Source organism: Osmia lignaria, unplaced genomic scaffold, assembly GCF_051020975.1.
Source record: "Osmia lignaria lignaria isolate PbOS001 unplaced genomic scaffold, iyOsmLign1 scaffold0005, whole genome shotgun sequence".
Taxonomy (NCBI): Eukaryota; Metazoa; Arthropoda; class Insecta; order Hymenoptera; family Megachilidae; genus Osmia; species Osmia lignaria.
In genome coordinates, this window is record NW_027478162.1 from 11097997 (window position 1) to 11242175 (window position 144179).

Below are 144179 nucleotides of genomic sequence, written 5' to 3' on the forward strand. Positions count from 1 at the left end.
AACGAAGCGAGCTATGGCAAAATGTTATGAGACGTTTTTTGTAGAGAATTATGTTTCCTACAATTTATGTTCTATGATATTTTTTGATCAGAAGCGTAGTTCTCGAGATATATCAAGATATTTAAAAGTTCCGAAGCAGCACCAACATAATAGAGATACAGAAACACCGTGGCCCCTTTCTTTGAGATAACTCTGCACTATTGCGACCTGTAAATGCCACTTCCAGCTTAGCTGTGCAGAAGAAGAACAACAAGAAGAAGAAATATCTCGAAATATGTCCGTCAGGCCCCTTCCCTTGAGATAAATCTGCAAATATCTCGGAAACGAAGCGAGCTATGGCGAAATGTTAAGAGACCTTTTCTGTAGAGAATTAAGTTTCCTACTTTTTATCTTCTATGATATTTTTTGATCAGATGCGTAGTTCTCGAGATATATCAAGATATTTAAAAGTTCCGAAGCCGCACCAACATAATAGAGATACAGAAACACCGTGGCCCCTCTCTTTGAGATAACTCTGCACTATTGCGAGCTGCAAATGCCACTTCCAGCTTAGCTGTGCAGAAGAAGAACAACAAGAAGAAGAAATATCTCGAAATATGTCCGTCAGGCCCCTTCCCTTGAGATAAATCTGCAAATATCTCGGAAACGAAGCGAGCTATGGCAAAATGTTTACAGACCTTTCTTGTAGAGAATTAAGTTTCCTACTTTTTATGTAGTATGATATTTTTTGATCAGATGCGTAGTTCTCGAGATATATCAAGATATTTAAAAGTTCCGAAGCCGCACCAACATAATAGAGATACAGAAACACCGTGGCCCCTTTCTTTGAGATAACTCTGCACTATTGCGACCTGCAAATGCCACTTCCAGCTCAGCTGTGCAGAAGAAGAACAACAAGAAGAAGAAATATCTCGAAATATGTCCGTCAGGCCCCTTCCCTTGAGATAAATCTGCAAATATCTCGGAAACGAAGCGAGCTATGGCAAAATGTTTACAGACCTTTCTTGTAGAAAATTAAGTTTCCTACTTTTTATGTAGTATGATATTTTTTGATCAGATGCGTAGTTCTCGAGATATATCAAGATATTTAAAAGTTCCGAAGCCGCACCAACATAATAGAGGTACAGAAACACCGTGGCCCCTTTCTTTGAGATAACTCTGCACTATTGCGACCTGCAAATGCCACTTCCAGCTCAGCTGTGCAGAAGAAGAACAACAAGAAGAAGAAATATCTCGAAATATGTCCGTCAGGCCCCTTCCCTTGAGATAAATCTGCAAATATCTCGGAAACGAAGCGAGCTATGGCAAAATGTTAAGAGACCGTTTTTGTAGAGAATTAAGTTTCCTACTTTTTATGTTCTATGATATTTTTTGATCAGATGCGTAGTTCTCGAGATATATCAAGATATTTAAAAGTTCCGAAGCCGCACCAACATAATAGAGATACAGAAACACCGTGGCCCCTTTCTTTGAGATAACTCTGCACTATTGCGAGCTGCAAATGCCACTTCCAGCTTAGCTGTGCAGAAGAAGAACAACAAGAAGAAGAAATATCTCGAAATATGTCCATCAGGACCCTTCCCTTGAGATAAATCTGCAAATATCTCGGAAACGAAGCGAGCTATGGCAAAATGTTAAGAGACCTTTTTTGTAGAGAATAATGTTTCCTACAATTTACGTTCTATGACATTTTTTGATCAGAAGCGTAGTTTTCGAGATATATCGAGATATTTAAAAGTTCCGAAGCCGCACCAACATAATAGAGATACAGAAACACCGTGGCCCCTTTCTTTGAGATAACTCTGCTCTATTGCGACCTGCAAATGCCACTTCCAGCTCAGCTGTGCAGAAGAAGAACAACAAGAAGAAGAAATATCTCGAAATATGTCCGTCAGGCCCCTTCCCTTGAGATAAATCTGCAAATATCTCGGAAACGAAGCGAGCTATGGCAAAATGTTAAGAGACCTTTTTTGTAGAGAATTAAGTTTCCTACTTTTTATGTTCTATGATATTTTTTGATCAGATGCGTAGTTCTCGAGATATATCAAGATATTTAAAAGTTCCGAAGCCGCACCAACATAATAGAGATACAGAAACACCGTGGCCCCTTTCTTTGAGATAACTCTGCACTATTGCGAGCTGCAAATGCCACTTCCAGCTTAGCTGTGCAGAGGAAGAACAACAAGAAGAAGAAGTATCTCGAAATATGTCCGTCAGGCCCGTTCCTTTGAGCTGAATCTGCAAATATCTCGGAAACGAAGCGAGCTATGGCAAAATGTTATGAGACGTTTTTTGTAGAGAATTATGTTTCCTACAATTTATGTTCTATGATATTTTTTGATCAGAAGCGTAGTTCTCGAGATATATCAAGATATTTAAAAGTTCCGAAGCAGCACCAACATAATAGAGATACAGAAACACCGTGGCCCCTTTCTTTGAGATAACTCTGCACTATTGCGACCTGTAAATGCCACTTCCAGCTTAGCTGTGCAGAAGAAGAACAACAAGAAGAAGAAATATCTCGAAATATGTCCGTCAGGCCCCTTCCCTTGAGATAAATCTGCAAATATCTCGGAAACGAAGCGAGCTATGGCAAAATGTTTACAGACCTTTCTTGTAGAGAATTAAGTTTCCTACTTTTTATGTAGTATGATATTTTTTGATCAGATGCGTAGTTCTCGAGATATATCAAGATATTTAAAAGTTCCGAAGCCGCACCAACATAATAGAGATACAGAAACACCGTGGCCCCTTTCTTTGAGATAACTCTGCACTAGTGCGAGCCGCAAATGCCACTTCCAGCTTAGCTGTGCAGAAGAAGAACAACAAGAAGAAGAAATATCTCGAAATATGTCCGTCAGGCCCCTTCCCTTGAGATAAATCTGCAAATATCTCGGGAACGAAGCGAGCTATGGCAAAATGTTAAGAGACCTTTTTTGTAGAGAATTAAGTTTCCTACTTTTTATGTTCTATGATATTTTTTGATCAGATGCGTAGTTCTCGAGATATATCAAGATATTTAAAAGTTCCGAAGCCGCACCAACATAATAGAGATACAGAAACACCGTGGCCCCTTTCTTTGAGATAACTCTGCACTATTGCGAGCTGCAAATGCCACTTCCAGCTTAGCTGTGCAGAGGAAGAACAACAAGAAGAAGAAGTATCTCGAAATATGTCCGTCAGGCCCGTTCCTTTGAGCTGAATCTGCAAATATCTCGGAAAGGAAGCGATCTATGGCAAAATGTTAAGAGACGTTTTTTGTAGTGAATTATGTTTCCTACAATTTATGTGCTATGATATTTTTTGATCAGAAGCGTAGTTTTCGAGATATATCGAGATATTTAAAAGTTCCGAAGCCGCACCAACATAATAGAGATACAGAAACACCGTGGCTCCTTTCTTTGAGATAACTCTGCACTAGTGCGAGCCGCAAACGCCACTTCCAGCTTAGCTGTGCAGAAGAAGAACAACAAGAAGAAGAAATATGTCGAAATATGTCCGTCAGGCCCCTTCCCTTGAGATAAATCTGCAAATATCTCGGAAACGAAGCGAGCTATGGCAAAATGTTAAGAGACCTTTTTTGTAGAGAATTAAGTTTCCTACTTTTTATGTTCTATGATATTTTTTGATCAGATGCGTGGTTCTCGAGATATATCAAGATATTTAAAAGTTCCGAAGCCGCACCAACATAATAGAGATACAGATACACCGTGGCCCCTTTCTTAGAGATAACTCTGCACTATTGCGAGCTGCAACTGCCACTTCCAGCTTAGCTGTGCAGAAGAAGAACAACAAGAAGAAGAAATATCTCGAAATATGTCCGTCTGGCCCCTTCCCTTGAGATATATCTGCAAATATCTCGGAAACGAAGCGAGCTATGGCAAAATGTTAAGAGACGTTTTTTGTAGAGAATTATGTTTCCTACAATTTATGTTCTATGAGATTTTTTGATCAGAAGCGTAGTTTTCGAGATATATCGAGATATTTAAAAGTTCCGAAGCCGCACCAACATAATAGAGATACAGAAACACCGTGGCCCCTTTCTTTGAGATAACTCTGCACTAGTGCGAGCCGCAAATGCCACTTCCAGCTTAGCTGTGCAGAAGAAGAACAACAAGAAGAAGAAATATCTCGAAATATGTCCGACAGGCCCCTTCCCTTGAGATAAATCTGCAAATATCTCGGAAACGAAGCGAGCTATGGCGAAATGTTAAGAGACCTTTTTTGTAGAGAATTAAGTTTCCTACATTTTATCTTCTATGATATTTTTTGATCAGATCCGTAGTTCTCGAGATATATCAAGATATTTAAAAGTTCCGAAGCCGCACCAACATAATAGAGATACAGAAACACCGTGGCCCCTTTCTTTGAGATAACTCTGCACGATTGCGAGCTGGAAATGCCACTTCCAGTTTAACCGTGCAGAAGAAGAACAACAAGAAGAAGAAATATCTCGAAATATGTCCATCAGGACCCTTCCCTTGAGATAAATCTGCAAATATCTCGGAAACGAAGCGAGCTATGGCAAAATGTTAAGAGACCTTTTTTGTAGAGAATAATGTTTCCTACAATTTACGTTCTATGATATTTTTTGATCAGAAGCGTAGTTTTCGAGATATATCGAGATATTTAAAAGTTCCGAAGCCGCACCAACATAATAGAGATACAGAAACACCGTGGCCCCTTTCTTTGAGATAACTCTGCACTATTGCGACCTGCAAATGCCACTTCCAGCTCAGCTGTGCAGAAGAAGAACAACAAGAAGAAGAAATATCTCGAAATATGTCCGTCAGGCCCCTTCCCTTGAGATAAGTCTGCAAATATCTCGGAAACGAAGCGAGCTATGGCAAAATGTTAAGAGACCGTTTTTGTAGAGAATTAAGTTTCCTACTTTTTATGTTCTATGATATTTTTTGATCAGATGCGTGGTTCTCGAGATATATCAAGATATTTAAAAGTTCCGAAGCCGCACCAACATAATAGAGATACAGAAACACCGTGGCTCCTTTCTTTGAGATAACTCTGCACTAGTGCGAGCCGCAAATGCCACTCCCAGCTTAGCTGTGCAGAAGAAGAACAACAAGAAGAAGAAATATCTCGAAATATGTCCGTCAGGCCCCTTCCCTTGAAATAAATCTGCAAATATCTCGGAAACGAAGCGAGCTATGGCAAAATGTTAAGAGACCTTTTTTGTAGAGAATTAAGTTTCCTACTTTTTATGTTCTATGATATTTTTCGATCAGACGCGTAGTTCTCGAGATATATCGAGATATTTAAAAGTACCGAAGCCGCACCAACATAATAGAGATACAGAAACACCGTGGCCCCTTTCTTTGAGATAACTCTGCACTAGTGCGAGCCGCAAATGCCACTTCCAGCTTAGCTGTGCAGAAGAAGAACAACAAGAAGAAGAAATATCTCGAAATATGTCCGTCAGGCCCCTTCCCTTGAGATAAATCTGCAAATATCTCGGGAACGAAGCGAGCTATGGCAAAATGTTAAGAGACCTTTTTTGTAGAGAATTAAGTTTCCTACTTTTTATGTTGTATGATATTTTTTGATCAGATGCGTAGTTCTCGAGATATATCAAGATATTTAAAAGTTCCGAAGCCGCACCAACATAATAGAGATACAGAAACACCGTGGCCCCTTTCTTTGAGATAACTCTGCACTATTGCGAGCTGCAAATGCCACTTCCAGCTTAGCTGTGCAGAGGAAGAACAACAAGAAGAAGAAGTATCTCGAAATATGTCCGTCAGGCCCGTTCCTTTGAGCTGAATCTGCAAATATCTCGGAAACGAAGCGAGCTATGGCAAAATGTTAAGAGACGTTTTTTGTAGAGAATTATGTTTCCTACAATTTATGTTCTATGATATTTTTTGATCAGACGCGTAGTTTTCGAGATATATCGAGATATTTAAAAGTTCCGAAGCCGCACCAACATAATAGAGATACAGAAACACCGTGGCCCCTTTCTTTGAGATAACTCTGCACTAGTGCGAGCCGCAAATGCCACTTCCAGCTTAGCTGTGCAGAAGAAGAACAACAAGAAGAAGAAATATCTCGAAATATGTCCGACAGGCCCCTTCCCTTGAGATAAATCTGCAAATATCTCGGAAACGAAGCGAGCTATGGCAAAATGTTAAGAGACCTTTTTTGTAGAGAATAATCTGTCCTACAATTTACGTTGTATGATATTTTTTGATCAGAAGCGTAGTTTTCGAGATATATCGAGATATTTAAAAGTTCCGAAGCCGCACCAACATAATAGAGATACAGAAACACCGTGGCCCCTTTCTTTGAGATAACTCTGCACTATTGCGACCTGCAAATGCCACTTCCAGCTCAGCTGTGCAGAAGAAGAACAACAAGAAGAAGAAATATCTCGAAATATGTCCGTCAGGCCCCTTCCCTTGAGATAAATCTGCAAATATCTCGGAAACGAAGCGAGCTATGGCAAAATGTTAAGAGACCGTTTTTGTAGAGAATTAAGTTTCCTACTTTTTATGTTCCATGAAATTTTTTGATCAGATGCGTGGTTCTCGAGATATATCAAGATATTTAAAAGTTCCGAAGCCGCACCAACATAATAGAGATACAGAAACACCGTGGCCCCTTTCTTTGAGATAACTCTGCACTATTGCGAGCTGCAAATGCCACTTCCAGCTTAGCTGTGCAGAAGAAGAACAACAAGAAGAAGAAATATCTCGAAATATGTCCGTCAGGCCCCTTCCCTTGAGATAAATCTGCAAATATCTCGGAAACGAAGCGAGCTATGGCAAAATGTTAAGAGACCTTTCTTGTAAAGAATTAAGTTTCCTACTTTTTATGTTCTATGATATTTTTCGATCAGAGGCGTAGTTCTCGAGATATATCAAGATATTTAAAAGTTCCGAAGCCGCACCAACATAATAGAGATACAGAAACACCGTGGCCCCTTTCTTTGAGATAACTCTGCACGATTGCGAGCTGGAAATGCCACTTCCAGTTTAGCTGTGCATAAGAAGAACAACAAGAAGAAGAAATATCTCGAAATATGTCCATCAGGACCCTTCCCTTGAGATAAATCTGCAAATATCTCGGAAACGAAGCGAGCTATGGCAAAATGTTAAGAGACCTTTTTTGTAGAGAATAATGTTTCCTACAATTTACGTTCTATGATATTTTTTGATCAGAAGCGTAGTTTTCGAGATATATCGAGATATTTAAAAGTTCCGAAGCCGCACCAACATAATAGAGATACAGAAACACCGTGGCCCCTTTCTTTGAGATAACTCTGCACTACTGCGACCTGCAAATGCCACTTCCAGCTCAGCTGTGCAGAAGAAGAACAACAAGAAGAAGAAATATCTCGAAATATGTCCGTCAGGCCCCTTCCCTTGAGATAAATCTGCAAATATCTCGGAAACGAAGCGAGCTATGGCAAAATGTTAAGAGACCGTTTTTGTAGAGAATTAAGTTTCCTACTTTTTATGTTCTATGATATTTTTTGATCAGATGCGTGGTTCTCGAGATATATCAAGATATTTAAAAGTTCCGAAGCCGCACCAACAGAATAGAGATACAGATACACCGTGGCCCCTTTCTTAGAGATAACTCTGCACTATTGCGAGCTGCAAATGCCACTTCCAGCTTAGCTGTGCAGAAGAAGAACAACAAGAAGAAGAAATATCTCGAAATATGTCCGTCTGGCCCCTTCCCTTGAGATATATCTGCAAATATCTCGGAAACGAAGCGAGCTATGGCAAAATGTTAAGAGACGTTTTTTGTAGAGAATTATGTTTCCTACAATTTATGTTCTATGATATTTTTTGATCAGAAGCGTAGTTTTCGAGATATATCGAGATATTTAAAAGTTCCGAAGCCGCACCAACATAATAGAGATACAGAAACACCGTGGCCCCTTTCTTTGAGATAACTCTGCACTAGTGCGAGCCGCAAATGCCACTTCCAGCTTAGCTGTGCAGAAGAAGAACAACAAGAAGAAGAAATATCTCGAAATATGTCCATCAGGACCCTTCCCTTGAGATAAATCTGCAAATATCTCGGAAACGAAGCGAGCTATGGCAAAATGTTAAGAGACCTTTTTTGTAGAGAATAATGTTTCCTACAATTTACGTTCTATGATATTTTTTGATCAGAAGCGTAGTTTTCGAGATATATCGAGATATTTAAAAGTTCCGAAGCCGCACCAACATAATAGAGATACAGAAACACCGTGGCCCCTTTCTTTGAGATAACTCTGCACTAGTGCGAGCCGCAAATGCCACTTCCAGCTTAGCTGTGCAGAAGAAGAACAACAAGAAGAAGAAATATCTCGAAATATGTCCGACAGGCCCCTTCCCTTGAGATAAATCTGCAAATATCTCGGAAACGAAGCGAGCTATGGCGAAATGTTAAGAGACCTTTTTTGTAGAGAATTAAGTTTCCTACTTTTTATCTTCTATGATATTTTTTGATCAGATGCGTAGTTCTCGAGATATATCAAGATATTTAAAAGTTCCGAAGCCGCACCAACATAATAGAGATACAGAAACACCGTGGCCCCTTTCTTTGAGATAACTCTGCACGATTGCGAGCTGGAAATGCCACTTCCAGTTTAACCGTGCAGAAGAAGAACAACAAGAAGAAGAAATATCTCGAAATATGTCCATCAGGACCCTTCCCTTGAGATAAATCTGCAAATATCTCGGAAACGAAGCGAGCTATGGCAAAATGTTAAGAGACCTTTTTTGTAGAGAATAATGTTTCCTACAATTTACGTTCTATGATATTTTTTGATCAGAAGCGTAGTTTTCGAGATATATCGAGATATTTAAAAGTTCCGAAGCCGCACCAACATAATAGAGATACAGAAACACCGTGGCCCCTTTCTTTGAGATAACTCTGCACTATTGCGACCTGCAAATGCCACTTCCAGCTCAGCTGTGCAGAAGAAGAACAACAAGAAGAAGAAATATCTCGAAATATGTCCGTCAGGCCCCTTCCCTTGAGATAAATCTGCAAATATCTCGGAAACGAAGCGAGCTATGGCAAAATGTTAAGAGACCGTTTTTGTAGAGAATTAAGTTTCCTACTTTTTATGTTCTATGATATTTTTTGATCAGATGCGTGGTTCTCGAGATATATCAAGATATTTAAAAGTTCCGAAGCCGCACCAACATAATAGAGATACAGAAACACCGTGGCTCCTTTCTTTGAGATAACTCTGCACTAGTGCGAGCCGCAAATGCCACTTCCAGCTTAGCTGTGCAGAAGAAGAACAACAAGAAGAAGAAATATCTCGAAATATGTCCGTCAGGCCCCTTCCCTTGAAATAAATCTGCAAATATCTCGGAAACGAAGCGAGCTATGGCAAAATGTTAAGAGACCTTTTTTGTAGAGAATTAAGTTTCCTACTTTTTATGTTCTATGATATTTTTCGATCAGACGCGTAGTTCTCGAGATATATCGAGATATTTAAAAGTACCGAAGCCGCACCAACATAATAGAGATACAGAAACACCGTGGCCCCTTTCTTTGAGATAACTCTGCACTAGTGCGAGCCGCAAATGCCACTTCCAGCTTAGCTGTGCAGAAGAAGAACAACAAGAAGAAGAAATATCTCGAAATATGTCCGTCAGGCCCCTTCCCTTGAGATAAATCTGCAAATATCTCGGGAACGAAGCGAGCTATGGCAAAATGTTAAGAGACCTTTTTTGTAGAGAATTAAGTTTCCTACTTTTTATGTTGTATGATATTTTTTGATCAGATGCGTAGTTCTCGAGATATATCAAGATATTTAAAAGTTCCGAAGCCGCACCAACATAATAGAGATACAGAAACACCGTGGCCCCTTTCTTTGAGATAACTCTGCACTATTGCGAGCTGCAAATGCCACTTCCAGCTTAGCTGTGCAGAGGAAGAACAACAAGAAGAAGAAGTATCTCGAAATATGTCCGTCAGGCCCGTTCCTTTGAGCTGAATCTGCAAATATCTCGGAAACGAAGCGAGCTATGGCAAAATGTTAAGAGACGTTTTTTGTAGAGAATTATGTTTCCTACAATTTATGTTCTATGATATTTTTTGATCAGACGCGTAGTTTTCGAGATATATCGAGATATTTAAAAGTTCCGAAGCCGCACCAACATAATAGAGATACAGAAACACCGTGGCCCCTTTCTTTGAGATAACTCTGCACTAGTGCGAGCCGCAAATGCCACTTCCAGCTTAGCTGTGCAGAAGAAGAACAACAAGAAGAAGAAATATCTCGAAATATGTCCGACAGGCCCCTTCCCTTGAGATAAATCTGCAAATATCTCGGAAACGAAGCGAGCTATGGCAAAATGTTAAGAGACCTTTTTTGTAGAGAATAATCTTTCCTACAATTTACGTTGTATGATATTTTTTGATCAGAAGCGTAGTTTTCGAGATATATCGAGATATTTAAAAGTTCCGAAGCCGCACCAACATAATAGAGATACAGAAACACCGTGGCCCCTTTCTTTGAGATAACTCTGCACTATTGCGACCTGCAAATGCCACTTCCAGCTCAGCTGTGCAGAAGAAGAACAACAAGAAGAAGAAATATCTCGAAATATGTCCGTCAGGCCCCTTCCCTTGAGATAAATCTGCAAATATCTCGGAAACGAAGCGAGCTATGGCAAAATGTTAAGAGACCGTTTTTGTAGAGAATTAAGTTTCCTACTTTTTATGTTCCACGAAATTTTTTGATCAGATGCGTGGTTCTCGAGATATATCAAGATATTTAAAAGTTCCGAAGCCGCACCAACATAATAGAGATACAGAAACACCGTGGCCCCTTTCTTTGAGATAACTCTGCACTATTGCGAGCTGCAAATGCCACTTCCAGCTTAGCTGTGCAGAAGAAGAACAACAAGAAGAAGAAATATCTCGAAATATGTCCGTCAGGCCCCTTCCCTTGAGATAAATCTGCAAATATCTCGGAAACGAAGCGAGCTATGGCAAAATGTTAAGAGACCTTTCTTGTAAAGAATTAAGTTTCCTACTTTTTATGTTCTATGATATTTTTCGATCAGAGGCGTAGTTCTCGAGATATATCAAGATATTTAAAAGTTCCGAAGCCGCACCAACATAATAGAGATACAGAAACACCGTGGCCCCTTTCTTTGAGATAACTCTGCACGATTGCGAGCTGGAAATGCCACTTCCAGTTTAGCTGTGCATAAGAAGAACAACAAGAAGAAGAAATATCTCGAAATATGTCCATCAGGACCCTTCCCTTGAGATAAATCTGCAAATATCTCGGAAACGAAGCGAGCTATGGCAAAATGTTAAGAGACCTTTTTTGTAGAGAATAATGTTTCCTACAATTTACGTTCTATGATATTTTTTGATCAGAAGCGTAGTTTTCGAGATATATCGAGATATTTAAAAGTTCCGAAGCCGCACCAACATAATAGAGATACAGAAACACCGTGGCCCCTTTCTTTGAGATAACTCTGCACTACTGCGACCTGCAAATGCCACTTCCAGCTCAGCTGTGCAGAAGAAGAACAACAAGAAGAAGAAATATCTCGAAATATGTCCGTCAGGCCCCTTCCCTTGAGATAAATCTGCAAATATCTCGGAAACGAAGCGAGCTATGGCAAAATGTTAAGAGACCGTTTTTGTAGAGAATTAAGTTTCCTACTTTTTATGTTCTATGATATTTTTTGATCAGATGCGTGGTTCTCGAGATATATCAAGATATTTAAAAGTTCCGAAGCCGCACCAACATAATAGAGATACAGAAACACCGTGGCCCCTTTCTTAGAGATAACTCTGCACTATTGCGAGCTGCAAATGCCACTTCCAGCTTAGCTGTGCAGAACAAGAACAACAAGAAGAAGAAATATCTCGAAATATGTCCGTCAGGCCCCTTCCCTTGAGATATATCTGCAAATATCTCGGAAACGAAGCGAGCTATGGCAAAATGTTAAGAGACCTTTTTTGTAGAGAATTATGTTTCCTACAATTTATGTTCTATGATATTTTTTGATCAGAAGCGTAGTTTTCGAGATATATCGAGATATTTAAAAGTTCCGAAGCCGCACCAACATAATAGAGATACAGAAACACCGTGGCCCCTTTCTTTGAGATAACTCTGCACTAGTGCGAGCTGCAAATGCCACTTCCAGCTTAGCTGTGCAGAGGAAGAACAACAAGAAGAAGAAGTATCTCGAAATATGTCCGTCAGGCCCGTTCCTTTGAGCTGAATCTGCAAATATCTCGGAAACGAAGCGAGCTATGGCAAAATGTTAAGAGACGTTTTTTGTAGAGAATTATGTTTCCTACAATTTATGTTCTATGATATTTTTCGATCAGAAGCGTAGTTTTCGAGATATATCGAGATATTTAAAAGTTCCGAAGCCGCACCAAGATAATAGAGATACAGAAACACCGTGGCTCCTTTCTTTGAGATAACTCTGCACTAGTGCGAGCCGCAAATGCCACTTCCAGCTTAGCTGTGCAGAAGAAGAACAACAAGAAGAAGAAATATCTCGAAATATGTCCGTCAGGCCCCTTCCCTTGAAATAAATCTGCAAATATCTCGGAAACGAAGCGAGCTATGGCAAAATGTTAAGAGACCTTTTTTGTAGAGAATTAAGTTTCCTACTTTTTATGTTCTATGATATTTTTCGATCAGACGCGTAGTTCTTGAGATATATCGAGATATTTAAAAGTTCCGAAGCCGCACCAACATAATAGAGATACAGAAACACCGTGGCCCCTTTCTTTGAGATAACTCTGCACTAGTGCGAGCCGCAAATGCCACTTCCAGCTTAGCTGTGCAGAAGAAGAACAACAAGAAGAAGAAATATCTCGAAATATGTCCGTCAGGCCCCTTCCCTTGAGATAAATCTGCAAATATCTCGGGAACGAAGCGAGCTATGGCAAAATGTTTAGAGACCTCTTTTGTAGAGAATTAAGTTTCCTACTTTTTATGTTCTATGATATTTTTCGATCAGACGCGTAGTTCTTGAGATATATCGAGATATTTAAAAGTTCCGAAGCCGCACCAACATAATAGAGATACAGAAACACCGTGGCCCCTTTCTTTGAGATAACTCTGCACTAGTGCGAGCCGCAAATGCCACTTCCAGCTTAGCTGTGCAGAAGAAGAACAACAAGAAGAAGAAATATCTCGAAATATGTCCGTCAGGCCCCTTCCCTTGAGATAAATCTGCAAATATCTCGGGAACGAAGCGAGCTATGGCAAAATGTTTAGAGACCTTTTTTGTAGAGAATTAAGTTTCCTACTTTTTATGTTCTATGATATTTTTTGATCAGATGCGTAGTTCTCGAGATATATCAAGATATTTAAAAGTTCCGAACCCGCACCAACATAATAGAGATACAGAAACACCGTGGCCCCTTTCTTTGAGATAACTCTGCACGATTGCGAGCTGGAAATGCCACTTCCAGTTTAACCGTGCAGAAGAAGAACAACAAGAAGAAGAAATATCTCGAAATATGTCCATCAGGACCCTTCCCTTGAGATAAATCTGCAAATATCTCGGAAACGAAGCGAGCTATGGCAAAATGTTAAGAGACCTTTTTTGTAGAGAATAATGTTTCCTACAATTTACGTTCTATGATATTTTTTGATCAGAAGCGTAGTTTTCGAGATATATCGAGATATTTAAAAGTTCCGAAGCCGCACCAACATAATAGAGATACAGAAACACCGTGGCCCCTTTCTTTGAGATAACTCTGCACTATTGCGACCTGCAAATGCCACTTCCAGCTCAGCTGTGCAGAAGAAGAACAACAAGAAGAAGAAATATCTCGAAATATGTCCGTCAGGCCCCTTCCCTTGAGATAAATCTGCAAATATCTCGGAAACGAAGCGAGCTATGGCAAAATGTTAAGAGACCGTTTTTGTAGAGAATTAAGTTTCCTACTTTTTATGTTCTATGATATTTTTTGATCAGATGCGTGGTTCTCGAGATATATCAAGATATTTAAAAGTTCCGAAGCCGCACCAACATAATAGAGATACAGAAACACCGTGGCTCCTTTCTTTGAGATAACTCTGCACTAGTGCGAGCCGCAAATGCCACTTCCAGCTTAGCTGTGCAGAAGAAGAACAACAAGAAGAAGAAATATCTCGAAATATGTCCGTCAGGCCCCTTCCCTTGAAATAAATCTGCAAATATCTCGGAAACGAAGCGAGCTATGGCAAAATGTTAAGAGACCTTTTTTGTAGAGAATTAAGTTTCCTACTTTTTATGTTCTATGATATTTTTCGATCAGACGCGTAGTTCTCGAGATATATCGAGATATTTAAAAGTACCGAAGCCGCACCAACATAATAGAGATACAGAAACACCGTGGCCCCTTTCTTTGAGATAACTCTGCACTAGTGCGAGCCGCAAATGCCACTTCCAGCTTAGCTGTGCAGAAGAAGAACAACAAGAAGAAGAAATATCTCGAAATATGTCCGTCAGGCCCCTTCCCTTGAGATAAATCTGCAAATATCTCGGGAACGAAGCGAGCTATGGCAAAATGTTAAGAGACCTTTTTTGTAGAGAATTAAGTTTCCTACTTTTTATGTTGTATGATATTTTTTGATCAGATGCGTAGTTCTCGAGATATATCAAGATATTTAAAAGTTCCGAAGCCGCACCAACATAATAGAGATACAGAAACACCGTGGCCCCTTTCTTTGAGATAACTCTGCACTATTGCGAGCTGCAAATGCCACTTCCAGCTTAGCTGTGCAGAGGAAGAACAACAAGAAGAAGAAGTATCTCGAAATATGTCCGTCAGGCCCGTTCCTTTGAGCTGAATCTGCAAATATCTCGGAAACGAAGCGAGCTATGGCAAAATGTTAAGAGACGTTTTTTGTAGAGAATTATGTTTCCTACAATTTATGTTCTATGATATTTTTTGATCAGACGCGTAGTTTTCGAGATATATCGAGATATTTAAAAGTTCCGAAGCCGCACCAACATAATAGAGATACAGAAACACCGTGGCCCCTTTCTTTGAGATAACTCTGCACTAGTGCGAGCCGCAAATGCCACTTCCAGCTTAGCTGTGCAGAAGAAGAACAACAAGAAGAAGAAATATCTCGAAATATGTCCGACAGGCCCCTTCCCTTGAGATAAATCTGCAAATATCTCGGAAACGAAGCGAGCTATGGCAAAATGTTAAGAGACCTTTTTTGTAGAGAATAATCTTTCCTACAATTTACGTTGTATGATATTTTTTGATCAGAAGCGTAGTTTTCGAGATATATCGAGATATTTAAAAGTTCCGAAGCCGCACCAACATAATAGAGATACAGAAACACCGTGGCCCCTTTCTTTGAGATAACTCTGCACTATTGCGACCTGCAAATGCCACTTCCAGCTCAGCTGTGCAGAAGAAGAACAACAAGAAGAAGAAATATCTCGAAATATGTCCGTCAGGCCCCTTCCCTTGAGATAAATCTGCAAATATCTCGGAAACGAAGCGAGCTATGGCAAAATGTTAAGAGACCGTTTTTGTAGAGAATTAAGTTTCCTACTTTTTATGTTCCATGAAATTTTTTGATCAGATGCGTGGTTCTCGAGATATATCAAGATATTTAAAAGTTCCGAAGCCGCACCAACATAATAGAGATACAGAAACACCGTGGCCCCTTTCTTTGAGATAACTCTGCACTATTGCGAGCTGCAAATGCCACTTCCAGCTTAGCTGTGCAGAAGAAGAACAACAAGAAGAAGAAATATCTCGAAATATGTCCGTCAGGCCCCTTCCCTTGAGATAAATCTGCAAATATCTCGGAAACGAAGCGAGCTATGGCAAAATGTTAAGAGACCTTTCTTGTAAAGAATTAAGTTTCCTACTTTTTATGTTCTATGATATTTTTCGATCAGAGGCGTAGTTCTCGAGATATATCAAGATATTTAAAAGTTCCGAAGCCGCACCAACATAATAGAGATACAGAAACACCGTGGCCCCTTTCTTTGAGATAACTCTGCACGATTGCGAGCTGGAAATGCCACTTCCAGTTTAGCTGTGCATAAGAAGAACAACAAGAAGAAGAAATATCTCGAAATATGTCCATCAGGACCCTTCCCTTGAGATAAATCTGCAAATATCTCGGAAACGAAGCGAGCTATGGCAAAATGTTAAGAGACCTTTTTTGTAGAGAATAATGTTTCCTACAATTTACGTTCTATGATATTTTTTGATCAGAAGCGTAGTTTTCGAGATATATCGAGATATTTAAAAGTTCCGAAGCCGCACCAACATAATAGAGATACAGAAACACCGTGGCCCCTTTCTTTGAGATAACTCTGCACTACTGCGACCTGCAAATGCCACTTCCAGCTCAGCTGTGCAGAAGAAGAACAACAAGAAGAAGAAATATCTCGAAATATGTCCGTCAGGCCCCTTCCCTTGAGATAAATCTGCAAATATCTCGGAAACGAAGCGAGCTATGGCAAAATGTTAAGAGACCGTTTTTGTAGAGAATTAAGTTTCCTACTTTTTATGTTCTATGATATTTTTTGATCAGATGCGTGGTTCTCGAGATATATCAAGATATTTAAAAGTTCCGAAGCCGCACCAACATAATAGAGATACAGAAACACCGTGGCCCCTTTCTTAGAGATAACTCTGCACTATTGCGAGCTGCAAATGCCACTTCCAGCTTAGCTGTGCAGAACAAGAACAACAAGAAGAAGAAATATCTCGAAATATGTCCGTCAGGCCCCTTCCCTTGAGATATATCTGCAAATATCTCGGAAACGAAGCGAGCTATGGCAAAATGTTAAGAGACCTTTTTTGTAGAGAATTATGTTTCCTACAATTTATGTTCTATGATATTTTTTGATCAGAAGCGTAGTTTTCGAGATATATCGAGATATTTAAAAGTTCCGAAGCCGCACCAACATAATAGAGATACAGAAACACCGTGGCCCCTTTCTTTGAGATAACTCTGCACTAGTGCGAGCTGCAAATGCCACTTCCAGCTTAGCTGTGCAGAGGAAGAACAACAAGAAGAAGAAGTATCTCGAAATATGTCCGTCAGGCCCGTTCCTTTGAGCTGAATCTGCAAATATCTCGGAAACGAAGCGAGCTATGGCAAAATGTTAAGAGACGTTTTTTGTAGAGAATTATGTTTCCTACAATTTATGTTCTATGATATTTTTCGATCAGAAGCGTAGTTTTCGAGATATATCGAGATATTTAAAAGTTCCGAAGCCGCACCAAGATAATAGAGATACAGAAACACCGTGGCTCCTTTCTTTGAGATAACTCTGCACTAGTGCGAGCCGCAAATGCCACTTCCAGCTTAGCTGTGCAGAAGAAGAACAACAAGAAGAAGAAATATCTCGAAATATGTCCGTCAGGCCCCTTCCCTTGAAATAAATCTGCAAATATCTCGGAAACGAAGCGAGCTATGGCAAAATGTTAAGAGACCTTTTTTGTAGAGAATTAAGTTTCCTACTTTTTATGTTCTATGATATTTTTCGATCAGACGCGTAGTTCTTGAGATATATCGAGATATTTAAAAGTTCCGAAGCCGCACCAACATAATAGAGATACAGAAACACCGTGGCCCCTTTCTTTGAGATAACTCTGCACTAGTGCGAGCCGCAAATGCCACTTCCAGCTTAGCTGTGCAGAAGAAGAACAACAAGAAGAAGAAATATCTCGAAATATGTCCGTCAGGCCCCTTCCCTTGAGATAAATCTGCAAATATCTCGGGAACGAAGCGAGCTATGGCAAAATGTTTAGAGACCTCTTTTGTAGAGAATTAAGTTTCCTACTTTTTATGTTCTATGATATTTTTCGATCAGAGGCGTAGTTCTTGAGATATATCGAGATATTTAAAAGTTCCGAAGCCGCACCAACATAATAGAGATACAGAAACACCGTGGCCCCTTTCTTTGAGATAACTCTGCACTAGTGCGAGCCGCAAATGCCACTTCCAGCTTAGCTGTGCAGAAGAAGAACAACAAGAAGAAGAAATATCTCGAAATATGTCCGTCAGGCCCCTTCCCTTGAGATAAATCTGCAAATATCTCGGGAACGAAGCGAGCTATGGCAAAATGTTTAGAGACCTTTTTTGTAGAGAATTAAGTTTCCTACTTTTTATGTTCTATGATATTTTTTGATCAGATGCGTAGTTCTCGAGATATATCAAGATATTTAAAAGTTCCGAACCCGCACCAACATAATAGAGATACAGAAACACCGTGGCCCCTTTCTTTGAGATAACTCTGCACTATTGCGAGCTGCAAATGCCACTTCCAGCTTAGCTGTGCAGAGGAAGAACAACAAGAAGAAGAAGTATCTCGAAATATGTCCGTCAGGCCCGTTCCTTTGAGCTGAATCTGCAAATATCTCGGAAACGAAGCGAGCTATGGCATAATGTTAAGAGACCTTTTTTGTAGACAATAATGTTTCCTACAATTTACGTTCTATGATATTTTTTGATCAGAAGCGTAGTTTTCGAGATATATCGAGATATTTAAAAGTTCCGAAGCCGCACCAACATAATAGAGATACAGAAACACCGTGGCCCCTTTCTTTGAGATAACTCTGCACTAGTGCGAGCTGCAAATGCCACTTCCAGCTTAGCTGTGCAGAGGAAGAACAACAAGAAGAAGAAGTATCTCGAAATATGTCCGTCAGGCCCGTTCCTTTGAGCTGAATCTGCAAATATCTCGGAAACGAAGCGAGCTATGGCAAAATGTTAAGAGACCTTTCTTGTAAAGAATTAAGTTTCCTACTTTTTATGTTCTATGATATTTTTCGATCAGAGGCGTAGTTCTCGAGATATATCAAGATATTTAAAAGTTCCGAAGCCGCACCAACATAATAGAGATACAGAAACACCGTGGCCCCTTTCTTTGAGATAACTCTGCACTATTGCGAGCTGCAAATGCCACTTCCAGCTTAGCTGTGCAGAGGAAGAACAACAAGAAGAAGAAGTATCTCGAAATATGTCCGTCAGGCCCGTTCCTTTGAGCTGAATCTGCAAATATCTCGGAAACGAAGCGAGCTATGGCATAATGTTAAGAGACGTTTTTTGTAGTGAATTATGTTTCCTACAATTTATGTTCTATGATATTTTTTGATCAGAAGCGTAGTTTTCGAGATATATCGAGATATTTAAAAGTTCCGAAGCCGCACCAACATAATAGAGATACAGAAACACCGTGGCTCCTTTCTTTGAGATAACTCTGCACTAGTGCGAGCCGCAAATGCCACTTCCAGCTTAGCTGTGCAGAAGAAGAACAACAAGAAGAAGAAATATCTCGAAATATGTCCGTCAGGCCCCTTCCCTTGAGATAAATCTGCAAATATCTCGGAAACGAAGCGAGCTATGGCAAAATGTTAAGAGACCTTTTTTGTAGAGAATTAAGTTTCCTACTTTTTATGTTCTATGATATTTTTTGATCAGATGCGTGGTTCTCGAGATATATCAAGATATTTAAAAGTTCCGAAGCCGCACCAACATAATAGAGATACAGATACACCGTGGCCCCTTTCTTAGAGATAACTCTGCACTATTGCGAGCTGCAAATGCCACTTCCAGCTTAGCTGTGCAGAAGAAGAACAACAAGAAGAAGAAATATCTCGAAATATGTCCGTCTGGCCCCTTCCCTTGAGATATATCTGCAAATATCTCGGAAACGAAGCGAGCTATGGCAAAATGTTGAGAGACGTTTTTTGTAGAGAATTATGTTTCCTACAATTTATGTTCTATGATATTTTTTGATCAGAAGCGTAGTTTTCGAGATATATCGAGATATTTAAAAGTTCCGAAGCCGCACCAACATAATAGAGATACAGAAACACCGTGGCCCCTTTCTTTGAGATAACTCTGCACTATTGCGACCTGCAAATGCCACTTCCAGCTCAGCTGTGCAGAAGAAGAACAACAAGAAGAAGAAATATCTCGAAATATGTCCGTCAGGCCCCTTCCCTTGAGATAAATCTGCAAATATCTCGGAAACGAAGCGAGCTATGGCAAAATGTTAAGAGACCGTTTTTGTAGAGAATTAAGTTTCCTACTTTTTATGTTCTATGATATTTTTTGATCAGATGCGTGGTTCTCGAGATATATCAAGATATTTAAAAGTTCCGAAGCCGCACCAACATAATAGAGATACAGAAACACCGTGGCCCCTTTCTTAGAGATAACTCTGCACTATTGCGAGCTGCAAATGCCACTTCCAGCTTAGCTGTGCAGAAGAAGAACAACAAGAAGAAGAAATATCTCGAAATATGTCCGTCAGGCCCCTTCCCTTGAGATAAATCTGCAAATATCTCGGGAACGAAGCGAGCTATGGCAAAATGTTTAGAGACCTTTTTTGTAGAGAATTAAGTTTCCTACTTTTTATGTTCTATGATATTTTTCGATCAGACGCGTAGTTCTTGAGATATATCGAGATATTTAAAAGTTCCGAAGCCGCACCAACATAATAGAGATACAGAAACACCGTGGCCCCTTTCTTTGAGATAACTCTGCACTAGTGCGAGCCGCAAATGCCACTTCCAGCTTAGCTGTGCAGAAGAAGAACAACAAGAAGAAGAAATATCTCGAAATATGTCCGTCAGGCCCCTTCCCTTGAGATAAATCTGCAAATATCTCGGGAACGAAGCGAGCTATGGCAAAATGTTTAGAGACCTTTTTTGTAGAGAATTAAGTGTCCTACTTTTTATCTTCTATGATATTTTTTGATCAGATGCGTAGTTCTCGAGATATATCAAGATATTTAAAAGTTCCGAAGCCGCACCAACATAATAGAGATACAGAAACACCGTGGCCCCTTTCTTTGAGATAACTCTGCACTATTGCGAGCTGCAAATGCCACTTCCAGCTTAGCTGTGCAGAGGAAGAACAACAAGAAGAAGAAGTATCTCGAAATATGTCCGTCAGGCCCGTTCCTTTGAGCTGAATCTGCAAATATCTCGGAAACGAAGCGAGCTATGGCATAATGTTAAGAGACGTTTTTTGTAGTGAATTATGTTTCCTACAATTTATGTTCTATGATATTTTTTGATCAGAAGCGTAGTTTTCGAGATATATCGAGATATTTAAAAGTTCCGAAGCCGCACCAACATAATAGAGATACAGAAACACCGTGGCTCCTTTCTTTGAGATAACTCTGCACTGGTGCGAGCCGCAAATGCCACTTCCAGCTTAGCTGTGCAGAAGAAGAACAACAAGAAGAAGAAATATCTCGAAATATGTCCGTCAGGCCCCTTCCCTTGAGATAAATCTGCAAATATCTCGGAAACGAAGCGAGCTATGGCAAAATGTTAAGAGCCCTTTTTTGTAGAGAATTAAGTTTCCTACTTTTTATGTTCTATGATATTTTTTGATCAGATGCGTGGTTCTCGAGATATATCAAGATATTTAAAAGTTCCGAAGCCGCACCAACATAATAGAGATACAGATACACCGTGGCCCCTTTCTTAGAGATAACTCTGCACTATTGCGAGCTGCAAATGCCACTTCCAGCTTAGCTGTACAGAAGAAGAACAACAAGAAGAAGAAATATCTCGAAATATGTCCGTCTGGCCCCTTCCCTTGAGATATATCTGCAAATATCTCGGAAACGAAGCGAGCTATGGCAAAATGTTGAGAGACGTTTTTTGTAGAGAATTATGTTTCCTACAATTTATGTTCTATGATATTTTTTGATCAGAAGCGTAGTTTTCGAGATATATCGAGATATTTAAAAGTTCCGAAGCCGCACCAACATAATAGAGATACAGAAACACTGTGGCCCCTTTCTTTGAGATAACTCTGCACTAGTGCGAGCCGCAAATGCCACTTCCAGCTTAGCTGTGCAGAAGAAGAACAACACGAAGAAGAAATATCTCGAAATATGTCCGACAGGCCCCTTCCCTTGAGATAAATCTGCAAATATCTCGGAAACGAAGCGAGCTATGGCGAAATGTTAAGAGACCTTTTTTGTAGAGAATTAAGTTTCCTACTTTTTATCTTCTATGATATTTTTTGATCAGATGCGTAGTTCTCGAGATATATCAAGATATTTAAAAGTTCCGTAGCCGCACCAACATAATAGGGATACAGAAACACCGTGGCCCCTTTCTTTGAGATAACTCTGCACTATTGCGAGCTGCAAATGCCACTTCCAGCTTAGCTGTGCAGAGGAAGAACAACAAGAAGAAGAAGCATCTCGAAATATGTCCGTCAGGCCCGTTCCTTTGAGCTGAATCTGCAAATATCTCGGAAACGAAGCGAGCTATTGCAAAATGTTAAGAGACGTTTTTTGTAGTGAATTATGTTTCCTACAATTTATGTTCTATGATATTTTTTGATCAGAAGCGTAGTTTTCGAGATATATCGAGATATTTAAAAGTTCCGAAGCCGCACCAACATAATAGAGATACAGAAACACCGTGGCTCCTTTCTTTGAGATAACTCTGCACTAGTGCGAGCCGCAAATGCCACTTCCAGCTTAGCTGTGCAGAAGAAGAACAACAAGAAGAAGAAATATTTCGAAATATGTCCGTCAGGCCCCTTCCCTTGAGATAAATCTGCAAATATCTCGGAAACGAAGCGAGCTATGGCAAAATGTTAAGAGACCTTTTTTGTAGAGAATTAAGTTTCCTACTTTTTATGTTCTATGATATTTTTTGATCAGATGCGTGGTTCTCGAGATATATCAAGATATTTAAAAGTTCCGAAGCCGCACCAACATAATAGAGATACAGATACACCGTGGCCCCTTTCTTAGAGATAACTCTGCACTATTGCGAGCTGCAAATGCCACTTCCAGCTTAGCTGTGCAGAAGAAGAACAACAAGAAGAAGAAATATCTCGAAATATGTCCGTCTGGCCCCTTCCCTTGAGATATATCTGCAAATATCTCGGAAACGAAGCGAGCTATGGCAAAATGTTAAGAGACGTTTTTTGTAGAGAATTAAGTTTCCTACTTTTTATGTTCTATGATATTTTTTGATCAGATGCGTAGTTCTCGAGATATATCAAGATATTTAAAAGTTCCGAAGCCGCACCAACATAATAGAGATACAGAAACACCGTGGCCCCTTTCTTTGAGATAACTCTGCACTATTGCGAGCTGCAAATGCCACTTCCAGCTTAGCTGTGCAGAAGAAGAACAACAAGAAGAAGAAATATCTCGAAATATGTCCGTCAGGCCCCTTCCCTTGAGATAAATCCGCAAATATCTCGGAAACAAAGAGAGCTATGGCAAAATGTTAAGAGACCTTTTTTGTAGAGAATTAAGTTTCCTACTTTTCATGTTCTACGATATTTTTTGATCAGATGCGTAGTTCTCGAGATATATCAAGATATTTAAAAGTTCCGAAGCAGCACCAACATAATAGAGATACAGAAACACCGTGGCCCCTTTCTTTGAGATAACTCTGCACTATTGCGAGCTGTAAATGCCACTTCCAGCTTAGCTGTGCAGAAGAAGAACAACAAGAAGAAGAAATATCTCGAAACATGTCCGGCAGGCCCCTTCCCTTGAGATATATCTGCAAATATCTCGGAAACGAAGCGAGCTATGGCAAAATGTTAAGATACCTTTTTTGTAGAGAATTATGTTTCCTACAATTTATGTTCTATGATATTTTTTGATCAGAAGCGTAGTTTTCGAGATATATCGAGATATTTAAAAGTTCCGAAGCCGCACCAACATAATAGAGATACAGAAACACCGTGGCCCCTTTCTTTGAGATAACTCTGCACTAGTGCGAGCCGCAAATGCCACTTCCAGCTTAGCTGTGCAGAAGAAGAACAACAAGAAGAAGAAATATCTCGAAATATGTCCGACAGGCCCCTTCCCTTGAGATAAATCTGCAAATATCTCGGAAACGAAGCGAGCTATGGCGAAATGTTAAGAGACCTTTTTTGTAGAGAATTAAGTTTCCTACTTTTTATCTTCTATGATATTTTTTGATCAGATGCGTAGTTCTCGAGATGTATCAAGATATTTAAAAGTTCCGAAGCCGCACCAACATAATAGAGATACAGAAACACCGTGGCCCCTTTCTTTGAGATAACTCTGCACTATTGCGCGCTGCAAATGCCACTTCCAGCTTAGCTGTGCAGAAGAAGAACAACAAGAAGAAGAAATATCTCGAAATATGTCCGTCAGGCCCCTTCCCTTGAGATAAATCTGCAAATATCTCGGAAACGAAGCGAGCTATGGCAAAATGTTAAGAGACCTTTTTTGTAGAGAATTAAGTTTCCTACTTTTTACGTTCTATGATATTTTTCGATCAGAGGCGTAGTTCTCGAGATATATCAAGATATTTAAAAGTTCCGAAGCCGCACCAACATAATAGAGATACAGAAACACCGTGGCCCCTTTCTTTGAGATAACTCTGCACGATTGCGAGCTGGAAATGCCACTTCCAGTTTAGCTGTGCAGAGGAAGAACAACAAGAAGAAGAAATATCTCGAAATATGTCCGTCAGGCCAGTTCCTTTGAGCTGAATCTGCAAATATCTCGGAAACGAAGCGAGCTATTGCAAAATGTTAAGAGACGTTTTTTGTAGTGAATTATGTTTCCTACAATTTATGTTCTATGATATTTTTTGATCAGAAGCGTAGTTTTCGAGATATATCGAGATATTTAAAAGTTCCGAAGCCGCACCAACATAATAGAGATACAGAAACACCGTGGCTCCTTTCTTTGAGATAACTCTGCACTAGTGCGAGCCGCAAATGCCACTTCCAGCTTAGCTGTGCAGAAGAAGAACAACAAGAAGAAGAAATATCTCGAAATATGTCCGTCAGGCCCCTTCCCTTGAGATAAATCTGCAAATATCTCGGAAACGAAGCGAGCTATGGCAAAATGTTAAGAGACCTTTTTTGTAGAGAATTAAGTTTCCTACTTTTTATGTTCTATGATATTTTTTGATCAGATGCGTGGTTCTCGAGATATATCAAGATATTTAAAAGTTCCGAAGCCGCACCAACATAATAGAGATACAGATACACCGTGGCCCCTTTCTTAGAGATAACTCTGCACTATTGCGAGCTGCAAATGCCACTTCCAGCTTAGCTGTGCAGAAGAAGAACAACAAGAAGAAGAAATATCTCGAAATATGTCCGTCTGGCCCCTTCCCTTGAGATATATCTGCAAATATCTCGGAAACGAAGCGAGCTATGGCAAAATGTTAAGAGACGTTTTTTGTAGAGAATTATGTTTCCTACAATTTATGTTCTATGATATTTTTTGATCAGAAGCGTAGTTTTCGAGATATATCGAGATATTTAAAAGTTCCGAAGCCGCACCAACATAATAGAGATACAGAAACACCGTGGCCCCTTTCTTTGAGATAACTCTGCACTAGTGCGAGCCGCAAATGCCACTTCCAGCTTAGCTGTGCAGAAGAAGAACAACAAGAAGAAGAAATATCTCGAAATATGTCCGACAGGCCCCTTCCCTTGAGATAAATCTGCAAATATCTCGGAAACGAAGCGAGCTATGGCGAAATGTTAAGAGACCTTTTTTGTAGAGAATTAAGTTTCCTACTTTTTATCTTCTATGATATTTTTTGATCAGATGCGTAGTTCTCGAGATATATCAAGATATTTAAAAGTTCCGAAGCCGCACCAACATAATAGAGATACAGAAACACCGTGGCCCCTTTCTTTGAGATAACTCTGCACTATTGCGCGCTGCAAATGCCACTTCCAGCTTAGCTGTGCAGAAGAAGAACAACAAGAAGAAGAAATATCTCGAAATATGTCCGTCAGGCCCCTTCCCTTGAGATAAATCTGCAAATATCTCGGAAACGAAGCGAGCTATGGCAAAATGTTAAGAGACCTTTTTTGTAGAGAATTAAGTTTCCTACTTTTTATGTTCTATGATATTTTTTGATCAGATGCGTGGTTCTCGAGATATATCAAGATATTTAAAAGTTCCGAAGCCGCACCAACATAATAGAGATACAGATACACCGTGGCCCCTTTCTTAGAGATAACTCTGCACTATTGCGAGCTGCAAATGCCACTTCCAGCTTAGCTGTGCAGAAGAAGAACAACAAGAAGAAGAAATATCTCGAAATATGTCCGTCTGGCCCCTTCCCTTGAGATATATCTGCAAATATCTCGGAAACGAAGCGAGCTATGGCAAAATGTTGAGAGACGTTTTTTGTAGAGAATTATGTTTCCTACAATTTATGTTCTATGATATTTTTTGATCAGAAGCGTAGTTTTCGAGATATATCGAGATATTTAAAAGTTCCGAAGCCGCACCAACATAATAGAGATACAGAAACACTGTGGCCCCTTTCTTTGAGATAACTCTGCACTAGTGCGAGCCGCAAATGCCACTTCCAGCTTAGCTGTGCAGAAGAAGAACAACAAGAAGAAGAAATATCTCGAAATATGTCCGACAGGCCCCTTCCCTTGAGATAAATCTGCAAATATCTCGGAAACGAAGCGAGCTATGGCGAAATGTTAAGAGACCTTTTTTGTAGAGAATTAAGTTTCCTACTTTTTATCTTCTATGATATTTTTTGATCAGATGCGTAGTTCTCGAGATATATCAAGATATTTAAAAGTTCCGTAGCCGCACCAAAATAATAGGGATACAGAAACACCGTGGCCCCTTTCTTTGAGATAACTCTGCACGATTGCGAGCTGGAAATGCCACTTCCAGTTTAGCTGTGCAGAAGAAGAACAACAAGAAGAAGAAATATCTCGAAATATGTCCATCAGGACCCTTCCCTTGAGATAAATCTGCAAATATCTCGGAAACGAAGCGAGCTATGGCAAAATATTTAGAGACCTTTTTTGTAGAGAATAATGTTTCCTACAATTTACGTTCTACGATATTTTTTGATCAGAAGCGTAGTTTTCGAGATATATCGAGATATTTAAAAGTTCCGAAGCCGCACCAACATAATAGAGATACAGAAACACCGTGGCCCCTTTCTTTGAGATAACTCTGCACTATTGCGAGCTGCAAATGCCACTTCCAGCTTAGCTGTGCAGAAGAAGAACAACAAGAAGAAGAAATATCTCGAAATATGTCCGTCTGGCCCCTTCCCTTGAGATATATCTGCAAATATCTCGGAAACGAAGCGAGCTATGGCAAAATGTTAAGAGACGTTTTTTGTAGAGAATTATGTTTCCTACAATTTATGTTCTATGATATTTTTTGATCAGAAGCGTAGTTTTCGAGATATATCGAGATATTTAAAAGTTCCGAAGCCGCACCAACATAATAGAGATACAGAAACACCGTGGCCCCTTTCTTTGAGATAACTCTGCACTAGTGCGAGCCGCAAATGCCACTTCCAGCTTAGCTGTGCAGAAGAAGAACAACAAGAAGAAGAAATATCTCGAAATATGTCCGACAGGCCCCTTCCCTTGAGATAAATCTGCAAATATCTCGGAAACGAAGCGAGCTATGGCGAAATGTTAAGAGACCTTTTTTGTAGAGAATTAAGTTTCCTACTTTTTATCTTCTATGATATTTTTTGATCAGATGCGTAGTTCTCGAGATATATCAAGATATTTAAAAGTTCCGAAGCCGCACCAACATAATAGAGATACAGAAACACCGTGGCCCCTTTCTTTGAGATAACTCTGCACTATTGCGCGCTGCAAATGCCACTTCCAGCTTAGCTGTGCAGAAGAAGAACAACAAGAAGAAGAAATATCTCGAAATATGTCCGTCAGGCCCCTTCCCTTGAGATAAATCTGCAAATATCTCGGAAACGAAGCGAGCTATGGCAAAATGTTAAGAGACCTTTTTTGTAGAGAATTAAGTTTCCTACTTTTTATGTTCTATGATATTTTTTGATCAGATGCGTGGTTCTCGAGATATATCAAGATATTTAAAAGTTCCGAAGCCGCACCAACATAATAGAGATACAGATACACCGTGGCCCCTTTCTTAGAGATAACTCTGCACTATTGCGAGCTGCAAATGCCACTTCCAGCTTAGCTGTGCAGAAGAAGAACAACAAGAAGAAGAAATATCTCGAAATATGTCCGTCTGGCCCCTTCCCTTGAGATATATCTGCAAATATCTCGGAAACGAAGCGAGCTATGGCAAAATGTTGAGAGACGTTTTTTGTAGAGAATTATGTTTCCTACAATTTATGTTCTATGATATTTTTTGATCAGAAGCGTAGTTTTCGAGATATATCGAGATATTTAAAAGTTCCGAAGCCGCACCAACATAATAGAGATACAGAAACACTGTGGCCCCTTTCTTTGAGATAACTCTGCACTAGTGCGAGCCGCAAATGCCACTTCCAGCTTAGCTGTGCAGAAGAAGAACAACAAGAAGAAGAAATATCTCGAAATATGTCCGACAGGCCCCTTCCCTTGAGATAAATCTGCAAATATCTCGGAAACGAAGCGAGCTATGGCGAAATGTTAAGAGACCTTTTTTGTAGAGAATTAAGTTTCCTACTTTTTATCTTCTATGATATTTTTTGATCAGATGCGTAGTTCTCGAGATATATCAAGATATTTAAAAGTTCCGTAGCCGCACCAAAATAATAGGGATACAGAAACACCGTGGCCCCTTTCTTTGAGATAACTCTGCACGATTGCGAGCTGGAAATGCCACTTCCAGTTTAGCTGTGCAGAAGAAGAACAACAAGAAGAAGAAATATCTCGAAATATGTCCATCAGGACCCTTCCCTTGAGATAAATCTGCAAATATCTCGGAAACGAAGCGAGCTATGGCAAAATATTTAGAGACCTTTTTTGTAGAGAATAATGTTTCCTACAATTTACGTTCTACGATATTTTTTGATCAGAAGCGTAGTTTTCGAGATATATCGAGATATTTAAAAGTTCCGAAGCCGCACCAACATAATAGAGATACAGAAACACCGTGGCCCCTTTCTTTGAGATAACTCTGCACTAGTGCGAGCTGCAAATGCCACTTCCAGCTTAGCTGTGCAGAGGACGAACAACAAGAAGAAGAAGTATCTCGAAATATGTCCGTCAGGCCCGTTCCTTTGAGCTGAATCTGCAAATATCTCGGAAACGAAGCGAGCTATGGCAAAATGTTAAGAGACGTTTTTTGTAGAGAATTATGTTTCCTACAATTTATGTTCTATGATATTTTTCGATCAGAAGCGTAGTTTTCGAGATATATCGAGATATTTAAAAGTTCCGAAGCCGCACCAAGATAATAGAGATACAGAAACACCGTGGCTCCTTTCTTTGAGATAACTCTGCACTAGTGCGAGCCGCAAATGCCACTTCCAGCTTAGCTGTGCAGAAGAAGAACAACAAGAAGAAGAAATATCTCGAAATATGTCCGTCAGGCCCCTTCCCTTGAAATAAATCTGCAAATATCTCGGAAACGAAGCGAGCTATGGCAAAATGTTAAGAGACCTTTTTTGTAGAGAATTAAGTTTCCTACTTTTTATGTTCTATGATATTTTTCGATCAGACGCGTAGTTCTCGAGATATATCGAGATATTTAAAAGTTCCGAAGCCGCACCAACATAATAGAGATACAGAAACACCGTGGCCCCTTTCTTGAGATAACTCTGCACTAGTGCGAGCCGCAAATGCCACTTCCAGCTTAGCTGTGCAGAAGAAGAACAACAAGAAGAAGAAATATCTCGAAATATGTCCGTCAGGCCCCTTCCCTTGAGATAAATCTGCAAATATCTCGGGAACGAAGCGAGCTATGGCAAAATGTTAAGAGACCTTTTTTGTAGAGAATTAAGTTTCCTACTTTTTATGTTCTATGATATTTTTCGACCAGATGCGTAGTTCTCGAGATATATCAAGATATTTAAAAGTTCCGAAGCCGCACCAACATAATAGAGATACAGAAACACCGTGGCCCCTTTCTTTGAGATAACTCTGCACTATTGCGAGCTGCAAATGCCACTTCCAGCTTAGCTGTGCAGAGGAAGAACAACAAGAAGAAGAAGCATCTCGAAATATGTCCGTCAGGCCCGTTCCTTTGAGCTGAATCTGCAAATATCTCGGAAACGAAGCGAGCTATTGCAAAATGTTAAGAGACGTTTTTTGTAGTGAATTATGTTTCCTACAATTTATGTTCTATGATATTTTTTGATCAGAAGCGTAGTTTTCGAGATATATCGAGATATTTAAAAGTTCCGAAGCCGCACCAACATAATAGAGATACAGAAACACCGTGGCTCCTTTCTTTGAGATAACTCTGCACTAGTGCGAGCCGCAAATGCCACTTCCAGCTTAGCTGTGCAGAAGAAGAACAACAAGAAGAAGAAATATTTCGAAATATGTCCGTCAGGCCCCTTCCCTTGAGATAAATCTGCAAATATCTCGGAAACGAAGCGAGCTATGGCAAAATGTTAAGAGACCTTTTTTGTAGAGAATTAAGTTTCCTACTTTTTATGTTCTATGATATTTTTTGATCAGATGCGTGGTTCTCGAGATATATCAAGATATTTAAAAGTTCCGAAGCCGCACCAACATAATAGAGATACAGATACACCGTGGCCCCTTTCTTAGAGATAACTCTGCACTATTGCGAGCTGCAAATGCCACTTCCAGCTTAGCTGTGCAGAAGAAGAACAACAAGAAGAAGAAATATCTCGAAATATGTCCGTCTGGCCCCTTCCCTTGAGATATATCTGCAAATATCTCGGAAACGAAGCGAGCTATGGCAAAATGTTAAGAGACGTTTTTTGTAGAGAATTAAGTTTCCTACTTTTTATGTTCTATGATATTTTTTGATCAGATGCGTAGTTCTCGAGATATATCAAGATATTTAAAAGTTCCGAAGCCGCACCAACATAATAGAGATACAGAAACACCGTGGCCCCTTTCTTTGAGATAACTCTGCACTATTGCGAGCTGCAAATGCCACTTCCAGCTTAGCTGTGCAGAAGAAGAACAACAAGAAGAAGAAATATCTCGAAATATGTCCGTCAGGCCCCTTCCCTTGAGATAAATCCGCAAATATCTCGGAAACAAAGAGAGCTATGGCAAAATGTTAAGAGACCTTTTTTGTAGAGAATTAAGTTTCCTACTTTTCATGTTCTACGATATTTTTTGATCAGATGCGTAGTTCTCGAGATATATCAAGATATTTAAAAGTTCCGAAGCAGCACCAACATAATAGAGATACAGAAACACCGTGGCCCCTTTCTTTGAGATAACTCTGCACTATTGCGAGCTGTAAATGCCACTTCCAGCTTAGCTGTGCAGAAGAAGAACAACAAGAAGAAGAAATATCTCGAAACATGTCCGGCAGGCCCCTTCCCTTGAGATATATCTGCAAATATCTCGGAAACGAAGCGAGCTATGGCAAAATGTTAAGATACCTTTTTTGTAGAGAATTATGTTTCCTACAATTTATGTTCTATGATATTTTTTGATCAGAAGCGTAGTTTTCGAGATATATCGAGATATTTAAAAGTTCCGAAGCCGCACCAACATAATAGAGATACAGAAACACCGTGGCCCCTTTCTTTGAGATAACTCTGCACTAGTGCGAGCCGCAAATGCCACTTCCAGCTTAGCTGTGCAGAAGAAGAACAACAAGAAGAAGAAATATCTCGAAATATGTCCGACAGGCCCCTTCCCTTGAGATAAATCTGCAAATATCTCGGAAACGAAGCGAGCTATGGCGAAATGTTAAGAGACCTTTTTTGTAGAGAATTAAGTTTCCTACTTTTTATCTTCTATGATATTTTTTGATCAGATGCGTAGTTCTCGAGATGTATCAAGATATTTAAAAGTTCCGAAGCCGCACCAACATAATAGAGATACAGAAACACCGTGGCCCCTTTCTTTGAGATAACTCTGCACTATTGCGCGCTGCAAATGCCACTTCCAGCTTAGCTGTGCAGAAGAAGAACAACAAGAAGAAGAAATATCTCGAAATATGTCCGTCAGGCCCCTTCCCTTGAGATAAATCTGCAAATATCTCGGAAACGAAGCGAGCTATGGCAAAATGTTAAGAGACCTTTTTTGTAGAGAATTAAGTTTCCTACTTTTTACGTTCTATGATATTTTTCGATCAGAGGCGTAGTTCTCGAGATATATCAAGATATTTAAAAGTTCCGAAGCCGCACCAACATAATAGAGATACAGAAACACCGTGGCCCCTTTCTTTGAGATAACTCTGCACGATTGCGAGCTGGAAATGCCACTTCCAGTTTAGCTGTGCAGAGGAAGAACAACAAGAAGAAGAAATATCTCGAAATATGTCCGTCAGGCCAGTTCCTTTGAGCTGAATCTGCAAATATCTCGGAAACGAAGCGAGCTATTGCAAAATGTTAAGAGACGTTTTTTGTAGTGAATTATGTTTCCTACAATTTATGTTCTATGATATTTTTTGATCAGAAGCGTAGTTTTCGAGATATATCGAGATATTTAAAAGTTCCGAAGCCGCACCAACATAATAGAGATACAGAAACACCGTGGCTCCTTTCTTTGAGATAACTCTGCACTAGTGCGAGCCGCAAATGCCACTTCCAGCTTAGCTGTGCAGAAGAAGAACAACAAGAAGAAGAAATATCTCGAAATATGTCCGTCAGGCCCCTTCCCTTGAGATAAATCTGCAAATATCTCGGAAACGAAGCGAGCTATGGCAAAATGTTAAGAGACCTTTTTTGTAGAGAATTAAGTTTCCTACTTTTTATGTTCTATGATATTTTTTGATCAGATGCGTGGTTCTCGAGATATATCAAGATATTTAAAAGTTCCGAAGCCGCACCAACATAATAGAGATACAGATACACCGTGGCCCCTTTCTTAGAGATAACTCTGCACTATTGCGAGCTGCAAATGCCACTTCCAGCTTAGCTGTGCAGAAGAAGAACAACAAGAAGAAGAAATATCTCGAAATATGTCCGTCTGGCCCCTTCCCTTGAGATATATCTGCAAATATCTCGGAAACGAAGCGAGCTATGGCAAAATGTTAAGAGACGTTTTTTGTAGAGAATTATGTTTCCTACAATTTATGTTCTATGATATTTTTTGATCAGAAGCGTAGTTTTCGAGATATATCGAGATATTTAAAAGTTCCGAAGCCGCACCAACATAATAGAGATACAGAAACACCGTGGCCCCTTTCTTTGAGATAACTCTGCACTAGTGCGAGCCGCAAATGCCACTTCCAGCTTAGCTGTGCAGAAGAAGAACAACAAGAAGAAGAAATATCTCGAAATATGTCCGACAGGCCCCTTCCCTTGAGATAAATCTGCAAATATCTCGGAAACGAAGCGAGCTATGGCGAAATGTTAAGAGACCTTTTTTGTAGAGAATTAAGTTTCCTACTTTTTATCTTCTATGATATTTTTTGATCAGATGCGTAGTTCTCGAGATATATCAAGATATTTAAAAGTTCCGAAGCCGCACCAACATAATAGAGATACAGAAACACCGTGGCCCCTTTCTTTGAGATAACTCTGCACTATTGCGCGCTGCAAATGCCACTTCCAGCTTAGCTGTGCAGAAGAAGAACAACAAGAAGAAGAAATATCTCGAAATATGTCCGTCAGGCCCCTTCCCTTGAGATAAATCTGCAAATATCTCGGAAACGAAGCGAGCTATGGCAAAATGTTAAGAGACCTTTTTTGTAGAGAATTAAGTTTCCTACTTTTTATGTTCTATGATATTTTTTGATCAGATGCGTGGTTCTCGAGATATATCAAGATATTTAAAAGTTCCGAAGCCGCACCAACATAATAGAGATACAGATACACCGTGGCCCCTTTCTTAGAGATAACTCTGCACTATTGCGAGCTGCAAATGCCACTTCCAGCTTAGCTGTGCAGAAGAAGAACAACAAGAAGAAGAAATATCTCGAAATATGTCCGTCTGGCCCCTTCCCTTGAGATATATCTGCAAATATCTCGGAAACGAAGCGAGCTATGGCAAAATGTTGAGAGACGTTTTTTGTAGAGAATTATGTTTCCTACAATTTATGTTCTATGATATTTTTTGATCAGAAGCGTAGTTTTCGAGATATATCGAGATATTTAAAAGTTCCGAAGCCGCACCAACATAATAGAGATACAGAAACACTGTGGCCCCTTTCTTTGAGATAACTCTGCACTAGTGCGAGCCGCAAATGCCACTTCCAGCTTAGCTGTGCAGAAGAAGAACAACAAGAAGAAGAAATATCTCGAAATATGTCCGACAGGCCCCTTCCCTTGAGATAAATCTGCAAATATCTCGGAAACGAAGCGAGCTATGGCGAAATGTTAAGAGACCTTTTTTGTAGAGAATTAAGTTTCCTACTTTTTATCTTCTATGATATTTTTTGATCAGATGCGTAGTTCTCGAGATATATCAAGATATTTAAAAGTTCCGTAGCCGCACCAAAATAATAGGGATACAGAAACACCGTGGCCCCTTTCTTTGAGATAACTCTGCACGATTGCGAGCTGGAAATGCCACTTCCAGTTTAGCTGTGCAGAAGAAGAACAACAAGAAGAAGAAATATCTCGAAATATGTCCATCAGGACCCTTCCCTTGAGATAAATCTGCAAATATCTCGGAAACGAAGCGAGCTATGGCAAAATATTTAGAGACCTTTTTTGTAGAGAATAATGTTTCCTACAATTTACGTTCTACGATATTTTTTGATCAGAAGCGTAGTTTTCGAGATATATCGAGATATTTAAAAGTTCCGAAGCCGCACCAACATAATAGAGATACAGAAACACCGTGGCCCCTTTCTTTGAGATAACTCTGCACTAGTGCGAGCTGCAAATGCCACTTCCAGCTTAGCTGTGCAGAGGACGAACAACAAGAAGAAGAAGTATCTCGAAATATGTCCGTCAGGCCCGTTCCTTTGAGCTGAATCTGCAAATATCTCGGAAACGAAGCGAGCTATGGCAAAATGTTAAGAGACGTTTTTTGTAGAGAATTATGTTTCCTACAATTTATGTTCTATGATATTTTTCGATCAGAAGCGTAGTTTTCGAGATATATCGAGATATTTAAAAGTTCCGAAGCCGCACCAAGATAATAGAGATACAGAAACACCGTGGCTCCTTTCTTTGAGATAACTCTGCACTAGTGCGAGCCGCAAATGCCACTTCCAGCTTAGCTGTGCAGAAGAAGAACAACAAGAAGAAGAAATATCTCGAAATATGTCCGTCAGGCCCCTTCCCTTGAAATAAATCTGCAAATATCTCGGAAACGAAGCGAGCTATGGCAAAATGTTAAGAGACCTTTTTTGTAGAGAATTAAGTTTCCTACTTTTTATGTTCTATGATATTTTTCGATCAGACGCGTAGTTCTCGAGATATATCGAGATATTTAAAAGTTCCGAAGCCGCACCAACATAATAGAGATACAGAAACACCGTGGCCCCTTTCTTGAGATAACTCTGCACTAGTGCGAGCCGCAAATGCCACTTCCAGCTTAGCTGTGCAGAAGAAGAACAACAAGAAGAAGAAATATCTCGAAATATGTCCGTCAGGCCCCTTCCCTTGAGATAAATCTGCAAATATCTCGGGAACGAAGCGAGCTATGGCAAAATGTTAAGAGACCTTTTTTGTAGAGAATTAAGTTTCCTACTTTTTATGTTCTATGATATTTTTCGACCAGATGCGTAGTTCTCGAGATATATCAAGATATTTAAAAGTTCCGAAGCCGCACCAACATAATAGAGATACAGAAACACCGTGGCCCCTTTCTTTGAGATAACTCTGCACTATTGCGAGCTGCAAATGCCACTTCCAGCTTAGCTGTGCAGAGGAAGAACAACAAGAAGAAGAAGCATCTCGAAATATGTCCGTCAGGCCCGTTCCTTTGAGCTGAATCTGCAAATATCTCGGAAACGAAGCGAGCTATTGCAAAATGTTAAGAGACGTTTTTTGTAGTGAATTATGTTTCCTACAATTTATGTTCTATGATATTTTTTGATCAGAAGCGTAGTTTTCGAGATATATCGAGATATTTAAAAGTTCCGAAGCCGCACCAACATAATAGAGATACAGAAACACCGTGGCTCCTTTCTTTGAGATAACTCTGCACTAGTGCGAGCCGCAAATGCCACTTCCAGCTTAGCTGTGCAGAAGAAGAACAACAAGAAGAAGAAATATTTCGAAATATGTCCGTCAGGCCCCTTCCCTTGAGATAAATCTGCAAATATCTCGGAAACGAAGCGAGCTATGGCAAAATGTTAAGAGACCTTTTTTGTAGAGAATTAAGTTTCCTACTTTTTATGTTCTATGATATTTTTTGATCAGATGCGTGGTTCTCGAGATATATCAAGATATTTAAAAGTTCCGAAGCCGCACCAACATAATAGAGATACAGATACACCGTGGCCCCTTTCTTAGAGATAACTCTGCACTATTGCGAGCTGCAAATGCCACTTCCAGCTTAGCTGTGCAGAAGAAGAACAACAAGAAGAAGAAATATCTCGAAATATGTCCGTCTGGCCCCTTCCCTTGAGATATATCTGCAAATATCTCGGAAACGAAGCGAGCTATGGCAAAATGTTAAGAGACGTTTTTTGTAGAGAATTAAGTTTCCTACTTTTTATGTTCTATGATATTTTTTGATCAGATGCGTAGTTCTCGAGATATATCAAGATATTTAAAAGTTCCGAAGCCGCACCAACATAATAGAGATACAGAAACACCGTGGCCCCTTTCTTTGAGATAACTCTGCACTATTGCGAGCTGCAAATGCCACTTCCAGCTTAGCTGTGCAGAAGAAGAACAACAAGAAGAAGAAATATCTCGAAATATGTCCGTCAGGCCCCTTCCCTTGAGATAAATCCGCAAATATCTCGGAAACAAAGAGAGCTATGGCAAAATGTTAAGAGACCTTTTTTGTAGAGAATTAAGTTTCCTACTTTTCATGTTCTACGATATTTTTTGATCAGATGCGTAGTTCTCGAGATATATCAAGATATTTAAAAGTTCCGAAGCAGCACCAACATAATAGAGATACAGAAACACCGTGGCCCCTTTCTTTGAGATAACTCTGCACTATTGCGAGCTGTAAATGCCACTTCCAGCTTAGCTGTGCAGAAGAAGAACAACAAGAAGAAGAAATATCTCGAAACATGTCCGGCAGGCCCCTTCCCTTGAGATATATCTGCAAATATCTCGGAAACGAAGCGAGCTATGGCAAAATGTTAAGATACCTTTTTTGTAGAGAATTATGTTTCCTACAATTTATGTTCTATGATATTTTTTGATCAGAAGCGTAGTTTTCGAGATATATCGAGATATTTAAAAGTTCCGAAGCCGCACCAACATAATAGAGATACAGAAACACCGTGGCCCCTTTCTTTGAGATAACTCTGCACTAGTGCGAGCCGCAAATGCCACTTCCAGCTTAGCTGTGCAGAAGAAGAACAACAAGAAGAAGAAATATCTCGAAATATGTCCGACAGGCCCCTTCCCTTGAGATAAATCTGCAAATATCTCGGAAACGAAGCGAGCTATGGCGAAATGTTAAGAGACCTTTTTTGTAGAGAATTAAGTTTCCTACTTTTTATCTTCTATGATATTTTTTGATCAGATGCGTAGTTCTCGAGATGTATCAAGATATTTAAAAGTTCCGAAGCCGCACCAACATAATAGAGATACAGAAACACCGTGGCCCCTTTCTTTGAGATAACTCTGCACTATTGCGCGCTGCAAATGCCACTTCCAGCTTAGCTGTGCAGAAGAAGAACAACAAGAAGAAGAAATATCTCGAAATATGTCCGTCAGGCCCCTTCCCTTGAGATAAATCTGCAAATATCTCGGAAACGAAGCGAGCTATGGCAAAATGTTAAGAGACCTTTTTTGTAGAGAATTAAGTTTCCTACTTTTTACGTTCTATGATATTTTTCGATCAGAGGCGTAGTTCTCGAGATATATCAAGATATTTAAAAGTTCCGAAGCCGCACCAACATAATAGAGATACAGAAACACCGTGGCCCCTTTCTTTGAGATAACTCTGCACGATTGCGAGCTGGAAATGCCACTTCCAGTTTAGCTGTGCAGAGGAAGAACAACAAGAAGAAGAAATATCTCGAAATATGTCCGTCAGGCCAGTTCCTTTGAGCTGAATCTGCAAATATCTCGGAAACGAAGCGAGCTATGGCAAAATGTTAAGAGACGTTTTTTGTAGAGAATTATGTTTCCTACAATTTATGTTCTATGATATTTTTTGATCAGAAGCGTAGTTTTCGAGATATATCGAGATATTTAAAAGTTCCGAAGCCGCACCAACATAATAGGGATACAGAAACACCGTGGCCCCTTTCTTTGAGACAACTCTGCACTAGTGCGAGCCGCAAATGCCACTTCCAGCTTAGCTGTGCAGAAGAAGAACAACAAGAAGAAGAAATATCTCGAAATATGTCCGTCAGGCGCCTTCCCTTGAGATAAATCTGCAAATATCTCGGAAACGAAGCGAGCTATGGCAAAATGTTAAGAGACCTTTTTTGTAGAAAATTAGGTTTCCTACTTTTTATGTTCTATGATATTTTTTGATCAGATGCGTAGTTCTCGAGATATATCAAGATATTTAAAAGTTCCGAAGCCGCACCAACATAATAGAGATACAGAAACACCGTGGCCCCTTTCTTTGAGATAACTCTGCACTATTGCGAGCTGTAAATGCCACTTCCAGCTTAGCTGTGCAGAAGAAGAACAACAAGAAGAAGAAATATCTCGAAATATGTCCGTCAGGCCCCTTCCCTTGAGATATATCTGCAAATATCTCGGAAACGAAGCTAGCTATGGCAAAATGTTAAGAGACCTTTTTTGTAGAGAATTATGTTTCCTACAATTTATGTTCTATGATATTTTTTGATCAGAAGCGTAGTTCTCGAGATATATCAAGATATTTAAAAGTTCCGAAGCCGCACCAACATAATAGAGATACAGAAACACCGTGGCTCCTTTCTTTGAGATAACTCTGCACTATTGCGAGCTGGAAATGCCACTTCCAGTTTAGCTGTGCAGAAGACGAACAACAAGAAGAAGAAATATCTCGAAATATGTCCATCAGGACCCTTCCCTTGAGATAAATCTGCAAATATCTCGGAAACGAAGCGAGCTATGGCAAAATGTTAAGAGACCTTTTTTGTAGAGAATTAAGTTTCCTACTTTTTATGTTCTATGATATTTTTTGATCAGATGCGTAGTTCTCGAGATATATCAAGATATTTAAAAGTTCCGAAGCCGCACCAACATAATAGAGATACAGAAACACCGTGGCCCCTTTCTTTGAGATAACTCTGCACTATTGCGAGCTGCAAATGCCACTTCCAGCTTAGCTGTGCAGAAGAAGAACAACAAGAAGAAGAAATATCTCGAAATATGTCCGTCAGGCCCCTTCCCTTGAGATATATCTGCAAATATCTCGGAAACGAAGCGAGCTATGGCAAAATGTTAAGAGACGTTTTTTGTAGAGAATTATGTTTCCTACAATTTATGTTCTATGATATTTTTTGATCAGAAGCGTAGTTTTCGAGATATATCAAGATATTTAAGAGTTCCGAAGCCGCACCAACATAATAGAGATACAGAAACACCGTGGCCCCTTTCTTTGAGATAACTCTGCACGATTGCGAGCTGGAAATGCCACTTCCAGTTTAGCTGTGCAGAAGAAGAACAACAAGAAGAAGAAATATCTCGAAATATGTCCATCAGGACCCTTCCCTTGAGATAAATCTGCAAATATCTCGGAAACGAAGCGAGCTATGGCAAAATGTTAAGAGACCTTTTTTGTAGAGAATTAAGTTTCCTACTTTTTATGTTCTATGATATTTTTTGATCAGATGCGTAGTTCTCGAGATATATCAAGATATTTAAAAGTTCCGAAGCCGCACCAACATAATAGAGATACAGAAACACCGTGGCCCCTTTCTTTGAGATAACTCTGCACTATTGCGAGCTGCAAATGCCACTTCCAGCTTAGCTGTGCAGAAGAAGAACAACAAGAAGAACAAATATCTCGAAATATGTCCGTCAGGCCCCTTCCCTTGAGATAAATCCGCAAATATCTCGGAAACAAAGAGAGCTATGGCAAAATGTTAAGAGACCTTTTTTGTAGAGAATTAAGTTTCCTACTTTTCATGTTCTACGATATTTTTTGATCAGATGCGTAGTTCTCGAGATATATCAAGATATTTAAAAGTTCCGAAGCAGCACCAACATAATAGAGATACAGAAACACCGTGGCCCCTTTCTTTGAGATAACTCTGCACTATTGCGAGCTGTAAATGCCACTTCCAGCTTAGCTGTGCAGAAGAAGAACAACAAGAAGAAGAAATATCTCGAAATATGTCCGGCAGGCCCCTTCCCTTGAGATATATCTGCAAATATCTCGGAAACGAAGCGAGCTATGGCAAAATGTTAAGATACCTTTTTTGTAGAGAATTATGTTTCCTACAATTTATGTTCTATGATATTTTTTGATCAGAAGCGTAGTTTTCGAGATATATCGAGATATTTAAAAGTTCCGAAGCCGCACCAACATAATAGAGATACAGAAACACCGTGGCCCCTTTCTTTGAGATAACTCTGCACTAGTGCGAGACGCAAATGCCACTTCCAGCTTAGCTGTGCAGAAGAAGAACAACAAGAAGAAGAAATATCTAGAAATATGTCCGACAGGCCCCTTCCCTTGAGATAAATCTGCAAATATCTCGGAAACGAAGCGAGCTATGGCGAAATGTTAAGAGACCTTTTTTGTAGAGAATTAAGTTTCCTACTTTTTATCTTCTATGATATTTTTTGATCAGATGCGTAGTTCTCGAGATGTATCAAGATATTTAAAAGTTCCGAAGCCGCACCAACATAATAGAGATACAGAAACACCGTGGCCCCTTTCTTTGAGATAACTCTGCACTATTGCGCGCTGCAAATGCCACTTCCAGCTTAGCTGTGCAGAAGAAGAACAACAAGAAGAAGAAATATCTCGAAATATGTCCGTCAGGCCCCTTCCCTTGAGATAAATCTGCAAATATCTCGGAAACGAAGCGAGCTATGGCAAAATGTTAAGAGACCTTTTTTGTAGAGAATTAAGTTTCCTACTTTTTACGTTCTATGATATTTTTCGATCAGAGGCGTAGTTCTCGAGATATATCAAGATATTTAAAAGTTCCGAAGCCGCACCAACATAATAGAGATACAGAAACACCGTGGCCCCTTTCTTTGAGATAACTCTGCACGATTGCGAGCTGGAAATGCCACTTCCAGATTAGCTGTGCAGAGGAAGAACAACAAGAAGAAGAAATATCTCGAAATATGTCCGTCAGGCCAGTTCCTTTGAGCTGAATCTGCAAATATCTCGGAAACGAAGCGAGCTATGGCAAAATGTTAAGAGACGTTTTTTGTAGAGAATTATGTTTCCTACAATTTATGTTCTATGATATTTTTTGATCAGAAGCGTAGTTTTCGAGATATATCGAGATATTTAAAAGTTCCGAAGCCGCCACCAACATAATAGGGATACAGAAACACCGTGGCCCCTTTCTTTGAGATAACTCTGCACTAGTGCGAGCCGCAAATGCCACTTCCAGCTTAGCTGTGCAGAAGAAGAACAACAAGAAGAAGAAATATCTCGAAATATGTCCGTCAGGCGCCTTCCCTTGAGATAAATCTGCAAATATCTCGGAAACGAAGCGAGCTATGGCAAAATGTTAAGAGACCTTTTTTGTAGAAAATTAGGTTTCCTACTTTTTATGTTCTATGATATTTTTTGATCAGATGCGTAGTTCTCGAGATATATCAAGATATTTAAAAGTTCCGAAGCCGCACCAACATAATAGAGATACAGAAACACCGTGGCCCCTTTCTTTGAGATAACTCTGCACTATTGCGAGCTGTAAATGCCACTTCCAGCTTAGCTGTGCAGAAGAAGAACAACAAGAAGAAGAAATATCTCGAAATATGTCCGTCAGGCCCCTTCCCTTGAGATATATCTGCAAATATCTCGGAAACGAAGCTAGCTATGGCAAAATGTTAAGAGACCTTTTTTGTAGAGAATTATGTTTCCTACAATTTATGTTCTATGATATTTTTTGATCAGAAGCGTAGTTCTCGAGATATATCAAGATATTTAAAAGTTCCGAAGCCGCACCAACATAATAGAGATACAGAAACACCGTGGCTCCTTTCTTTGAGATAACTCTGCACTATTGCGAGCTGGAAATGCCACTTCCAGTTTAGCTGTGCAGAAGACGAACAACAAGAAGAAGAAATATCTCGAAATATGTCCATCAGGACCCTTCCCTTGAGATAAATCTGCAAATATCTCGGAAACGAAGCGAGCTATGGCAAAATGTTAAGAGACCTTTTTTGTAGAGAATTAAGTTTCCTACTTTTTATGTTCTATGATATTTTTTGATCAGATGCGTAGTTCTCGAGATATATCAAGATATTTAAAAGTTCCGAAGCCGCACCAACATAATAGAGATACAGAAACACCGTGGCCCCTTTCTTTGAGATAACTCTGCACTATTGCGAGCTGCAAATGCCACTTCCAGCTTAGCTGTGCAGAAGAAGAACAACAAGAAGAAGAAATATCTCGAAATATGTCCGTCAGGCCCCTTCCCTTGAGATATATCTGCAAATATCTCGGAAACGAAGCGAGCTATGGCAAAATGTTAAGAGACGTTTTTTGTAGAGAATTATGTTTCCTACAATTTATGTTCTATGATATTTTTTGATCAGAAGCGTAGTTTTCGAGATATATCGAGATATTTAAAAGTTCCGAAGCCGCACCAACATAATAGAGATACAGAAACACCGTGGCCCCTTTCTTTGAGATAACTCTGCACTAGTGCGAGCCGCAAATGCCACTTCCAGCTTAGCTGTGCAGAAGAAGAACAACAAGAAGAAGAAATATCTCGAAATATGTCCGACAGGCCCCTTCCCTTGAGATAAATCTGCAAATATCTCGGAAACGAAGCGAGCTATGGCGAAATGTTAAGAGACCTTTTTTGTAGAGAATTAAGTTTCCTACTTTTTATCTTCTATGATATTTTTTGATCAGATGCGTAGTTCTCGAGATATATCAAGATATTTAAAAGTTCCGAAGCCGCACCAACATAATAGAGATACAGAAACACCGTGGCTCCTTTCTTTGAGATAACTCTGCACTAGTGCGAGCCGCAAATGCCACTTCCAGCTTAGCTGTGCAGAAGAAGAACAACAAGAAGAAGAAATATCTCGAAATATGTCCGTCAGGCCCCTTCCCTTGAAATAAATCTGCAAATATCTCGGAAACGAAGCGAGCTATGGCAAAATGTTAAGAGACCTTTTTTGTAGAGAATTAAGTTTCCTACTTTTTATGTTCTATGATATTTTTCGATCAGACGCGTAGTTCTCGAGATATATCGAGATATTTAAAAGTTCCGAAGCCGCACCAACATAATAGAGATACAGAAACACCGTGGCCCCTTTCTTGAGATAACTCTGCACTAGTGCGAGCCGCAAATGCCACTTCCAGCTTAGCTGTGCAGAAGAAGAACAACAAGAAGAAGAAATATCTCGAAATATGTCCGTCAGGCCCCTTCCCTTGAGATAAATCTGCAAATATCTCGGGAACGAAGCGAGCTATGGCAAAATGTTAAGAGACCTTTTTTGTAGTGAATTATGTTTCCTACAATTTATGTTCTATGATATTTTTTGATCAGATGCGTAGTTTTCGAGATATATCGAGATATTTAAAAGTTCCGAAGCCGCACCAACATAATAGAGATACAGAAACACCGTGGCTCCTTTCTTTGAGATAACTCTGCACTAGTGCGAGCCGCAAATGCCACTTCCAGCTTAGCTGTGCAGAAGAAGAACAACAAGAAGAAGAAATATCTCGAAATATGTCCGACAGGCCCCTTCCCTTGAGATAAATCTGCAAATATCTCGGAAACGAAGCGAGCTATGGCGAAATGTTAAGAGACCTTTTTTGTAGAGAATTAAGTTTCCTACTTTTTATCTTCTATGATATTTTTTGATCAGATGCGTAGTTCTCGAGATATATCAAGATATTTAAAAGTTCCGAAGCCGCACCAACATAATACAGATACAGAAACACCGTGGCCCCTTTCTTTGAGATAACTCTGCACTATTGCGCGCTGCAAATGCCACTTCCAGCTTAGCTGTGCAGAAGAAGAACAACAAGAAGAAGAAATATCTCGAAATATGTCCGTCAGGCCCCTTCCCTTGAGATAAATCTGCAAATATCTCGGAAACGAAGCGAGCTATGGCAAAATGTTAAGAGACCTTTTTTGTAGAGAATTAAGTTTCCTACTTTTTATGTTCTATGATATTTTTCGATCAGAGGCGTAGTTCTCGAGATATATCAAGATATTTAAAAGTTCCGAAGCCGCACCAACATAATAGAGATACAGAAACACCGTGGCCCCTTTCTTTGAGATAACTCTGCACGATTGCGAGCTGGAAATGCCACTTCCAGTTTAGCTGTGCAGAAGAAGAACAACAAGAAGAAGAAATATCTCGAAATATGTCCATCAGGACCCTTCCCTTGAGATAAATCTGCAAATATCTCGGAAACGAAGCGAGCTATGGCAAAATATTAAGAGACCTTTTTTGTAGAGAATAATGTTTCCTACAATTTATGTTCTATGATATTTTTTGATCAGATGCGTAGTTCTCGAGATGTATCAAGATATTTAAAAGTTCCGAAGCCGCACCAACATAATAGAGATACAGAAACACCGTGGCCCCTTTCTTTGAGATAACTCTGCACTATTGCGCGCTGCAAATGCCACTTCCAGCTTAGCTGTGCAGAAGAAGAACAACAAGAAGAAGAAATATCTCGAAATATGTCCGTCAGGCCCCTTCCCTTGAGATAAATCTGCAAATATCTCGGAAACGAAGCGAGCTATGGCAAAATGTTAAGAGACCTTTTTTGTAGAAAATTAGGTTTCCTACTTTTTATGTTCTATGATATTTTTTGATCAGATGCGTAGTTCTCGAGATATATCAAGATATTTAAAAGTTCCGAAGCCGCACCAACATAATAGAGATACAGAAACACCGTGGCCCCTTTCTTTGAGATAACTCTGCACTATTGCGAGCTGTAAATGCCACTTCCAGCTTAGCTGTGCAGAAGAAGAACAACAAGAAGAAGAAATATCTCGAAATATGTCCGTCAGGCCCCTTCCCTTGAGATATATCTGCAAATATCTCGGAAACGAAGCGAGCTATGGCAAAATGTTAAGAGACCTTTTTTGTAGAGAATTATGTTTCCTACAATTTATGTTCTATGATATTTTTTGATCAGAAGCGTAGTTTTCGAGATATATCGAGATATTTAAAAGTTCCGAAGCCGCACCAACATAATAGAGATACAGAAACACCGTGGCCCCTTTCTTTGAGATAACTCTGCACTAGTGCGAGCCGCAAATGCCACTTACAGCTTAGCTGTGCAGAAGAAGAACAACGAGAAGAAGAAATATCTCGAAATATGTCCGTCAGGCCCCTTCACTTGAGATAAATCTGCAAATATCTCGGAAACGAAGCGAGCTATGGCAAAATGTTAAGAGACCTTTTTTGTAGAGAATTAAGTTTCCTACATTTTATGTTCTATGATATTTTTTGATCAGATGCGTAGTTCTCGAGATATATCAAGATATTTAAAAGTTCCGAAGCCGCACCAACATAATAGAGATACAGAAACACCGTGGCTCCTTTCTTTGAGATAACTCTGCACTATTGCGAGCTGGAAATGCCACTTCCAGTTTAGCTGTGCAGAAGACGAACAACAAGAAGAAGAAATATCTCGAAATATGTCCATCAGGACCCTTCCCTTGAGATAAATCTGCAAATATCTCGGAAACGAAGCGAGCTATGGCAAAATGTTAAGAGACCTTTTTTGTAGAGAATTAAGTTTCCTACTTTTTATGTTCTATGATATTTTTTGATCAGATGCGTAGTTCTCGAGATATATCAAGATATTTAAAAGTTCCGAAGCCGCACCAACATAATAGAGATACAGAAACACCGTGGCCCCTTTCTTTGAGATAACTCTGCACTATTGCGAGCTGCAAATGCCACTTCCAGCTTAGCTGTGCAGAAGAAGAACAACAAGAAGAAGAAATATCTCGAAATATGTCCGTCAGGCCCCTTCCCTTGAGATAAATCTGCAAATATCTCGGAAACGAAGAGAGCTATGGCAAAATGTTAAGAGACCTTTTTTGTAGAGAATTAAGTTTCCTACTTTTCATGTTCTACGATATTTTTTGATCAGATGCGTAGTTCTCGAGATATATCAAGATATTTAAAAGTTCCGAAGCAGCACCAACATAATAGAGATACAGAAACACCGTGGCCCCTTTCTTTGAGATAACTCTGCACTATTGCGAGCTGTAAATGCCACTTCCAGCTTAGCTGTGCAGAAGAAGAACAACAAGAAGAAGAAATATCTCGAAATATGTCCGGCAGGCCCCTTCCCTTGAGATATATCTGCAAATATCTCGGAAACGAAGCGAGCTATGGCAAAATGTTAAGATACCTTTTTTGTAGAGAATTATGTTTCCTACAATTTATGTTCTATGATATTTTTTGATCAGAAGCGTAGTTTTCGAGATATATCGAGATATTTAAAAGTTCCGAAGCCGCACCAACATAATAGGGATACAGAAACACCGTGGCCCCTTTCTTTGAGATAACTCTGCACTAGTGCGAGCCGCAAATGCCACTTCCAGCTTAGCTGTGCAGAAGAAGAACAACAAGAAGAAGAAATATCTCGAAATATGTCCGACAGGCCCCTTCCCTTGAGATAAATCTGCAAATATCTCGGAAACGAAGCGAGCTATGGCGAAATGTTAAGAGACCTTTTTTGTAGAGAATTAAGTTTCCTACTTTTTACCTTCTATGATATTTTTTGATCAGATGCGTAGTTCTCGAGATGTATCAAGATATTTAAAAGTTCCGAAGCCGCACCAACATAATAGAGATACAGAAACACCGTGGCCCCTTTCTTTGAGATAACTCTGCACTATTGCGCGCTGCAAATGCCACTTCCAGCTTAGCTGTGCAGAAGAAGAACAACAAGAAGAAGAAATATCTCGAAATATGTCCGTCAGGCCCCTTCCCTTGAGATAAATCTGCAAATATCTCGGAAACGAAGCGAGCTATGGCAAAATGTTAAGAGACCTTTTTTGTAGAGAATTAAGTTTCCTACTTTTTACGTTCTATGATATTTTTCGATCAGAGGCGTAGTTCTCGAGATATATCAAGATATTTAAAAGTTCCGAAGCCGCACCAACATAATAGAGATACAGAAACACCGTGGCCCCTTTCTTTGAGATAACTCTGTACGATTGCGAGCTGGAAATGCCACTTCCAGTTTAGCTGTGCAGAAGAAGAACAACAAGAAGAAGAAATATCTCGAAACATGTCCGTCAGGCGCCTTCCCTTGAGATAAATCTGCAAATATCTCGGAAACGAAGCGAGCTATGGCAAAATGTTAAGAGACCTTTTTTGTAGAAAATTAGGTTTCCTACTTTTTATGTTCTATGATATTTTTTGATCAGATGCGTAGTTCTCGAGATATATCAAGATATTTAAAAGTTCCGAAGCCGCACCAACATAATAGAGATACAGAAACACCGTGGACCCTTTCTTTGAGATAACTCTGCACTATTGCGAGCTGTAAATGCCACTTCCAGCTTAGCTGTGCAGAAGAAGAACAACAAGAAGAAGAAATATCTCGAAATATGTCCGTCAGGCCCCTTCCCTTGAGATATATCTGCAAATATCTCGGAAACGAAGCGAGCTATGGCAAAATGTTAAGAGACCTTTTTTGTAGAGAATTAAGTTTCCTACTTTTTATGTTGTATGATATTTTTCGATCAGAGGCGTAGTTCTCGAGATATATCAAGATATTTAAAAGTTCCGAAGCCGCACCAACATAATAGACATACAGAAACACCGTGGCCCCTTTCTTTGAGATAACTCTGCACGATTGCGAGCTGGAAATGCCACTTCCAGTTTAGCTGTGCAGAAGAAGAACAACAAGAAGAAGAAATATCTCGAAATATGTCCGTCAGGCCAGTTCCTTTGAGCTGAATCTGCAAATATCTCGGAAACGAAGCGAGCTATGGCAAAATGTTAAGAGACGTTTTTTGTAGAGAATTGTTTCCTACAATTTATGTTCTATGATATTTTTTGATCAGAAGCGTAGTTTTCGAGATATATCGAGATATTTAAAAGTTCCGAAGCCGCACCAACATAATAGGGATACAGAAACACCGTGGCCCCTTTCTTTGAGATAACTCTGCACTAGTGCGAGCCGCAAATGCCGCTTCCAGCTTAGCTGTGCAGAAGAAGAACAACAAGAAGAAGAAATATCTCGAAATATGTCCGTTAGGCCCCTTCCCTTGAGATAAATCTGCAAATATCTCGGAAACGAAGCGAGCTATGGCAAAATGTTAAGAGACCTTTTTTGTAGAGAATTAAGTTTCCTACTTTTTATGTTCTATGATATTTTTTGATCAGATGCGTAGTTCTCGAGATATATTAAGATATTTAAAAGTTCCGAAGCCGCACCAACATAATAGAGATACAGAAACACCGTGGCCCCTTTCTTTGAGATAACTCTGCACTATTGCGAGCTGTAAATGCCACTTCCAGCTTAGCTGTGCAGAAGAAGAACAACAAGAAGAAGAAATATCTCGAAATATGTCCGTCAGGCCCCTGCCCTTGACATATATCTGCAAATATCTCGGAAACGAAGCGAGCTATGGCAAAATGTTAAGAGACCTTTTTTGTAGAGAATTATGTTTCCTACAATTTGTATTCTATGATATTTTTTGATCAGAAGCGTAGTTTTCGAGATATATCGAGATATTTAAAGGTTCCGAAGCCGCACCAACATAATAGAGATACAGAAACACCGTGGCCCCTTTCTTTGAGATAACTCTGCACTAGTGCGAGCCGCAAATGCCACTTACAGCTTAGCTGTGCAGAAGAAGAACAACGAGAAGAAGAAATATCTCGAAATATGTCCGTCAGGCCCCTTCCCTTGAGATATATCTGCAAATATCTCGGAAACGAAGCGAGCTATGGCAAAATGGTAAGAGACCTTTTTTGTAGAGAATTAAGTTTCCTACATTTTATGTTCTATGATATTTTTTGATCAGATGCGTAGTTCTCGAGATATATCAAGATATTTAAAAGTTCCGAAGCCGCACCAACATAATAGAGATACAGAAACACCGTGGCTCCTTTCTTTGAGATAACTCTGCACTATTGCGAGCTGGAAATGCCACTTCCAGTTTAGCTGTGCAGAAGAAGAACAACAAGAAGAAGAAATATCTCGAAATATGTCCGTCAGGCCCCTGCCCTTGAGATATATCTGCAAATATCTCGGAAACGAAGCGAGCTATGGCAAAATGTTGAGAGACCTTTTTTGTAGAGAATTATGTTTCCTACAATTTATGTTCTATGATATTTTTTGATCAGAAGCGTAGTTTTCGAGATATATCGAGATATTTAAAAGTTCCGAAGCCGCACCAACATAATAGAGATACAGAAACACCGTGGCCCCTTTCTTTGAGTTAACTCTGCACTAGTGCGAGCCGCAAATGCCACTTCCAGCTTTGCTGCGCAGAAGAAGAACAACAAGAAGAAGAAATATCTCGAAATATGTCCGTCAGGCCCCTTCCCTTGAGATAAATATGCAAATATCTCGGAAACGAAGCGAGCTATGGCAAAATGTTAAGCGACCTTTTTTGTAGAGAATTAAGTGTCCTACTTTTTATGTTCTATGATATTTTTTGATCAGATGCGTAGTTCTCGAGATATATCAAGATATTTAAAAGTTCCGAAGCCCCACCAACATAATAGAGATACAGAAACACCGTGGCCCCTTTCTTTGAGATAACTCTGCACTATTGCGAGCTGCAAATGCCACTTCCATCTTAGCTGTGCAGAGGAAGAACAACAAGAAGAAGAAATATCTCGAAATATGTCCGTCAGGCCAGTTCCTTTGAGCTGAATCTGCAAATATCTCGGAAACGAAGCGAGCTATGGCAAAATGTTAAGAGACGTTTTTTGTAGAGAATTATGTTTCCTACAATTTATGTTCTATGATATTTTTTGATCAGAAGCGTAGTTTTCGAGATATATCGAGATACTTAAAAGTTCCGAAGCCGCACCAACATAATAGAGATACAGAAACACCGTGGCCCCTTTCTTTGAGATAACTGTGCACTAGTGCGAGCCGCAAATGCCACTTCCAGCTTAGCTGTGCAGAAGAAGAACAACAAGAAGAAGAAATATCTCGAAATATGTCCGTCAGGCCCCTTCCCTTGAGATAAATCTGCAAATATCTCGGAAACGAAGCGAGCTATGGCAAAATGTTAGGAGACCTTTTTTGTACAGAATTATGTTTCCTACTTTTTATGTTCTATGATATTTTTTGATCAGACGCGTAGTTCTCGAGATATATCAAGATATTTAAAAGTTCCGAAGCCGCACCAACATAATAGAGATACAGAAACACCGTGGCCCCTTTCTTTGAGATATCTCTGCACTATTGCGAGCTGCAAATGCCACTTCCAGCTTAGCTGTGCAGAAGAAGAACAACAAGAAGAAGAAATATCTCGAAATATGTCCGTGAGGCCCCTTCCCTTGAGATAAATCTGCAAATATCTCGGAAACGAAGCGAGCTATGGTAAAATGTTAAGAGACCTTTTTTGTAGAAAATTAGGTTTCCTACTTTTTATGTTCTATGATATTTTTTGATCAGATGCGTAGTTCTCGAGATATATCAAGATATTTAAAAGTTCCGAAGCCGCACCAACATAATAGAGATACAGAAACACCGTGGCCCCTTTCTTTGAGATAACTCTGCACGATTGCGAGCTGGAAATGCCACTTCCAGTTTAGCTGTGCAGAAGAAGAACAACAAGAAGAAGAAATATCTCGAAATATGTCCGTCAGGCCAGTTCCTTTGAGCTGAATCTGCAAATATCTCGGAAACGAAGCGAGCTATGGCAAAATGTTAAGAGACCTTTTTTGTAGAGAATTAAGTTTCCTACTTTTTATGTTCTATGATATTTTTTGATCAGATGCGTAGTTCTCGAGATATATTAAGATATTTAAAAGTTCCGAAGCCGCACCAACATAATAGAGATACAGAAACACCGTGGCCCCTTTCTTTGAGATAACTCTGCACTATTACGAGCTGCAAATGCCACTTCCAGCTTAGCTGTGCAGAAGAAGAACAACAAGAAGAAGAAGTATCTCGAAATATGTCCGTCAGGCCCCTTCCCTTGAGATAAATCTGCAAATATCTCGGAAACGAAGAGAGCTGTGGCAAAATGTTAAGAGACCTTTTTTGTAGAGAATTAAGTTTCCTACTTTTTATGTTCTATGATATTTTTTGATCAGATGCGTAGTTCTGGAGATATATCAAGATATTTAAAAGTTCCGAAGCCGCACCAACATAATAGAGATACAGAAACACCGTGGCCCCTTTCTTTGAGATAACTCTGCACTATTGCGAGCTGTAAATGCCACTTCCAGCTTAGCTGTGCAGAAGAAGAACAACAAGAAGAAGAAATATCTCGAAATATGTCCGTCAGGCCCCTGCCCTTGACATATATCTGCAAATATCTCGGAAACGAAGCGAGCTATGGCAAAATGTTAAGAGACCTTTTTTGTAGAGAATTATGTTTCCTACAATTTATGTTCTATGATATTTTTTGATCAGAAGCGTAGTTTTCGAGATATATCGAGATACTTAAAAGTTCCGAAGCCGCACCAACATAATAGAGATACAGAAACACCGTGGCCCCTTTCTTTGAGATAACTGTGCACTAGTGCGAGCCGCAAATGCCACTTCCAGCTTAGCTGTGCAGAAGAAGAACAACAAGAAGAAGAAATATCTCGAAATATGTCCGTCAGGCCCCTTCCCTTGAGATAAATCTGCAAATATCTCGGAAACGAAGCGAGCTATGGCAAAATGTTAGGAGACCTTTTTTGTACAGAATTATGTTTCCTACTTTTTATGTTCTATGATATTTTTTGATCAGACGCGTAGTTCTCGAGATATATCAAGATATTTAAAAGTTCCGAAGCCGCACCAACATAATAGAGATACAGAAACACCGTGGCCCCTTTCTTTGAGATAACTCTGCACGATTGCGAGCTGGAAATGCCACTTCCAGTTTAGCTGTGCAGAAGAAGAACAACAAGAAGAAGAAATATCTCGAAATATGTCCGTCAGGCCAGTTCCTTTGAGCTGAATCTGCAAATATCTCGGAAACGAAGCGAGCTATGGCAAAATGTTAAGAGACGTTTTTTGTAGAGAATTGTTTCCTACAATTTATGTTCTATGATATTTTTTGATCAGAAGCGTAGTTTTCGAGATATATCGAGATATTTAAAAGTTCCGAAGCCGCACCAACATAATAGGGATACAGAAACACCGTGGCCCCTTTCTTTGAGATAACTCTGCACTAGTGCGAGCCGCAAATGCCACTTCCAGCTTTGCTGCGCAGAAGAAGAACAACAAGAAGAAGAAATATCTCGAAATATGTCCGTCAGGCCCCTTCCCTTGAGATAAATATGCAAATATCTCGGAAACGAAGCGAGCTTTGGCAAAATGTTAAGCGACCTTTTTTGTAGAGAATTAAGTGTCCTACTTTTTATGTTCTATGATATTTTTTGATCAGATGCGTAGTTCTCGAGATATATCAAGATATTTAAAAGTTCCGAAGCCGCACCAACATAATAGAGATACAGAAACACCGTGGCCCCTTTCTTTGAGATAACTCTGCACTATTGCGAGCTGCAAATGCCACTTACAGCTTAGCTGTGCAGAAGAAGAACAACAAGAACAAGAAATATCTCGAAATATGTCCGTCAGGCCCCTTCCCTTGAGATAAATCTGCAAATATCTCGGAAACGAAGCGAGCTATGGCAAAATGTTAAGAGACCTTTTTTGTAGAGAATTATGTTTCCTACAATTTACGTTCTCTGATATTTTTTGATCAGAAGCGTAGTTCTCGAGATATATCGAGATATTTAAAAGTTCCGAAGCCGCACCAACATAATAGAGATACAGAAACACCGTGGCCCCTTTCTTTGAGATAACTCTGCACTATTGCGACCTGCAAATGCCACTTCCAGCTTAGCTGTGCAGAAGAGGAACAACAAGAAGAAGAAATATCTCGGAATATGTCGTCAGGCCCCTTCCCTTGAGATAAATCTGCAAATATCTCGGAAACGATGCGAGCTATGGCAAAATGTTAAGAGACCTTTTTTGTAGAGAATTAAGTTTCCTACTTTTTATGTTCTATGATATTTTTTGATGAGATGCGTAGTTCTCGAGATATATCAAGATATTTAAAAGTTCCGAAGCCGCACCAACATAATAGAGATACAGAAACACCGTGGCCCCTTTCTTTGAGATAACTCTGCACTAGTGCGAGCCGCAAATGCCACTTCCAGCTTTGCTGCGCAGAAGAAGAACAACAAGAAGAAGAAATATCTCGAAATATGTCCGTCAGGCCCCTTCCCTTGAGATAAATATGCAAATATCTCGGAAACGAAGCGAGCTATGGCAAAATGTTAAGCGACCTTTTTTGTAGAGAATTAAGTGTCCTACTTTTTATGTTCTATGATATTTTTTGATCAGATGCGTAGTTCTCGAGATATATCAAGATATTTAAAAGTTCCGAAGCCCCACCAACATAATAGAGATACAGAAACACCGTGGCCCCTTTCTTTGAGATAACTCTGCACTATTGCGAGCTGCAAATGCCACTTCCATCTTAGCTGTGCAGAGGAAGAACAACAAGAAGAAGAAATATCTCGAAATATGTCCGTCAGGCCAGTTCCTTTGAGCTGAATCTGCAAATATCTCGGAAACGAAGCGAGCTATGGCAAAATGTTAAGAGACGTTTTTTGTAGAGAATTATGTTTCCTACAATTTATGTTCTATGATATTTTTTGATCAGAAGCGTAGTTTTCGAGATATATCGAGATACTTAAAAGTTCCGAAGCCGCACCAACATAATAGAGATACAGAAACACCGTGGCCCCTTTCTTTGAGATAACTGTGCACTAGTGCGAGCCGCAAATGCCACTTCCAGCTTAGCTGTGCAGAAGAAGAACAACAAGAAGAAGAAATATCTCGAAATATGTCCGTCAGGCCCCTTCCCTTGAGATAAATCTGCAAATATCTCGGAAACGAAGCGAGCTATGGCAAAATGTTAGGAGACCTTTTTTGTACAGAATTATGTTTCCTACTTTTTATGTTCTATGATATTTTTTGATCAGACGCGTAGTTCTCGAGATATATCAAGATATTTAAAAGTTCCGAAGCCGCACCAACATAATAGAGATACAGAAACACCGTGGCCCCTTTCTTTGAGATATCTCTGCACTATTGCGAGCTGCAAATGCCACTTCCAGCTTAGCTGTGCAGAAGAAGAACAACAAGAAGAAGAAATATCTCGAAATATGTCCGTGAGGCCCCTTCCCTTGAGATAAATCTGCAAATATCTCGGAAACGAAGCGAGCTATGGTAAAATCTTAAGAGACCTTTTTTGTAGAAAATTAGGTTTCCTACTTTTTATGTTCTATGATATTTTTTGATCAGATGCGTAGTTCTCGAGATATATCAAGATATTTAAAAGTTCCGAAGCCGCACCAACATAATAGAGATACAGAAACACCGTGGCCCCTTTCTTTGAGATAACTGTGCACTAGTGCGAGCCGCAAATGCCACTTCCAGCTTAGCTGTGCAGAAGAAGAACAACAAGAAGAAGAAATATCTCGAAATATGTCCGTCAGGCCCCTTCCCTTGAGATAAATCTGCAAATATCTCGGAAACGAAGCGAGCTGTGGCAAAATGTTAGGAGACCTTTTTTGTACAGAATTATGTTTCCTACTTTTTATGTTCTATGATATTTTTTGATCAGACGCGTAGTTCTCGAGATATATCAAGATATTTAAAAGTTCCGAAGCCGCACCAACATAATAGAGATACAGAAACACCGTGGCCCCTTTCTTTGAGATATCTCTGCACTATTGCGAGCTGCAAATGCCACTTCCAGCTTAGCTGTGCAGAAGAAGAACAACAAGAAGAAGAAATATCTCGAAATATGTCCGTGAGGCCCCTTCCCTTGAGATAAATCTGCAAATATCTCGGAAACGAAGCGAGGTATGGTAAAATGTTAAGAGACCTTTTTTGTAGAAAATTAGGTTTCCTACTTTTTATGTTCTATGATATTTTTTGATCAGATGCGTAGTTCTCGAGATATATCAAGATATTTAAAAGTTCCGAAGCCGCACCAACATAATAGAGATACAGAAACACCGTGGCCCCTTTCTTTGAGATAACTCTGCACGATTGCGAGCTGGAAATGCCACTTCCAGTTTAGCTGTGCAGAAGAAGAACAACAAGAAGAAGAAATATCTCGAAATATGTCCGTCAGGCCAGTTCCTTTGAGCTGAATCTGCAAATATCTCGGAAACGAAGCGAGCTATGGCAAAATGTTAAGAGACCTTTTTTGTAGAGAATTAAGTTTCCTACTTTTTATGTTCTATGATATTTTTTGATCAGATGCGTAGTTCTCGAGATATATCAAGATATTTAAAAGTTCCGAAGCCGCACCAACATAATAGAGATACAGAAACACCGTGGCCCCTTTCTTTGAGATAACTCTGCACTATTACGAGCTGCAAATGCCACTTCCAGCTTAGCTGTGCAGAAGAAGAACAACAAGAAGAAGAAGTATCTCGAAATATGTCCGTCAGGCCCCTTCCCTTGAGATAAATCTGCAAATATCTCGGAAACGAAGAGAGCTGTGGCAAAATGTTAAGAGACCTTTTTTGTAGAGAATTAAGTTTCCTACTTTTTATGTTCTATGATATTTTTTGATCAGATGCGTAGTTCTCGAGATATATCAAGATATTTAAAAGTTCCGAAGCCGCACCAACATAATAGAGATACAGAAACACCGTGGCCCCTTTCTTTGAGATAACTCTGCACTATTGCGAGCTGTAAATGCCACTTCCAGCTTAGCTGTGCAGAAGAAGAACAACAAGAAGAAGAAATATCTCGAAATATGTCCGTCAGGCCCCTGCCCTTGACATATATCTGCAAATATCTCGGAAACGAAGCGAGCTATGGCAAAATGTTAAGAGACCTTTTTTGTAGAGAATTATGTTTCCTACAATTTATGTTCTATGATATTTTTTGATCAGAAGCGTAGTTTTCGAGATATATCGAGATATTTAAAGGTTCCGAAGCCGCACCAACATAATAGAGATACAGAAACACCGTGGCCCCTTTCTTTGAGATAACTCTGCACTAGTGCGAGCCGCAAATGCCACTTACAGCTTAGCTGTGCAGAAGAAGAACAACGAGAAGAAGAAATATCTCGAAATATGTCCGTCAGGCCCCTTCCCTTGAGATATATCTGCAAATATCTCGGAAACGAAGCGAGCTATGGCAAAATGTTAAGAGACCTTTTTTGTAGAGAATTAAGTTTCCTACATTTTATGTTCTATGATATTTTTTGATCAGATGCGTAGTTCTCGAGATATATCAAGATATTTAAAAGTTCCGAAGCCGCACCAACATAATAGAGATACAGAAACACCGTGGCCCCTTTCTTTGAGATAACTCTGCACTAGTGCGAGCCGCAAATGCCACTTCCAGCTTTGCTGCGCAGAAGAAGAACAACAAGATGAAGAAATATCTCGAAATATGTCCGTCAGGCCCCTTCCCTTGAGATAAATATGCAAATATCTCGGAAACGAAGCGAGCTATGGCAAAATGTTAAGCGACCTTTTTTGTAGAGAATTAAGTGTCCTACTTTTTATGTTCTATGATATTTTTTGATCAGATGCGTAGTTCTCGAGATATATCAAGATATTTAAAAGTTCCGAAGCCCCACCAACATAATAGAGATACAGAAACACCGTGGCCCCTTTCTTTGAGATAACTCTGCACTATTGCGAGCTGCAAATGCCACTTCCATCTTAGCTGTGCAGAGGAAGAACAACAAGAAGAAGAAATATCTCGAAATATGTCCGTCAGGCCAGTTCCTTTGAGCTGAATCTGCAAATATCTCGGAAACGAAGCGAGCTATGGCAAAATGTTAAGAGACGTTTTTTGTAGAGAATTATGTTTCCTACAATTTATGTTCTATGATATTTTTTGATCAGAAGCGTAGTTTTCGAGATATATCGAGATACTTAAAAGTTCCGAAGCCGCACCAACATAATAGAGATACAGAAACACCGTGGCCCCTTTCTTTGAGATAACTGTGCACTAGTGCGAGCCGCAAATGCCACTTCCAGCTTAGCTGTGCAGAAGAAGAACAACAAGAAGAAGAAATATCTCGAAATATGTCCGTCAGGCCCCTTCCCTTGAGATAAATCTGCAAATATCTCGGAAACGAAGCGAGCTATGGCAAAATGTTAGGAGACCTTTTTTGTACAGAATTATGTTTCCTACTTTTTATGTTCTATGATATTTTTTGATCAGACGCGTAGTTCTCGAGATATATCAAGATATTTAAAAGTTCCGAAGCCGCACCAACATAATAGAGATACAGAAACACCGTGGCCCCTTTCTTTGAGATAACTCTGCACGATTGCGAGCTGGAAATGCCACTTCCAGTTTAGCTGTGCAGAAGAAGAACAACAAGAAGAAGAAATATCTCGAAATATGTCCGTCAGGCCAGTTCCTTTGAGCTGAATCTGCAAATATCTCGGAAACGAAGCGAGCTATGGCAAAATGTTAAGAGACGTTTTTTGTAGAGAATTGTTTCCTACAATTTATGTTCTATGATATTTTTTGATCAGAAGCGTAGTTTTCGAGATATATCGAGATATTTAAAAGTTCCGAAGCCGCACCAACATAATAGGGATACAGAAACACCGTGGCCCCTTTCTTTGAGATAACTCTGCACTAGTGCGAGCCGCAAATGCCACTTCCAGCTTTGCTGCGCAGAAGAAGAACAACAAGAAGAAGAAATATCTCGAAATATGTCCGTCAGGCCCCTTCCCTTGAGATAAATCTGCAAATATCTCGGAAACGAAGCGAGCTATGGCAAAATGTTAAGAGACCTTTTTTGTAGAGAATCAAGTTTCCTACTTTTTATGTTCTATGATATTTTTTGATCAGATGCGTAGTTCTCGAGATATATCCAGATATTTAAAAGTTCCGAAGCGGCACCAACATAATAGAGATACAGAAACACCGTGGCCCCTTTCTTTGAGGTAACTCTGCACTATTGCGAGCTGCAAATGCCACTTCCAGCTTAGCTGTGCAGAAGAAGAACAACAAGAAGAAGAAATATCTGGAAATATGTCCGTCAGGCCCCTTCCCTTGAGATAAATCTGCAAATATCTCGGAAACGAAGCGAGCTACGGCAAAATGTTAAGAGACCTTTTTTGTAGAAAATTAGGATTCCTACTTTTCATGTTCTATGATATTTTTTGATCAGAAGCGTAGTTCTCGAGATATATCGAGATATTTAAAAGTTCCGAAGCCGCACCAACATAATAGAGATACAGAAACACCGTGGCCCCTTTCTTTGAGATAACTCTGCACTATTGCGACCTGCAAATGCCACTTCCAGCTTAGCTGTGCAGAAGAGGAACAACAAGAAGAAGAAATATCTCGGAATATGTCGTCAGGCCCCTTCCCTTGAGATAAATCTGCAAATATCTCGGAAACGATGCGAGCTATGGCAAAATGTTAAGAGACCTTTTTTGTAGAGAAATAAGTTTCCTACTTTTTATGTTCTATGATATTTTTTGATCAGATGCGTAGTTCTCGAGATATATCAAGATATTTAAAAGTTCCGAAGCCGCACCAACATAATAGAGATACAGAAACACCGTGGCCCCTTTCTTTGTGATAACTCTGCACTACTGCGAGCTGCAAATGCCACTTCCAGCTTAGCTGTGCAGAAGAAGAACAACAAGAAGAAGAAATATCTCGAAATATGTCCGCCAGGCCCCTTCCCTTGAGATAAATCTGCAAATATCTCGGAAACGAAGCGAGCTATGGCAAAATGTTAAGAGACCTTTTTTGTAGAGAATTAAGTTTCCTACTTTTTATGTTCTATGATATTTTTTGATCAGATGCGTAGTTCTCGAGATATATCCAGATATTTAAAAGTTCCGAAGCGGCACCAACATAATAGAGATACAGAAACACCGTGGCCCCTTTCTTTGAGGTAACTCTGCACTATTGCGAGCTGCAAATGCCACTTCCAGCTTAGCTGTGCAGAAGAAGAACAACAAGAAGAAGAAATATCTGGAAATATGTCCGTCAGGCCCCTTCCCTTGAGATAAATCTGCAAATATCTCGGAAACGAAGCGAGCTACGGCAAAATGTTAAGAGACCTTTTTTGTAGAAAATTAGGATTCCTACTTTTTATGTTCTATGATATTTTTTGAACAGATGCGTAGTTCTCGAGATATATCAAGATATTTAAAAGTTCCGAAGCCGCACTAACATAATAGAGATACAGAAACACCGTGGCCCCTTTCTTTGAGATAACTCTGCACTATTGCGCGCTGCAAATGCCACTTCCAGCTTAGCTGGGCAGAAGAAGAACAACAACAAGAAGAAATATCTCGAAATATGTCCGTCAGGCCCCTTCCCTTGAGATAAATCTGCAAATATCGCGGAAACGAAGCGAGCTATGGCAAAATGTTAAGAGACCTTTTTTGTAGAGAATTAAGTTTCCTACTTTTTATGTTCTATGATATTTTTTGATCAGATGCGTAGTTCTCGAGATATATCAAGATATTTAAAAGTTCCGAAGCCGCACCAACATAATAGAGATACAGAAACACCGTGGTCCCTTTCTTTGAGATACCTCTGCACTATTGCGAGCTGCAAATGCCACTTCCAGCTTAGCTGTGCAGAAGAAGAACAACAAGAAGAAGAAATATCTCGAAATATGTCCGTCAGGCGCCTTCCCTTGAGATAAATCTGCAAATATCTCGGAAACGATGCCAGCTATGGGAAAATGTTAAGAGACCTTTTTTGTAGAGAATTAAGTTTCCTACTTTTTATGTTCTATGATATTTTTTGATCAGATGCGTAGTTTTCGAGATATATCGAGATATTTAAAAGTTCCGAAGCCGCACCAACATAATAGAGATACAGAAACATCGTGGCCCCGTTCTTTGGGATAACTCTGCACTATTGCGAGTTGGAAATGCCACTTCCAGTTTAGCTGTGCAGAAGAAGAACAACAAGAAGAAGAAATATCTCGAAATATGTCCGTCAGGACCCTTCCCTTGAGATAAATCTGCAAATATCTCGGAAACGAAGCGAGCTATTGCAAAACGTTAAGAGACCTTTTTTGTAGAGAATTAAGTTTCCTACTTTTTATGTTCTATGATATTTTTCGATCAGAGGCGTAGTTCTCGAGATATATCAAGATATTTAAAAGTTCCGAAGCCGCACCAACATAATAGAGATACAGAAACACCGTGGCCCCTTTCTTTGAGATAACTCTGCACTACTGCGAGCTGCAAATGCCACTTCCAGCTTAGCTGTGCAGAAGAAGAACAACAAGAAGAAGAAATATCTCGAAATATGTCCCTCAGGCCCCTTCCCTTGAGATAAATCTGCAAATATCTCGGAAACCAAGCGAGCTATGGCAAAATGTTAAGAGACCTTATTTGTAGAGAATTAAGTTTCCTACTTTTTATGTTCTATGATATTTTTTGAACAGATGCGTAGTTCTCGAGATATATCAAGATATTTAAAAGTTCCGAAGCCGCACTAACATAATAGAGATACAGAAACACCGTGGCCCCTTTCTTTGAGATAACTCTGCACTATTGCGCGCTGCAAATGCCACTTCCAGCTTAGCTGTGCAGAAGAAGAACAACAACAAGAAGAAATATCTCGAAATATGTCCGTCAGGCCCCTTCCCTTGAGATAAATCTGCAAATATCGCGGAAACGAAGCGAGCTATGGCAAAATGTTAAGAGACCTTTTTTGTAGAGAATTAAGTTTCCTACTTTTTATGTTCTATGATATTTTCTGATCAGATGCGTAGTTCTCGAGATATATCAAGATATTTTAAAGTTCCGAAGCCGCACCAACATAATAGAGATACAGAAACACCGTGGCCCCTTTCTTTGAGATAACTCTGCACTACTGCGAGCTGCAAATGCCACTTCCAGCTTAGCTGTGCAGAAGAAGAACAACAAGAAGAAGAAATATCTCGAAATATGTCCGTCAGGCCCCTTCCCTTGAGATAAATCTGCAAATATCTCGGAAACGAAGCGAGCTATGGCAAAATGTTAAGAGACCTTTTTTGTAGAGAATTATGTTTCCTACAATTTATGTTCTCTGATATTTTTTGATCAGAAGCGTAGTTCTCGAGATATATCGAGATATTTAAAAGTTCCGAAGCCGCACCAACATAATAGAGATACAGAAACACCGTGGCCCCTTTCTTTGAGATAACTCTGCACTATTGCGACCTGCAAATGCCACTTCCAGCTTAGCTGTGCAGAAGAGGAACAACAAGAAGAAGAAATATCTCGGAATATGTCGTCAGGCCCCTTCCCTTGAGATAAATCTGCAAATATCTCGGAAACGATGCGAGCTATGGCAAAATGTTAAGAGACCTTTTTTGTAGAGAATTAAGTTTCCTACTTTTTATGTTCTATGATATTTTTTGATCAGATGCGTAGTTCTCGAGATATATCAAGATATTTAAAAGTTCCGAAGCCGCACCAACATAATAGAGATACAGAAACACCGTGGCCCCTTTCTTTGTGATAACTCTGCACTACTGCGAGCTGCAAATGCCACTTCCAGCTTAGCTGTGCAGAAGAAGAACAACAAGAAGAAGAAATATCTCGAAATATGTCCGTCAGGCCCCTTCCCTTGAGATAAATCTGCAAATATCTCGGAAACGAAGCGAGCTATGGCAAAATGTTAAGAGACCTTTTTTGTAGAGAATTAAGTTTCCTACTTTTTATGTTCTATGATATTGTTTGATCAGATGCGTAGTTCTCGAGATATATCCAGATATTTAAAAGTTCCGAAGCGGCACCAACATAATAGAGATACAGAAACACCGTGGCCCCTTTCTTTGAGGTAACTCTGCACTATTGCGAGCTGCAAATGCCACTTCCAGCTTAGCTGTGCAGAAGAAGAACAACAAGAAGAAGAAATATCTGGAAATATGTCCGTCAGGCCCCTTCCCTTGAGATAAATCTGCAAATATCTCGGAAACGAAGCGAGCTACGGCAAAATGTTAAGAGACCTTTTTTGTAGAAAATTAGGATTCCTACTTTTTATGTTCTATGATATTTTTTGAACAGATGCGTAGTTCTCGAGATATATCAAGATATTTAAAAGTTCCGAAGCCGCACTAACATAATAGAGATACAGAAACACCGTGGCCCCTTTCTTTGAGATAACTCTGCACTATTGCGCGCTGCAAATGCCACTTCCAGCTTAGCTGGGCAGAAGAAGAACAACAACAAGAAGAAATATCTCGAAATATGTCCGTCAGGCCCCTTCCCTTGAGATAAATCTGCAAATATCGCGGAAACGAAGCGAGCTATGGCAAAATGTTAAGAGACCTTTTTTGTAGAGAATTAAGTTTCCTACTTTTTATGTTCTATGATATTTTTTGATCAGATGCGTAGTTCTCGAGATATATCAAGATATTTAAAAGTTCCGAAGCCGCACCAACATAATAGAGATACAGAAACACCGTGGTCCCTTTCTTTGAGATACCTCTGCACTATTGCGAGCTGCAAATGCCACTTCCAGCTTAGCTGTGCAGAAGAAGAACAACAAGAAGAAGAAATATCTCGAAATATGTCCGTCAGGCGCCTTCCCTTGAGATAAATCTGCAAATATCTCGGAAACGATGCCAGCTATGGGAAAATGTTAAGAGACCTTTTTTGTAGAGAATTAAGTTTCCTACTTTTTATGTTCTATGATATTTTTTGATCAGATGCGTAGTTTTCGAGATATATCGAGATATTTAAAAGTTCCGAAGCCGCACCAACATAATAGAGATACAGAAACATCGTGGCCCCGTTCTTTGGGATAACTCTGCACTATTGCGAGTTGGAAATGCCACTTCCAGTTTAGCTGTGCAGAAGAAGAACAACAAGAAGAAGAAATATCTCGAAATATGTCCGTCAGGACCCTTCCCTTGAGATAAATCTGCAAATATCTCGGAAACGAAGCGAGCTATTGCAAAACGTTAAGAGACCTTTTTTGTAGAGAATTAAGTTTCCTACTTTTTATGTTCTATGATATTTTTCGATCAGAGGCGTAGTTCTCGAGATATATCAAGATATTTAAAAGTTCCGAAGCCGCACCAACATAATAGAGATACAGAAACACCGTGGCCCCTTTCTTTGAGATAACTCTGCACTACTGCGAGCTGCAAATGCCACTTCCAGCTTAGCTGTGCAGAAGAAGAACAACAAGAAGAAGAAATATCTCGAAATATGTCCCTCAGGCCCCTTCCCTTGAGATAAATCTGCAAATATCTCGGAAACCAAGCGAGCTATGGCAAAATGTTAAGAGACCTTATTTGTAGAGAATTAAGTTTCCTACTTTTTATGTTCTATGATATTTTTTGAACAGATGCGTAGTTCTCGAGATATATCAAGATATTTAAAAGTTCCGAAGCCGCACTAACATAATAGAGATACAGAAACACCGTGGCCCCTTTCTTTGAGATAACTCTGCACTATTGCGCGCTGCAAATGCCACTTCCAGCTTAGCTGTGCAGAAGAAGAACAACAACAAGAAGAAATATCTCGAAATATGTCCGTCAGGCCCCTTCCCTTGAGATAAATCTGCAAATATCGCGGAAACGAAGCGAGCTATGGCAAAATGTTAAGAGACCTTTTTTGTAGAGAATTAAGTTTCCTACTTTTTATGTTCTATGATATTTTCTGATCAGATGCGTAGTTCTCGAGATATATCAAGATATTTTAAAGTTCCGAAGCCGCACCAACATAATAGAGATACAGAAACACCGTGGCCCCTTTCTTTGAGATAACTCTGCACTACTGCGAGCTGCAAATGCCACTTCCAGCTTAGCTGTGCAGAAGAAGAACAACAAGAAGAAGAAATATCTCGAAATATGTCCGTCAGGCCCCTTCCCTTGAGATAAATCTGCAAATATCTCGGAAACGAAGCGAGCTATGGCAAAATGTTAAGAGACCTTTTTTGTAGAGAATTATGTTTCCTACAATTTATGTTCTCTGATATTTTTTGATCAGAAGCGTAGTTCTCGAGATATATCGAGATATTTAAAAGTTCCGAAGCCGCACCAACATAATAGAGATACAGAAACACCGTGGCCCCTTTCTTTGAGATAACTCTGCACTATTGCGACCTGCAAATGCCACTTCCAGCTTAGCTGTGCAGAAGAGGAACAACAAGAAGAAGAAATATCTCGGAATATGTCGTCAGGCCCCTTCCCTTGAGATAAATCTGCAAATATCTCGGAAACGATGCGAGCTATGGCAAAATGTTAAGAGACCTTTTTTGTAGAGAATTAAGTTTCCTACTTTTTATGTTCTATGATATTTTTTGATCAGATGCGTAGTTCTCGAGATATATCAAGATATTTAAAAGTTCCGAAGCCGCACCAACATAATAGAGATACAGAAACACCGTGGCCCCTTTCTTTGTGATAACTCTGCACTACTGCGAGCTGCAAATGCCACTTCCAGCTTAGCTGTGCAGAAGAAGAACAACAAGAAGAAGAAATATCTCGAAATATGTCCGTCAGGCCCCTTCCCTTGAGATAAATCTGCAAATATCTCGGAAACGAAGCGAGCTATGGCAAAATGTTAAGAGACCTTTTTTGTAGAGAATTAAGTTTCCTACTTTTTATGTTCTATGATATTGTTTGATCAGATGCGTAGTTCTCGAGATATATCCAGATATTTAAAAGTTCCGAAGCGGCACCAACATAATAGAGATACAGAAACACCGTGGCCCCTTTCTTTGAGGTAACTCTGCACTATTGCGAGCTGCAAATGCCACTTCCAGCTTAGCTGTGCAGAAGAAGAACAACAAGAAGAAGAAATATCTGGAAATATGTCCGTCAGGCCCCTTCCCTTGAGATAAATCTGCAACTATCTCGGAAACGAAGCGAGCTACGGCAAAATGTTAAGAGACCTTTTTTGTAGAAAATTAGGATTCCTACTTTTTATGTTCTATGATATTTTTTGAACAGATGCGTAGTTCTCGAGATATATCAAGATATTTAAAAGTTCCGAAGCCGCACTAACATAATAGAGATACAGAAACACCGTGGCCCCTTTCTTTGAGATAACTCTGCACTATTGCGCGCTGCAAATGCCACTTCCAGCTTAGCTGGGCAGAAGAAGAACAACAACAAGAAGAAATATCTCGAAATATGTCCGTCAGGCCCCTTCCCTTGAGATAAATCTGCAAATATCGCGGAAACGAAGCGAGCTATGGCAAAATGTTAAGAGACCTTTTTTGTAGAGAATTAAGTTTCCTACTTTTTATGTTCTATGATATTTTTTGATCAGATGCGTAGTTCTCGAGATATATCAAGATATTTAAAAGTTCCGAAGCCGCACCAACATAATAGAGATACAGAAACACCGTGGCCCCTTTCTTTGAGATAACTCTGCACTATTGCGAGCTGCAAATGCCACTTCCAGCTTAGCTGTGCAGAAGAAGAACAACAAGAAGAAGAAATATCTCGAAATATGTCCGTCAGGCGCCTTCCCTTGAGATAAATCTGCAAATATCTCGGAAACGATGCCAGCTATGGGAAAATGTTAAGAGACCTTTTTTGTAGAGAATTAAGTTTCCTACTTTTTATGTTCTATGATATTTTTTGATCAGATCCGTAGTTTTCGAGATATATCGAGATATTTAAAAGTTCCGAAGCCGCACCAACATAATAGAGATACAGAAACATCGTGGCCCCGTTCTTTGGGATAACTCTGCACTATTGCGAGTTGGAAATGCCACTTCCAGTTTAGCTGTGCAGAAGAAGAACAACAAGAAGAAGAAATATCTCGAAATATGTCCGTCAGGACCCTTCCCTTGAGATAAATCTGCAAATATCTCGGAAACGAAGCGAGCTACGGCAAAATGTTAAGAGATCTTTTTTGTAGAAAATTAGGATTCCTACTTTTTATGTTCTATGATATTTTTTGAACAGATGCGTAGTTCTCGAGATATATCAAGATATTTAAAAGTTCCGAAGCCGCACCAACATAATAGAGATACAGAAACACCGTGGCCCCTTTCTTTGAGATAACTCTGCACTACTGCGAGCTGCAAATGCCACTTCCAGCTTAGCTGTGCAGAAGAAGAACAACAAGAAGAAGAAATATCTCGAAATATGTCCCTCAGGCCCCTTCCCTTGAGATAAATCTGCAAATATCTCGGAAACCAAGCGAGCTATGGCAAAATGTTAAGAGACCTTATTTGTAGAGAATTAAGTTTCCTACTTTTTATGTTCTATGATATTTTTTGACCAGATGCGTAGTTCTCGAGATATATCAAGATATTTAAAAGTTCCGAAGCCGCACTAACATAATAGAGATACAGAAACACCGTGGCCCCTTTCTTTGAGATAACTCTGCACTATTGCGCGCTGCAAATGCCACTTCCAGCTTAGCTGTGCAGAAGAAGAACAACAACAAGAAGAAATATCTCGAAATATGTCCGTCAGGCCCCTTCCCTTGAGATAAATCTGCAAATATCGCGGAAACGAAGCGAGCTATGGCAAAATGTTAAGAGACCTTTTTTGTAGAGAATTAAGTTTCCTACTTTTTATGTTCTATGATATTTTTTGATCAGATGCGTAGTTCTCGAGATATATCAAGATATTTAAAAGTTCCGAAGCCGCACCAACATAATAGAGATACAGAAACACCGTGGCCCCTTTCTTTGAGATAACTCTGCACTACTGCGAGCTGCAAATGCCACTTCCAGCTTAGCTGTGCAGAAGAAGAACAACAAGAAGAAGAAATATCTCGAAATATGTCCGTCAGGCCCCTTCCCTTGAGATAAATCTGCAAATATCTCGGAAACGAAGCGAGCTATGGCAAAATGTTAAGAGACCTTTTTTGTAGAGAATTATGTTTCCTACAATTTACGTTCTCTGATATTTTTTGATCAGAAGCGTAGTTCTCGAGATATATCGAGATATTTAAAAGTTCCGAAGCCGCACCAACATAATAGAGATACAGAAACACCGTGGCCCCTTTCTTTGAGATAACTCTGCACTATTGCGACCTGCAAATGCCACTTCCAGCTTAGCTGTGCAGAAGAGGAACAACAAGAAGAAGAAATATCTCGGAATATGTCGTCAGGCCCCTTCCCTTGAGATAAATCTGCAAATATCTCGGAAACGAAGCGAGCTATGGCAAAATGTTAAGAGACCTTTTTTGTAGAGAATTAAGTTTCCTACTTTTTATGTTCTATGATATTGTTTGATCAGATGCGTAGTTCTCGAGATATATCCAGATATTTAAAAGTTCCGAAGCGGCACCAACATAATAGAGATACAGAAACACCGTGGCCCCTTTCTTTGAGGTAACTCTGCACTATTGCGAGCTGCAAATGCCACTTCCAGCTTAGCTGTGCAGAAGAAGAACAACAAGAAGAAGAAATATCTGGAAATATGTCCGTCAGGCCCCTTCCCTTGAGATAAATCTGCAAATATCTCGGAAACGAAGCGAGCTACGGCAAAATGTTAAGAGACCTTTTTTGTAGAAAATTAGGATTCCTACTTTTTATGTTCTATGATATTTTTTGATCAGAAGCGTAGTTCTCGAGATATATCGAGATATTTAAAAGTTCCGAAGCCGCACCAACATAATAGAGATACAGAAACACCGTGGCCCCTTTCTTTGAGATAACTCTGCACTATTGCGACCTGCAAATGCCACTTCCAGCTTAGCTGTGCAGAAGAGGAACAACAAGAAGAAGAAATATCTCGGAATATGTCGTCAGGCCCCTTCCCTTGAGATAAATCTGCAAATATCTCGGAAACGATGCGAGCTATGGCAAAATGTTAAGAGACCTTTTTTGTAGACAATTAAGTTTCCTACTTTTTATGTTCTATGATATTTTTTGATCAGATGCGTAGTTCTCGCGATATATCAAGATATTTAAAAGTTCCGAAGCCGCACCAACATAATAGAGATACAGAAACACCGTGGCCCCTTTCTTTGTGATAACTCTGCACTACTGCGAGCTGCAAATGCCACTTCCAGCTTAGCTGTGCAGAAGAAGAACAACAAGAAGAAGAAATATCTCGAAATATGTCCGTCAGGCCCCTTCCCTTGAGATAAATCTGCAAATATCTCGGAAACGAAGCGAGCTATGGCAAAATGTTAAGAGACCTTTTTTGTAGAGAATTAAGTTTCCTACTTTTTATGTTCTATGATATTGTTTGATCAGATGCGTAGTTCTCGAGATATATCCAGATATTTAAAAGTTCCGAAGCGGCACCAACATAATAGAGATACAGAAACACCGTGGCCCCTTTCTTTGAGGTAACTCTGCACTATTGCGAGCTGCAAATGCCACTTCCAGCTTAGCTGTGCAGAAGAAGAACAACAAGAAGAAGAAATATCTGGAAATATGTCCGTCAGGCCCCTTCCCTTGAGATAAATCTGCAAATATCTCGGAAACGAAGCGAGCTATGGCAAAATCTTAAGAGACCTTTTTTGTAGAAAATTAGGATTCCTACTTTTTATGTTCTATGATATTTTTTGATCAGAAGCGTAGTTCTCGAGATATATCGAGATATTTAAAAGTTCCGAAGCCGCACCAACATAATAGAGATACAGAAACACCGTGGCCCCTTTCTTTGAGATAACTCTGCACTATTGCGAGCTGCAAATGCCACTTCCAGCTTAGCTGTGCAGAAGAAGAACAACAAGAAGAAGAAATATCTCGAAATATGTCCGTCAGGCCCCTTCCCTTGAGATAAATCTGCAAATATCTCGGAAACGAAGCGAGCTATGGCAAAATGTTAAGAGACCTTTTTTGTAGAGAATTAAGTTTCCTACTTTTTATGTTCTACGATATTTTTTGATCAGATGCGTAGTTCTCGAGATATATCCAGATATTTAAAAGTTCCGAAGCGGCACCAACATAATAGAGACACAGAAACACCGTGGCCCCTTTCTTTGAGGTAACTCTGCACTATTGCGAGCTGCAAATGCCACTTCCAGCTTAGCTGTGCAGAAGAAGAACAACAAGAAGAAGAAATATCTCGAAATATGTCCCTCAGGCCCCTTCCCTTGAGATAAATCTGCAAATATCTCGGAAACCAAGCGAGCTATGGCAAAACGTTAAGAGACCTTATTTGTAGAGAATTAAGTTTCCTACTTTTTATGTTCTACGATATTTTTTGATCAGATGCGTAGTTCTCGAGATATATCAAGATATTTAAAAGTTCCGAAGCCGCACCAACATAATAGAGATACAGAAACACCGTGGCCCCTTTCTTTGAGATAACTCTGCACTATTGCGAGCTGCAAATGCCACTTCCAGCTTAGCTGTGCAGAAGAAGAACAACAAGAAGAAGAAATATCTCGAAATATGTCCGTCAGGCCCCTTCCCTTGAGATAAATCTGCAAATATCTCGGAAACGAAGCGAACTATGGCAAAATCTTAAGAGACCTTTTTTGTAGAGAATTATGTTTCCTACAATTTACGTTCTCTGATATTTTTTGATCAGAAGCGTAGTTTTCGAGATATATCGAGATATTTAAAAGTTCCGAAGCCGCACCAACATAATAGAGATACAGAAACACCGTGGCCCCTTTCTTTGAGATAATTCTGCACTATTGCGAGCTGCAAATGCCACTTCCAGCTTAGCTGTGCAGAAGAAGAACAACAAGAAGAAGGAATATCTGGAAATATGTCCGTCAGGCCCCTTCCCTTGAGATAAATCTGCAAATATCTCGGAAACGAAGCGAGCTACGGCAAAATGTTAAGAGACCTTTTTTGTAGAAAATTAGGATTCCTACTTTTTATGTTCTATGATATTTTTTGACCAGATGCGTAGTTCTCGAGATATATCAAGATATTTAAAAGTTCCGAAGCGGCACCAACATAATAGAGATACAGAAACACCGTGGCCCCTTTCTTTGAGGTAACTCTGCACTATTGCGAGCTGCAAATGCCACTTCCAGCTTAGCTGTGCAGAAGAAGAACAACAAGAAGAAGAGATATCTCGAAATATGTCCCTCAGGCCCCTTCCCTTGAGATAAATCTGCAAATATCTCGGAAACCAAGCGAGCGATGGCAAAATGTTAAGAGACCTTATTTGTAGAGAATTATGTTTCCCACCTTTTGTGTTCTACGATATTTTTTGATCAGATGCGTAGTTCTCGAGATATATCAAGATATTTAAAAGTTCCGAAGCCGCACCAACATAATAGAGATACAGAAACACCGTGGCCCCTTTCTTTGAGATAACTCTGCACTATTGCGAGCTGCAAATGCCACTTCCAGCTTAGCTGTGCAGAAGAAGAACAACAAGAAGAAGAAATATCTCGAAATATGTCCGTCAGGCCCCTTCCCTTGAGATAAATCTGCAAATATCTCGGAAACGAAGCGAGCTATGGCAAAATCTTAAGAGACCTTTTTTGTAGAGAATTATGTTTCCTACAATTTACGTTCTCTGATATTTTTTGATCAGAAGCGTAGTTTTCGAGATATATCGAGATATTTAAAAGTTCCGAAGCCGCACCAACATAATAGAGATACAGAAACACCGTAGCCCCTTTCTTTGAGATAACTCTGCACTATTGCGACCTGCAAATGCCACTTGCAGCTTAGCTGTGCAGAAGAAGAACAACAAGAAGAAGAAATATCTCGAAATATGTCCCTCAGGCCCCTTCCCTTGAGATAAATCTGCAAATATCTCGGAAACCAAGCGAGCTATGGCAAAATGTTAAGAGACCTTATTTGTAGAGAATTAAGTTTGCTACTTTTTATGTTCTACGATATTTTTTGATCAGATGCGTAGTTCTCGAGATATATCAAGATATTTAAAAGTTCCGAAGCCGCACCAACATAATAGAGATACAGAAACACCGTGGCCCCTTTCTTTGAGATAACTCTGCACTATTGCGAGCTGCAAATGCCACTTCCAGCTTAGCTGTGCAGAAGAAGAACAACAAGAAGAAGAAATATCTCGAAATATGTCCGTCAGGCCCCTTCCCTTGAGATAAATCTGCAAATATCTCGGAAACGAAGCGAGCTATGGCAAAATGTTGAGAGACCTTTTTTGTAGAGAATTAGGATTCCTACTTTTTATGTTCTATGATATTTTTTGACCAGATGCGTAGTTCTCGAGATATATCAAGATATTTAAAAGTTCCGAAGCGGCACCAACATAATAGAGATACAGAAACACCGTGGCCCCTTTCTTTGAGGTAACTCTGCACTATTGCGAGCTGCAAATGCCACTTCCAGCTTAGCTGTGCAGAAGAAGAACAACAAGAAGAAGAAATATCTCGAAATATGTCCCTCAGGCCCCTTCCCTTGAGATAAATCTGCAAATATCTCGGAAACCAAGCGAGCGATGGCAAAATGTTAAGAGACCTTATTTGTAGAGAATTATGTTTCCTACCTTTTGTGTTCTACGATATTTTTTGATCAGATGCGTAGTTCTCGAGATATATCAAGATATTTAAAAGTTCCGAAGCCGCACCAACATAATAGAGATACAGAAACACCGTGGCCCCTTTCTTTGAGATAACTCTGCACTATTGCGAGCTGCAAATGCCACTTCCAGCTTAGCTGTGCAGAAGAAGAACAACAAGAAGAAGAAATATCTCGAAATATGTCCGTCAGGCCCCTTCCCTTGAGATAAATCTGCAAATATCTCGGAAACGAAGCGAGCTATGGCAAAATCTTAAGAGACCTTTTTTGTAGAGAATTATGTTTCCTACAATTTACGTTCTCTGATATTTTTTGATCAGAAGCGTAGTTTTCGAGATATATCGAGATATTTAAAAGTTCCGAAGCCGCACCAACATAATAGAGATACAGAAACACCGTAGCCCCTTTCTTTGAGATAACTCTGCACTATTGCGACCTGCAAATGCCACTTCCAGCTTAGCTGTGCAGAAGAAGAACAACAAGAAGAAGAAATATCTCGAAATATGTCCCTCAGGCCCCTTCCCTTGAGATAAATCTGCAAATATCTCGGAAACCAAGCGAGCTATGGCAAAATGTTAAGAGACCTTATTTGTAGAGAATTAAGTTTCCTACTTTTTATGTTCTACGATATTTTTTGATCAGATGCGTAGTTCTCGAGATATATCAAGATATTTAAAAGTTCCGAAGCCGCACCAACATAATAGAGATACAGAAACACCGTGGCCCCTTTCTTTGAGATAACTCTGCACTATTGCGAGCTGCAAATGCCACTTCCAGCTTAGCTGTGCAGAAGAAGAACAACAAGAAGAAGAAACATCTCGAAATATGTCCATCAGGACCCTTCCCTTGAGATAAATCTGCAAATATCTCGGAAACGAAGCGAGCTATGGCAAAATGTTAAGAGACCTTTTTTGTAGAGAGTTATGTTTCCTACAATTTATGTTCTATGATATTTTTTGATCAGAAGCGTAGTTTTCGAGATATATCGAGATATTTAAAAGTTCCGAAGCCGCACCAACATAATAGAGATACAGAAACACCGTGGCCCCTTTCTTTGGGATAACTCTGCACTATTGCGAGCTGGAAATGCCACTTCCAGTTTAGCTGTGCAGAAGAAGAACAACAAGAAGATGAAATATCTCGAAATATGTCCGTCAGGACCCTTCCCTTGAGATAAATCTGCAAATATCTCGGAAACGAAGCGAGCTATTGCAAAACGTTAAGAGACCTTTTTTGTAGAGAATTAAGTTTCCCACTTTTTATGTTCTATGATATTTTTTGATCAGATGCGTAGTTCTCGAGATATATCAAGATATTTAAAAGCTCCGAAGCTGCACCAACATAATAGAGGTACAGAAACACCGTGGCCCCTTTCTTTGAGATAACTCTGCACTATTGCGAGCTGCAAATGCCACTTCCAGCTTAGCTGTGCAGAAGAAGAACAACAAGAAGAAGAAATATCTCGAAATATGTCCGTCGGCCCCTTCCCTTGAGATAAATCTGCAAATATCTCGGAAACGAAGCGAGCTATGGCAAAATGTTAAGAGACATTTTTTGTAGAGAATTAAGTTTCCTACTTTTTATGTTCTATGATATTTTTCGATCAGAGGCGTAGTTCTCGAGATATATCAAGATATTTAAAAGTTCCGCAGCCGCACCAACATAATAGAGATACAGAAACACCGTGGCCCCTCTCTTTGAGATAACTCTGCACTATTGCGAGCTGGAAATGCCACTTCCAGTTTAGCTGTGCAGAAGAAGAACAACAAGAAGAAGAAATATCTCGAAATATGTCCGTTAGGCCCCTTCCCTTGAGATAAATCTGCAAATATCTCGGAAACGAAGCGAGCTATGGCAAAATGTTAACAGACTTTTTTGTAGAGAATTAAGTTTCCTACTTTTTATGTTCTATGATATTTTTTGATCAGACGCGTAGTTCTCGAGATATATCAAGATATTTAAAAGTTCCGAAGCCGCACCAACATAATAGAGATACAGAAACACCGTGGCCCCTTTCTTTGAGATAACTCTGCACCTTGCGAGCTGCAAATGCCACTTCCAGCTTAGCTGTGCAGAAGAAGAACAACAAGAAGAAGAAATATCTCGAAATATGTCCGTCAGGCCCCTTCCCTTGAGATAAATCTGCAAATATCTCGGAAACGAAGAGAGCTATGGCAAAATGATGAGAGACCTTTTTTGTAGAGAATTAAGTTGCCTACTTTTTATGTTCTATGATATTTTTTGATCAGATGCGTAGTTCTCGAGATATATCAAGATATTTAAAAGTTCCGAAGCCGCACCAACATAGAGATACAGAAACACCGTGGCCCCTTTCTTTGAGATAACTCTGCACTATTGCGAGCTGCAAATGGCACTTCCAGCTTAGCTGTGCAGAAGAAGAACAACAAGAAGAAGAAATATCACGAAATATGTCCGTTAGGCCCCTTCCCTTGAGATAAATCTGCAAATATCTCGGAAACGAAGCGAGCTATGGCAAAATGTTAAGAGACCTTTTTTGTAGCGAATTAAGTTTCCTACTTTTTATGTTCTATGATATTTTTTGATCAGATGCGTAGTTCTCGAGATATATCAAGATATTTAAAAGTTCCGAAGCCGCACCAACATAATAGAGATACAGAAACACCGTGGCCCCTTTCTTTCAGATAGCGATGCACTTTGCGAGCTGCAAATGCCACTTCCAGCTTAGCTGTGCAGAAGAAGAACAACAAGAAGAAGAAATATCTCGAAATATGTCCGTCAGGCCCCTTACCTTGAGATAAATCTGCAAATATCTCGGAAACGAAGCGAGCTATGGCAAAATGTTAAGAGACCTTTTTTGTAGAGAATTAAGTTTCCTACTTTTTATCTTCTATGATATTTTCTGATCAGATGCGTAGTTCTCGAGATATATCAAGATATTTAAAAGTTCCGAAGCCGCACCAACATAATAGAGATACAGAAACACCGTGGCCCCTCTCTTTGAGATAACTCTGCACAATTGCGAGCTGCAAATGCCACTTCCAGCTTAGCTGTGCAGAAGAAGAACAACAAGAAGAAGAAATATCTCGAAATATGTCCGTCAGGACCCTTCCCTTGAGATAAATCTGCAAATATCTCGGAAACGAAGCGAGCTATTGCAAAACGTTAAGAGACCTTTTTTGTAGAGAATTAAGTTTCCTACTTTTTATGTTGTATGATATTTTTTGATCAGATGCGTAGTTCTCGAGATATATCAAGATATTTAAAAGTTCCGAAGCCGCACCAACATAATAGAGATACAGAAACACCGTGGCCCCTTTCTTTGAGATAACTCTGCACCTTGCGAGCTGCAAATGCCACTTCCAGCTTAGCTGTGCAGAAGAAGAACAACAAGAAGAAGAAATATCTCGAAATATGTCCGTCGGCCCCTTCCCTTGAGATAAATCTGCAAATATCTCGGAAACGAAGCGAGCTATGGCAAAATGTTAAGAGACATTTTTTGTAGAGAATTAAGTTTCCTACTTTTTATGTTCTATGATATTTTTCGATCAGAGGCGTAGTTCTCGAGATATATCAAGATATTTAAAAGTTCCGCAGCCGCACCAACATAATAGAGATACAGAAACACCGTGGCCCCTCTCTTTGAGATAACTCTGCACTATTGCGAGCTGGAAATGCCACTTCCAGTTTAGCTGTGCAGAAGAAGAACAACAAGAAGAAGAAATATCTCGAAATATGTCCGTTAGGCCCCTTCCCTTGAGATAAATCTGCAAATATCTCGGAAACGAAGCGAGCTATGGCAAAATGTTAACAGACTTTTTTGTAGAGAATTAAGTTTCCTACTTTTTATGTTCTATGATATTTTTTGATCAGACGCGTAGTTCTCGAGATATATCAAGATATTTAAAAGTTCCGAAGCCGCACCAACATAATAGAGATACAGAAACACCGTGGCCCCTTTCTTTGAGATAACTCTGCACCTTGCGAGCTGCAAATGCCACTTCCAGCTTAGCTGTGCAGAAGAAGAACAACAAGAAGAAGAAATATCTCGAAATATGTCCGTCAGGCCCCTTCCCTTGAGATAAATCTGCAAATATCTCGGAAACGAAGAGAGCTATGGCAAAATGATGGGAGACCTTTTTTGTAGAGAATTAAGTTGCCTACTTTTTATGTTCTATGATATTTTTTGATCAGATGCGTAGTTCTCGAGATATATCAAGATATTTAAAAGTTCCGAAGCCGCACCAACATAGAGATACAGAAACACCGTGGCCCCTTTCTTTGAGATAACTCTGCACTATTGCGAGCTGCAAATGGCACTTCCAGCTTAGCTGTGCAGAAGAAGAACAACAAGAAGAAGAAATATCACGAAATATGTCCGTTAGGCCCCTTCCCTTGAGATAAATCTGCAAATATCTCGGAAACGAAGCGAGCTATGGCAAAATGTTAAGAGACCTTTTTTGTAGCGAATTAAGTTTCCTACTTTTTATGTTCTATGATATTTTTTGATCAGATGCGTAGTTCTCGAGATATATCAAGATATTTAAAAGTTCCGAAGCCGCACCAACATAATAGAGATACAGAAACACCGTGGCCCCTTTCTTTCAGATAGCGATGCACTTTGCGAGCTGCAAATGCCACTTCCAGCTTAGCTGTGCAGAAGAAGAACAACAAGAAGAAGAAATATCTCGAAATATGTCCGTCAGGCCCCTTACCTTGAGATAAATCTGCAAATATCTCGGAAACGAAGCGAGCTATGGCAAAATGTTAAGAGACCTTTTTTGTAGAGAATTAAGTTTCCTACTTTTTATCTTCTATGATATTTTCTGATCAGATGCGTAGTTCTCGAGATATATCAAGATATTTAAAAGTTCCGAAGCCGCACCAACATAATAGAGATACAGAAACACCGTGGCCCCTCTCTTTGAGATAACTCTGCACAATTGCGAGCTGCAAATGCCACTTCCAGCTTAGCTGTGCAGAAGAAGAACAACAAGAAGAAGAAATATCTCGAAATATGTCCGTCAGGACCCTTCCCTTGAGATAAATCTGCAAATATCTCGGAAACGAAGCGAGCTATTGCAAAACGTTAAGAGACCTTTTTTGTAGAGAATTAAGTTTCCTACTTTTTATGTTGTATGATATTTTTTGATCAGATGCGTAGTTCTCGAGATATATCAAGATATTTAAAAGTTCCGAAGCCGCACCAACATAATAGAGATACAGAAACACCGTGGCCCCTTTCTTTGCGATAACTCTGCACTATTGCGAGCTGCAAATGCCACTTCCAGCTTAGCTGTGCAGAAGAAGAACAACAAGAAGAAGAAATATCTCGAAATATGTTCGTCGGCCCCTTCCCTTGAGATAAATCTGCAAATATCTCGGAAACGAAGCGAGCTATGGCAAAATGTTAAGAGACATTTTTTGTAGAGAATTAAGTTTCCTACTTTTTATGTTCTATGATATTTTTCGATCAGAGGCGTAGTTCTCGAGATATATCAAGATATTTAAAAGTTCCGAAGCCGCACCAACATAATAGAGATACAGAAACACCGTGGCCCCTCTCTTTGAGATAACTCTGCACTATTGCGAGCTGGAAATGCCACTTCCAGTTTAGCTGTGCAGAAGAAGAACAACAAGAAGAAGAAATATCTCGAAATATGTCCGTTAGGCCCCTTCCCTTGAGATAAATCTGCAAATATCTCGGAAACGAAGCGAGCTATGGCAAAATGTTAACAGACTTTTTTGTAGAGAATTAAGTTTCCTACTTTTTATGTTCTATGATATTTTTTGATCAGACGCGTAGTTCTCGAGATATATCAAGATATTTAAAAGTTCCGAAGCCGCACCAACATAATAGAGATACAGAAACACCGTGGCCCCTTTCTTTGAGATAACTCTGCACTATTGCGAGCTGCAAATGCCACTTCCAGCTTAGCTGTGCAGAAGAAGAACAACAAGAAGAAGAAATATCTCGAAATATGTTCGTCGGCCCCTTCCCTTGAGATAAATCTGCAAATATCTCGGAAACGAAGCGAGCTATGGCAAAATGTTAAGAGACATTTTTTGTAGAGAATTAAGTTTCCTACTTTTTATGTTCTATGATATTTTTCGATCAGAGGCGTAGTTCTCGAGATATATCAAGATATTTAAAAGTTCCGAAGCCGCACCAACATAATAGAGATACAGAAACACCGTGGCCCCTCTCTTTGAGATAACTCTGCACTATTGCGAGCTGGAAATGCCACTTCCAGTTTAGCTGTGCAGAAGAAGAACAACAAGAAGAAGAAATATCTCGAAATATGTCCGTCAGGCCCCTTCCCTTGAGATAAATCTGCAAATATCTCGGAAACGAAGAGAGCTATGGCAAAATGATAAGAGACCTTTTTTGTAGAGAATTAAGTTTCCTACTTTTTATGTTCTATGATATTTTTCGATCAGAGGCGTAGTTCTCGAGATATATCAAGATATTTAAAAGTTCCGAAGCCGCACCAACATAATAGAGATACAGAAACACCGTGGCCCCTCTCTTTGAGATAACTCTGCACTATTGCGAGCTGGAAATGCCACTTCCAGTTTAGCTGTGCAGAAGAAGAACAACAAGAAGAAGAAATATCTCGAAATATGTCCGTTAGGCCCCTTCCCTTGAGATAAATCTGCAAATATCTCGGAAACGAAGCGAGCTATGGCAAAATGTTAACAGACTTTTTTGTAGAGAATTAAGTTTCCTACTTTTTATGTTCTATGATATTTTTTGATCAGACGCGTAGTTCTCGAGATATATCAAGATATTTAAAAGTTCCGAAGCCGCACCAACATAATAGAGATACAGAAACACCGTGGCCCCTTTCTTTGAGATAACTCTGCACCTTGCGAGCTGCAAATGCCACTTCCAGCGTAGCTGTGCAGAAGAAGAACAACAAGAAGAAGAAATATCTCGAAATATGTCCGTCAGGCCCCTTCCCTTGAGATAAATCTGCAAATATCTCGGAAACGAAGAGAGCTATGGCAAAATGATAAGAGACCTTTTTTGTAGAGAATTAAGTTTCCTACTTTTTATGTTCTATGATATTTTTTGATCAGATGCGTAGTTCTCGAGATATATCAAGATATTTAAAAGCTCCGAAGCTGCACCAACATAATAGAGGTACAGAAACACCGTGGCCCCTTTCTTTGAGATAACTCTGCACTATTGCGAGCTGCAAATGCGACTTCCAGCTTAGCTGTGCGGAAGAAGAACAACAAGAAGAAGAAATATCTCGAAATATGTCCGTCAGGCCCCTTCCCTTGAGATAAATCTGCAAATATCTCGGAAACGAAGCGAGCTATGGCAAAATGTTAAGAGACCTTTTTTGTAGAGAATTATGTTTCCTACTTTTTATGTTCTATGATATTTTTTGATCAGACGCGTAGTTCTCGAGATATATCAAGATATTTAAAAGTTCCGAAGCCGCACCAGCATAATAGAGATACAGAAACACCGTGGCCCCTTTCTTTGAGATAACTCTGCACTATTGCGAGCTGCAAATGCCACTTCCAGCTTAGCTGTGCAGAAGAAGAACAACAAGAAGAAGAAATATCTCGAAATATGTCCGTCAGGCCCCTTCCCTTGAGATAAATCTGCAAATATCTCGGAAACGAAGAGAGCTATGGCAAAATGATAAGAGACCTTTTTTGTAGAGAATTAAGTTTCCTACTTTTTATGTTCTATGATATTTTTTGATCAGATGCGTAGTTCTCGAGATATATCAAGATATTTAAAAGTTCCGAAGCCGCACCAACATAATAGAGATACAGAAACACCGTGGCCCCTTTCTTTGAGATAACTCTGCACTATTGCGAGCTGCAAATGCCACTTCCAGCTTAGCTGTGCAGAGGAAGAACAACAAGAAGAAGAAATATCTCGAAATATGTCCGTCAGGCCCCTTCCCTTGAGATAAATCTGCAAATATCTCGGAAACGAAGCGAGCTATGGCAAAATGTTAAGAGACCTTTTTTGTAGAGAATTAAGTTTCCTACTTTTTACGTTCTATGATATTTTTTGATCAGATGCGTAGTTCTCGAGATATATCAAGATATTTAAAAGTTCCGAAGCCGCACCAACATAATAGAGATACAGAAACACCGTGGCCCCTTTCTTTGAGATAACTCTGCACTATTGCGAGCTGCAAATGCCACTTCCAGCTTAGCTGTGCAGAAGAAGAACAACAAGAAGAAGAAATATCTCGAAATATGTCCGTCAGGCCCCTTCCCTTGAGATAAATCTGCAAATATCTCGGAAACGAAGAGAGCTATGGCAAAATGTTAAGAGACCTTTTTTGTAGAGAATTAAGTTTCCTACAATTTATGTTCTATGATATTTTTTGATCAGAAGCGTAGTTTTCGAGATATATCGAGATATTTAAAAGTTCCGAAGCCGCACCAACATAATAGGGATACAGAAACACCGTGGCCCCTTTCTTTGAGATAACTCTGCACTAGTGCGAGCCGTAAATGGAACTTCCAGCTTAGCTGTGCAGAAGAAGAACAACAAGAAGAAGAAATATCTCGAAATATGTCCGTCAGGCCCCTTCACTTGAGATAAATCTGCAAATATCTCGGAAACGAAGCGAGCTATGGCAAAATGTTAAGAGACCTTTTTTGTAGAGAATTATGTTTCCTACAATTTAGGTTCTATGATATTTTTTGATCAGAAGCGTAGTTTTCGAGATGTATCGAGATATTTAAAAGTTCCGAAGCCGCACCAACATAATAGAGATACAGAAACACCGTGGCCCCTTTCTTTGAGATAACTCTGCACTAGTGCGAGCCGCAAATGCCACTTCCAGCTTAGCTGTGCAGAAGAAGAACAACAAGAAGAAGAAATATCTCGAAATATGTCCGTCAGGCCCCTTCCCTTGAGATATATCTGCAAATATCTCGGAAACGAAGCGAGCTATGGCAAAATGTTAAGAGACCTTTTTTGTAGAGAATTCTGTTTCCTACAATTTATGTTCTATGATATTTTTTGATCAGAAGCGTAGTTTTCGAGATATATCGAGATATTTAAAAGTTCCGAAGCCGCACCAACATAATAGGGATACAGAAACACCGTGGCCCCTTTCTTTGAGATAACTCTGCACTAGTGCGAGCCGCAAATGCCACTTCCAGCTTAGCTGTGCAGAAGAAGAACAACAAGAAGAAGAAATATCTCGAAATATGTCCGTCAGGCCCCTTCCCTTGAGATAAATCTGCAAATATCTCGGAAACGAAGCGAGCTATGGCAAAATGTTAACAGACTTTTTTGTAGAGAATTAAGTTTCCTATTTTTATGTTCTATGATATTTTTTGATCAGACGCGTAGTTCTCGAGATATATCAAGATATTTAAAAGTTCCGAAGCCGCACCAACATAATAGAGATACAGAAACACCGTGGCCCCTTTCTTTGAGATAACTCTGCACCTTGCGAGCTGCAAATGCCACTTCCAGCGTAGCTGTGCAGAAGAAGAACAACAAGAAGAAGAAATATCTCGAAATATGTCCGTCAGGCCCCTTCCCTTGAGATAAATCTGCAAATATCTCGGAAACGAAGAGAGCTATGGCAAAATGATAAGAGACCTTTTTTGTAGAGAATTAAGTTGCCTACTTTTTATGTTCTATGATATTTTTTGATCAGATGCGTGGTTCTCGAGATATATCAAGATATTTAAAAGTTCCGAAGCCGCACCAACATAATAGAGATACAGAAACACCGTGGCCCCTTTCTTTGAGATAACTCTGCACTATTGCGAGCTGCAAATGCCACTTCCAGCTTAGCTGTGCAGAAGAAGAACAACAAGAAGAAGAAATATCACGAAATATGTCCGTTAGGCCCCTTCCCTTGAGATAAATCTGCAAATATCTCGGAAACGAAGCGAGCTATGGCAAAATGTTAAGAGACCTTTTTTGTAGCGAATTAAGTTTCCTACTTTTTATGTTCTATGATATTTTTTGATCAGATGCGTAGTTCTCGAGATATATCAAGATATTTAAAAGTTCCGAAGCCGCACCAACATAATAGAGATACAGAAACACCGTGGCCCCTTTCTTTCAGATAGCTATGCACTATTGCGAGCTGCAAATGCCACTTCCAGCTTAGCTGTGCAGAAGAAGAACAACAAGAAGAAGAAATATCTCGAAATATGTCCGTCAGGCCCCTTACCTTGAGATAAATCTGCAAATATCTCGGAAACGAAGCGAGCTATGGCAAAATGTTAAGAGACCTTTTTTGTAGAGAATTAAGTTTCCTACTTTTTATCTTCTATGATATTTTCTGATCAGATGCGTAGTTCTCGAGATATATCAAGATATTTAAAAGTTCCGAAGCCGCACCAACATAATAGAGATACAGAAACACCGTGGCCCCTCTCTTTGAGATAACTCTGCACAATTGCGAGCCGCAAATGCCACTTCCAGCTTAGCTGTGCAGAAGAGGAACAACAAGAAGAAGAAATATCTCGAAATATGTCCGTCAGGCCCCTTCCCTTGAGATAAATCTGCAAATATCTCGGAAACGAAGCGAGCTATGGCAAAATGTTAAGAGACCTTTTTTGTAGAGAATTATGTTTCCTACTTTTTATGTTCTATGATATTTTTTGATCAGACGCGTAATTCTCGAGATATATCAAGATATTTAAAAGTTCCGAAGCCGCACCAACATAATAGAGATACAGAAACACCGTGGCTCCTTTCTTTGAGATAACTCTGCACTATTGCGACCTGGAAATGCCACTTCCAGTTTAGCTGTGCAGAAGAAGAACAACAAGAAGAAGAAATATCTCGAAATATGTCCGTTAGGCCCCTTCCCTTGAGATAAATCTGCAAATATCTCGGAAACGAAGCGAGCTATGGCAAAATGTTAACAGACTTTTTTGTAGAGAATTAAGTTTCCTACTTTTTATGTTCTATGATATTTTTTGATCAGACGCGTAGTTCTCGAGATATATCAAGATATTTAAAAGTTCCGAAGCCGCACCAACATAATAGAGATACAGAAACACCGTGGCCCCTTTCTTTGAGATAACTCTGCACTATTGCGAGCTGCAAATGCCACTTCCAGCTTAGCTGTGCAGAAGAAGAACAACAAGAAGAAGAAATATCTCGAAATATGTCCGTCAGGCCCCTTCCCTTGAGATAAATCTGCAAATATCTCGGAAACGAAGAGAGCTATGGCAAAATGTTAAGAGACCTTTTTTGTAGAGAATAATGTTTCCTACAATTTACGTTCTATGATATTTTTTGATCAGAAGCGTAGTTTTCGAGATATATCGAGATATTTAAAAGTTCCGAAGCCGCACCAACATAATAGAGATACAGAAACACCGTGGCCCCTTTCTTTCAGATAACTCTGCACTATTGCGACCTGCAAATGCCACTTCCAGCTTAGCTGTGCAGAGGAAGAACAACAAGAAGAAGAAATATCTCGAAATATGTCCGTCAGACCCCTTCCCTTGAGATGAATCTGCAAATATCTCGGAAACGAAGCGAGCTATGGCAAAATGTTAAGAGACCTTTTTTGTAGAGAATAATGTTTCCTACAATTTACGTTCTATGATATTTTTTGATCAGAAGCGTAGTTTTCGAGATATATCGAGATATTTAAAAGTTCCGAAGCCGCACCAACATAATAGAGATACAGAAACACCGTGGCCCCTTTCTTTGAGATAACTCTGCACTATTGCGACCTGCAAATGCCACTTCCAGCTTAGCTGTGCAGAGGAAGAACAACAAGAAGAAGAAATATCTCGAAATATGTCCGTCAGGCCAGTTCCTTTGAGCTGAATCTGCAAATATCTCGGAAACGAAGCGATCTATGGCAAAATGTTAAGAGACGTTTTTTGTAGAGAATTATGTTTCCTACAATTTATGTTCTATGATATTTTTTGATCAGAAGCGTAGTTTTCGAGATATATCGAGATATTTAAAAGTTCCGAAGCCGCACCAACATAATAGGGATACAGAAACACCGTGGCCCCTTTCTTTGAGATAACTCTGCACTAGTGCGAGCCGCAAATGCCACTTCCAGCTTAGCTGTGCAGAAGAAGAACAACAAGAACAAGAAATATCTCGAAATATGTCCGTCAGGCCCCTTCCCTTGAGATATATCTGCAAATATCTCGGAAACGAAGCGAGCTATGGCAAAATGTTAAGAGACCTTTTTTGTAGAGAATTATGTTTCCTACAATTTATGTTCTATGATATTTTTTGATCAGATGCGTAGTTCTCGAGATATATCAAGATATTTAAAAGTTCCGAAGCCACACCAACATAATAGAGATACAGAAACACCGTGGCCCCTTTCTTTGAGATAACTCTGCACTATTGCGAGCTGTAAATGCCACTTCCAGCATAGCTGTGCAGAAGAAGAACAACAAGAAGAAGAAATATCTCGAAATATGTCCGTCAGGCCCCTTCCCTTGAGATAAATCTGCAGATATCTCGGAAACGAAACGAGCTATGGCAAAATGTTAAGAAAACTTTTTTGTAGAGAATTAAGTTTCCTACTTTTTATGTTCTATGATATTTTTTGATCAGAAGCGTAGTTTTCGAGATATATCGAGATATTTAAAAGTTCCGAAGCCGCACCAACATAATAGAGATACAGAAACACCGTGGCCCCTTTCTTTGAGATAACTCTGCACTATTGCGAGCTGTAAATGCCACTTCCAGCTTAGCTGTGCAGAAGAAGAACAACAAGAAGAAGAAATATCTCGAAATATGTCCGTCAGGCCCCTTCCCTTGAGATATATCTGCAAATATCTCGGAAACGAAGCGAGCTATGGCAAAATGTTAAGAGACCTTTTTTGTAGAGAATTATGTTTCCTACAATTTATGTTCAATGATATTTTTTGATCAGAAGCGTAGTTCTCGAGATATATCAAGATATTTAAAAGTTCCGAAGCTGCACCAACATAATAGAGGTACAGAAACACCGTGGCCTCTTTCTTTGAGATAACTCTGCACTATTGCGAGCTGCAAATGCCGCTTCGAGCTTAGCTGTGCAGAAGAAGAACAACAAGAAGAAGAAATATCTCGAAATATGTCCGTCAGACCCCTTCCCTTGAGATGAATCTGCAAATATCTCGGAAACGAAGCGAGCTATGGCAAAATGTTAAGAGACCTTTTTTGTAGAGAATAATGTTTCCTACTTTTTATGTTCTATGATATTTTTTGATCAGATGCGTAGTTCTCGAGATATATCAAGATATTTAAAAGTTCCGAAGCCGCACCAACATAATAGAGATACAGAAACACCGTGGCCCCTTTCTTTGAGATAACTCTGCACTATTGCGAGCTGGAAATGCCACTTCCAGTTTAGCTGTGCAGAAGAAGAACAACAAGAAGAAGAAATATCTCGAAATATGTCCGTTAGGCCCCTTCCCTTGAGATAAATCTGCAAATATCTCGGAAACGAAGCGAGCTATGGCAAAATGTTAAGAGACCTTTTTTGTAGAGAATTAAGTTTCCTACTTTTTATCTTCTATGATATTTTTTGATCAGATGCGTAGTTCTCGAGATATATCAAGATATTTAAAAGTTCCGAAGCCGCACCAACATAATAGAGATACAGAAACACCGTGGCCCCTTTCTTTGGGATAACTCTGCACTATTGCGAGCTGCAAATGCCACTTCCAGCTTAGCTGTGCAGAACAAGAACAACAAGAAGAAGAAATATCTCGAAATATGTCCGTCAGGCCACTTCCCTTGAGATAAATCTGCAAATATCTCGGAAACGAAGCGAGCTATGGCAAAATGTTAAGAGACCTTTTGTGTAGAGAATTAAGTTTCCTACTTTTTATGTTCTATGATATTTTTTGATCAGAAGCGTAGTTTTCGAGATATATCGAGGTATTTAAAAGTTCCGAAGCCGCACCAACATAATAAAGATACAGAAACACCGTGGCCCCTTTCTTTGAGATAACTCTGCACTAGTGCGAGCTGCAAATGCCACTTCCAGCTTAGCTGTGCAGAAGAAGAACAACAAGAAGAAGAAATATCTCGAAATATGTCCGTCAGGCCCCTTCCCTTGAGATAAATCTGCAAATATCTCGGAAACGAAGCGAGCTATGGCAAAATGTTAAGAGACCTTTTTTGTAGAGAATTAAGTTTCCTACTTTTTATGTTCTATGATATTTTTTGATCAGATGCGTAGTTCTCGAGATATATCAAGATATTTAAAAGTTCCGAAGCCGCACCAACATAATAGAGATACAGAAACACCGTGGCCCCTTTCTTTGTGATAACTCTGCACTATTGCGAGCTGTAAATGCCACTTCCAGCTTAGCTGTGCAGAAGAAAAACAACAAGAAGAAGAAATATCTCGAAATATGTCCGTCAGGCCCCTTCCCTTGAGATAAATCTGCAAATATCTCGGAAACGAAGCGAGCTATGGCAAAATGTTAAGAGATCTTTTTTGTAGAGAATTATGTTTCCTACAATTTATGTTCTATGATATTTTTTGATCAGAAGCGTAGTTTTCGAGATATATCGAGATATTTAAAAGTTCCGAAGACGCACCAACATAATAGAGATACAGAAACACCGTGGCCCCTTTCTTTGAGATAACTGTGCACTAGTGCGGGCCGCAAATGCAACTTCCAGCTTAGCTGTGCAGAAGAAGAACAATAAGAAGAAGAAATATCTCGAAATATGTCCGTCAGGCCCCTTCCCTTGAGATAAATCTGCAAATGTCTCGGAAACGAAGCGAGCTATGGCAAAATGTTAAGAGACCTTTTTTGTAGAGAATTAAGTTTCCTACTTTTTATGTTCTATGATATTTTTTGATCAGATGCGTAGTTCTCGAGATATATCAAGATATTTAAAAGTTCCGAAGCCGCACCAACATAATAGAGATACAGAAACACCGTGGCCCCTTTCTTTGAGATAACTCTGCACTAGTGCGAGCCGCAAATGCCACTTCCAGCTTAGCTGTGCAGAAGAAGAACAACAAGAAGAAGAAATATCTCGAAATATGTCCGTCAGGCCCCTTCCCTTGAGATAAATCTGCAAATATATCGGAAACGAAGCGAGCTATGGCAAAATGTTAAGAGACCTTTTTTGTAGAGAATTATGTTTCCTACAATTTATGTTCTATGATATTTTTTGATCAGATGCGTAGTTCTCGAGATATATCAAGATATTTAAAAGTTCCGAAGCCACACCAACATAATAGAGATACAGAAACACCGTGGCCCCTTTCTTTGAGATAACTCTGCACTATTGCGAGCTGGAAATGCCACTTCCAGCTTAGCTGTGCAGAAGAAGAACAACAAGAAGAAGAAATATCTCGAAATATGTCCGTCAGGCCACTTCCCTTGAGATAAATCTGCAAATATCTCGGAAACGAAGCGAGCTATGGCAAAATGTTAAGAGACCTTTTTTGTAGAGAATTAAGTTTCCTACTTTTTATGTTCGATGATATTTTTTGATCAGATGCGTAGTTCTCGAGATATATCAAGATATTTAAAAGTTCCGAAGCTGCACCAACATAATAGAGGTACAGAAACACCGTGGCCTCTTTCTTTGAGATAACTCTGCACTATTGCGAGCTGCAAATGCCGCTTCGAGCTTAGCTGTGCAGAAGAAGAACAACAAGAAGAAGAAATATCTCGAAATATGTCCGTCAGACCCCTTCCCTTGAGATGAATCTGCAAATATCTCGGAAACGAAGCGAGCTATGGCAAAATGTTAAGAGACCTTTTTTGTAGAGAATTAAGTTTCCTACTTTTTATGTTCTATGATATTTTTTGATCAGATGCGTAGTTCTCGAGATATATCAAGATATTTAAAAGTTCCGAAGCCGCACCAACATAATAGAGATACAGAAACACCGTGGCCCCTTTCTTTGAGATAACTCTGCACTATTGCGAGCTGTAAATGCCACTTCCAGCTTAGCTGTGCAGAAGAAGAACAACAAGAAGAAGAAATATCTCGAAATATGTCCGTCAGGCCCCTTCCCTTGAGATATATCTGCAAATATCTCGGAAACGAAGCGAGCTATGGCAAAATGTTAAGAGACCTTTTTTGTAGAAAATTATGTTTCCTACAATTTATGTTCAATGATATTTTTTGATCAGAAGCGTAGTTTTCGAGATATATCGAGATATTTAAAAGTTCCGAAGCCGCACCAACATAATAGAGATACAGAAACACCGTGGCCCCTTTCTTTGAGATAACTCTGCACTAGTGAGAGCCGCAAATGCCACTTCCAGCTTAGCTGTGCAGAAGAAGAACAACAAGAAGAAGAAATATCTCGAAATATGTCCGTCAGGCCCCTTCCCGTGAGATAAATATGCAAATATCTCGGAAACGAAGCGAGCTATGGCAAAATGTTAAGAGACCTTTTTTGTAGAGAATTAAGTTTCCTACTTTTTATGTTCTATGATATATTTTGATCAGATGCGTAGTTCTCGAGATATATCAAGATATTTAAAAGTTCCGAAGCCGCACCAACATAATAGAGATACAGAAACACCGTGGCCCCTTTCATTGAGATAACTCTGCACTATTGCGAGCTGGAAATGCCACTTCCAGCTTAGCTGTGCAGAAGAAGAACAACAAGAAGAAGAAATATCTCGAAATATGTCCGTCAGGCCACTTCCCTTGAGATAAATCTGCAAATATCTCGGAAACGAAGCGAGCTATGGCAAAATGTTAAGAGACCTTTTTTGTAGAGAATTAAGTTTCCTACTTTTTATGTTCGATGATATTTTTTGATCAGATGCGTAGTTCTCGAGATATATCAAGATATTTAAAAGTTCCGAAGCTGCACCAACATAATAGAGGTACAGAAACACCGTGGCCTCTTTCTTTGAGATAACTCTGCACTATTGCGAGCTGCAAATGCCGCTTCGAGCTTAGCTGTGCAGAAGAAGAACAACAAGAAGAAGAAATATCTCGAAATATGTCCGTCAGACCCCTTCCCTTGAGATGAATCTGCAAATATCTCGGAAACGAAGCGAGCTATGGCAAAATGTTAAGAGACCTTTTTTGTAGAGAATAATGTTTCCTACTTTTTATGTTCTATGATATTTTTTGATCAGATGCGTAGTTCTCGAGATATATCAAGATATTTAAAAGTTCCGAAGCCGCACCAACATAATAGAGATACAGAAACACCGTGGCCCCTTTCTTTGAGATAACTCTGCACTATTGCGAGCTGGAAATGCCACTTCCAGTTTAGCTGTGCAGAAGAAGAACAACAAGAAGAAGAAATATCTCGAAATATGTCCGTTAGGCCCCTTCCCTTGAGATAAATCTGCAAATATCTCGGAAACGAAGCGAGCTATGGCAAAATGTTAAGAGACCTTTTTTGTAGAGAATTATGTTTCCTACAATTTACGTTCTATGATATTTTTTGATCAGAAGCGTAGTTTTCGAGATATATCGAGATATTTAAAAGTTCCGAAGCCGCACCAACATAATAGAGATACAGAAACACCGTGGCCCCTTTCTTTGAGATAACTCTGCACTATTGCGACCTGCAAATGCCACTTCCAGCTCAGCTGTGCAGAAGAAGAACAACAAGAAGAAGAAATATCTGGAAATATGTCCGTCAGGCCCCTTCCCTTGAGATAAATCTGCAAATATCTCGGAAACGAAGCGAGCTATGGCAAAATGTTAAGAGACCTTTTTTGTAGAGAATTAAGTTTCCTACTTTTTATGTTCTATGATATTTTTTGATCAGATGCGTAGTTCTCGAGATATATCAAGATATTTAAAAGTTCCGAAGCCGCACCAACATAATAGAGATACAGAAACACCGTGGCCCCTTTCTTTGAGATAACTCTGCACTATTGCGAGCTGGAAATGCCACTTCCAGTTTAGCTGTGCAGAAGAAGAACAACAAGAAGAAGAAATATCTCGAAATATGTCCGTTAGGCCCCTTCCCTTGAGATAAATCTGCAAATATCTCGGAAACGAAGCGAGCTATGGCAAAATGTTGAGAGACCTTTTTTGTAGAGAATTAAGTTTCCTACTTTTTATCTTCTATGATATTTTTTGATCAGATGCGTAGTTCTCGAGATATATCAAGATATTTAAAAGTTCCGAAGCCGCACCAACATAATAGAGATACAGAAACACCGTGGCCCCTTTCTTTGGGATAACTCTGCACTAGTGCGAGCTGCAAATGCCACTTCCAGCTTAGCTGTGCAGAAGAAGAACAACAAGAAGAAGAAATATCTCGAAATATGCCCGTCAGGCCCCTTCCCTTGAGATAAATCTGCAAATATCTCGGAAACGAAGCGAGCTATGGCAAAATGTTAAGAGACCTTTTTTGTAGCGAATTAAGTTTCCTACTTTTTATGTTCTATGATATTTTTTGATCAGATGCGTAGTTCTCGAGATATATCAAGATATTTAAAAGTTCCGAAGCCGCACCAACATAATAGAGATACAGAAACACCGTGGCCCCTTTCTTTGAGATAACTCTGCACTATTGCGAGCTGCAAATGCCACTTCCAGCTTAGCTGTGCAGAGGAAGAACAACAAGAAGAAGAAGTATCTCGAAATATGTCCGTCAGGCCCGTTCCTTTGAGCTGAATCTGCAAATATCTCGGAAACGAAGCGAGCTATGGCAAAATGTTAAGATACGTTTTTTGTAGAGAATTATGTTTCCTACAATTTATGTTCTATGATATTTTTTGATCAGAAGCGTAGTATTCGAGATATATCGAGATATTTAAAAGTTCCGAAGCCGCACCAACATAATAGAGATACAGAAACACCGTGGCCCCTTTCTTTGAGATAACTCTGCACTAGTGCGAGCCGCAAATGCCACTTCCAGCTTAGCTGTGCAGAAGAAGAACAACAAGAAGAAGAAATATCTCGAAATATGTCCGTCAGGCCCCTTCCCTTGAGATAAATCTGCAAATATCTCGGAAACGAAGCGAGCTCTGGCAAAATGTTAAGAGACCTTTTTTGTAGAGAATTATGTTTCCTACAATTTATGTTCTATGATATTTTTTGATCAGAAGCGTAGTTTTCGAGATATATCGAGATATTTAAAAGTTCCGAAGCCGCACCAACATAATAGAGATACAGAAACACCGTGGCCCCTTTCTTTGAGATAACTCTGCACTATTGCGACCTGCAAATGCCACTTCCAGCTCAGCTGTGCAGAAGAAGAACAACAAGAAGAAGAAATATCTCGAAATATGTCCGTCAGGCCCCTTCCCTTGAGATAAATCTGCAAATATCTCGGAAGCGAAGCGAGCTATGGCAAAATGTTAAGAGACCTTTTTTGTAGAGAATTAAGTTTCCTACTTTTTATGTTCTATGATATTTTTTGATCAGATGCGTAGTTCTCGAGATATATCAAGATATTTAAAAGTTCCGAAGCCGCACCAACATAATAGAGATACAGAAACACCGTGGCCCCTTTCTTTGAGATAACTCTGCACTAGTGCGAGCCGCAAATGCCACTTCCAGCTTAGCTGTGCAGAAGAAGAACAACAAGAAGAAGAAATATCTCGAAATATGTCCGTCAGGCCCCTTCCCTTGAGATAAATCTGCAAATATCTCGGAAACGAAGCGAGCTCTGGCAAAATGTTAAGAGACCTTTTTTGTAGAGAATTATGTTTCCTACAATTTATGTTCTATGATATTTTTTGATCAGAAGCGTAGTTTTCGAGATATATCGAGATATTTAAAAGTTCCGAAGCCGCACCAACATAATAGAGATACAGAAACACCGTGGCCCCTTTCTTTGAGATAACTCTGCACTATTGCGACCTGCAAATGCCACTTCCAGCTCAGCTGTGCAGAAGAAGAACAACAAGAAGAAGAAATATCTCGAAATATGTCCGTCAGGCCCCTTCCCTTGAGATAAATCTGCAAATATCTCGGAAGCGAAGCGAGCTATGGCAAAATGTTAAGAGACCTTTTTTGTAGAGAATTAAGTTTCCTACTTTTTATGTTCTATGATATTTTTTGATCAGATGCGTAGTTCTCGAGATATATCAAGATATTTAAAAGTTCCGAAGCCGCACCAACATAATAGAGATACAGAAACACCGTGGCCCCTTTCTTTGAGATAACTCTGCACTATTGCGAGCTGGAAATGCCACTTCCAGTTTAGCTGTGCAGAAGAAGAACAACAAGAAGAAGAAATATCTCGAAATATGTCCGTTAGGCCCCTTCCCTTCAGATAAATCTGCAAATATCTCGGAAACGAAGCGAGCTATGGCAAAATGTTAAGAGACCTTTTTTGTAGAGAATTAAGTTTCCTACTTTTCATGTTCTATGATATTTTTTGATCAGATGCGTAGTTCTCGAGATATATCAAGATATTTAAAAGTTCCGAAGCCGCACCAACATAATAGAGATACAGAAACACCGTGGCCCCTTTCTTTGAGATAACTCTGCACTATTGCGAGCTGTAAATGCCACTTCCAGCTTAGCTGTGCAGAAGAAGAACAACAAGAAGAAGAAATATCTCGAAATATGTCCGTCAGGCCCCTTCCCTTGAGATATATCTGCAAATATCTCGGAAACGAAGCGAGCTATGGCAAAATGTTAAGAGGCCTTTTTTGTAGAGAATTATGTTTCCTACAATTTATGTTCTATGATATTTTTTGATCAGAAGCGTAGTTTTCGAGATATATCGAGATATTTAAAAGTTCCGAAGCCGCACCAACATAATAGAGATACAGAAACACCGTGGCCCCTTTCTTTGAGATAACTCTGCACTATCGCGAGCTGCAAATGCCACTTCCAGCTTAGCTGTGCAGAAGAAGAACAACAAGAAGAAGAAATATCTCGAAATATGTCCGTCAGGCCCCTTCCCTTGAGATAAATCTGCAAATATCTCGGAAACGAAGCGAGCTATGGCAAAATGTTTAGAGACCTTTCTTGTAGAGAATTAAGTTTCCTACTTTTTATGTAGTATGATATTTTTTGATCAGATGCGTAGTTCTCGAGATATATCAAGATATTTAAAAGTTCCGAAGCCGCACCAACATAATAGAGATACAGAAACACCGTGGCCCCTTTCTTTGGGATAACTCTGCACTATTGCGAGCTGCAAATGCCACTTCCAGCTTAGCTGTGCAGAAGAAGAACAACAAGCAGAAGAAATATCTCGAAATATGTCCGTCAGGCCACTTCCCTTGAGATAAATCTGCAAATATCTCGGAAACGAAGCGAGCTATGGCAAAATGTTAAGAGACCTTTTTTGTAGAGAATTAAGTTTCCTACTTTTTATGTTCGATGATATTTTTTGATCAGATGCGTAGTTCTCGAGATATATCAAGATATTTAAAAGTTCCGAAGCTGCACCAACATAATAGAGGTACAGAAACACCGTGGCCTCTTTCTTTGAGATAACTCTGCACTATTGCGAGCTGCAAATGCCGCTTCGAGCTTAGCTGTGCAGAAGAAGAACAACAAGAAGAAGAAATATCTCGAAATATGTCCGTCAGACCCCTTCCCTTGAGATGAATCTGCAAATATCTCGGAAACGAAGCGAGCTATGGCAAAATGTTAAGAGACGTTTTTTATAGCGAATTATGTTTCCTACAATTTATGTTCTATGATATTTTTTGATCAGAAGCGTAGTTTTCGAGATATATCGAGATATTTAAAAGTTCCGAAGCCGCACCAACATAATAGGGATACAGAAACACCGTGGCCCCTTTCTTTGAGATAACTCTGCACTATTGCGAGCTGTAAATGCCACTTCCAGCTTAGCTGTGCAGAAGAAGAATAACAAGAAGAAGAAATATCTCGAAATATGTCCGTCAGGCCCCTTCCCTTGAGATATATCTGCAAATATCTCGGAAACGAAGCGAGCTATGGCAAAATGTTAAGAGACCTTTTTTGTAGAGAATTATGTTTCCTACAATTTAGGTTCTATGATATTTTTTGATCAGAAGCGTAGTTTTCGAGATATATCGAGATATTTAAAAGTTCCGAAGCCGCACCAACATAATAGAGATACAGAAACACCGTGGCCCCTTTCTTTGAGATAACTCTGCACTATTGCGACCTGCAAATGCCACTTCCAGCTCAGCTGTGCAGAAGAAGAACAACAAGAAGAAGAAATATCTCGAAATATGTCCGTCAGGCCCCTTCCCTTGAGATAAATCTGCAAATATCTCGGAAACGAAGCGAGCTATGGCAAAATGTTAAGAGACCTTTTTTGTAGAGAATTAAGTTTCCTACTTTTTATGTTCTATGATATTTTTTGATCAGATGCGTAGTTCTCGAGATATATCAAGATATTTAAAAGTTCCGAAGCCGCACCAACATAATAGAGATACAGAAACACCGTGGCCCCTTTCTTTGAGATAACTCTGCACTATTGCGAGCTGGAAATGCCACTTCCAGTTTAGCTGTGCAGAAGAAGAACAACAAGAAGAAGAAATATCTCGAAATATGTCCGTTAGGCCCCTTCCCTTCAGATAAATCTGCAAATATCTCGGAAACGAAGCGAGCTATGGCAAAATGTTAAGAGACCTTTTTTGTAGAGAATTAAGTTTCCTACTTTTCATGTTCTATGATATTTTTTGATCAGATGCGTAGTTCTCGAGATATATCAAGATATTTAAAAGTTCCGAAGCCGCACCAACATAATAGAGATACAGAAACACCGTGGCCCCTTTCTTTGAGATAACTCTGCACTATTGCGAGCTGTAAATGCCACTTCCAGCTTAGCTGTGCAGAAGAAGAACAACAAGAAGAAGAAATATCTCGAAATATGTCCGTCAGGCCCCTTCCCTTGAGATATATCTGCAAATATCTCGGAAACGAAGCGAGCTATGGCAAAATGTTAAGAGGACTTTTTTGTAGAGAATTATGTTTCCTACAATTTATGTTCTATGATATTTTTTGATCAGATGCGTAGTTCTCGAGATATATCAAGATATTTAAAAGTTCCGAAGCCGCACCAACATAATAGAGATACAGAAACACCGTGGCCCCTTTCTTTGGGATAGCTCTGCACTATTGCGAGCTGCAAATGCCACTTCCAGCTTAGCTGTGCAGAAGAAGAACAACAAGCAGAAGAAATATCTCGAAATATGTCCGTCAGGCCACTTCCCTTGAGATAAATCTGCAAATATCTCGGAAACGAAGCGAGCTATGGCAAAATGTTAAGAGACCTTTTTTGTAGAGAATTAAGTTTCCTACTTTTTATGTTCGATGATATTTTTTGATCAGCTGCGTAGTTCTCGAGATATATCAAGATATTTAAAAGTTCCGAAGCTGCACCAACATAATAGAGGTACAGAAACACCGTGGCCTCTTTCTTTGAGATAACTCTGCACTATTGCGAGCTGCAAATGCCGCTTCGAGCTTAGCTGTGCAGAAGAAGAACAACAAGAAGAAGAAATATCTCGAAATATGTCCGTCAGACCCCTTCCCTTGAGATAAATCTGCAAATATCTCGGAAACGAAGCGAGCTCTGGCAAAATGTTAAGAGACCTTTTTTGTAGAGAATTATGTTTCCTACAATTTATGTTCTATGATATTTTTTGATCAGAAGCGTAGTTTTCGAGATATATCGAGATATTTAAAAGTTCCGAAGCCGCACCAACATAATAGAGATACAGAAACACCGTGGCCCCTTTCTTTGAGATAACTCTGCACTATTGCGACCTGCAAATGCCACTTCCAGCTCAGCTGTGCAGAAGAAGAACAACAAGAAGAAGAAATATCTCGAAATATGTCCGTCAGGCCCCTTCCCTTGAGATAAATCTGCAAATATCTCGGAAGCGAAGCGAGCTATGGCAAAATGTTAAGAGACCTTTTTTGTAGAGAATTAAGTTTCCTACTTTTTATGTTCTATGATATTTTTTGATCAGATGCGTAGTTCTCGAGATATATCAAGATATTTAAAAGTTCCGAAGCCGCACCAACATAATAGAGATACAGAAACACCGTGGCCCCTTTCTTTGAGATAACTCTGCACTATTGCGAGCTGGAAATGCCACTTCCAGTTTAGCTGTGCAGAAGAAGAACAACAAGAAGAAGAAATATCTCGAAATATGTCCGTTAGGCCCCTTCCCTTCAGATAAATCTGCAAATATCTCGGAAACGAAGCGAGCTATGGCAAAATGTTAAGAGACCTTTTTTGTAGAGAATTAAGTTTCCTACTTTTCATGTTCTATGATATTTTTTGATCAGATGCGTAGTTCTCGAGATATATCAAGATATTTAAAAGTTCCGAAGCCGCACCAACATAATAGAGATACAGAAACACCGTGGCCCCTTTCTTTGAGATAACTCTGCACTATTGCGAGCTGTAAATGCCACTTCCAGCTTAGCTGTGCAGAAGAAGAACAACAAGAAGAAGAAATATCTCGAAATATGTCCGTCAGGCCCCTTCCCTTGAGATATATCTGCAAATATCTCGGAAACGAAGCGAGCTATGGCAAAATGTTAAGAGGACTTTTTTGTAGAGAATTATGTTTCCTACAATTTATGTTCTATGATATTTTTTGATCAGAAGCGTAGTTTTCGAGATATATCGAGATATTTAAAAGTTCCGAAGCCGCACCAACATAATAGAGATACAGAAACACCGTGGCCCCTTTCTTTGAGATAACACTGCACTATCGCGAGCTGCAAATGCCACTTCCAGCTTAGCTGTGCAGAAGAAGAACAACAAGAAGAAGAAATATCTCGAAATATGTCCGTCAGGCCCCTTCCCTTGAGATAAATCTGCAAATATCTCGGAAACGAAGCGAGCTATGGCAAAATGTTTAGAGACCTTTCTTGTAGAGAATTAAGTTTCCTACTTTTTATGTAGTATGATATTTTTTGATCAGATGCGTAGTTCTCGAGATATATCAAGATATTTAAAAGTTCCGAAGCCGCACCAACATAATAGAGATACAGAAACACCGTGGCCCCTTTCTTTGGGATAGCTCTGCACTATTGCGAGCTGCAAATGCCACTTCCAGCTTAGCTGTGCAGAAGAAGAACAACAAGCAGAAGAAATATCTCGAAATATGTCCGTCAGGCCACTTCCCTTGAGATAAATCTGCAAATATCTCGGAAACGAAGCGAGCTATGGCAAAATGTTAAGAGACCTTTTTTGTAGAGAATTAAGTTTCCTACTTTTTATGTTCGATGATATTTTTTGATCAGCTGCGTAGTTCTCGAGATATATCAAGATATTTAAAAGTTCCGAAGCTGCACCAACATAATAGAGGTACAGAAACACCGTGGCCTCTTTCTTTGAGATAACTCTGCACTATTGCGAGCTGCAAATGCCGCTTCGAGCTTAGCTGTGCAGAAGAAGAACAACAAGAAGAAGAAATATCTCGAAATATGTCCGTCAGACCCCTTCCCTTGAGATAAATCTGCAAATATCTCGGAAACGAAGCGAGCTCTGGCAAAATGTTAAGAGACCTTTTTTGTAGAGAATTATGTTTCCTACAATTTATGTTCTATGATATTTTTTGATCAGAAGCGTAGTTTTCGAGATATATCGAGATATTTAAAAGTTCCGAAGCCGCACCAACATAATAGAGATACAGAAACACCGTGGCCCCTTTCTTTGAGATAACTCTGCACTATTGCGACCTGCAAATGCCACTTCCAGCTCAGCTGTGCAGAAGAAGAACAACAAGAAGAAGAAATATCTCGAAATATGTCCGTCAGGCCCCTTCCCTTGAGATAAATCTGCAAATATCTCGGAAGCGAAGCGAGCTATGGCAAAATGTTTAGAGACCTTTCTTGTAGAGAATTAAGTTTCCTACTTTTTATGTAGTATGATATTTTTTGATCAGATGCGTAGTTCTCGAGATATATCAAGATATTTAAAAGTTCCGAAGCCGCACCAACATAATAGAGATACAGAAACACCGTGGCCCCTTTCTTTGGGATAACTCTGCACTATTGCGAGCTGCAAATGCCACTTCCAGCTTAGCTGTGCAGAAGAAGAACAACAAGCAGAAGAAATATCTCGAAATATGTCCGTCAGGCCACTTCCCTTGAGATAAATCTGCAAATATCTCGGAAACGAAGCGAGCTATGGCAAAATGTTAAGAGACCTTTTTTGTAGAGAATTAAGTTTCCTACTTTTTATGTTCGATGATATTTTTTGATCAGATGCGTAGTTCTCGAGATATATCAAGATATTTAAAAGTTCCGAAGCTGCACCAACATAATAGAGGTACAGAAACACCGTGGCCTCTTTCTTTGAGATAACTCTGCACTATTGCGAGCTGCAAATGCCGCTTCGAGCTTAGCTGTGCAGAAGAAGAACAACAAGAAGAAGAAATATCTCGAAATATGTCCGTCAGACCCCTTCCCTTGAGATGAATCTGCAAATATCTCGGAAACGAAGCGAGCTATGGCAAAATGTTAAGAGACGTTTTTTATAGCGAATTATGTTTCCTACAATTTATGTTCTATGATATTTTTTGATCAGAAGCGTAGTTTTCGAGATATATCGAGATATTTAAAAGTTCCGAAGCCGCACCAACATAATAGGGATACAGAAACACCGTGGCCCCTTTCTTTGAGATAACTCTGCACTATTGCGAGCTGTAAATGCCACTTCCAGCTTAGCTGTGCAGAAGAAGAATAACAAGAAGAAGAAATATCTCGAAATATGTCCGTCAGGCCCCTTCCCTTGAGATATATCTGCAAATATCTCGGAAACGAAGCGAGCTATGGCAAAATGTTAAGAGACCTTTTTTGTAGAGAATTATGTTTCCTACAATTTAGGTTCTATGATATTTTTTGATCAGAAGCGTAGTTTTCGAGATATATCGAGATATTTAAAAGTTCCGAAGCCGCACCAACATAATAGAGATACAGAAACACCGTGGCCCCTTTCTTTGAGATAACTCTGCACTATTGCGACCTGCAAATGCCACTTCCAGCTCAGCTGTGCAGAAGAAGAACAACAAGAAGAAGAAATATCTCGAAATATGTCCGTCAGGCCCCTTCCCTTGAGATAAATCTGCAAATATCTCGGAAACGAAGCGAGCTATGGCAAAATGTTAAGAGACCTTTTTTGTAGAGAATTAAGTTTCCTACTTTTTATGTTCTATGATATTTTTTGATCAGATGCGTAGTTCTCGAGATATATCAAGATATTTAAAAGTTCCGAAGCCGCACCAACATAATAGAGATACAGAAACACCGTGGCCCCTTTCTTTGAGATAACTCTGCACTATTGCGAGCTGGAAATGCCACTTCCAGTTTAGCTGTGCAGAAGAAGAACAACAAGAAGAAGAAATATCTCGAAATATGTCCGTTAGGCCCCTTCCCTTCAGATAAATCTGCAAATATCTCGGAAACGAAGCGAGCTATGGCAAAATGTTAAGAGACCTTTTTTGTAGAGAATTAAGTTTCCTACTTTTCATGTTCTATGATATTTTTTGATCAGATGCGTAGTTCTCGAGATATATCAAGATATTTAAAAGTTCCGAAGCCGCACCAACATAATAGAGATACAGAAACACCGTGGCCCCTTTCTTTGAGATAACTCTGCACTATTGCGAGCTGTAAATGCCACTTCCAGCTTAGCTGTGCAGAAGAAGAACAACAAGAAGAAGAAATATCTCGAAATATGTCCGTCAGGCCCCTTCCCTTGAGATATATCTGCAAATATCTCGGAAACGAAGCGAGCTATGGCAAAATGTTAAGAGGCCTTTTTTGTAGAGAATTATGTTTCCTACAATTTATGTTCTATGATATTTTTTGATCAGAAGCGTAGTTTTCGAGATATATCGAGATATTTAAAAGTTCCGAAGCCGCACCAACATAATAGAGATACAGAAACACCGTGGCCCCTTTCTTTGAGATAACTCTGCACTATCGCGAGCTGCAAATGCCACTTCCAGCTTAGCTGTGCAGAAGAAGAACAACAAGAAGAAGAAATATCTCGAAATATGTCCGTCAGGCCCCTTCCCTTGAGATAAATCTGCAAATATCTCGGAAACGAAGCGAGCTATGGCAAAATGTTTAGAGACCTTTCTTGTAGAGAATTAAGTTTCCTACTTTTTATGTAGTATGATATTTTTTGATCAGATGCGTAGTTCTCGAGATATATCAAGATATTTAAAAGTTCCGAAGCCGCACCAACATAATAGAGATACAGAAACACCGTGGCCCCTTTCTTTGGGATAACTCTGCACTATTGCGAGCTGCAAATGCCACTTCCAGCTTAGCTGTGCAGAAGAAGAACAACAAGAAGAAGAAATATCTCGAAATATGTCCGTCAGGCCACTTCCCTTGAGATAAATCTGCAAATATCTCGGAAACGAAGCGAGCTATGGCAAAATGTTAAGAGACCTTTTTTGTAGAGAATTAAGTTTCCTACTTTTTATGTTCCATGATATTTTTTGATCAGATGCGTAGTTCTCGAGATATATCAAGATATTTAAAAGTTCCGAAGCTGCACCAACATAATAGAGGTACAGAAACACCGTGGCCTCTTTCTTTGAGATAACTCTGCACTATTGCGAGCTGCAAATGCCGCTTCGAGCTTAGCTGTGCAGAAGAAGAACAACAAGAAGAAGAAATATCTCGAAATATGTCCGTCAGACCCCTTCCCTTGAGATGAATCTGCAAATATCTCGGAAACGAAGCGAGTTATGGCAAAATGTTAAGAGACGTTTTTTATAGCGAATTATGTTTCCTACAATTTATGTTCTATGATATTTTTTGATCAGAAGCGTAGTTTTCGAGATATATCGAGATATTTAAAAGTTCCGAAGCCGCACCAACATAATAGGGATACAGAAACACCGTGGCCCCTTTCTTTGAGATAACTCTGCACAATTGCGAGCTGTAAATGCCACTTCCAGCTTAGCTGTGCAGAAGAAGAATAACAAGAAGAAGAAATATCTCGAAATATGTCCGTCAGGCCCCTTCCCTTGAGATATATCTGCAAATATCTCGGAAACGAAGCGAGCTATGGCAAAATGTTAAGAGACCTTTTTTGTAGAGAATTATGTTTCCTACAATTTAGGTTCTATGATATTTTTTGATCAGAAGCGTAGTTTTCGAGATTTATCGAGATATTTAAAAGTTCCGAAGCCGCACCAACATAATAGAGATACAGAAACACCGTGGCCCCTTTCTTTGAGATAACTCTGCACTAGTGCGAGCCGCAAATGCCACTTCCAGCTTAGCTGTGCAGAAGAAGAACAACAAGAAGAAGAAATATCTCGAAATATGTCCGTCAGGCCCCTTCCCTTGAGATATATCTGCAAATATCTCGGAAACGAAGCGAGCTATGGCAAAATGTTAAGAGACCTTTTTTGTAGAGAATTAAGTTTCCTACTTTTCATGTTCTATGATATTTTTTGATCAGATGCGTAGTTCTCGAGATATATCAAGATATTTAAAAGTTCCGAAGCCGCACCAACATAATAGAGATACAGAAACACCGTGGCCCCTTTCTTTGAGATAACTCTGCACTATTGCGAGCTGTAAATGCCACTTCCAGCTTAGCTGTGCAGAAGAAGAACAACAAGAAGAAGAAATATCTCGAAATATGTCCGTCAGGCCCCTTCCCTTGAGATATATCTGCAAATATCTCGGAAACGAAGCGAGCTATGGCAAAATGTTAAGAGACCTTTTTTGTAGAGAATTATGTTTCCTACAATTTATGTTCTATGATATTTTTTGATCAGAAGCGTAGTTTTCGAGATATATCGAGATATTTAAAAGTTCCGAAGCCGCACCGACATAATAGAGATACAGAAACACCGTGGCCCCTTTCTTTGAGATAACTCTGCACTATCGCGAGCTGCAAATGCCACTTCCAGCTTAGCTGTGCAGAAGAAGAACAACAAGAAGAAGAAATATCTCGAAATATGTCCGTCAGGCCCCTTCCCTTGAGATAAATCTGCAAATATCTCGGAAACGAAGCGAGCTATGGCAAAATGTTTAGAGACCTTTCTTGTAGAGAATTAAGTTTCCTACTTTTTATGTAGTATGATATTGTTTGATCAGATGCGTAGTTCTCGAGATATATCAAGATATTTAAAAGTTCCGAAGCCGCACCAACATAATAGAGATACAGAAACACCGTGGCCCCTTTCTTTGGGATAACTCTGCACTATTGCGAGCTGCAAATGCCACTTCCAGCTTAGCTGTGCAGAAGAAGAACAACAAGCAGAAGAAATATCTCGAAATATGTCCGTCAGGCCACTTCCCTTGAGATAAATCTGCAAATATCTCGGAAACGAAGCGAGCTATGGCAAAATGTTAAGAGACCTTTTTTGTAGAGAATTAAGTTTCCTACTTTTTATGTTCGATGATATTTTTTGATCAGATGCGTAGTTCTCGAGATATATCAAGATATTTAAAAGTTCCGAAGCTGCACCAACATAATAGAGGTACAGAAACACCGTGGCCTCTTTCTTTGAGATAACTCTGCACTATTGCGAGCTGCAAATGCCGCTTCGAGCTTAGCTGTGCAGAAGAAGAACAACAAGAAGAAGAAATATCTCGAAATATGTCCGTCAGACCCCTTCCCTTGAGATGAATCTGCAAATATCTCGGAAACGAAGCGAGCTATGGCAAAATGTTAAGAGACGTTTTTTATAGCGAATTATGTTTCCTACAATTTATGTTCTATGATATTTTTTGATCAGAAGCGTAGTTTTCGAGATATATCGAGATATTTAAAAGTTCCGAAGCCGCACCAACATAATAGGGATACAGAAACACCGTGGCCCCTTTCTTTGAGATAACTCTGCACTATTGCGAGCTGTAAATGCCACTTCCAGCTTAGCTGTGCAGAAGAAGAATAACAAGAAGAAGAAATATCTCGAAATATGTCCGTCAGGCCCCTTCCCTTGAGATATATCTGCAAATATCTCGGAAACGAAGCGAGCTATTGCAAAATGTTAAGAGACCTTTTTTGTAGAGAATTATGTTTCCTACAATTTAGGTTCTATGATATTTTTTGATCAGAAGCGTAGTTTTCGAGATTTATCGAGATATTTAAAAGTTCCGAAGCCGCACCAACATAATAGAGATACAGAAACACCGTGGCCCCTTTCTTTGAGATAACTCTGCACTAGTGCGAGCCGCAAATGCCACTTCCAGCTTAGCTGTGCAGAAGAAGAACAACAAGAAGAAGAAATATCTCGAAATATGTCCGTCAGGCCCCTTCCCTTGAGATATATCTGCAAATATCTCGGAAACGAAGCGAGCTATGGCAAAATGTTAAGAGACCTTTTTTGTAGAGAATTATGTTTCCTACAATTTATGTTCTATGATATTTTTTGATCAGAAGCGTAGTTTTCGAGATATATCGAGATATTTAAAAGTTCCGAAGCCGCACCAACATAATAGAGATACAGAAACACCGTGGCCCCTTTCTTTGAGATAACTCTGCACTATCGCGAGCTGCAAATGCCACTTCCAGCTTAGCTGTGCAGAAGAAGAACAACAAGAAGAAGAAATATCTCGAAATATGTCCGTCAGGCCCCTTCCCTTGAGATAAATCTGCAAATATCTCGGAAACGAAGCGAGCTATGGCAAAATGTTTAGAGACCTTTCTTGTAGAGAATTAAGTTTCCTACTTTTTATGTAGTATGATATTTTTTGATCAGATGCGTAGTTCTCGAGATATATCAAGATATTTAAAAGTTCCGAAGCCGCACCAACATAATAGAGATACAGAAACACCGTGGCCCCTTTCTTTGGGATAACTCTGCACTATTGCGAGCTGCAAATGCCACTTCCAGCTTAGCTGTGCAGAAGAAGAACAACAAGCAGAAGAAATATCTCGAAATATGTCCGTCAGGCCACTTCCCTTGAGATAAATCTGCAAATATCTCGGAAACGAAGCGAGCTATGGCAAAATGTTAAGAGACCTTTTTTGTAGAGAATTAAGTTTCCTACTTTTTATGTTCGATGATATTTTTTGATCAGATGCGTAGTTCTCGAGATATATCAAGATATTTAAAAGTTCCGAAGCTGCACCAACATAATAGAGGTACAGAAACACCGTGGCCTCTTTCTTTGAGATAACTCTGCACTATTGCGAGCTGCAAATGCCGCTTCGAGCTTAGCTGTGCAGAAGAAGAACAACAAGAAGAAGAAATATCTCGAAATATGTCCGTCAGACCCCTTCCCTTGAGATGAATCTGCAAATATCTCGGAAACGAAGCGAGCTATGGCAAAATGTTAAGAGACGTTTTTTATAGCGAATTATGTTTCCTACAATTTATGTTCTATGATATTTTTTGATCAGAAGCGTAGTTTTCGAGATATATCGAGATATTTAAAAGTTCCGAAGCCGCACCAACATAATAGGGATACAGAAACACCGTGGCCCCTTTCTTTGAGATAACTCTGCACTATTGCGAGCTGTAAATGCCACTTCCAGCTTAGCTGTGCAGAAGAAGAATAACAAGAAGAAGAAATATCTCGAAATATGTCCGTCAGGCCCCTTCCCTTGAGATATATCTGCAAATATCTCGGAAACGAAGCGAGCTATTGCAAAATGTTAAGAGACCTTTTTTGTAGAGAATTATGTTTCCTACAATTTAGGTTCTATGATATTTTTTGATCAGAAGCGTAGTTTTCGAGATTTATCGAGATATTTAAAAGTTCCGAAGCCGCACCAACATAATAGAGATACAGAAACACCGTGGCCCCTTTCTTTGAGATAACTCTGCACTAGTGCGAGCCGCAAATGCCACTTCCAGCTTAGCTGTGCAGAAGAAGAACAACAAGAAGAAGAAATATCTCGAAATATGTCCGTCAGGCCCCTTCCCTTGAGATATATCTGCAAATATCTCGGAAACGAAGCGAGCTATGGCAAAATGTTAAGAGACCTTTTTTGTAGAGAATTATGTTTCCTACAATTTATGTTCTATGATATTTTTTGATCAGAAGCGTAGTTTTCGAGATATATCGAGATATTTAAAAGTTCCGAAGTCGCACCAACATAATAGAGATACAGAAACACCGTGGCCCCTTTCTTTGAGATAACTCTGCACTATTGCGAGCTGTAAATGCCACTTCCAGCTTAGCTGTGCAGAAGAAGAACAACAAGAAGAAGAAATATCTCGAAATATGTCCGTCAGGCCCCTTCCCTTGAGATATATCTGCAAATATCTCGGAAACGAAGCGAGCTATGGCAAAATGTTAAGAGACCTTTTTTGTAGAGAATTATGTTTCCTACAATTTATGTTCTATGATATTTTTTGATCAGAAGCGTAGTTTTCGAGATATATCGAGATATTTAAAAGTTCCGAAGCCGCACCAACATAATAGAGATACAGAAACACCGTGGCCCCTTTCTTTGAGATAACTCTGCACTATCGCGAGCTGCAAATGCCACTTCCAGCTTAGCTGTGCAGAAGAAGAACAACAAGAAGAAGAAATATCTCGAAATATGTCCGTCAGGCCCCTTCCCTTGAGATAAATCTGCAAGTATCTCGGAAACGAAGCGAGCTATGGCAAAATGTTTAGAGACCTTTCTTGTAGAGAATTAAGTTTCCTACTTTTTATGTAGTATGATATTTTTTGATCAGATGCGTAGTTCTCGAGATATATCAAGATATTTAAAAGTTCCGAAGCCGCACCAACATAATAGAGATACAGAAACACCGTGGCCCCTTTCTTTGGGATAACTCTGCACTATTGCGAGCTGCAAATGCCACTTCCAGCTTAGCTGTGCAGAAGAAGAACAACAAGCAGAAGAAATATCTCGAAATATGTCCGTCAGGCCACTTCCCTTGAGATAAATCTGCAAATATCTCGGAAACGAAGCGAGCTATGGCAAAATGTTAAGAGATCTTTTTTGTAGAGAATTAAGTTTCCTACTTTTTATGTTCGATGATATTTTTTGATCAGATGCGTAGTTCTCGAGATATATCAAGATATTTAAAAGTTCCGAAGCTGCACCAACATAATAGAGGTACAGAAACACCGTGGCCTCTTTCTTTGAGATAACTCTGCACTATTGCGAGCTGCAAATGCCGCTTCGAGCTTAGCTGTGCAGAAGAAGAACAACAAGAAGAAGAAATATCTCGAAATATGTCCGTCAGACCCCTTCCCTTGAGATGAATCTGCAAATATCTCGGAAACGAAGCGAGCTATGGCAAAATGTTAAGAGACGTTTTCTATAGCGAATTATGTTTCCTACAATTTATGTTCTATGATATTTTTTGATCTGAAGCGTAGTTTTCGAGATATATCGAGATATTTAAAAGTTCCGAAGCCGCACCAACATAATAGGGATACAGAAACACCGTGGCCCCTTTCTTTGAGATAACTCTGCACTATTGCGAGCTGTAAATGCCACTTCCAGCTTAGCTGTGCAGAAGAAGAATAACAAGAAGAAGAAATATCTCGAAATATGTCCGTCAGGCCCCTTCCCTTGAGATATATCTGCAAATATCTCGGAAACGAAGCGAGCTATGGCAAAATGTTAAGAGACCTTTTTTGTAGAGAATTATGTTTCCTACAATTTAGGTTCTATGATATTTTTTGATCAGAAGCGTAGTTTTCGAGATTTATCGAGATATTTAAAAGTTCCGAAGCCGCACCAACATAATAGAGATACAGAAACACCGTGGCCCCTTTCTTTGAGATAACTCTGCACTAGTGCGAGCCGCAAATGCCACTTCCAGCTTAGCTGTGCAGAAGAAGAACAACAAGAAGAAGAAATATCTCGAAATATGTCCGTCAGGCCCCTTCCCTTGAGATATATCTGCAAATATCTCGGAAACGAAGCGAGCTCTGGCAAAATGTTAAGAGACCTTTTTTGTAGAGAATTATGTTTCCTACAATTTATGTTCTATGATATTTTTTGATCAGAAGCGTAGTTTTCGAGATATATCGAGATATTTAAAAGTTCCGAAGCCTCACCAACATAATAGAGATACAGAAACACCGTGGCCCCTTCCTTTGAGATAACTCTGCACTAGTGCGAGCCGCAAATGCCACTTCCAGCTTAGCTGTGCAGAAGAAGAACAACAAGAAGAAGAAATATCTCGAAATATGTCCGTCAGGCCCCTTCCCTTGAGATAAATCTGCAAATATCTCGGAAACGAAGCGAGCTATGGCAAAATGTTAAGAGACCTTTTTTGTAGAGAATTAAGTTTCCTACTTTTTATGTTCTATGATATTTTTTGATCAGATGCGTAGTTCTCGAGATATATCAAGATATTTAAAAGTTCCGAACCCGCACCAACTTAATAGAGATACAGAAACACCGTGGCCCCTTTCTTTGAGATAACTCTGCACTATTGCGAGCTGCAAATGCCACTTCCAGCTTAGCTGTGCAGAGGAAGAACAACAAGAAGAAGAAATATCTCGAAATATGTCCGTCAGGCCAGTTCCTTTGAGCTGAATCTGCAAATATCTCGGAAACGAAGCGAGCTATGGCAAAATGTTAAGAGACGTTTTTTATAGAGAATTATGTTTCCTACAATTTATGTTCTATGATATTTTTTGATCAGAAGCGTAGTTTTCGAGATATATCGAGATATTTAGAAGTTCCGAAGCCGCACCAACATAATAGAGATACAGAAACACCGTGGCCCCTTTCATTGAGATAACTCTGCACTATTGCGAGCTGGAAATGCCGCTTCCAGCTTAGCTGTGCAGAAGAAGAACAACAAGAAGAAGAAATATCTCGAAATATGTCCGTCAGGCCACTTCCCTTGAGATAAATCTGCAAATATCTCGGAAACGAAGCGAGCTATGGCAAAATGTTAAGAGACCTTTTTTGTAGAGAATTAAGTTTCCTACTTTTTATGTTCGATGATATTTTTTGATCAGATGCGTAGTTCTCGAGATATATCAAGATATTTAAAAGTTCCGAAGCTGCACCAACATAATAGAGGTACAGAAACACCGTGGCCTCTTTCTTTGAGATAACTCTGCACTATTGCGAGCTGCAAATGCCGCTTCGAGCTTAGCTGTGCAGAAGAAGAACAACAAGAAGAAGAAATATCTCGAAATATGTCCGTCAGACCCCTTCCGTTGAGATGAATCTGCAAATATCTCGGAAACGAAGCGAGCTATGGCAAAATGTTAAGAGACCTTTTTTGTAGAGAATAATGTTTCCTACTTTTTATGTTCTATGATATTTTTTGATCAGATGCGTAGTTCTCGAGATATATCAAGATATTTAAAAGTTCCGAAGCCGCACCAACATAATAGAGATACAGAAACACCGTGGCCCCTTTCTTTGAGATAACTCTGCACTATTGCGAGCTGGAAATGCCACTTCCAGTTTAGCTGTGCAGAAGAAGAACAACAAGAAGAAGAAATATCTCGAAATATGTCCGTTAGCCCCTTCCCTTGAGATAAATCTGCAAATATCTCGGAAACGAAGCGAGCTATGGCAAAATGTTAAGAGACCTTTTTTGTAGCGAATTAAGTTTCCTACTTTTTATGTAGTATGATATTTTTTGATCAGATGCGTAGTTCTCGAGATATATCAAGATATTTAAAAGTTCCGAAGCCGCACCAACATAATAGAGATACAGAAACACCGTGGCCCCTTTCTTTGGGATAACTCTGCACTATTGCGAGCTGCAAATGCCACTTCCAGCTTAGCTGTGCAGAAGAAGAACAACAAGCAGAAGAAATATCTCGAAATATGTCCGTCAGGCCACTTCCCTTGAGATAAATCTGCAAATATCTCGGAAACGAAGCGAGCTATGGCAAAATGTTAAGAGACCTTTTTTGTAGAGAATTAAGTTTCCTACTTTTTATGTTCGATGATATTTTTTGATCAGATGCGTAGTTCTCGAGATATATCAAGATATTTAAAAGTTCCGAAGCTGCACCAACATAATAGAGGTACAGAAACACCGTGGCCTCTTTCTTTGAGATAACTCTGCACTATTGCGAGCTGCAAATGCCGCTTCGAGCTTAGCTGTGCAGAAGAAGAACAACAAGAAGAAGAAATATCTCGAAATATGTCCGTCAGACCCCTTCCCTTGAGATGAATCTGCAAATATCTCGGAAACGAAGCGAGCTATGGCAAAATGTTAAGAGACGTTTTTTATAGCGAATTATGTTTCATACAATTTATGTTCTATGATATTTTTTGATCTGAAGCGTAGTTTTCGAGATATATCGAGATATTTAAAAGTTCCGAAGCCGCACCAACATAATAGGGATACAGAAACACCGTGGCCCCTTTCTTTGAGATAACTCTGCACTAGTGCGAGCCGCAAATGCCACTTCCAGCTTAGCTGTGCAGAAGAAGAACAACAAGAAGAAGAAATATCTCGAAATATGTCCGTCAGGCCCCTTCCCTTGAGATATATCTGCAAATATCTCGGAAACGAAGCGAGCTCTGGCAAAATGTTAAGAGACCTTTTTTGTAGAGAATTATGTTTCCTACAATTTATGTTCTATGATATTTTTTGATCAGAAGCGTAGTTTTCGAGATATATCGAGATATTTAAAAGTTCCGAAGCCTCACCAACATAATAGAGATACAGAAACACCGTGGCCCCTTCCTTTGAGATAACTCTGCACTAGTGCGAGCCGCAAATGCCACTTCCAGCTTAGCTGTGCAGAAGAAGAACAACAAGAAGAAGAAATATCTCGAAATATGTCCGTCAGGCCCCTTCCCTTGAGATAAATCTGCAAATATCTCGGAAACGAAGCGAGCTATGGCAAAATGTTAAGAGACCTTTTTTGTAGAGAATTAAGTTTCCTACTTTTTATGTTCTATGATATTTTTTGATCAGATGCGTAGTTCTCGAGATATATCAAGATATTTAAAAGTTCCGAACCCGCACCAACTTAATAGAGATACAGAAACACCGTGGCCCCTTTCTTTGAGATAACTCTGCACTATTGCGAGCTGCAAATGCCACTTCCAGCTTAGCTGTGCAGAGGAAGAACAACAAGAAGAAGAAATATCTCGAAATATGTCCGTCAGGCCAGTTCCTTTGAGCTGAATCTGCAAATATCTCGGAAACGAAGCGAGCTATGGCAAAATGTTAAGAGACGTTTTTTATAGAGAATTATGTTTCCTACAATTTATGTTCTATGATATTTTTTGATCAGAAGCGTAGTTTTCGAGATATATCGAGATATTTAGAAGTTCCGAAGCCGCACCAACATAATAGGGATACAGAAACACCGTGGCCCCTTTCTTTGAGATAACTCTGCACTATTGCGAGCTGTAAATGCCACTTCCAGCTTAGCTGTGCAGAAGAAGAACAACAAGAAGAAGAAATATCTCGAAATATGTCCGTCAGGCCCCTTCCCTTGAGATATATCTGCAAATATCTCGGAAACGAAGCGAGCTATGGCAAAATGTTAAGAGACCTTTTTTGTAGAGAATTATGTTTCCTACAATTTATGTTCAATGATATTTTTTGATCAGAAGCGTAGTTTTCGAGATATATCGAGATATTTAAAAGTTCCGAAGCCGCACCAACATAATAGAGATACAGAAACACCGTGGCCCCTTTCTTTGAGATAACTCTGCACTAGTGAGAGCCGCAAATGCCACTTCCAGCTTAGCTGTGCAGAAGAAGAACAACAAGAAGAAGAAATATCTCGAAATATGTCCGTCAGGCCCCTTCCCTTGAGATAAATATGCAAATATCTCGGAAACGAAGCGAGCTATGGCAAAATGTTAAGAGACCTTTTTTGTAGAGAATTAAGTTTCCTACTTTTTATGTTCTATGATATTTTTTGATCAGATGCGTAGTTCTCGAGATATATCAAGATATTTAAAAGTTCCGAAGCCGCACCAACATAATAGAGATACAGAAACACCGTGGCCCCTTTCATTGAGATAACTCTGCACTATTGCGAGCTGGAAATGCCGCTTCCAGCTTAGCTGTGCAGAAGAAGAACAACAAGAAGAAGAAATATCTCGAAATATGTCCGTCAGGCCACTTCCCTTGAGATAAATCTGCAAATATCTCGGAAACGAAGCGAGCTATGGCAAAATGTTAAGAGACCTTTTTTGTAGAGAATTAAGTTTCCTACTTTTTATGTTCGATGATATTTTTTGATCAGATGCGTAGTTCTCGAGATATATCAAGATATTTAAAAGTTCCGAAGCTGCACCAACATAATAGAGGTACAGAAACACCGTGGCCTCTTTCTTTGAGATAACTCTGCACTATTGCGAGCTGCAAATGCCGCTTCGAGCTTAGCTGTGCAGAAGAAGAACAACAAGAAGAAGAAATATCTCGAAATATGTCCGTCAGACCCCTTCCCTTGAGATGAATCTGCAAATATCTCGGAAACGAAGCGAGCTATGGCAAAATGTTAAGAGACCTTTTTTGTAGAGAATAATGTTTCCTACTTTTTATGTTCTATGATATTTTTTGATCAGATGCGTAGTTCTCGAGATATATCAAGATATTTAAAAGTTCCGAAGCCGCACCAACATAATAGAGATACAGAAACACCGTGGCCCCTTTCTTTGAGATAACTCTGCACTATTGCGAGCTGGAAATGCCACTTCCAGTTTAGCTGTGCAGAAGAAGAACAACAAGAAGAAGAAATATCTCGAAATATGTCCGTTAGCCCCTTCCCTTGAGATAAATCTGCAAATATCTCGGAAACGAAGCGAGCTATGGCAAAATGTTAAGAGACCTTTTTTGTAGCGAATTAAGTTTCCTACTTTTTATGTAGTATGATATTTTTTGATCAGATGCGTAGTTCTCGAGATATATCAAGATATTTAAAAGTTCCGAAGCCGCACCAACATAATAGAGATACAGAAACACCGTGGCCCCTTTCTTTGGGATAACTCTGCACTATTGCGAGCTGCAAATGCCACTTCCAGCTTAGCTGTGCAGAAGAAGAACAACAAGCAGAAGAAATATCTCGAAATATGTCCGTCAGGCCACTTCCCTTGAGATAAATCTGCAAATATCTCGGAAACGAAGCGAGCTATGGCAAAATGTTAAGAGACCTTTTTTGTAGAGAATTAAGTTTCCTACTTTTTATGTTCGATGATATTTTTTGATCAGATGCGTAGTTCTCGAGATATATCAAGATATTTAAAAGTTCCGAAGCCGCACCAACATAATAGAGATACAGAAACACCGTGGCCCCTTTCTTTGAGATAACTCTGCACTATTGCGAGCTGTAAATGCCACTTCCAGCTTAGCTGTGCAGAAGAAGAATAACAAGAAGAAGAAATATCTCGAAATATGTCCGTCAGGCCCCTTCCCTTGAGATATATCTGCAAATATCTCGGAAACGAAGCGAGCTATGGCAAAATGTTAAGAGACCTTTTTTGTAGAGAATTATGTTTCCTACAATTTAGGTTCTATGATATTTTTTGATCAGAAGCGTAGTTTTCGAGATGTATCGAGATATTTAAAAGTTCCGAAGCCGCACCAACATAATAGAGATACAGAAACACCGTGGCCCCTTTCTTTGAGATAACTCTGCACTAGTGCGAGCCGCAAATGCCACTTCCAGCTTAGCTGTGCAGAAGAAGAACAACAAGAAGAAGAAATATCTCGAAATATGTCCGTCAGGCCCCTTCCCTTGAGATATATCTGCAAATATCTCGGAAACGAAGCGAGCTATGGCAAAATGTTAAGAGACCTTTTTTGTAGAGAATTATGTTTCCTACAATTTATGTTCTATGATATTTTTTGATCAGAAGCGTAGTTTTCGAGATATATCGAGATATTTAAAAGTTCCGAAGCCGCACCAACATAATAGGGATACAGAAACACCGTGGCCCCTTTCTTTGAGATAACTCTGCACTAGTGCGAGCCGCAAATGCCACTTCCAGCTTAGCTGTGCAGAAGGAGAACAACAAGAAGAAGAAATATCTCGAAATATGTCCGTCAGGCCCCTTCCCTTGAGATAAATCTGCAAATATCTCGGAAACGAAGCGAGCTATGGCAAAATGTTAAGAGACCTTTTTTGTAGAGAATTAAGTTTCCTACTTTTTATGTTCTATGATATTTTTTGATCAGATGCGTAGTTCTCGAGATATATCAAGATATTTAAAAGTTCCGAACCCGCACCAACATAATAGAGATACAGAAACACCGTGGCCCCTTTCTTTGAGATAACTCTGCACTATTGCGAGCTGCAAATGCCACTTCCAGCTTAGCTGTGCAGAGGAAGAACAACAAGAAGAAGAAATATCTCGAAATATGTCCGTCAGGCCAGTTCCTTTGAGCTGAATCTGCAAATATCTCGGAAACGAAGCGAGCTATGGCAAAATCTTAAGAGACGTTTTTTGTAGAGAATTACGTTTCCTACAATTTATGTTGTATGATATTTTTTGATCAGATGCGTAGTTCTCGAGATATATCAAGATATTTAAAAGTTCCGAAGCCGCACCAACATAATAGAGATACAGAAACACCGTGGCCCCTTTCTTTGAGATAACTCTGCACTAGTGCGAGCCGCAAATGCCACATCCAGCTTAGCTGTGCAGAAGAAGAACAACAAGAAGAAGAAATATCTCGAAATATGTCCGTCAGGCCCCTTCCCTTGAGATATATCTGCAAATATCTCGGAAACGAAGCGAGCTATGGCAAAATGTTAAGAGACCTTTTTTGTAGAGAATTATGTTTCCTACAATTTATGTTCTATGATATTTTTTGATCAGAAGCGTAGTTTTCGAGATATATCGAGATATTTAAAAGTTCCGAAGCCGCACCAACATAATAGAGATACAGAAACACCGTGGCCCCTTTCTTTGAGATAACTCTGCACTAGTGCGAGCCGCAAATGCCACTTCCAGCTTAGCTGTGCAGAAGAAGAACAACAAGAAGAAGAAATATCTCGAAATATGTCCGTCAGGCCCCTTCCCTTGAGATAAATCTGCAAATATCTCGGAAACGAAGCGAGCTATGGCAAAATGTTAAGAGACCTTTTTTGTAGAGAATTAAGTTTCCTACTTTTTATTTAGTATGATATTTTTTGATCAGATGCGTAGTTCTCGAGATATATCAAGATATTTAAAAGTTCCGAAGCCGCACCAACATAATAGAGATACAGAAACACCGTGGCCCCTTTCTTTGGGATAACTCTGCACTATTGCGAGCTGCAAATGCCACTTCCAGCTTAGCTGTGCAGAAGAAGAACAACAAGCAGAAGAAATATCTCGAAATATGTCCGTCAGGCCACTTCCCTTGAGATAAATCTGCAAATATCTCGGAAACGAAGCGAGCTATGGCAAAATGTTAAGAGACCTTTTTTGTAGAGAATTAAGTTTCCTACTTTTTATGTTCGATGATATTTTTTGACCAGATGCGTAGTTCTCGAGATATATCAAGATATTTAAAAGTTCCGAAGCTGCACCAACATAATAGAGGTACAGAAACACCGTGGCCTCTTTCTTTGAGATAACTCTGCACTATTGCGAGCTGCAAATGCCGCTTCGAGCTTAGCTGTGCAGAAGAAGAACAACAAGAAGAAGAAATATCTCGAAATATGTCCGTCAGACCCCTTCCCTTGAGATGAATCTGCAAATATCTCGGAAACGAAGCGAGCTATGGCAAAATGTTAAGAGACGTTTTTTATAGCGAATTATGTTTCCTACAATTTATGTTCTATGATATTTTTTGATCTGAAGCGTAGTTTTCGAGATATATCGAGATATTTAAAAGTTCCGAAGCCGCACCAACATAATAGGGATACAGAAACACCGTGGCCCCTTTCTTTGAGATAACTCTGCACTATTGCGAGCTGTAAATGCCACTTCCAGCTTAGCTGTGCAGAAGAAGAATAACAAGAAGAAGAAATATCTCGAAATATGTCCGTCAGGCCCCTTCCCTTGAGATATATCTGCAAATATCTCGGAAACGAAGCGAGCTATGGCAAAATGTTAAGAGACCTTTTTTGTAGAGAATTATGTTTCCTACAATTTAGGTTCTATGATATTTTTTGATCAGAAGCGTAGTTTTCGAGATTTATCGAGATATTTAAAAGTTCCGAAGCCGCACCAACATAATAGAGATACAGAAACACCGTGGCCCCTTTCTTTGAGATAACTCTGCACTAGTGCGAGCCGCAAATGCCACTTCCAGCTTAGCTGTGCAGAAGAAGAACAACAAGAAGAAGAAATATCTCGAAATATGTCCGTCAGGCCCCTTCCCTTGAGATATATCTGCAAATATCTCGGAAACGAAGCGAGCTCTGGCAAAATGTTAAGAGACCTTTTTTGTAGAGAATTATGTTTCCTACAATTTATGTTCTATGATATTTTTTGATCAGAAGCGTAGTTTTCGAGATATATCGAGATATTTAAAAGTTCCGAAGCCTCACCAACATAATAGAGATACAGAAACACCGTGGCCCCTTTCTTTGAGATAACTCTGCACTAGTGAGAGCCGCAAATGCCACTTCCAGCTTAGCTGTGCAGAAGAAGAACAACAAGAAGAAGAAATATCTCGAAATATGTCCGTCAGGCCCCTTCCCTTGAGATAAATATGCAAATATCTCGGAAACGAAGCGAGCTATGGCAAAATGTTAAGAGACCTTTTTTGTAGAGAATTAAGTTTCCTACTTTTTATGTTCTATGATATTTTTTGATCAGATGCGTAGTTCTCGAGATATATCAAGATATTTAAAAGTTCCGAAGCCGCACCAACATAATAGAGATACAGAAACACCGTGGCCCCTTTCATTGAGATAACTCTGCACTATTGCGAGCTGGAAATGCCGCTTCCAGCTTAGCTGTGCAGAAGAAGAACAACAAGAAGAAGAAATATCTCGAAATATGTCCGTCAGGCCACTTCCCTTGAGATAAATCTGCAAATATCTCGGAAACGAAGCGAGCTATGGCAAAATGTTAAGAGACCTTTTTTGTAGAGAATTAAGTTTCCTACTTTTTATGTTCGATGATATTTTTTGATCAGATGCGTAGTTCTCGAGATATATGAAGATATTTAAAAGTTCCGTAGCTGCACCAACATAATAGAGGTACAGAAACACCGTGGCCTCTTTCTTTGAGATAACTCTGCACTATTGCGAGCTGCAAATGCCGCTTCGAGCTTAGCTGTGCAGAAGAAGAACAACAAGAAGAAGAAATATCTCGAAATATGTCCGTCAGACCCCTTCCCTTGAGATGAATCTGCAAATATCTCGGAAACGAAGCGAGCTATGGCAAAATGTTAAGAGACCTTTTTTGTAGAGAATAATGTTTCCTACTTTTTATGTTCTATGATATTTTTTGATCAGATGCGTAGTTCTCGAGATATATCAAGATATTTAAAAGTTCCGAAGCCGCACCAACATAATAGAGATACAGAAACACCGTGGCCCCTTTCTTTGAGATAACTCTGCACTATTGCGAGCTGGAAATGCCACTTCCAGTTTAGCTGTGCAGAAGAAGAACAACAAGAAGAAGAAATATCTCGAAATATGTCCGTTAGCCCCTTCCCTTGAGATAAATCTGCAAATATCTCGGAAACGAAGCGAGCTATGGCAAAATGTTAAGAGACCTTTTTTGTAGCGAATTAAGTTACCTACTTTTTATGTAGTATGATATTTTTTGATCAGATGCGTAGTTCTCGAGATATATCAAGATATTTAAAAGTTCCGAAGCCGCACCAACATAATAGAGATACAGAAACACCGTGGCCCCTTTCTTTGGGATAACTCTGCACTATTGCGAGCTGCAAATGCCACTTCCAGCTTAGCTGTGCAGAAGAAGAACAACAAGCAGAAGAAATATCTCGAAATATGTCCGTCAGGCCACTTCCCTTGAGATAAATCTGCAAATATCTCGGAAACGAAGCGAGCTATGGCAAAATGTTAAGAGACCTTTTTTGTAGAGAATTAAGTTTCCTACTTTTTATGTTCGATGATATTTTTTGATCAGATGCGTAGTTCTCGAGATATATCAAGATATTTAAAAGTTCCGAAGCTGCACCAACATAATAGAGGTACAGAAACACCGTGGCCTCTTTCTTTGAGATAACTCTGCACTATTGCGAGCTGCAAATGCCGCTTCGAGCTTAGCTGTGCAGAAGAAGAACAACAAGAAGAAGAAATATCTCGAAATATGTCCGTCAGACCCCTTCCCTTGAGATGAATCTGCAAATATCTCGGAAACGAAGCGAGCTATGGCAAAATGTTAAGAGACGTTTTTTATAGCGAATTATGTTTCCTACAATTTATGTTCTATGATATTTTTTGATCAGAAGCGTAGTTTTCGAGATATATCGAGATATTTAAAAGTTCCGAAGCCGCACCAACATAATAGGGATACAGAAACACCGTGGCCCCTTTCTTTGAGATAACTCTGCACTATTGCGAGCTGTAAATGCCACTTCCAGCTTAGCTGTGCAGAAGAAGAATAACAAGAAGAAGAAATATCTCGAAATATGTCCGTCAGGCCCCTTCCCTTGAGATATATCTGCAAATATCTCGGAAACGAAGCGAGCTATGGCAAAATGTTAAGAGACCTTTTTTGTAGAGAATTATGTTTCCTACAATTTAGGTTCTATGATATTTTTTGATGAGAAGCGTAGTTTTCGAGATTTATCGAGATATTTAAAAGTTCCGAAGCCGCACCAACATAATAGAGATACAGAAACACCGTGGCCCCTTTCTTTGAGATAACTCTGCACTAGTGCGAGCCGCAAATGCCACTTCCAGCTTAGCTGTGCAGAAGAAGAACAACAAGAAGAAGAAATATCTCGAAATATGTCCGTCAGGCCCCTTCCCTTGAGATAAATCTGCAAATATCTCGGAAACGAAGCGAGCTATGGCAAAATGTTAAGAGACCTTTTTTGTAGAGAATTAAGTTTCCTACTTTTTATGTTCTATGATATTTTTTGATCAGATGCGTAGTTCTCGAGATATATCAAGATATTTAAAAGTTCCGAACCCGCACCAACTTAATAGAGATACAGAAACACCGTGGCCCCTTTCTTTGAGATAACTCTGCACTATTGCGAGCTGCAAATGCCACTTCCAGCTTAGCTGTGCAGAGGAAGAACAACAAGAAGAAGAAATATCTCGAAATATGTCCGTCAGGCCAGTTCCTTTGAGCTGAATCTGCAAATATCTCGGAAACGAAGCGAGCTATGGCAAAATGTTAAGAGACGTTTTTTATAGAGAATTATGTTTCCTACAATTTATGTTCTATGATATTTTTTGATCAGAAGCGTAGTTTTCGAGATATATCGAGATATTTAAAAGTTCCGAAGCCGCACCAACATAATAGGGATACAGAAACACCGTGGCCCCTTTCTTTGAGATAACTCTGCACTATTGCGAGCTGTAAATGCCACTTCCAGCTTAGCTGTGCAGAAGAAGAATAACAAGAAGAAGAAATATCTCGAAATATGTCCGTCAGGCCCCTTCCCTTGAGATATATCTGCAAATATCTCGGAAACGAAGCGAGCTATGGCAAAATGTTAAGAGACCTTTTTTGTAGAGAATTATGTTTCCTACAATTTAGGTTCTATGATACTTTTTGATCAGAAGCGTAGTTTTCGAGATGTATCGAGATATTTAAAAGTTCCGAAGCCGCACCAACATAATAGAGATACAGAAACACCGTGGCCCCTTTCTTTGAGATAACTCTGCACTAGTGCGAGCCGCAAATGCCACTTCCAGCTTAGCTGTGCAGAAGAAGAACAACAAGAAGAAGAAATATCTCGAAATATGTCCGTCAGGCCCCTTCCCTTGAGATAAATCTGCAAATATCTCGGAAACGAAGCGAGCTATGGCAAAATGTTAAGAGACCTTTTTTGTAGAGAATTAAGTTTCCTACTTTTTATGTTCTATGATATTTTTTGATCAGATGCGTAGTTCTCGAGATATATCAAGATATTTAAAAGTTCCGAACCCGCACCAACATAATAGAGATACAGAAACACCGTGGCCCCTTTCTTTGAGGTAACTCTGCACTATTGCGAGCTGCAAATGCCACTTCCAGCTTAGCTGTGCAGAGGAAGAACAACAAGAAGAAGAAATATCTCGAAATATGTCCGTCAGGCCAGTTCCTTTGAGCTGAATCTGCAAATATCTCGGAAACGAAGCGAGCTATGGCAAAATGTTAAGAGACGTTTTTTGTAGAGCATTACGTTTCCTACAATTTATGTTGTATGATATTTTTTGATCAGATGCGTAGTTCTCGAGATATATCAAGATATTTAAAAGTTCCGAAGCCGCACCAACATAATAGAGATACAGAAACACCGTGGCCCCTTTCTTTGAGATAACTCTGCACTAGTGCGAGCCGCAAATGCCACATCCAGCTTAGCTGTGCAGAAGAAGAACAACAAGAAGAAGAAATATCTCGAAATATGTCCGTCAGGCCCCTTCCCTTGAGATAAATCTGCAAATATCTCGGAAACGAAGCGAGCTATGGCAAAATGTTAAGAGACCTTTTTTGTAGAGAATTAGGTTTCCTACTTTTTATGTTCTATGATATTTTTTGATCAGATGCGTAGTTCTCGAGATATATCAAGATATTTAAAAGTTCCGAAGCCGCACCAACATAATAGAGATACAGAAACACCGTGGCCCCTTTCTTTGAGATAACTCTGCACTATTGCGTGCTGTAAATGCCACTTCCAGCTTAGCTGTGCAGAAGAAGAATAACAAGAAGAAGAAATATCTCGAAATATGTCCGTCAGACCCCTTCCCTTGAGATGAATCTGCAAATATCTCGGAAACGAAGCGAGCTATGGCAAAATGTTAAGAGACGTTTTTTATAGCGAATTATGTTTCCTACAATTTATGTTCTATGATATTTTTTGATCAGATGCGTAGTTCTCGAGATATATCAAGATATTTAAAAGTTCCGAAGCCGCACCAACATAATAGAGATACAGAAACACCGTGGCCCCTTTCTTTGAGATAACTCTGCACTATTGCGAGCTGTAAATGCCACTTCCAGCTTAGCTGTGCAGAAGAAGAATAACAAGAAGAAGAAATATCTCGAAATATGTCCGTCAGGCCCCTTCCCTTGAGATATATCTGCAAATATCTCGGAAACGAAGCGAGCTATGGCAAAATGTTAAGAGACCTTTTTTGTAGAGAATTATGTTTCCTACAATTTAGGTTCTATGATATTTTTTGATCAGAAGCGTAGTTTTCGAGATGTATCGAGATATTTAAAAGTTCCGAAGCCGCACCAACATAATAGAGATACAGAAACACCGTGGCCCCTTTCTTTGCGATAACTCTGCACTAGTGCGAGCCGCAAATGCCACTTCCAGCTTAGCTGTGCAGAAGAAGAACAACAAGAAGAAGAAATATCTCGAAATATGTCCGTCAGGCCCCTTCCCTTGAGATATATCTGCAAATATCTCGGAAACGAAGCGAGCTATGGCAAAATGTTAAGAGACCTTTTTTGTAGAGAATTATGTTTCCTACAATTTATGTTCTATGATATTTTTTGATCAGAAGCGTAGTTTTCGAGATATATCGAGATATTTAAAAGTTCCGAAGCCGCACCAACATAATAGGGATACAGAAACACCGTGGCCCCTTTCTTTGAGATAACTCTGCACTAGTGCGAGCCGCAAATGCCACTTCCAGCTTAGCTGTGCAGAAGAAGAACAACAAGAAGAAGAAATATCTCGAAATATGTCCGTCAGGCCCCTTCCCTTGAGATATATCTGCAAATATCTCGGAAACGAAGCGAGCTATGGCAAAATGTTAAGAGACCTTTTTTGTAGAGAATTATGTTTCCTACAATTTATGTTCTATGATATTTTTTGATCAGAAGCGTAGTTTTCGAGATATATCGAGATATTTAAAAGTTCCGAAGCCGCAACAACATAATAGAGATACAGAAACACCGTGGCCCCTTTCTTTGAGATAACTCTGCACTAGTGCGAGCCGCAAATGCCACTTCCAGCTTAGCTGTGCAGAAGAAGAACAACAAGAAGAAGAAATATCTCGAAATATGTCCGTCAGGCCCCTTCCCTTGAGATAAATCTGCAAATATCTCGGAAACGAAGCGAGTTATGGCAAAATGTTAAGAGACCTTTTTTGTAGAGAATTAAGTTTCCTACTTTTTATGTTCTATGATATTTTTTGATCAGATGCGTAGTTCTCGAGATATATCAAGATATTTAAAAGTTCCGAACCCGCACCAACATAATAGAGATACAGAAACACCGTGGCCCCTTTCTTTGAGATAACTCTGCACTATTGCGAGCTGCAAATGCCACTTCCAGCTTAGCTGTGCAGAGGAAGAACAACAAGAAGAAGAAATATCTCGAAATATGTCCGTCAGGCCAGTTCCTTTGAGCTGAATCTGCAAATATCTCGGAAACGAAGCGAGCTATGGCAAAATCTTAAGAGACGTTTTTTGTAGAGAATTACGTTTCCTACAATTTATGTTGTATGATATTTTTTGATCAGATGCGTAGTTCTCGAGATATATCAAGATATTTAAAAGTTCCGAAGCCGCACCAACATAATAGAGATACAGAAACACCGTGGCCCCTTTCTTTGAGATAACTCTGCACTAGTGCGAGCCGCAAATGCCACATCCAGCTTAGCTGTGCAGAAGAAGAACAACAAGAAGAAGAAATATCTCGAAATATGTCCGTCAGGCCCCTTCCCTTGAGATATATCTGCAAATATCTCGGAAACGAAGCGAGCTATGGCAAAATGTTAAGAGACCTTTTTTGTAGAGAATTATGTTTCCTACAATTTATGTTCTATGATATTTTTTGATCAGAAGCGTAGTTTTCGAGATATATCGAGATATTTAAAAGTTCCGAAGCCGCACCAACATAATAGAGATACAGAAACACCGTGGCCCCTTTCTTTGAGATAACTCTGCACTAGTGCGAGCCGCAAATGCCACTTCCAGCTTAGCTGTGCAGAAGAAGAACAACAAGAAGAAGAAATATCTCGAAATATGTCCGTCAGGCCCCTTCCCTTGAGATAAATCTGCAAATATCTCGGAAACGAAGCGAGCTATGGCAAAATGTTAAGAGACCTTTTTTGTAGAGAATTAAGTTTCCTACTTTTTATGTAGTATGATATTTTTTGATCAGATGCGTAGTTCTCGAGATATATCAAGATATTTAAAAGTTCCGAAGCCGCACCAACATAATAGAGATACAGAAACACCGTGGCCCCTTTCTTTGGGATAACTCTGCACTATTGCGAGCTGCAAATGCCACTTCCAGCTTAGCTGTGCAGAAGAAGAACAACAAGCAGAAGAAATATCTCGAAATATGTCCGTCAGGCCACTTCCCTTGAGATAAATCTGCAAATATCTCGGAAACGAAGCGAGCTATGGCAAAATGTTAAGAGACCTTTTTTGTAGAGAATTAAGTTTCCTACTTTTTATGTTCGATGATATTTTTTGACCAGATGCGTAGTTCTCGAGATATATCAAGATATTTAAAAGTTCCGAAGCTGCACCAACATAATAGAGGTACAGAAACACCGTGGCCTCTTTCTTTGAGATAACTCTGCACTATTGCGAGCTGCAAATGCCGCTTCGAGCTTAGCTGTGCAGAAGAAGAACAACAAGAAGAAGAAATATCTCGAAATATGTCCGTCAGACCCCTTCCCTTGAGATGAATCTGCAAATATCTCGGAAACGAAGCGAGCTATGGCAAAATGTTAAGAGACGTTTTTTATAGCGAATTATGTTTCCTACAATTTATGTTCTATGATATTTTTTGATCTGAAGCGTAGTTTTCGAGATATATCGAGATATTTAAAAGTTCCGAAGCCGCACCAACATAATAGGGATACAGAAACACCGTGGCCCCTTTCTTTGAGATAACTCTGCACTATTGCGAGCTGTAAATGCCACTTCCAGCTTAGCTGTGCAGAAGAAGAATAACAAGAAGAAGAAATATCTCGAAATATGTCCGTCAGGCCCCTTCCCTTGAGATATATCTGCAAATATCTCGGAAACGAAGCGAGCTATGGCAAAATGTTAAGAGACCTTTTTTGTAGAGAATTATGTTTCCTACAATTTAGGTTCTATGATATTTTTTGATCAGAAGCGTAGTTTTCGAGATTTATCGAGATATTTAAAAGTTCCGAAGCCGCACCAACATAATAGAGATACAGAAACACCGTGGCCCCTTTCTTTGAGATAACTCTGCACTAGTGCGAGCCGCAAATGCCACTTCCAGCTTAGCTGTGCAGAAGAAGAACAACAAGAAGAAGAAATATCTCGAAATATGTCCGTCAGGCCCCTTCCCTTGAGATATATCTGCAAATATCTCGGAAACGAAGCGAGCTCTGGCAAAATGTTAAGAGACCTTTTTTGTAGAGAATTATGTTTCCTACAATTTATGTTCTATGATATTTTTTGATCAGAAGCGTAGTTTTCGAGATATATCGAGATATTTAAAAGTTCCGAACCCGCACCAACTTAATAGAGATACAGAAACACCGTGGCCCCTTTCTTTGAGATAACTCTGCACTATTGCGAGCTGCAAATGCCACTTCCAGCTTAGCTGTGCAGAGGAAGAACAACAAGAAGAAGAAATATCTCGAAATATGTCCGTCAGGCCAGTTCCTTTGAGCTGAATCTGCAAATATCTCGGAAACGAAGCGAGCTATGGCAAAATGTTAAGAGACGTTTTTTATAGAGAATTATGTTTCCTACAATTTATGTTCTATGATATTTTTTGATCAGAAGCGTAGTTTTCGAGATATATCGAGATATTTAGAAGTTCCGAAGCCGCACCAACATAATAGGGATACAGAAACACCGTGGCCCCTTTCTTTGAGATAACTCTGCACTATTGCGAGCTGTAAATGCCACTTCCAGCTTAGCTGTGCAGAAGAAGAACAACAAGAAGAAGAAATATCTCGAAATATGTCCGTCAGGCCCCTTCCCTTGAGATATATCTGCAAATATCTCGGAAACGAAGCGAGCTATGGCAAAATGTTAAGAGACCTTTTTTGTAGAGAATTATGTTTCCTACAATTTATGTTCAATGATATTTTTTGATCAGAAGCGTAGTTTTCGAGATATATCGAGATATTTAAAAGTTCCGAAGCCGCACCAACATAATAGAGATACAGAAACACCGTGGCCCCTTTCTTTGAGATAACTCTGCACTAGTGAGAGCCGCAAATGCCACTTCCAGCTTAGCTGTGCAGAAGAAGAACAACAAGAAGAAGAAATATCTCGAAATATGTCCGTCAGGCCCCTTCCCTTGAGATAAATATGCACATATCTCGGAAACGAAGCGAGCTATGGCAAAATGTTAAGAGACCTTTTTTGTAGAGAATTAAGTTTCCTACTTTTTATGTTCTATGATATTTTTTGATCAGATGCGTAGTTCTCGAGATATATCAAGATATTTAAAAGTTCCGAAGCCGCACCAACATAATAGAGATACAGAAACACCGTGGCCCCTTTCATTGAGATAACTCTGCACTATTGCGAGCTGGAAATGCCGCTTCCAGCTTAGCTGTGCAGAAGAAGAACAACAAGAAGAAGAAATATCTCGAAATATGTCCGTCAGGCCACTTCCCTTGAGATAAATCTGCAAATATCTCGGAAACGAAGCGAGCTATGGCAAAATGTTAAGAGACCTTTTTTGTAGAGAATTAAGTTTCCTACTTTTTATGTTCGATGATATTTTTTGATCAGATGCGTAGTTCTCGAGATATATCAAGATATTTAAAAGTTCCGAAGCTGCACCAACATAATAGAGGTACAGAAACACCGTGGCCTCTTTCTTTGAGATAACTCTGCACTATTGCGAGCTGCAAATGCCGCTTCGAGCTTAGCTGTGCAGAAGAAGAACAACAAGAAGAAGAAATATCTCGAAATATGTCCGTCAGACCCCTTCCCTTGAGATGAATCTGCAAATATCTCGGAAACGAAGCGAGCTATGGCAAAATGTTAAGAGACCTTTTTTGTAGAGAATAATGTTTCCTACTTTTTATGTTCTATGATATTTTTTGATCAGATGCGTAGTTCTCGAGATATATCAAGATATTTAAAAGTTCCGAAGCCGCACCAACATAATAGAGATACAGAAACACCGTGGCCCCTTTCTTTGAGATAACTCTGCACTATTGCGAGCTGGAAATGCCACTTCCAGTTTAGCTGTGCAGAAGAAGAACAACAAGAAGAAGAAATATCTCGAAATATGTCCGTTAGCCCCTTCCCTTGAGATAAATCTGCAAATATCTCGGAAACGAAGCGAGCTATGGCAAAATGTTAAGAGACCTTTTTTGTAGCGAATTAAGTTTCCTACTTTTTATGTAGTATGATATTTTTTGATCAGATGCGTAGTTCTCGAGATATATCAAGATATTTAAAAGTTCCGAAGCCGCACCAACATAATAGAGATACAGAAACACCGTGGCCCCTTTCTTTGGGATAACTCTGCACTATTGCGAGCTGCAAATGCCACTTCCAGCTTAGCTGTGCAGAAGAAGAACAACAAGCAGAAGAAATATCTCGAAATATGTCCGTCAGGCCACTTCCCTTGAGTTAAATCTGCAAATATCTCGGAAACGAAGCGAGCTATGGCAAAATGTTAAGAGACCTTTTTTGTAGAGAATTAAGTTTCCTACTTTTTATGTTCGATGATATTTTTTGATCAGATGCGTAGTTCTCGAGATATATCAAGATATTTAAAAGTTCCGAAGCTGCACCAACATAATAGAGGTACAGAAACACCGTGGCCTCTTTCTTTGAGATAACTCTGCACTATTGCGAGCTGCAAATGCCGCTTCGAGCTTAGCTGTGCAGAAGAAGAACAACAAGAAGAAGAAATATCTCGAAATATGTCCGTCAGACCCCTTCCCTTGAGATGAATCTGCAAATATCTCGGAAACGAAGCGAGCTATGGCAAAATGTTAAGAGACGTTTTTTATAGCGAATTATGTTTCCTACAATTTATGTTCTATGATATTTTTTGATCAGAAGCGTAGTTTTCGAGATATATCGAGATATTTAAAAGTTCCGAAGCCGCACCAACATAATAGGGATACAGAAACACCGTGGCCCCTTTCTTTGAGATAACTCTGCACTATTGCGAGCTGTAAATGCCACTTCCAGCTTAGCTGTGCAGAAGAAGAATAACAAGAAGAAGAAATATCTCGAAATATGTCCGTCAGGCCCCTTCCCTTGAGATATATCTGCAAATATCTCGGAAACGAAGCGAGCTATGGCAAAATGTTAAGAGACCTTTTTTGTAGAGAATTATGTTTCCTACAATTTAGGTTCTATGATATTTTTTGATCAGAAGCGTAGTTTTCGAGATTTATCGAGATATTTAAAAGTTCCGAAGCCGCACCAACATAATAGAGATACAGAAACACCGTGGCCCCTTTCTTTGAGATAACTCTGCACTAGTGCGAGCCGCAAATGCCACTTCCAGCTTAGCTGTGCAGAAGAAGAACAACAAGAAGAAGAAATATCTCGAAATATGTCCGTCAGGCCCCTTCCCTTGAGATATATCTGCAAATATCTCGGAAACGAAGCGAGCTATGGCAAAATGTTAAGAGACCTTTTTTGTAGAGAATTATGTTTCCTACAATTTATGTTCTATGATATTTTTTGATCAGAAGCGTAGTTTTCGAGATATATCGAGATATTTAAAAGTTCCGAAGCCTCACCAACATAATAGAGATACAGAAACACCGTGGCCCCTTTCTTTGAGATAACTCTGCACTAGTGCGAGCCGCAAATGCCACTTCCAGCTTAGCTGTGCAGAAGAAGAACAACAAGAAGAAGAAATATCTCGAAATATGTCCGTCAGGCCCCTTCCCTTGAGATAAATCTGCAAATATCTCGGAAACGAAGCGAGCTATGGCAAAATGTTAAGAGACCTTTTTTGTAGAGAATTAAGTTTCCTACTTTTTATGTTCTATGATATTTTTTGATCAGATGCGTAGTTCTCGAGATATATCAAGATATTTAAAAGTTCCGAACCCGCACCAACTTAATAGAGATACAGAAACACCGTGGCCCCTTTCTTTGAGATAACTCTGCACTATTGCGAGCTGCAAATGCCACTTCCAGCTTAGCTGTGCAGAGGAAGAACAACAAGAAGAAGAAATATCTCGAAATATGTCCGTCAGGCCAGTTCCTTTGAGCTGAATCTGCAAATATCTCGGAAACGAAGCGAGCTATGGCAAAATGTTAAGAGACGTTTTTTATAGAGAATTATGTTTCCTACAATTTATGTTCTATGATATTTTTTGATCAGAAGCGTAGTTTTCGAGATATATAGAGATATTTAAAAGTTCCGAAGCCGCACCAACATAATAGGGATACAGAAACACCGTGGCCCCTTTCTTTGAGATAACTCTGCACTATTGCGAGCTGTAAATGCCACTTCCAGCTTAGCTGTGCAGAAGAAGAATAACAAGAAGAAGAAATATCTCGAAATATGTCCGTCAGGCCCCTTCCCTTGAGATATATCTGCAAATATCTCGGAAACGAAGCGAGCTATGGCAAAATGTTAAGAGACCTTTTTTGTAGAGAATTATGTTTCCTACAATTTAGGTTCTATGATACTTTTTGATCAGAAGCGTAGTTTTCGAGATGTATCGAGATATTTAAAAGTTCCGAAGCCGCACCAACATAATAGAGATACAGAAACACCGTGGCCCCTTTCTTTGAGATAACTCTGCACTAGTGCGAGCCGCAAATGCCACTTCCAGCTTAGCTGTGCAGAAGAAGAACAACAAGAAGAAGAAATATCTCGAAATATGTCCGTCAGGCCCCTTCCCTTGAGATAAATCTGCAAATATCTCGGAAACGAAGCGAGCTATGGCAAAATGTTAAGAGACCTTTTTTGTAGAGAATTAAGTTTCCTACTTTTTATGTTCTATGATATTTTTTGATCAGATGCGTAGTTCTCGAGATATATCAAGATATTTAAAAGTTCCGAACCCGCACCAACATAATAGAGATACAGAAACACCGTGGCCCCTTTCTTTGAGATAACTCTGCACTATTGCGAGCTGCAAATGCCACTTCCAGCTTAGCTGTGCAGAAGAAGAACAACAAGAAGAAGAAATATCTCGAAATATGTCCGTCAGGCCAGTTCCTTTGAGCTGAATCTGCAAATATCTCGGAAACGAAGCGAGCTATGGCAAAATGTTAAGAGACGTTTTTTGTAGAGAATTACGTTTCCTACAATTTATGTTGTATGATATTTTTTGATCAGATGCGTAGTTCTCGAGATATATCAAGATATTTAAAAGTTCCGAAGCCGCACCAACATAATAGAGATACAGAAACACCGTGGCCCCTTTCTTTGAGATAACTCTGCACTAGTGCGAGCCGCAAATGCCACATCCAGCTTAGCTGTGCAGAAGAAGAACAACAAGAAGAAGAAATATCTCGAAATATGTCCGTCAGGCCCCTTCCCTTGAGATAAATCTGCAAATATCTCGGAAACGAAGCGAGCTATGGCAAAATGTTAAGAGACCTTTTTTGTAGAGAATTAGGTTTCCTACTTTTTATGTTCTATGATATTTTTTGATCAGATGCGTAGTTCTCGAGATATATCAAGATATTTAAAAGTTCCGAAGCCGCACCAACATAATAGAGATACAGAAACACCGTGGCCCCTTTCTTTGAGATAACTCTGCACTATTGCGAGCTGTAAATGCCACTTCCAGCTTAGCTGTGCAGAAGAAGAATAACAAGAAGAAGAAATATCTCGAAATATGTCCGTCAGACCCCTTCCCTTGAGATGAATCTGCAAATATCTCGGAAACGAAGCGAGCTATGGCAAAATGTTAAGAGACGTTTTTTATAGCGAATTATGTTTCCTACAATTTATGTTCTATGATATTTTTTGATCAGATGCGTAGTTCTCGAGATATATCAAGATATTTAAAAGTTCCGAAGCCGCACCAACATAATAGAGATACAGAAACACCGTGGCCCCTTTCTTTGAGATAACTCTGCACTATTGCGAGCTGTAAATGCCACTTCCAGCTTAGCTGTGCAGAAGAAGAATAACAAGAAGAAGAAATATCTCGAAATATGTCCGTCAGGCCCCTTCCCTTGAGATATATCTGCAAATATCTCGGAAACGAAGCGAGCTATGGCAAAATGTTAAGAGACCTTTTTTGTAGAGAATTATGTTTCCTACAATTTAGGTTCTATGATATTTTTTGATCAGAAGCGTAGTTTTCGAGATGTATCGAGATATTTAAAAGTTCCGAAGCCGCACCAACATAATAGGGATACAGAAACACCGTGGCCCCTTTCTTTGAGATAACTCTGCACTAGTGCGAGCCGCAAATGCCACTTCCAGCTTAGCTGTGCAGAAGAAGAACAACAAGAAGAAGAAATATCTCGAAATATGTCCGTCAGGCCCCTTCCCTTGAGATATATCTGCAAATATCTCGGAAACGAAGCGAGCTATGGCAAAATGTTAAGAGACCTTTTTTGTAGAGAATTATGTTTCCTACAATTTATGTTCTATGATATTTTTTGATCAGAAGCGTAGTTTTCGAGATATATCGAGATATTTAAAAGTTCCGAAGCCGCACCAACATAATAGAGATACAGAAACACCGTGGCCCCTTTCTTTGAGATAACTCTGCACTAGTGCGAGCCGCAAATGCCACTTCCAGCTTAGCTGTGCAGAAGAAGAACAACAAGAAGAAGAAATATCTCGAAATATGTCCGTCAGGCCCCTTCCCTTGAGATAAATCTGCAAATATCTCGGAAACGAAGCGAGTTATGGCAAAATGTTAAGAGACCTTTTTTGTAGAGAATTAAGTTTCCTACTTTTTATGTTCTATGATATTTTTTGATCAGATGCGTAGTTCTTGAGATATATCAAGATATTTAAAAGTTCCGAACCCGCACCAACATAATAGAGATACAGAAACACCGTGGCCCCTTTCTTTGAGATAACTCTGCACTATTGCGAGCTGCAAATGCCACTTCCAGCTTAGCTGTGCAGAGGAAGAACAACAAGAAGAAGAAATATCTCGAAATATGTCCGTCAGGCCAGTTCCTTTGAGCTGAATCTGCAAATATCTCGGAAACGAAGCGAGCTATGGCAAAATCTTAAGAGACGTTTTTTGTAGAGAATTACGTTTCCTACAATTTATGTTGTATGATATTTTTTGATCAGATGCGTAGTTCTCGAGATATATCAAGATATTTAAAAGTTCCGAAGCCGCACCAACATAATAGAGATACAGAAACACCGTGGCCCCTTTCTTTGAGATAACTCTGCACTAGTGCGAGCCGCAAATGCCACATCCAGCTTAGCTGTGCAGAAGAAGAACAACAAGAAGAAGAAATATCTCGAAATATGTCCGTCAGGCCCCTTCCCTTGAGATATATCTGCAAATATCTCGGAAACGAAGCGAGCTATGGCAAAATGTTAAGAGACCTTTTTTGTAGAGAATTATGTTTCCTACAATTTATGTTCTATGATATTTTTTGATCAGAAGCGTAGTTTTCGAGATATATCGAGATATTTAAAAGTTCCGAAGCCGCACCAACATAATAGAGATACAGAAACACCGTGGCCCCTTTCTTTGAGATAACTCTGCACTAGTGCTAGCCGCAAATGCCACTTCCAGCTTAGCTGTGCAGAAGAAGAACAACAAGAAGAAGAAATATCTCGAAATATGTCCGTCAGGCCCCTTCCCTTGAGATAAATCTGCAAATATCTCGGAAACGAAGCGAGCTATGGCAAAATGTTAAGAGACCTTTTTTGTAGAGAATTAAGTTTCCTACTTTTTATGTTCTATGATATTTTTTGATCAGATGCGTAGTTCTCGAGATATATCAAGATATTTAAAAGTTCCGAACCCGCACCAACATAATAGAGATACAGAAACACCGTGGCCCCTTTCTTTGAGATAACTCTGCACTATTGCGAGCTGCAAATGCCACTTCCAGCTTAGCTGTGCAGAGGAAGAACAACAAGAAGAAGAAATATCTCGAAATATGTCCGTCAGGCCAGTTCCTTTGAGCTGAATCTGCAAATATCTCGGAAACGAAGCGAGCTATGGCAAAATGTTAAGAGACCTTTTTTGTAGAGAATTAAGTTTCCTACTTTTTATGTTCTATGATATTTTTTGATCAGATGCGTAGTTCTCGAGATATATCAAGATATTTAAAAGTTCCGAACCCGCACCAACATAATAGAGATACAGAAACACCGTGGCCCCTTTCTTTGAGATAACTCTGCACTATTGCGAGCTGTAAATGCCACTTCCAGCTTAGCTGTGCAGAAGAAGAATAACAAGAAGAAGAAATATCTCGAAATATGTCCGTCAGGCCCCTTCCCTTGAGATATATCTGCAAATATCTCGGAAACGAAGCGAGCTATGGCAAAATGTTAAGAGACCTTTTTTGTAGAGAATTATGTTTCCTACAATTTAGGTTCTATGATATTTTTTGATCAGAAGCGTAGTTTTCGAGATGTATCGAGATATTTAAAAGTTCCGAAGCCGCACCAACATAATAGAGATACAGAAACACCGTGGCCCCTTTCTTTGAGATAACTCTGCACTAGTGCGAGCCGCAAATGCCACTTCCAGCTTAGCTGTGCAGAAGAAGAACAACAAGAAGAAGAAATATCTCGAAATATGTCCGTCAGGCCCCTTCCCTTGAGATATATCTGCAAATATCTCGGAAACGAAGCGAGCTATGGCAAAATGTTAAGAGACCTTTTTTGTAGAGAATTATGTTTCCTACAATTTATGTTCTATGATATTTTTTGATCAGAAGCGTAGTTTTCGAGATGTATCGAGATATTTAAAAGTTCCGAAGCCGCACCAACATAATAGAGATACAGAAACACCGTGGCCCCTTTCTTTGAGATAACTCTGCACTAGTGCGAGCCGCAAATGCCACTTCCAGCTTAGCTGTGCAGAAGAAGAACAACAAGAAGAAGAAATATCTCGAAATATGTCCGTCAGGCCCCTTCCCTTGAGATATATCTGCAAATATCTCGGAAACGAAGCGAGCTATGGCAAAATGTTAAGAGACCTTTTTTGTAGAGAATTATGTTTCCTACAATTTATGTTCTATGATATTTTTTGATCAGAAGCGTAGTTTTCGAGATATATCGAGATATTTAAAAGTTCCGAAGCCGCACCAACATAATAGGGATACAGAAACACCGTGGCCCCTTTCTTTGAGATAACTCTGCACTAGTGCGAGCCGCAAATGCCACTTCCAGCTTAGCTGTGCAGAAGAAGAACAACAAGAAGAAGAAATATCTCGAAATATGTCCGTCAGGCCCCTTCCCTTGAGATATATCTGCAAATATCTCGGAAACGAAGCGAGCTATGGCAAAATGTTAAGAGACCTTTTTTGTAGAGAATTATGTTTCCTACAATTTATGTTCTATGATATTTTTTGATCAGAAGCGTAGTTTTCGAGATATATCTGGATATTTAAAAGTTCCGAAGCTGCACCAACATGATAGAGATACAGAAACACCGTGGCCCCTTTCTTTGAGATAACTCTGCACTAGTGCGAGCCGCAAATGCCACTTCCAGCTTAGCTGTGCAGAAGAAGAACAACAAGAAGAAGAAATATCTCGAAATATGTCCGTCAGGCCCCTTCCCTTGACATAAATCTGCAAATATTTCGGAAACGAAGCGAGCTATGGCAAAATGTTAGGGGACCTTTTTTGTAGAGAATTAAGTTTCCTACATTTTATGTTCTATGATATTTTTTGATGAGTAGCGTAGTTTTCGAGATATATCGAGATATTTAAAAGTTCCGAAGCCGCACCAACATAATAGGGATACAGAAACACCGTGGCCCCTTTCTTTGAGATAACTCTGCACTAGTGCGAGCCGCAAATGCCACTTCCAGCTTAGCTGTGCAGAAGAAGAACAACAAGAAGAAGAAATATCTCGAAATATGTCCGTCAGGCCCCTTCCCTTGAGATATATCTGCAAATCTCTCGGAAACGAAGCGAGCTATGGCAAAATGTTAAGAGACCTTTTTTGTAGAGAATTATGTTTCCTACAATTTATGTTCTATGATATTTTTTGATGAGTAGCGTAGTTTTCGAGATATATCGAGATATTTAAAAGTTCCGAAGCCGCACCAACATAATAGGGATACCGAAACACCGTGACCCCTTTCTTTGAGATAACTCTGCACTAGTGCGAGCCGCAAATGCCACTTCCAGCTTAGCTGTGCAGAAGAAGAACAACAAGAAGAAGAAATATCTCGAAATATGTCCGTCAGGCCCCTTCCCTTGACATAAATCTGCAAATATTTCGGAAACGAAGCGAGCTATGGCAAAATGTTAGGGGACCTTTTTTGTAGAGAATTAAGTTTCCTACATTTTATGTTCTATGATATTTTTTGATGAGTAGCGTAGTTTTCGAGATATATCGAGATATTTAAAAGTTCCGAAGCCGCACCAACATAATAGGGATACAGAAACACCGTGGCCCCTTTCTTTGAGATAACTCTGCACTAGTGCGAGCCGCAAATGCCACTTCCAGCTTAGCTGTGCAGAAGAAGAACAACAAGAAGAAGAAATATCTCGAAATATGTCCGTCAGGCCCCTTCCCTTGAGATATATCTGCAAATCTCTCGGAAACGAAGCGAGCTATGGCAAAATGTTAAGAGACCTTTTTTGTAGAGAATTATGTTTCCTACAATTTATGTTCTATGATATTTTTTGATGAGTAGCGTAGTTTTCGAGATATATCGAGATATTTAAAAGTTCCGAAGCCGCACCAACATAATAGGGATACCGAAACACCGTGACCCCTTTCTTTGAGATAACTCTGCACTAGTGCGAGCCGCAAATGCCACTTCCAGCTTAGCTGTGCAGAAGAAGAACAACAAGAAGAAGAAATATCTCGAAATATGTCCGTCAGGCCCCTTCCCTTGAGATATATCTGCAAATATCTCGGAAACGAAGCGAGCTATGGCAAAATGTTCAGAGACCTTTTTTGTAGAGAATTAAGTTTCCTACAATTTATGTTCTATGATAGTTTTTGATCAGAAGCGTAGTTTTCGAGATATATCGAGATATTTAAAAGGTCCGAAGCCGCACCAACATAATAGGGATACAGAAACACCGTGGCCCCTTTCTTTGAGATAACTCTGCACTAGTGCGAGCCGCAAATGCCACTTCCAGCTTAGCTGTGCAGAAGAAGAACAACAAGAAGAAGAAATATCTCGAAATATGTCCGTCAGGCCCCTTCCCTTGAGATATATCTGCAAATCTCTCGGAAACGAAGCGAGCTATGGCAAAATGTTAAGAGACCTTTTTTGTAGAGAATTATGTTTCCTACAATTTATGTTCTATGATATTTTTTGATCAGAAGCGTAGTTTTCGAGATATATCGAGATATTTAAAAGTTCCGAAGCCGCACCAACATAATAGAGATACAGAAACACCGTGGCCCCTTTCTTTGAGATAACTCTGCACTAGTGCGAGCCGCAAATGCCACTTCCAGCTTAGCTGTGCAGAAGAAGAACAACAAGAAGAAGAAATATCTCGAAATATGTCCGTCAGGCCCCTTCCCTTGAGATTAATCTGCAAATATCTCAGAAACCAAGCGAGCTATGGCAAAATGTTAAGAGACCTTTTTTGTAGAGAATTAAGTTTCCTACTTTTTATGTTCTATGATATTTTTTGATCAGATGCGTAGTTCTCGAGATATATCAAGATATTTAAAAGTTCCGAAGCCGCACCAACATAATAGAGATACAGAAACACCGTGGCCCCTTTCTTTGAGATAACTCTGCACTATTGCGAGCTGCAAATGCCACTTCCAGCTTAGCTGTGCAGAGGAAGAACAACAAGAAGAAGAAATATCTCGAAATATGTCCGTCAGGCCCCTTCCCTTGAGATATATCTGCAAATATCTCGGAAACGAAGCGAGCTATGGCAAAATGTTAAGAGACCTTTTTTGTAGAGAATTATGTTTCCTACAATTTATGTTCTATGATATTTTTTGATCAGAAGCGTAGTTTTCGAGATATATCGAGATATTTAAAAGTTCCGAAGCCGCACCAACATAATAGAGATACAGAAACACCGTGGCCCCTTTCTTTGAGATAACTCTGCACTAGTGCGAGCCGCAAATGCCACTTCCAGCTTAGCTGTGCAGAAGAAGAACAACAAGAAGAAGAAATATCTCGAAATATGTCCGTCAGGCCCCTTCCCTTGAGATAAATCTGCAAATATCTCGGAAACGAAGCGAGCTATGGCAATATGTTAAGAGACCTTTTTTGTAGAGAATTAAGTTTCCTACTTTTTATGTTCTATGATATTTTTTGATCAGATGCGTAGTTCTCGGGTATATCAAGATATTTAAAAGTTCCGAACCCGCACCAACATAATAGAGATACAGAAACACCGTGGCCCCTTTCTTTGAGATAACTCTGCACTATTGCGAGCTGCAAATGCCACTTCCAGCTTAGCTGTGCAGAGGAAGAACAACAAGAAGAAGAAATATCTCGAAACATGTCCGTCAGGCCAGTTCCTTTGAGCTGAATCTGCAAATATCTCGGAAACGAAGCGAGCTATGGCAAAATGTTAAGAGACGTTTTTTGTAGAGAATTACGTTTCCTACAATTTATGTTCTATGATATTTTTTGATCAGAAGCGTAGTTCTCGAGATATATCGAGATATTTAAAAGTTCCGAAGCCGCACCAACATAATAGGGATACAGAAACACCGTGGCCCCTTTCTTTGAGATAACTCTGCACTAGTGCGAGCCGCAAATGCCACTTCCAGCTTAGCTGTGCAGAAGAAGAACAACAAGAAGAAGAAATATCTCGAAATATGTCCGTCAGGCCCCTTCCCTTGAGATAAATCTGCAAATATCTCGGAAACGAAGCGAGCTATGGCAAAATGTTAAGAGACCTTTTTTGTAGAGAATTAGGTTTCCTACTTTTTATGTTCTATGATATTTTTTGATCAGATGCGTAGTTCTCGAGATATATCAAGATATTTAAAAGTTCCGAAGCCGCACCAACATAATAGAGATACAGAAACACCGTGGCCCCTTTCTTTGAGATAACTCTGCACTATTGCGAGCTGTAAATGCCACTTCCAGCTTAGCTGTGCAGAAGAAGAATAACAAGAAGAAGAAATATCTCGAAATATGTCCGTCAGACCCCTTCCCTTGAGATGAATCTGCAAATATCTCGGAAACGAAGCGAGCTATGGCAAAATGTTAAGAGACGTTTTTTATAGCGAATTATGTTTCCTACAATTTATGTTCTATGATATTTTTTGATCAGATGCGTAGTTCTCGAGATATATCAAGATATTTAAAAGTTCCGAAGCCGCACCAACATAATAGAGATACAGAAACACCGTGGCCCCTTTCTTTGAGATAACTCTGCACTATTGCGAGCTGTAAATGCCACTTCCAGCTTAGCTGTGCAGAAGAAGAATAACAAGAAGAAGAAATATCTCGAAATATGTCCGTCAGGCCCCTTCCCTTGAGATATATCTGCAAATATCTCGGAAACGAAGCGAGCTATGGCAAAATGTTAAGAGACCTTTTTTGTAGAGAATTATGTTTCCTACAATTTAGGTTCTATGATATTTTTTGATCAGAAGCGTAGTTTTCGAGATGTATCGAGATATTTAAAAGTTCCGAAGCCGCACCAACATAATAGAGATACAGAAACACCGTGGACCCTTTCTTTGAGATAACTCTGCACTAGTGCGAGCCGCAAATGCCACTTCCAGCTTAGCTGTGCAGAAGAAGAACAACAAGAAGAAGAAATATCTCGAAATATGTCCGTCAGGCCCCTTCCCTTGAGATATATCTGCAAATATCTCGGAAACGAAGCGAGCTATGGCAAAATGTTAAGAGACCTTTTTTGTAGAGAATTATGTTTCCTACAATTTATGTTCTATGATATTTTTTGATCAGAAGCGTAGTTTTCGAGATATATCGAGATATTTAAAAGTTCCGAAGCCGCACCAACATAATAGGGATACAGAAACACCGTGGCCCCTTTCTTTGAGATAACTCTGCACTAGTGCGAGCCGCAAATGCCACTTCCAGCTTAGCTGTGCAGAAGAAGAACAACAAGAAGAAGAAATATCTCGAAATATGTCCGTCAGGCCCCTTCCCTTGAGATATATCTGCAAATATCTCGGAAACGAAGCGAGCTATGGCAAAATGTTAAGAGACCTTTTTTGTAGAGAATTATGTTTCCTACAATTTATGTTCTATGATATTTTTTGATCAGAAGCGTAGTTTTCGAGATATATCGAGATATTTAAAAGTTCCGAAGCCGCACCAACATAATAGAGATACAGAAACACCGTGGCCCCTTTCTTTGAGATAACTCTGCACTAGTGCGAGCCGCAAATGCCACTTCCAGCTTAGCTGTGCAGAAGAAGAACAACAAGAAGAAGAAATATCTCGAAATATGTCCGTCAGGCCCCTTCCCTTGAGATAAATCTGCAAATATCTCGGAAACGAAGCGAGCTATGGCAAAATGTTAAGAGACCTTTTTTGTAGAGAATTAAGTTTCCTACTTTTTATGTTCTATGATATTTTTTGATCAGATGCGTAGTTCTCGAGATATATCAAGATATTTAAAAGTTCCGAACCCGCACCAACATAATAGAGATACAGAAACACCGTGGCCCCTTTCTTTGAGATAACTCTGCACTATTGCGAGCTGCAAATGCCACTTCCAGCTTAGCTGTGCAGAGGAAGAACAACAAGAAGAAGAAATATCTCGAAATATGTCCGTCAGGCCAGTTCCTTTGAGCTGAATCTGCAAATATCTCGGAAACGAAGCGAGCTATGGCAAAATCTTAAGAGACGTTTTTTGTAGAGAATTACGTTTCCTACAATTTATGTTGTATGATATTTTTTGATCAGATGCGTAGTTCTCGAGATATATCAAGATATTTAAAAGTTCCGAACCCGCACCAACATAATAGAGATACAGAAACACCGTGGCCCCTTTCTTTGAGATAACTCTGCACTATTGCGAGCTGCAAATGCCACTTCCAGCTTAGCTGTGCAGAGGAAGAACAACAAGAAGAAGAAATATCTCGAAACATGTCCGTCAGGCCAGTTCCTTTGAGCTGAATCTGCAAATATCTCGGAAACGAAGCGAGCTATGGCAAAATGTTAAGAGACGTTTTTTGTAGAGAATTACGTTTCCTACAATTTATGTTCTATGATATTTTTTGATCAGAAGCGTAGTTCTCGAGATATATCGAGATATTTAAAAGTTCCGAAGCCGCACCAACATAATAGGGATACAGAAACACCGTGGCCCCTTTCTTTGAGATAACTCTGCACTAGTGCGAGCCGCAAATGCCACTTCCAGCTTAGCTGTGCAGAAGAAGAACAACAAGAAGAAGAAATATCTCGAAATATGTCCGTCAGGCCCCTTCCCTTGAGATAAATCTGCAAATATCTCGGAAACGAAGCGAGCTATGGCAAAATGTTAAGAGACCTTTTTTGTAGAGAATTAGGTTTCCTACTTTTTATGTTCTATGATATTTTTTGATCAGATGCGTAGTTCTCGAGATATATCAAGATATTTAAAAGTTCCGAAGCCGCACCAACATAATAGAGATACAGAAACACCGTGGCCCCTTTCTTTGAGATAACTCTGCACTATTGCGAGCTGTAAATGCCACTTCCAGCTTAGCTGTGCAGAAGAAGAATAACAAGAAGAAGAAATATCTCGAAATATGTCCGTCAGGCCCCTTCCCTTGAGATATATCTGCAAATATCTCGGAAACGAAGCGAGCTATGGCAAAATGTTAAGAGACCTTTTTTGTAGAGAATTATGTTTCCTACAATTTAGGTTCTATGATATTTTTTGATCAGAAGCGTAGTTTTCGAGATGTATCGAGATATTTAAAAGTTCCGAAGCCGCACCAACATAATAGAGATACAGAAACACCGTGGCCCCTTTCTTTGAGATAACTCTGCACTAGTGCGAGCCGCAAATGCCACTTCCAGCTTAGCTGTGCAGAAGAAGAACAACAAGAAGAAGAAATATCTCGAAATATGTCCGTCAGGCCCCTTCCCTTGAGATATATCTGCAAATATCTCGGAAACGAAGCGAGCTATGGCAAAATGTTAAGAGACCTTTTTTGTAGAGAATTATGTTTCCTACAATTTATGTTCTATGATATTTTTTGATCAGAAGCGTAGTTTTCGAGATATATCGAGATATTTAAAAGTTCCGAAGCCGCACCAACATAATAGGGATACAGAAACACCGTGGCCCCTTTCTTTGAGATAACTCTGCACTAGTGCGAGCCGCAAATGCCACTTCCAGCTTAGCTGTGCAGAAGAAGAACAACAAGAAGAAGAAATATCTCGAAATATGTCCGTCAGGCCCCTTCCCTTGAGATATATCTGCAAATATCTCGGAAACGAAGCGAGCTATGGCAAAATGTTAAGAGACCTTTTTTGTAGAGAATTATGTTTCCTACAATTTATGTTCTATGATATTTTTTGATCAGAAGCGTAGTTTTCGAGATATATCGAGATACTTAAAAGTTCCGAAGCCGCACCAACATAATAGAGATACAGAAACACCGTGGCCCCTTTCTTTGAGATAACTCTGCACTAGTGCGAGCCGCAAATGCCACTTCCAGCTTAGCTGTGCAGAAGAAGAACAACAAGAAGAAGAAATATCTCGAAATATGTCCGTCAGGCCCCTTCCCTTGAGATAAATCTGCAAATATCTCGGAAACGAAGCGAGCTATGGCAAAATGTTAAGAGACCTTTTTTGTAGAGAATTAAGTTTCCTACTTTTTATGTTCTATGATATTTTTTGATCAGATGCGTAGTTCTCGAGATATATCAAGATATTTAAAAGTTCCGAACCCGCACCAACATAATAGAGATACAGAAACACCGTGGCCCCTTTCTTTGAGATAACTCTGCACTATTGCGAGCTGCAAATGCCACTTCCAGCTTAGCTGTGCAGAGGAAGAACAACAAGAAGAAGAAATATCTCGAAATATGTCCGTCAGGCCAGTTCCTTTGAGCTGAATCTGCAAATATCTCGGAAACGAAGCGAGCTATGGCAAAATCTTAAGAGACGTTTTTTGTAGAGAATTACGTTTCCTACAATTTATGTTGTATGATATTTTTTGATCAGATGCGTAGTTCTCGAGATATATCAAGATATTTAAAAGTTCCGAAGCCGCACCAACATAATAGAGATACAGAAACACCGTGGCCCCTTTCTTTGAGATAACTCTGCACTAGTGCGAGCCGCAAATGCCACATCCAGCTTAGCTGTGCAGAAGAAGAACAACAAGAAGAAGAAATATCTCGAAATATGTCCGTCAGGCCCCTTCCCTTGAGATATATCTGCAAATATCTCGGAAACGAAGCGAGCTATGGCAAAATGTTAAGAGACCTTTTTTGTAGAGAATTATGTTTCCTACAATTTATGTTCTATGATATTTTTTGATCAGAAGCGTAGTTTTCGAGATATATCGAGATATTTAAAAGTTCCGAAGCCGCACCAACATAATAGAGATACAGAAACACCGTGGCCCCTTTCTTTGAGATAACTCTGCACTAGTGCGAGCCGCAAATGCCACTTCCAGCTTAGCTGTGCAGAAGAAGAACAACAAGAAGAAGAAATATCTCGAAATATGTCCGTCAGGCCCCTTCCCTTGAGATAAATCTGCAAATATCTCGGAAACGAAGCGAGCTATGGCAAAATGTTAAGAGACCTTTTTTGTAGAGAATTAAGTTTCCTACTTTTTATGTTCTATGATATTTTTTGATCAGATGCGTAGTTCTCGAGATATATCAAGATATTTAAAAGTTCCGAACCCGCACCAACATAATAGAGATACAGAAACACCGTGGCCCCTTTCTTTGAGATAACTCTGCACTATTGCGAGCTGCAAATGCCACTTCCAGCTTAGCTGTGCAGAGGAAGAACAACAAGAAGAAGAAATATCTCGAAACATGTCCGTCAGGCCAGTTCCTTTGAGCTGAATCTGCAAATATCTCGGAAACGAAGCGAGCTATGGCAAAATGTTAAGAGACGTTTTTTGTAGAGAATTACGTTTCCTACAATTTATGTTCTATGATATTTTTTGATCAGAAGCGTAGTTTTCGAGATGTATCGAGATATTTAAAAGTTCCGAAGCCGCACCAACATAATAGAGATACAGAAACACCGTGGCCCCTTTCTTTGAGATAACTCTGCACTAGTGCGAGCCGCAAATGCCACTTCCAGCTTAGCTGTGCAGAAGAAGAACAACAAGAAGAAGAAATATCTCGAAATATGTCCGTCAGGCCCCTTCCCTTGAGATATATCTGCAAATATCTCGGAAACGAAGCGAGCTATGGCAAAATGTTAAGAGACCTTTTTTGTAGAGAATTATGTTTCCTACAATTTATGTTGTATGATATTTTTTGATCAGAAGCGTAGTTTTCGAGATATATCGAGATATTTAAAAGTTCCGAAGCCGCACCAACATAATAGGGATACAGAAACACCGTGGCCCCTTTCTTTGAGATAACTCTGCACTAGTGCGAGCCGCAAATGCCACTTCCAGCTTAGCTGTGCAGAAGAAGAACGACAAGAAGAAGAAATATCTCGAAATATGTCCGTCAGGCCCCTTCCCTTGAGATATATCTGCAAATATCTCGGAAACGAAGCGAGCTATGGCAAAATGTTAAGAGACCTTTTTTGTAGAGAATTATGTTTCCTACAATTTATGTTCTATGATATTTTTTGATCAGAAGCGTAGTTTTCGAGATATATCAGGATATTTAAAAGTTCCGAAGCCGCACCAACATAATAGAGATACAGAAACACCGTGGCCCCTTTCTTTGAGATAACTCTGCACTAGTGCGAGCCGCAAATGCCACTTCCAGCTTAGCTGTGCAGAAGAAGAACAACAAGAAGAAGAAATATCTCGAAATATGTCCGTCAGGCCCCTTCCCTTGAGATAAATCTGCAAATATTTCGGAAACGAAGCGAGCTATGGCAAAATGTTAGGGGACCTTTTTTGTAGAGAATTAAGTTTCCTACATTTTATGTTCTATGATATTTTTTGATGAGTAGCGTAGTTCTCGAGATATATCGAGATATTTAAAAGTTCCGAAGCCGCACCAACATAATAGGGATACAGAAACACCGTGGCCCCTTTCTTTGAGATAACTCTGCACTAGTGCGAGCCGCAAATGCCACTTCCAGCTTAGCTGTGCAGAAGAAGAACAACAAGAAGAAGAAATATCTCGAAATATGTCCGTCAGGCCCCTTCCCTTGAGATATATCTGCAAATATCTCGGAAACGAAGCGAGCTATGGCAAAATGTTAAGAGACCTTTTTTGTAGAGAATTATGTTTCCTACAATTTATGTTCTATGATATTTTTTGATCAGAAGCGTAGTTTTCGAGATATATCGAGATATTTAAAAGTTCCGCAGCCGCACCAACATAATAGAGATACAGAAACACCGTGGCCCCTTTCTTTGAGATAACTCTGCACTAGTGCGAGCCGCAAATGCCACTTCCAGCTTAGCTGTGCAGAAGAAGAACAACAAGAAGAAGAAATATCTCGAAATATGTCCGTCAGGCCCCTTCCCTTGAGATATATCTGCAAATCTCTCGGAAACGAAGCGAGCTATGGCAAAATGTTAAGAGACCTTTTTTGTAGAGAATTATGTTTCCTACAATTTATGTTCTATGATATTTTTTGATGAGTAGCGTAGTTTTCGAGATATATCGAGATATTTAAAAGTTCCGAAGCCGCACCAACATAATAGGGATACCGAAACACCGTGACCCCTTTCTTTGAGATAACTCTGCACTAGTGCGAGCCGCAAATGCCACTTCCAGCTTAGCTGTGCAGAAGAAGAACAACAAGAAGAAGAAATATCTCGAAATATGTCCGTCAGGCCCCTTCCCTTGAGATATATCTGCAAATATCTCGGAAACGAAGCGAGCTATGGCAAAATGTTCAGAGACCTTTTTTGTAGAGAATTAAGTTTCCTACAATTTATGTTCTATGATAGTTTTTGATCAGAAGCGTAGTTTTCGAGATATATCGAGATATTTAAAAGGTCCGAAGCCGCACCAACATAATAGGGATACAGAAACACCGTGGCCCCTTTCTTTGAGATAACTCTGCACTAGTGCGAGCCGCAAATGCCACTTCCAGCTTAGCTGTGCAGAAGAAGAACAACAAGAAGAAGAAATATCTCGAAATATGTCCGTCAGGCCCCTTCCCTTGAGATATATCTGCAAATCTCTCGGAAACGAAGCGAGCTATGGCAAAATGTTAAGAGACCTTTTTTGTAGAGAATTATGTTTCCTACAATTTATGTTCTATGATATTTTTTGATCAGAAGCGTAGTTTTCGAGATATATCGAGATATTTAAAAGTTCCGAAGCCGCACCAACATAATAGAGATACAGAAACACCGTGGCCCCTTTCTTTGAGATAACTCTGCACTAGTGCGAGCCGCAAATGCCACTTCCAGCTTAGCTGTGCAGAAGAAGAACAACAAGAAGAAGAAATATCTCGAAATATGTCCGTCAGGCCCCTTCCCTTGAGATTAATCTGCAAATATCTCAGAAACCAAGCGAGCTATGGCAAAATGTTAAGAGACCTTTTTTGTAGAGAATTAAGTTTCCTACTTTTTATGTTCTATGATATTTTTTGATCAGATGCGTAGTTCTCGAGATATATCAAGATATTTAAAAGTTCCGAAGCCGCACCAACATAATAGAGATACAGAAACACCGTGGCCCCTTTCTTTGAGATAACTCTGCACTATTGCGAGCTGCAAATGCCACTTCCAGCTTAGCTGTGCAGAGGAAGAACAACAAGAAGAAGAAATATCTCGAAATATGTCCGTCAGGCCAGTTCCTTTGAGCTGAATCTGCAAATATCTCGGAAACGAAGCGAGCTATGGCAAAATGTTAAGAGACGTTTTTTGTAGAGAATTATGTTTCCTACAATTTATGTTGTATGATATTTTTTGATCCGAAGCGTAGTTTTCGAGATATATCGAGATATTTAAAAGTTCCGAAGCCGCACCAACATAATAGGGATACAGAAACACCGTGGCCCCTTTCTTTGAGATAACTCTGCACTAGTGCGAGCCGCAAATGCCACTTCCAGCTTAGCTGTGCAGAAGAAGAACAACAAGAAGAAGAAATATCTCGAAATATGTCCGTCAGGCCCCTTCCCTTGAGATAAATCTGCAAATATCTCGGAAACGAAGCGAGCTATGGCAAAATGTTAAGAGACCTTTTTTGTAGAGAATTGAGTTTCCTACTTTTTATCTTGTATGATATTTTTTGATCAGAAGCGCAGTTTTCGAGATATATCGAGATATTTAAAAGTTCCGAAGCCGCACCAACATAATAGGGATACAGAAACACCGTGGCCCCTTTCTTTGAGATAACTCTGCACTAGTGCGAGCCGCAAATGCCACTTCCAGCTTAGCTGTGCAGAAGAAGAACAAGAAGAAGAAATATCTCGAAATATGTCCGCCAGGCCCCTTCCCTTGAGATAAATCTGCAAATATCTCGGAAACGAAGCGAGCTATGGCAAAATGTTAAGAGACCTTTTTTGTAGAGAATTAAGTTTCCTACTTTTTATGTTCTATGATATTTTTTAATCAGATGCGTAGTTCTCGAGATATATCAAGATATTTAAAAGTTCCGAAGCCGCACCAACATAATAGAGATACAGAAACACCGTGGCCCCTTTCTTTGAGATAACTCTGCACTATTGCGAGCTGTAAATGCCACTTCCAGCTTAGCTGTGCAGAAGAAGAATAACAAGAAGAAGAAATATCTCGAAATATGTCCGTCAGGCCCCT